This window comes from Tenrec ecaudatus, chromosome 7 (assembly GCF_050624435.1).
Source record: "Tenrec ecaudatus isolate mTenEca1 chromosome 7, mTenEca1.hap1, whole genome shotgun sequence".
NCBI classification, from domain to species: Eukaryota; Metazoa; Chordata; class Mammalia; order Afrosoricida; family Tenrecidae; genus Tenrec; species Tenrec ecaudatus.
In genome coordinates this window covers 74,888,954-75,033,132 of record NC_134536.1, presented here as the reverse complement: position 1 = coordinate 75,033,132, position 144,179 = coordinate 74,888,954, and positions in this window count along the sequence as shown.

Genomic DNA, 144,179 nt, shown 5'->3' with positions numbered 1-144,179 from the left:
AGCCCTAAACTACAGGAGCAGAGCGCATAGTAGAGAGAGAAACTCCAGTGTTAGGTTTTGTGGCTAGTTCTTAAAGGCTCTCTGTGAGCCGGAATTATGGCCACTTTTAAATACCAGCCTGGGGAAATTACAGTTCACCGTGGGTCTTGGATCATAGTTGCAGGAAGGGGTGGCACATGGTGTCCTGCTGGACCTGACCAGGGGTTAGTGGAACCCAAAGGCAGATGCAGTAAACGAAAAGAATTTCAGTGAGTTCTTGAATTGCTTCATGGGTGAAATGGCAGGCTGAGTTCTGAACCAGACTCTAGTATACTGAAACCATTTTTAGCACTCAGGCTCCCAATGTTGGTCTCCTTTCCTAATAATTTTTGGTCTAACAACAAGAGCCCTATGGTGGGTGATTCTCCTGGAGACCATCTTGACTCCCTTCCTTTAGAACAGTATTATTGATATAATATGCATGTAAAATCTTGGTAAAGATCATGCAATGATGATTTCAGCAATATGTTGACAGGGAGCTTCCAAAAGCTCAGGTAAGATTCTTATGAGGATGTATAACAAGAGATATCATTGGTAATGTCAGATGGATCTTGGCTGAAGGCAAAGAATATGATAGAGATATCAATAGTACTTTGTTGACTGCAAAATCATTTGACTATGTGGATTATAACCAACTATGGATAGCCTTGAGGTAAATGGGAATTCCAGTTTAATTTATTGTGTTCTTTAAAATTTTACATGAATCAATAGGCAGTTGTGCAAACAGGACAGGGAATAATGCATGTTTTTAAATCAAGCAATGTGTGTCAGGGTTCATTTAATCTGCACACTGAGAAAATAATCAGAGTAGCTAAAGAATGAAGGAGAATGTGGTATTAGGATTTGAGGAAGGGCTATTAACACATGATATAAAAATGATACAACCTTGCTTTCCAAAGTGAAGAGGATTGAAGCACATGCTGATGAAAATCAAGGATTGCAGCCTTCAGTATGGCTTACAATTCAATGTAAAGAAACAAAAATTCTCACAATTGAACCAATGAATAACATCATGATAAATGGGGAAAAGATTGAATTTGTCTAGGATTTCATCTTGCTTGTGTCCACAATCAATATTCATGGAAGCAGCAGTCAATATATCAAAGGACACATTGGATTGGGTAAATCTGCTGCATAAGATCTTCATAAAGTGGTGGTAAACAAGGATGCTTCTTTATTACTAAGGTACACTTGACTCAAGCCATGGTATTTTCAATTGTCTCATATATGTGAATGTTGTAGATTGAATAAGGGAAACCAAAGAAAAATAGAAGCATTTAAACTATGGTGTTTGAAAAGAATATTGAAAGTGTCATGGACTGTCAAAAAAACAAGCAAATTCACCTTGGAGGAAGTACAACCAAAATGCTACTTAGAGGCAAGGATGGCAAGACTTAAACTTATATACTTTGAACATATTTTCAGGAGAGACCAGTAGGAGGATATCTGGAGGACATCATGCTTGGTAAAGTGGAGGGCAGCAAATAAGAGGATGGCTCTTGACCAGACGGTTTGATGCAGTGGCTATCACAATGGCCTTGAACATAACAATTGTGAGAATGATATAAGACCAGATGGTGTTTGTTTTGTTCTGTTGTTCATTGGGCTGGTATAAGTCAGTCCACCTGGGTGGCACCACCTCACAACGAAGAGATAGAATATAGATATAGGTGGTGATATAGATATGGATATAGATGATGGTATAGATATATTTCTCTGTTGATATTAGATGGATCTTGCCTGAAAGTTGTAATACCAGAAACATTATCTTTGTTTTACTGACTATACAAATTCATTCAAATGCATAGATTATAGCAATAAGTATGGGAATTCCAGAACATTTAATTATGCTCATGTGGAATGTGTACACACATGAAAAGGTAATTGTTTGAACAGAGCAAAAGGATACTGTGTGGCTTAAAATCAGGAAGGGTGGCTGTCTATGTAATATTCTTCTACTCTCTTATTATATTTCTTCAATCTGTATGCCAAGCAAATAACCCAATAAGCTAGAACGTAGCATGAGAACTTGGGAAAGACTCATGAACAACCTGGGAAATTCAGATGACATAGCTTTACTTGCTGAAAGCAAAGAAGGCTTAAAGTACTTACTGAAGAAGATAAAAACAGAACAAAGCAAACAAATGAACAATTGCTGCCTTCAATTTGGATTTCACTGCAGCATAATGACATCCAATACTGGATCAGCAAGCAACATAATGATCAATGGAGAAAATGAGTTGTCAAATACTTTATTTTACTCAAACCTATAAGTAGCATGCATGGAGGAAACAGTCATGAAAGCATGATGTAATGCATTTGGGAAATCAGCTGCCAAATATCCTTTTAAAGTGTTCAGAAGTGAAGATGTCCCTTTGAGGACTAAAGTGTACGTCACCCTAGTCATGGTATCTTCAATCATTTACATGTGGATGCTGGGTAAGGATTAATAAATGCCTAAAAAGAGTTGTTACTTTTGAATTACTGGTTGGGATTGACAAAAGATATTGAGTATTCCAGAGACAGCCAAAAGAACAAGCAATTCTGTCTTATTATAAGTATAGAACTACTCCTCCTTAGAAGCAAGAGTGGTGAGACTATGCCTCTTGTACTGTAGCCATATTATCAGAAGATACCAGTCCTTGGGAAAGGACATCATGCTTGGTAAGATGGAGAGTTAATGGAAAAGAGGAAGACCCTCCATGAGATGGATTTCCACAGTGGCTGCAGCAATGAATGACTCTGGTGTAGGACCCGACAGTGTTTTCTTATATTGCATATAGGGTTCACTGTGTGTGTGCACTGGCTCAAAGGCCCCTAATAGTAACAAGAACATACTAAAATCAAATTTTGATGAAGAATTTTCCTATACACTCTCATTGTTTTTATTCTTCACACCACCACTGAACCCATTGATATATATAGATTATAATGTCCCTTTTCAATGATAATGCCCAAATTTTTCTCTAATGGCTTTATTTTAATATAATCATTTTGTTTTCTGAAATTTTGGGTTTCTGGTTATATGGCAAAGTTTTGTTACTGTTTACATAAATGTGTCATTTGTTCTGTCCAACAAACTTCTGCGTGGCAAATTTTATGTCATTCTCAAAATATATAATAATACACATCCCTTTGTCATCGTACATTTCTGCCTCCTAGCTTGGTGAATGTTCCCCTGTTATTTGAATCAAGGACTCTTGCTCATCTCTGCTCTTTTTAAGTATGAGAGGAGTGCTTCTTTAACATACATGAATATAGAAACAGGTATGTACGTCTGGGGAAATGGGATTTAATCTTCGTTGGCTTGTCCTGTCCTCACAGGACACTTGGTGTGGTGGGCGAAGCAATCGGCCGCTAATGGAACACTCACTGATTCAAGCCTGCTGGAAGCTCCCCGGGATGAATATGAGGCAATCTGCCTCCATAAAAAGGTATCAGTCCCCATGGGACAGATACGTGTTCAAGGGTGAGAATAGCCACACCAGTAACATCTTAGACTCCACAGCTCTCCTGTTGATCACAAAAGGATCCTAGAGAGAATGAGAAGTTGATGCTACTTTTAGAGTCTTGGATTTGTTTTCTTCTTCCAGTGAGTTTTTACTTATTTTTTTCTTTCCCTTTTAAAATTGCTATTCATCAAAGTTAAAGTATCATAGACTATCTCACTGAAAGAGAGCGGGAGAGGAAGATTGCTTTTATATAGGTCCTAGACTCATAATTTGTACTTTATTTTTAAAAACAAACTTGAAAAAAGAATGCTTCCTTTAAATTAGCTGCCACTGTGCAAATTAAATTAGTTCAATAAGTAATCTAGTTGTGGCTTGCTATATCATGCAGCTAATTAATATATTATGATTTGAAGAATTCTCTTTATATTAAATGTATATATAATGCACATTTTATGGCTTCTTGCAAAGTAATTTTTAATCAGAGATGGTTGCCTCCTGGCAGTTCAAAGTTAAATTTGGAAAGTAAACTTTAAAAGATTAGTCACTTATGACAACATATATCAATATAAGCAGAATAATTTAAAAGCAATCATTTAATTCCCTTGTAAAGTTATGCATTATGGCTTTAAATTACATTTTTTTACTAGGTGTTGTTAACACAAAAGTTTGTAATTCTACGTTAATATTGTCATTTGAAAAGTAGGCAGCATTGAAAATCAACCAGGAATGAGTAAATGTGATGGTTATTGTGCTCTTCATAAAAATCTTGACGGAGCTGGGTTTTTTTTTTAAGGGCATTTAAGATAGCTACGTTCAGAGTATTTGACTACATTCCATATGCCTATTTCATTAGATGAAATTAGTCTCCAATGTCATGAACACCTATTAGATTCATCATTTTAGATAGCAATTTATAGAAGAAATTATCTTGATCTCTTTTAATATACATGAGTATTGAACCCCTTGCACTTGCAAACCACTTAAAACTCTAAATATCTATAGCGTATCCCATCACAATATATGTAAATAGGTGATACAATTAGGTCATATTTGAAGACACATAAATCTTTTTGGAAATATAACTAGCACTTAAAATATTATCGGACATGTTTTCTAAACTAAAATTTTAAAGCTATCATACTTTATTTAAACCAGTGGTTCTCAACCTTCCTAATGCTGCAACCCTTTAATACAGTTCATGTTGTAGTGAAAATTATTTTTGTTGCTAATTCATCACTGTAATTTTGCTACTGTTATGAACCGACGACCCCTGTGAAAGGGTTGTTCAACCCCCAAAGGGGTCGTGACCCACAGGTTGAGAACTGCCAAAAACCTATTTATTCTGCTCTTCTCAGTTATTGTTTTCCCCATTTGTAAAGTAAAAAAAAGTATTTCCTGCTTAGTGTTGATCTAGCAATTTGGTTCTTCAAATTCTATACTTCTCACACCTATGTATGTGTGTCTACTTGTGCACATGAGGTCATCTATATGGTTTTCAAACACTTTCACTTCTCCAAGAGAAAAAAAATCATTGATGAGCTTTAGTAAAGCTCATGGACATGTTTAAGAAATGGACATGTTTAAGAAATGGACATGTTTAAGGCTAAAGAATTTTTAGTTGCAAGCAAGGGACATGAATTGCAGCAAAAGATGACAAGAGGTTGAATGTTGGGTGGTTCCCTGTCATATATAGGGACCAGGATGACAGTGATACTTCTAGAAATTAAATGTATGCTAGGTACTTTGAAGCTCAGTCAAAATCAAGGCAAACCAAGGCCATTGCGCTTGACGCAATTTTGACTCCTGGTGAAATGCAGAATAGCGCACTGCTCCCTAGAACGTCCAGTGCTGTAAATCTTCACAGATTGTCACATCTTTCTCACATAGTGCTGCCGGTAGATTTAAATCAGGACATTTGGACAAGCAAGCAAGTGCTGCACCGCGGCACATCCGGCAGCTGGAGGTCCAGTGCCTGTGCTAATGGACAGGGGTAGACCGGTCGACTTCGATATTCGTTAAGTGACTTTGCATCCCGTAATGCTTGCATCAAAGTTCACACAAAACTGAAGCACCCACGGAGCTCACAGAGCTAAGCAAGTGTTTGCATGCTGAGAAGCAAAGAAAACCACACAGCTATGAAATCATGCAAATGTATGTTAAATGAGGTCATTCTAATTCAAATTATTAACTTACTGTTAATTAAAAGAAAATAATTTGTCTCAAAGAAGTGATGATTTTGACCTAATTGAAAATTTGAGTTAGTTTGGATAATTTAAGTATGTTTGATAAAAACTTCTGTCAAAATATGGGCCAAAATACTGACTGAACTTAAGTAATGCAATACGGCATATGCCATAAGAATTATGATTTAAAAAATTAAATCAGAAAACAAAACCAGAAGAATAATCTCACTACTAATTAAAGTTTCAAAAAGTGTATATAATCTATTAAAAGTCTTCACCGATATAGTAGTGAGTCAAATTAATAATGTTTAAGACCATCTCGTGAATTATCATCATTATGTTATCTTAGAAATTTTGTTTAGCAAAAATGATTTCTCCAACACCCAAACCAAAGTCACTGCCAGTCATGGATTCTGATTCATAGTGAACCTATAGGACAGAGTTTAACTGTGCCTGCAGGTTCCTGAGACTGTAACTCTTTACAGGATTAGGGACCTTTGCCTTTCTAGAAGAGAGCAGATAAGCTTGCCTTCAAAACCATTGGGCAAGTGAAGCTACAGAGGTAATACACCTATTGTGTTAGACTTGATTAATAATTACTATGATAAACCACAAAATTCAAGAGTGTTGAAAATTATGGTACTATTTATTGTAATGTATGATGAATCTTGCTCAAGTTCCACATCAAAGAGCATCTGAGTATGTCAGCCCAAGTATCCCTTTTAACCAATGAATGAGACTCAAAGGTATGAGACACATTGTAGCCTTTAGTCTGACACATTGTCATCTTGACCCCTGTAGACTGCTGTTAAACACAGGATTTACTTTGAAGCTTTCATTTAAGAAATTGAGTTATTATCCTTTGCTTGACCTTTGTCCAGGGCATATTTATCATGGTGCCCTGTAAAACTATAACGTCTGAGAAAAGTGAGAAAAGGAAGTAATATATTTGTGATTTATAAAGAAAGGAGGAAGGGGTGTAAATCAGGCTTTTAAAATTCATTTATGGGTACCTCTTTCATAATCCATTTATAATCTCAAAATCCCCCTCCTATAAAGATTTTTTTACATTTTTAAAACATTCATTAGCAAAAATATCTTGAAATTAATCATGAGCTGTGATTGCTAGGATCTATTGCCAGGTACTGTTTATATTTATTAGCAGGAAGAAAGGAAGAACACAACATTATTTTTAAAAATACAGAAAGAAATAGTATTCAAGCTGTTCCCTTAATGAACTGGAAATAGTAACCCTGTCAAATTTAATATAAAAATAGTGTTATAAGCCCATGGCGTCTATTTATTACTGGCGAACAAAAGCCTTCATCCATTTCTTTTAGAGAATGACATTTTTGTAATTCGCTGCCCATTTCATTTGTTCCAAAGGCCTTCGTGGGGTGACAAATATCCCACAGAAATGGCTACTGATACTTGATAGGATAATGTGCAGCCCCTCAGGACCAGGGCAAAGGCAGCAAACTTATCATCCTTTAGTTTAGCTTAGCATGGGTCAGTAACAGCGCCAGGGGTGACAGAGGATGTTAAAGTGTGGGAAGTCAGAGCTGAAAGCTGTAGGAGGGGAGTTTTTATAGTTTCTCCTTTCTTTTCCCAAGAAGCTGCGGAGACAGCGTGAATCACATTGTTGATGTGGTTCACTGCACGCCACACTAACTGTTTCTGGGGAAGAAGAGCGAGGGGGGAGAAAACCGAACATTCATGGGTCATTCTCACCAACAGCATGTGGCATTTCAACATGTCCTATAGGAGGAGGAAATGCATATTTAATATTTCAGCTTCAAGTTCATATTTTAAGAATGCATTATCCTGCAGGAAGGTCTGTGGTGAATAATCAGTAGGACATCCCCATTCTATCAACCTGAACATTTTACAGAAGAAAAGGCATTAGCAGGGTTGGCTTTCATTTGAGAATTTTCACAATATTGTTTTCAATGTCAGAGTGGATAAAGCATGATCAGCGTGACTCTTCTTTAAAAATTTTAACTTACCAATGTTCCAAAGAAGCAGTATTTTGGATTTATCATTAGCATTTGTCCATTAAAGACAAATGATTTGCATGAAACCTGAATATATGTATCGTGTTCTCAGGAAAGTTCAATCGGTATAGAATGCTCCCTCAGAATATTGTGAAAGAATGATATGCACCAGCTGGTATATTACTCCTGATTATATTAAAAGATTATGTGAGCAATTTTTTTCTAAACACTTCCTAGTTTATAAGGAAACAAGAAAGTAGAAGAGAAAGCATGAGTTCTTCATTAGTCAGGTACCTCTCGTTGGCTGTCATTGCACACAATGACATTCACAGAAACATGACGGCTCTGTTGTGATGTCTCTAACAGCACATCTGGTAAAGTGAGTCCTATTTTGCAATATTAAGAAATCACTTTCTGGTGTTACATGTGATTTGAATTAATTTGTTTTAAAAATTAAATTATTCAATGCAAAAGACAAAAAAAAGGATAGAAGAAAATCACTAAAAAGCATGACCTCCTTTCATAAGGCAGAGGTCAACTCCACCTGGGTGGTTAACAAATTTGATGAGTGTTTTGAACCCTGCTGTTCGCCATAATATTGGTCAAGGTCTTTGTGGGAATTTGTTTTTCTTCAGGAAAAGCCCGCTTCTGTATCTTAGAAAATTAAGATAGAAAATTAAGCTGCATGTTATGAAGACAGAGAAGAGAATATTAGGGCTTAAATCATACTAAAATATTTTAATTGATTTAAGTTCTTTGCATCTTAATATTAGTATAAGGATGTTATAAAATGTGGGGCATTTTTTGGGGGGGTCACAGAATTCTATTACTCCAGGCATATCTGGAAAATTACATAATGCTAAATTGCAAGATGATGAAGACAAACAGAACTCACTTTGAAATAAGTACGTTAAATAGTTCACATAATTTATCTCTGAAACCCTGCTTGTGTGCGCCTAATAGCACTGTTGCTGGCTAAAATGTATACAGTATTTTTTCCATTGAGTTGGAAATTGTTCTCTTTTTCAGAGAAACGTTCGTTTTTATAGTCAATGCAGAAGAACTTGTTTTAGTCTTGAAGGTAAATTGAACAAGTGATTGCTTTCATATATCATGTAATTCCTCGCATGTTGATGGCTGTAACTTTTCCACTTAACACATTCCATTCCTTCCCATGCCTATCACTGGCTTAAGCAATCTGTGGGTAATTGATTTCTTCTGTAAAACAGATAACATTTGCTTAAAGCTTCTTCTGATAGCTTTACAGCCTCTGCATTAGGAGAAGCACTTCCGTCACTACTGGCATTCTTATAAAATATAATTATTATGTATCCATCAAAGACTAAAAGAGAAGTGGAGCAGGGAAAGGCAGTGCAGACATTTCCTGGATTCAAAGTCCTTGCCGTGACATTACTAGCGGGCTTCTGAAGCCACTGCTCCCAGTGCCTCCTATGACCTGCGCTCCCGGTCAGTTCCATTGCACCATCCATTCAAGTAAGCCGACGGATAAGCCACGTTTACCCTCTCTTCAAATGCTAAATCAGGCGGATTCCATTCCCTTTCTGAACAAAAGTGAAAGTCTCTTTGACTTGAATGGGGGGTTGCTTCTTCGCCTGGTCACAATTCTTTTTAAGCTGGTGACTTCAAAAAGTAATGCACGTAAACTACATACATAGCAAGTTCTACTATACATGTTCCTAAACAACAAAACAACAGCAGTTGGTTGTTGTGTTTTCTTTTCTCAATACCCAACTATGGACTGTTGTTTTAGGGTCTAGTCTAACTCATCAAGATACAGAGAGGAGATCACTGTAGTCATTTGTCATGTGTGGTCCACATGACAGCCGGACTTCGTTTTGTGTTTGATCAGTGTGTGAATGTATGTTTATTGGTAAATAAAGGACAACTGCAGAGGAGAAGCGAATTATAGCTATGTGATATTCCAATAATAACCGTTTGCTACCCTTTGGAGACCTAGTAGAGATGCCTTCATCATTATTTTTCCTCCTCCTGTTTCTCATCCTTTTAAAAACATTTTTTGAAATATAAAATGAAGTCCTTTTCAAATCCAAAATGTCAATGCAATGGAAAGACTTCAGTGCAAACTAAATATGTTTGGATGAGGGAAAGGGATCAGAAAGGGCCGCCTCAGTGCTAGCTGAAGGACGGAGACTGCCGTGCTTGTCGAATGCCCCTGGAAAGGTTTAGGGGAGGCACTACATAGAAAAAGGAATAAACAAGCTAGCAAGCACATGCATTGGGTTTTTCTTGCATAAATAAATCTGATATTCTTCACTTTTGAGTGAAATTTTTGAATAATGGGTTCAAAATTAGCATTTTTTATCTCTTGAATTTCTCTAGTTTTTTTTAAATTTTGTTTTAATTAAAATGATCTCTGCATACCTCATTTATTAAACATTGTCCTGCCTCTAGTTTTCCACTGAATTTTGTGGTTTTAAAAGACACATGGGAATTTCCTAATGAATAATTTTCAGATTTGATTTTACTTATATAAGTTCTAACTTATTTTCTTGAATCAAAGTTAGGAAGAGTGAAATTGATCTTTCCTCGAGCCTGGAAACACACGTGCGGCTAGAAACTTACCTCCGTGATCTCAGGCTCTTTGCACTTGTTCTTTTGACTCTCTTGCCTGTGTTGCTGCGCATACCTCCTTATCTTAATCACAATATCGCAGAGCTTGTCCTTTTTATCTTCCTCCTTCCATTTCCAAACATGCACCCAGGAAACCCCACCACTCTGTAATCATAGAGAACTCCATCTTGTCACCACACCCAATCTGAAAACATCGAAAGTCTCAGTTATTGTTGGTGTTTAGTCAATGATTTAATGTCCCCACCAAATGTCTGCACCAGATGGTTTAAAATCAGGAAAAGTGTGTATCAGGATTGTATTTTCTCATTATATTTGTTCAATTTCTAAGCTGAGCAAACCATTATAGAAGCTGAATTTTATGAAGAAGAATGCAGGATTAGAGGAAAACTTATTAACAACTTTCTGTAAGCAGCTGATACAACCTTACTTCTGAAAGTGAAGAGAATTCATCCACTTGCTGAGGGATGAATTACAACTCAATGTAAAAAAAATCCAAACAAGCAAAACAAAACCCCCAAAACCAAAATCTTCACAAGTAGACCAATAGGTAACATCATGATTAAAACAGTAGAGATAGAAACTCTCAAGGGTTTTATTTTGCTTGGATCCACAATAACTGCTCATGGAAGCGGCAGTCAAGAGATCATAGGACACATTGCAGTGGTTAAACCTGGTGCAAACACATCTTTAACGTGTTTGAAAAGCAAGGATGTTACTTGTAGCACTAATACGTGCCTGACCCAAGCCCGGGTATTTTCAGTTGCCCCAGATGCATGTGAAAGTTGACATGTAATAAGTAAATCCAAAGAAGAATTGACTCATTTGAATTAGGGTGCTGGAAAAATTATTGAAAATACCATGGACTTCCAGAAGAACGAACAAATCTGTCTTGGAAGAAGTACAGCCAGAATGCTTCTTAGAGGCAAGGATGACGAGACTCCATCTCCCATGTTATCTGGAGAAAGCATGCCTGAAGAAGGGCACCAGCCCTGGTAAAGTAGCGGGGCAGTGAAACACAGAGACCTTCAACAATGAGGATTGCCTCCGTGGCTGCATGGATAGGTTCAAACGTAAGAACAATTGTGAGGATGAGAGCACCGGGCAGTGTTTCGTTCTCTAGCGCACAAAGTTGCTATCAGTCTGACCTACTCGACGGCACCTAACGACAATAGGGACAGCATATCATATTTGTCTTTCAATGAACTAACGATCCCATTTCAGCATCAATTTCTTTTCACATCATCTCACATATCTGATATTATTCATTCAATTAGTTCCACACACTTCAGATTTGATTTTAAATTCCTAGATGTAGACTCAACTGCCTTAATTTTCATTCAGGGTCTAGCAGGGCATTACATGTAAACTGATAACAAATAAGCCTTCTGATAAGGCTGGTGTACATTTTCCATGTGTGAGAGCAGGTAAGCATTCAATGCTATGATGCCATTCTCTTACACAGTGGAGGTGCTAGTAAAAAAAAATCAAGTCACAGATCATCATTTATTTCCTTTGCTCTGATTTCTTTCAGTGCTTCAAGAAATTTGCAATTTTTCTTATTTACTTTCTTGATAAAGTACATGTGTTCGGTGTACATGGTTGTAAAGTTACTTCCTCTGTATTTTTTCCTTTGACTAAATCTATATAAAAATAGAGCATTCAGATGACAGGGCAATAAAAGCAATCTTCAAACTGTTACCTATGAACAATTGTGGTCTCCTAAATTTTTAGTAACATTTCTAAAATGGTTTAAACTCTTCCAGAGGATCTATGGCATAGGTGTAGATGAAAAATTCCTTGGAAAATATGTTGCAATTTTTAAATGATTTTTTTTATAGAAGACAGCAAAGATCCCGGTCAAGAGATGCTGTTACTAAAAGTAAATGGTACAAAAATGATTTTACTTCAAGTCCTCAGCTCTAAACCATACCATTGTGATGAACTTGTCTCAGAAACATCATTAGTACCTTAAAATTGTTTCGTTTTTTTTTGTTTTGTTTTTTAACTAAGAAAGGTATCCGTCATGAGTGACTAATATACCATATAACTGACGCTTTGGGAAAGTCAACACTAGAGGAGTTGGCTATGTGACAATTAAGCTATTGTGATGAAATTACGGGCTCCGGTTATTGATTTAAGGAACCTTGGTGGTACCGTTGGCTATGCATTGTGCAGCTAAGCTCAAGGTCAACATTCACACCATAAGCCGGGCCACAGGAGGAAGATGAGGTTTCTTCTCGGGTGAGGATTCACAGCCTTTGGGACTCTAGGAAGCAGTTCTCTTCTGTCCTATATGGTCTCTAGGAGTTGAAAGACGCTGGGTGGTGGTGGGTTAAGTACAAGGGATTCAGCATCGGACTGCTAACCACAAGACCTGCCAGTCAGTGGGAGAAAGATGAAGCTGTCTGCTCCTATAAAGATGATCAGACTTTGAAAGCCTAAACAGCAATTCTACTCTACCTTATGGGGACATTACGAGTTGGAATCAACTAGCTGGCAGTGAACTGGGTATTATTGATTTGTGGTCCTGGTTGTGCAGTGCTTACGTGCTTAAATGTTACTGTGAATAGACACTTCTCATCCACCACCCACTCTTCAGGAAAAACATGTGACAGCCTGTTTCTGTAAAGACTGACAGCTTTAGAAATCCTCTGGAGCCATTCTTCTCTATTCTTTAGACTCACTATGAGTCAGAATCAGTATGATGGCAGAGAATAGTTTTTTGGGGGATGGGTGGTGGTTGATTTTTCTTAAGAAGAAAGTAATCATAAATCTAAGTAGACAAAAATGCCTTTGTCTAGTCCCTAAGTGGGCTTGACCTTTGAGTGTCTGAGTGAAATACTTAAGTATGCTTTAAGATCAAGATGATGTCTACAGTCCTGTAACTACTCCGGTTCTAATTGAAACATATTTATCCTATGTGGCATCAATACCAACATTCATATGCTCATTAATCTTAAAGGGAAAACAGCTCCCTAAAGTTTATAATTGAACTTCTATAGATCCTTAGATGTTTACTATTATTTTTCCCAAGTATAAATCTGGGTCCCTTATTTAAATATTTGTGTCTCTGCCAGATAAGTGTGATCTCAGAGTCTTAAAAGGTGCCAGTTCTGGGAGTACTGCCTGATCACTGTCACAGAGATCCCTTTAGGTCTGCCTTTACTCAGCGCAAGACTAGAATCACAAGAATTGTACTACCAAACCTGCATCTCTAGTACTATGTCTTGCCAACCTAAGAAATCTCTGAAGTCTTTGCTCTGGATGTCAATCACTTGGTCTGTGCTGGAGCTCAACCCGTGGAGTTGTCAGATGAGTGCTTTATGCTGTGACAGACACAAAGAAGACATTTAGCACCAGAAAGTAGGGTATGGTGGGCACCGAGTGTGAGGCAGGTGCCGGTTTAGAAGCAAGAAGGAGGTTGGCTGTTGAAGGTCCTCGATGCGTGATGCAGCATGTGCTCATGTGTTTCAGCGTGTTACTTTCTTACTTTTGTCTTTTTCTCCATTTTTTTCTCTTAAACCCAAAGAAGCAACTTTTCTTTTAATTCTGATTTTTCTTCCATAAGTCTGAACATGCTAAGCATTAATAAGTATTTGATGAAAAATGGAGGCATGGATATGTGAGTCATTTGTGTTTCTGCAATAGCGTTGCTTTCAGTAGGATTTGGTTTGATGGCAGTGCGAGGTCTAACCTAAGGGGCTTATCTTCCAGCATTTGATCAGATAATGAAACTCTATGGAAAGTTTCTCATAGTGAATCCCTCAGAAGCAGACTACCTATTCCTTCTTCCTGGGCTGTTTTGTATCTGGATGCTGCACTGGAGCTGTTAATGGCTGACATATTGGAGTGTGAAGTACTGGTGGTATAGTTTCCAGTGTCATAGTAACATGCGAGCCACCACAGTGAGACAAACGGAGGAACCAGTGGTGGCCTGCAGCTCCTCGTTGGTTCTGACACAGCCTGGACTCGCATCGTTCTCACAATTATTGTTCTACTCCCCGTGCTGCAGCCAATCCTGAGCAACAGAGAGCACCGCTAGGGCATGAGGCAGAGTGAGACACAATGAAAACAATATATTACGAAGATTGCTTTTAAAAATCTCTTTATATAATTAAGAGTCTTTGAATGCAAACCATTTAAGACTGGAAGATAAGAAAATAAGTGTAAACTCGCACTTCAATCCAAGACTGACAAACATGACCAGCTTACGATTCATTCTCCTGCTGGAGGCAATAAGAAATTGGAAAAATATATTTGAAATAATGGTTGTAAGAGATCAGCCAAAGAAAGACACTGATTTGTGACAGATGGGAAACAAATGCGATAAGGAGCTTCCAGGTGGCTGTGCAGGGAAAAAGCACCAAATTAAGAGTTGGCAGATTCCATGAGGTGAGGAGTTGGTTTGGGGCATCTAGGATGGCTATTAGACCTCAGTGGACACAATATGGGAGGGACGTACACATAAAGACCTACCCTTCAGTACGCAGTAACATTCATGTTAAGCAACTATTCTTGTCTTGAGAAATAAAAATCATAATTGGGTAGATTTCACCGTAGAGTCGTGTCTCATTAGTAGGGAATAATCACTCTGTATAAACATTCTCTGCCCTTGACTAGCAAATCTTAAGTCCAAGAATTGCTTAAATGACTTCTGAAAACCACACCCAGAGCAAAGCTTATTGTAATAATTAAGACCGTCTACCACCCAAGGTAAAAATCACAATGTCTGGCATCCATATAAAGATTAACTGGCATGCAAAGAAGCAGGAACCAGCAATGAAAAGAAGACTCAGTCACTCAAAAGTGACTCAGAACTGACATTAGATGTTAAAAGCATCAAAGGAATTATATGTTAACATCATATTTTAATCAGAGCTTTAGGTAAAGATCTGAAAAATATTGCATACATTTAAAATGAACATTCTAGTGGTAAAACCAATTAATCATTCAAAAATATTCTGGAAGGGAGTGAAGTTGAGTATATAGAAATAAAAATGATTCAAAATAAAATGGAGAGAAAATAATAATAAAAACAAAAATCTACCAGTGAGTTGAAGGGCAGCTTTATGTGGCCTACTTATGATCCCTGAAAATATGGAAGGGATATTTGAGGAACTAATGGCTCTTTTTTCCCCCTAAATTTGATGAAAGCTGAGAACTTCACCCATCTAGATCTTGAAATATTCGTTCTGATGATACACAGTGCCATTGCTCTTGATTGCCCCATTCCAGGAATAGTAAACCATATGATTACCTGACTCAAAATGAGCAACACCAGTCAATGTCAGCTCATTAACACCTAAGATATGGATCTTTCTGCATTCCATTTCATTTTTGACAGCCTATTGTACTAGATTCATATTTTAGACCTTCCACATTCCACATGTTAATGGATATTCGCAGCTATTCTCACGTGGAGTCATAACCCATCAGCAAATGTAGAGCTCCAAGGTTTTACTCAATCGATGTCAGTAAGGTTGATTCTACTTTGAGGAGGCAGCTCTTCCTCAGTCACACTTTGAATGTCTCCCAACTTGAGGCCCATCTCTTTTGACACTATGTCTGACAGTGTCCCACAGCGATGATGATAAGACTTTCAGTGTCCATTTTCTCACAAGTGGGCAGCCAATTCCTTCTTGGTCTTTCCTTAGTCTGTAAGCTCTGCTGAAACCTGTTCACCATGGGTGTGGTAGCTACATAATCTGGGGTCTATTTGAGGATAAAGAGTGAAGGGGTGGAGTATCGCCTGTCAATCAGATGTTTGACATTAAGGCCTGTGAGGGGGCATAGCCTTCTCCTGAGGATTCTGGGAACTCCTGTATTACTCCTTGGAGACAGGAGACACTCTCTTGGCTCACTCCCTGCTACACATCCCTGTGAAGAAGACACATGGAGTGAGGCTAATGGAGCCAGACCTCTGGAGCTGAAGAAGCCGTGTGGACAGCCCTGCCAGCACTGAGATGCTTACAACACTACTGGATCCACAAGACTTCCCACTCACTGGCCTATGATTTTCCTGCATTCAGCGTCATTACATGTGTTTCGTGAGTTTGAAGAGGACTTTATAGATTGGTATTGGACACATGGGCTAATATCAGACTTATGGTCTTGATCTGGACTGGGCTGAGGTGTTTTCTCCATATTCAACTGCTCTTATATATATAAAGTTCTTTCTTATACACATACGAGTCTCCCTGGATTTGTTTCTCCAACCTACCCGGACTAACACAAGAGGGGACCATGCCAGTATTTGAAATACTAGTGGTGGTATAGCTTCCAGGATCACAGCAACATGTAAGACACCGCAAAACAACACACTGCCAGGTGAGAGGTGGAGATGCTGATGTGGAGGAAGTAGAGACAGTGAAAATAGTCTATTATTTAGTTTTATTATAAAGCAAGTTTGCTTAATGGTCTTAATTGGAAAGAATTTGCAAAAATTCCAAAGCCATCAAAATGCAGGAATGAACTTTCTCAGCTACTTCAGCTTTTACCAACGACATTTCCATATGTTTATTTCTTTATTCCCTGAAGGTAGGGCCTTGTCTACTTGGTATCATCCTGTACCTAGAATGGGGGAGAGATAAACACTAACTCACCCATTTTAAGAATTCTGTTTCCAATCTGACTTCTCCTTAGATGGCACAGTTTAGCTCCCACTGCTCTATATATCTGCAAAGGAACAGACTCCTTCAGCCTCGTGTTCCTTCGCCACACTTCTAGAAGTGGACGTAATTCCTGGATTGCTGACTTCCATCATTGTTCCTTCGGTGATGAGCTTATGCCATTTTGTGCTGCCTTTTGGATATTTCAATATGGGCTCTAGGATGGGAGCAGATAAATGAATGCATTTAAACTTGAACTTGTGACCAGCAGGTCTGTGGTGTGTGTACTGGGGAGAGGCAGACGGAATGTGTGACATTAGCATCTTTACTTTCCTTCTGTAGGAAATGCAACTGACAATGGTTGCTTTGGGAAACCAGAAGCAATTTTAAATATATACAAATCTTCATTCTTTGAATAAAGTATGTGGTCTTTCAGAAAATCTGGGCTTATATAGGAGACATGTAATGAAACATAAAAATGTTTTAATATAGTTTTATAGGCATATATATTGTAGTTTTTCTTGGAAAATGCTCAAGTCAACTGTGATATAAAAAATTTATGTTTAGATAAGAGGCAAGGATATATTTATAGGTCCAAAGAATTATTTCAGAAACAATAAAAACAATACATGGAATGTCAAGGAATTTTAGGGATGTTCTGGAAGGAACATAAGCTTTCATTTCACGGAGAAATCAACAAGGCAATGCACAAGAAATTGATGTTATGCTAGAAAGTTCTCTGCCTAAAGTATTTACATGACTCTTAAAAAAGAATGGATTGAAAAATTCAAATGGCTAACTTATCATGTCAACTGATAAATTCAGAATATATATCTGTATATTGTAATGGACATCATAGTTTGACATGTTTAAAGTGAAATATAGAGATAAATTTAATGATAAATATATCGAAATATATGGTCTATGTATTCCAGGCTTTATCTTTACAGAACAGACCCCAGGTCTTTCTCTGTTGAACTACTGCATGGGTTCAAGACACCAATGCTTTACTTAACATTAAACCCTTACTGCCTTACTGTGTGTGCATGCACACATACGCGCACCCATTAGGTGTTATAAAGACACTTCTAATTCATAGCTGTCCTATGTGCACCTGTACAAAACCACCTAGGATCATGCCATCTTCACAGCCATGTCTATACTTGAACCCATTAATGTAGCCATTGTGTCCCTCCAACTTACTGAGCGTCTTTCTTTGTTTTTGCTGACCCTCTTCTTTACCAAGCATGCGGTCTTTCTGAATTTGCCTAATCACATGCCCCAACTGTCTGAAACAACGTCTCTACATCTTAGCTTCACAGGAGATTTCTTGCAGGCCTTCTTCAAAGACATATGTGTTTGTTCTCTAGTAGTGGATGGTAACTTCAGTAGTCTTTGCCAACACCGTGATTCAAAGCACTGCTTCTCCTTCAGTCTTTATTGGTTTTCCTGTTTTTTTTATGAGACCGCTGAGAAAGCATGACATGGATCAGGCACACGTGAGTCCTAAACATGACATTTTTTTTCTCTTTAACATTTTAAAGCTATCTTTTGCAGTAGATTTGCCCAATGCAATCGTTTTTTGTTGTTGTTGTTTAATTTGATTTTCTGATTCCTTGACTGCTGCTGCAAGGGTGATTGATTGTGCATACAAGTAAAATTAAACAATGACAACGTCATTATTTTCTTCATGGATTAGGATGCTGATTATTGGCCCAGTTATGAAGATTGTGTTTGCTGTATGTTAAGATGCAATCCACATTGAAGGTCATAGCCTATGATCCTCATAAGTAACAAAGTCATGTACACTTTCAATAAGCAAGTTTGTGCCATCTGCATATCTTAAATTGCTAATTAGTCTTCCTCAAGTTTTGATGCTGTGTTTTCTTCATATAGTCGAGCTTCTTAGATTATTTGCTCAGCACATAGATTGAATGAGTATGCTAAAAGTATGTCGCCCTGATCACATTTTTCTTGATTTTAAAGCACACAACACCCCATAGTTCTGTTCAAACAACTGTCTCATGGTCTATTTACAAATTTCTGATGAGCACAATTAAGTATTCTAACAGAATACTACCTATATGTCTATAAGCATGATCAATTAATGCAACTATTGTTAAATTAATGCACCAACCACATGTGTCAGTAATGAAAAAGTTAAAGCTTTTAACTAATTTCTGTAGTCTCTACTTCCTCAAACATGCAATCAAGATGCACTGACAATAACTGGTGAATTGACAGGAAACATTAACATTTGAAATGCATTTTTGTAACAATTATTTAATTTAAAAGTGATTATACTAAATCACAAAATTCTGATTTCAGAAAACACAAGAACAACCAAAAGACACCAACTTAAAAAAATCATTTTATTGGAGGCTCCTCCAATTCTTATCACAATCCATCCATCCATCCATTGTGTCAAGCACATTTTTACATTTGTTGCCATCATCATTCTCAAAACATTCTCTTTCTACTTGAGCCCTTGATATCAGCTCCTCAATTTCCCCCCACTTTCCCTGCTCTCCCATCCATCATGAACCCTTGTTAATTTATATATTATTATTCTGTCATGTCTTACACTGTCTGATGTCTTCCTTCACCTACTTTTCTGTTGTTAATACCCCAGGGAGGAGGTTATATGTAGGTGCCTACCTTCCCGATATGATCACTGGCGACAAAAATGGGTGCATAAGCAAACATGGTGAAGAAAGCTGATGGTGCCTGGCTATCAAAGCATATAACATCTGGGATCTTAAAGGCCTGAGGATAACCAAACGACCATCTAGTTCAGAAGCAACAAAGCCCACATGGAAGAAGGACACAAGCCTGTGTGACCACGAGGTGTCAAAGGGATCAGGTATCAGACATCAAAGACAAAAAATCATTTCATTGTAAATGAGGGTGACTGCAGAGTGGAGACTCGCAGTTTATCTGTAGGCAACTGGATATCCCCTTCCAGAAGGGTCATGGCGAGGAAACAAGCCAGTCAGGGTGCAGGGTGTCAATGATGAAACATACAACTTTCTTCTAGTTCTTAAATGCTTTCTTCTCCCACTATCATGATCCCAGTTCTACCTTACAAATCTGACTGGACCAGAGGATGTACACTGGTACAGATAGGAACTGGAAACACAGGGAATCCAGGACAGATGATCCCGTCAGGACCAGTGGTGAGAGTGGCCATACCTGGAGGGTGGAGGTTAGTTGGGGTAGAAAGGGGAAACCAATTACAAGACACCAACTTTATGAACAGATAAATATAGCATTAGTTTTATGACTTATGACTCAACATTTATGACAGTTTTACTTTTAATAGAAATTTAAAAAGAATGTACCACGATTAAAGACTTTTCAAAAATTCTCAATTTTCTGCACTGCTTTAGAAGCGCCTGTGGCACTTTGCCCCTTTTCCAGGTGGGAGTCTCCTGACAATCTGAAGTAGGGAAGACACTGGACTACAGAAGAGGAGAGAGAAGAGTGAAAGAAACGGAGGGAAGATTTTCAGAGGCATATCTTCTACAAGCCATGTTATTTGTGACTATCCAGAAGTACTTATCATGTTATAAATATCTTGGATAAGGATAAAATGATCATTCATGAAAACGTTTCAACTTTGGTCAAACAGAGATAAGACAATGGAATAATTAAAATGGCTAAAGAGGGTAGTAAACCCTAGGGTAGGGAGGAAGGAGAGGGTTATCTTTGTAGAAAGGAGATGGAGAGAGTGGTGGGAAAGGATACTGCAAGGAGCAGCAGTGGAGAACTTTGCCAAGTGTTGATAAGGAACGTCCATTCATTCTCTTTTTAAGTGATACAAAGAAGGTGTAGAAAGTGATTTTTATTTTATGCTTTAAAGTCTTTGTAGTCTGTTCTCTATGTAGGATTAATGCTTAGGATGCATGTCTTACAAATGGACATGAATACTGCTCCATTCCCTTTGGCATCCTTGTGGTCAACAAATGGATAGCACAGGAGGTTGTTAAGGGAAAGCTTAAAGATTAGAATAGATGCCCAAGAACAGGTGAAGAATGATGTGAAGATCTGCTTCTGAAGGCTCAGCCCTTGAAAACCCATGAAGCACAGCGCTGCGCCAACCTGCACCAGGCACCATAAGTTCACGTTCATTCCTGGGAAACTTTTCTTGAGTGTTTAGCTTTTATGACCCCTTTAGTGTTGACATTCAGTAACAACTTCAATGAGTTGTTTCAATGACATAAAACCTCACTTCCGAGTTTACTTTTCGTTTTACACGTAATGCATTGGAGAATGACACACTATACTATCGTGGTGTCACTGAGGGAAGGTGGGAGAAACTCACTACGAGCAGCCCAAACAAGGTCTGAGGCCAACTGGGAAGAGAAGAGTGATTACTCATATGGAAACTCAAGTTGTAGGCTGGAAACCTTTACGACAGTTTAATGAGACTCAAAATATGACGTTGATCATATCCCACGGAATTTAGAGATCTTTCCAAGAACATATTTAATGCATTGAACATTAATGACAAAAGTCCTTATGATTCATAGGACGACATCAAGAACATCATACATGAGGGAAAAGACTATGAAAAAGACAAAAGAATTAGGAAAGACCAAAGGGAATCTCAGCAGAGACTCTGTAACTTGCCCTTCAATGGATAATAACCAAAGAGAATGGAAGAAGTTTTGAAGTAAAAAAGCTGAGCAAAATAATTTCAAAAGGCTGTCTGAGAAGTCAAAATAAAGCATGGAAGGACATGCTTAGCTTATCTCAAACGGACAGAATGGAAGAAGATCCTGTAGCCTCCAGCATGGATTCTAACTCAGCGATGAGAAAATAAAGTCCTCACAGACGCACCTATAAACTCCATGATCATAAACAGAGATTCAAGTTGTCCAGGATTCAGTTTTACTCGGACAACAATCAGTGCAGTCAGGAAATCAAATGACACGTTGCATTGGGTAAATCTTGTGCAGATGCCTTTTTAAAGTGTTTCAGAGCAAAGGTGCCACTCAGGTGTGCCAGGTCTCAGCCCTGCTCTCTTCAATTGCTTCATATGCTTGTGAAAGTGGGACAGGGTCTATGGAAGGCTGCAAAAGCAGTGATGGATTTGGATTGTGGCATTGGCAAAAGTATTGAAGGTGCATGGACTGCCAGAAGAATAAACAAATCTGTTTTGGAAGAAGTACAGCCAGGATGTTCCTTTGAAGGGAGGACGAGGAGAATTGGTGCCACATACTTAGGGCATAATCCTAAGAGGGACCAGTCTCTGGAAAAGGATATCATCTTGAATATGGTAGAGAGCTTGGAAACCTAGAGTCATGGAAATAGAGGAAGACCCCCAAGAAAACGGATAGTCTCAGTGGCTACAACAGTGGCCTCAAACATAACAATTGTGGGGATGGTGTAGGGCCGGACAATGCTTCTGTTGTACATAGGTTCACAGTGCAGCGGACAGTACCTAACTACACCAGCGGTCAGTATTTACAGTGAACTCAACCTGTACACCATCCACATGCTTTTCTCTCATACCCTTTGTCTTTGATCTTTTTTCCTTTCCTTTAGACTCCCAAACAAAGAGTCAGGCTATTGGCCATTCCTGAGAAATATATCTGTATTGTTACTTCATACAAACTTAATAATCAAGTATTCTGTTTCTACCTCTCCTGCTGGAAAGATGTTCTACTCCAATATTTTCTAAGGGCATCACTGAATCTGGCTGTGATATAATCTGTGTTCCCATTTGATTGGTACTTATGGAATGAGACGGTTCCTTCAAAGATCAAGCTTAGAGTTTTCCTTGCTGTTTCAGTTGGCAATGCGGAAATGCCATAGAATCACAGAGCAAAGCAGGGGAGGGATATCAATGTAAACAGGTAGGTGAACGTGGTCTGAGCTACTTGCTTACATACAAACAACTGTAGTTAGTCAGAATTCAGGATTTCACTGACCCAACAGATTAGCTTATCATGAGCAATGTCAGATGAATGGGTGCTCTATGTTTTATATTTCAGTGTTCTTTCTTTATCAGAGTTCAGCAATAATCAAGAACTTTCTCAAATGCTGTACTGAATTTCATATGATTTTAATCCAGAATCCTGGGCCCCCTTTGCTGTCATTCTCTCACTGGAATTCCCCATAGGCTTAATATTTCACTTTTTCCAGAAATAGGGTATGCATGATCTCCCAAGATTATAAAAGAGTATATGGCCCGCAAGCTAGGGATGTTTCATCAATAGATTGAACCTGTTAAACTGTGTCCTATAGTGATACTACATTTTCATTTCTGTTTATTTTGTTTTAATTTTAAATATTAAACAGCATCTTTGCTGTCTGCCCATCTATTCTGCCCATTAAGATGCCATGTTTTATTAACTACCTACAACTCCCTGCCGATTAAACCCCTTAATCATCGTTACGGTAATTGAGATCTCTGAGCGCATCTAGCAGTTAGTGCCGTCACCTGGCTCCGTTACTTAGGGAAGGGGCATTATCGCCATAGATTTTTAAAGAGCGCAGCTCTGTAATCACTTCTCTTATCAGTCTTGAACTTCTTAGTGACTCTGGTACTCCTCTGGCCAGTACTTCCTGATAGACTTGCTTCAACAATTTCATGAAAGCTTCCGTTTTTCCTTGCATTGTGAAGCCCCTTGCAAGAACTCTTGAGCCTTGGAACGTCACCTCGTGTGTTTATATCTACATGCCCACTTCCTTCAGCCGGTTCATTTACTCTTCTGTGATCTGCCCGGGCAATATTGGTATCTTTACTTCACTGTGGATGGTCATATTGTTTCTATAGTTCAATAATAATCACCCCAGCAGCACGTTTTTCCCATTTCCTGGAGTCCTTAGGAGAAACACAACTAACGGCCCCTGTGACGATCTACAGCCCTGGGAACCTTACACAGGACTGCCATGAGTCAAACTGAATCCTTACAGTTTCATTCCATGTCTTTAGCAAGGATATTCACAGCATCTTGTCCAGCATCACATCCTGGCCCCCTTCCCATCTTGATCCCTTCAAATCCCTTCCAAGATGTTCTTCCTTGACTCCTGCCGGTACTTCTTATCTAGTACTTCTAATCATTTACGTTTCGCCTGCCTTCAGGTTTTGAAGGAGCAGCACCTCTCAGATAAGTTATTGGTCTGAATTCTACAAAGATGTGGCGGCAGCTTCTGAAGGTGGTTGGTGCAGCATGCCTAGTGAGAGAGGCTTCTGCAGCCTCGTCCAGCCTAGCAGACGTAGCACCTCTCACTAGAATGTGGGACCCTTTTCAAGCCCGGGGGCATGCAGGGGAAACTAATGCAGAGCCAGCAACCCAAGTGTCAGGATCTCAGAATTTCCTAATAAGGCTTTCAACTTTGCACAAAAATCTGCCTCGATTGGACATTCAAAGATCTCTGGATCTCCGTGACTTTGTCTTTATCCTGGTTTGCTTTTGCTTTCTGGGTGTTTTTAAAAAAATCATTTTATTAGGGGCTCATACAAGTCTTATCACAATCCATATATACATCTATTGCATCAAGCACATTTGTACATTTGTTGCCATCATCATTCTCAAAACATTTTATTTTTACTTGAGTCTTTGGTATCAGTTCCTCATCATTTCCCTCCTTCCGTACCCCGCTCTCTCACAAACCCTTGATAATTTATAAATTATTATTATTTTGTCATGTCTTACACTGTCTGACATGGGAGATGGACAACAGAAAAGTGGATGCAGGGGGATGTCAGACAGTGTAAGACATCCTGTTTCTGTAATCATGTTTGGCTTCCACTATAGGTGTGAGTACTGCTGGTTTAGACGCTTAGCCATTAACTGCTTGGTAGCAACCATCAACCTCGTATTGTCCATTGGAAGGGAATCAACTCTAGTTTTGAAGCCCCACTCCACCCGCCTCCTACTCTTATTTTCCAAATATCTGCATCATCACACCTGATGCAGCATTTTGCTTCGTTGGGGCCTTTTTCAAGGAGTCCTGACAGTGTAACAGCTTCCACATCAGGCTGCTAACTGTAAGGCCAGTAGTTTGACCCCACCAACTGCTCTCCAGGAGAAGATGGGGATGTCTGCCTTCATAAAGTTATATAACTTTAGAAATCCACAGGGGAAGTTCTTGTTCTGTTCTAAAGGGTTACTATGAGACGCAATCAACTTGATGGCAGAATTTGGATTTTTTTTTTGAGAACATATTCCCATTGATGAAATCTTTAGAGAAGGAAGCTTTATATTGTGTCAAAGGCTATTCATTTGTCATGTACTCACTAGAAAGCTGTCCTCCTCACCTGCCAGGTGGGATAAGGGCCAGTCTCAAATCTTCATCTTTCTAAGTGTTTAATCAGAACACTCTCAAGGCCGCTTGTCGGATACCTCCAAACAGTAGGATTGCATGTTGAAGTATGGTATTAGAGGAAGCATCTGTGTGATAAAATGAAAAAGAAGCCAAAAAAGATTGATAGAGCCTTTAGACTGCAATGGACGTGGAGTGAGAGCACGCAAAATGTCTCAGGTGGTGATCTAAGGTGGCCTCAGCAAGGCCATTGGTGAGTCCACATGCCGAGGCCAGATATCCAAAGGTTCCCATGTCTCCCAGGAGTAGGCCTGCGCTGGCTGGGAGAAGCCCACGGAGAGAGGGGCTTCAAGGCAGAACCTGCAGAGAGCTCGTAGTCCAGCAGGGAGGAGCCTTCATTTGGTTTCATCCCCATGGTAGAAGAACATTGGAAGGCACCTTTATACAGTTGTCATGTGGAACATTGGAAGGCACCTTTATACAGTTGTCATGTGGAACTAACTTTTTGTTTTATTTTTAGGTTCCTTATCATTCCCTTTCCATTTTAGTTTTTGTTGGTTATAAATGATAAATTTAGGGAGTTACTTTTGAGATATATATTTTTCATATAAGCCAGTGGAAGATAAGGAATTTGCAGTCATAGGATTTAGATTAAACTGCTACTGCAATACAGTTTAACTTTAGGGACAAGTTCGATGACACTTCTGGTTTATAATCTCATTTCTGTTAAGTTACAAACTATAAGACTACGTTGAGAAAAAAGAAAACTAAATATCATATTATACACTCATTTCCTTAGTCTTTCTTTCATACTCCTTAAACCTTCCACGCAAACCATTAGACCATGAAATATTTCTCATTTGTTCAAAGCCATATTGCCAACACTACACCACTGGTGGTTGGCAGTTCGAAACCACCAGCAGCTCCTTGGTAGAAAGATTGCTTTCTACGCCCGTAAATAGTTTCCATCCCAGAAATGCACAGGGTGTTGCTATGAGTCCGCATTGACTAGAGGGAAGTGCGTTTGGTGTCTGGCTTTCTATTGCCAACATTTAGAATGATACCTGCCCCCATGATAAACAATTGATATTCTCTGCTCAGTATTTGGAATATTTATTTAAAATAAAAAAAGGATATTTCTTTCAATTCTGACTCATGCCTGGTTTATTTGTGTCAGAATAGAAATGTGCTCCATGAGTCTTTAATGGCTGTTTTTTTAGGGAAATAAATCACCAATACTTTTATCTGAGGGGCCTGTATTTCTCCTCAAATGTCTAAGATTTTGGTTAGCACTGAGTGAGTTAACTGTGTGCCCCATCCAGGAGCAGCCATTTGGAATATTGCAGGTCTAGGATATGTGAAATTTCTCATCCTTTCCACCCAGGCTGAATAAGGACAATTTTATGTTATGTGTAGCTATACAAAGGGGATTCAGAAAGTTCATGAAAAATTTGAATGAAATGATAATGATTTCCCCCATGAACTTGTGGAACCCTCCTTTTGTTTACTGCATTCCAGGCACTGCAGTAGGTTTGCAAATTTGCACAACATCCATAAATAAACTTGACTCTGTTTTTGACAAACTTTTAAATAGTAAACTAGAAAAAAGACAAATCATTATTAGGATTACGTTCTTGACAACATTTTCCTTTTTTTTGATACAACTGCATCTTGTTGAGCCTGGCCTGCCAGCATGCTTAAGGCCTTGGATTTTCAAATGACTATGAACTTGTTCTCAGTAGCCCATCAGTGCACAGGAGTATATCTCAGCACTAGTAAACAAGTTCCTCTCAAGTGTGTACTCCAATGTAGAGTTTGAGCAGAAAGAAAATCAAACTAGCATTGTAGATTGTGAAACCCACTGAGCAGGGACCATGTCTAATTCTGTGTTCAGTACTGGATTTTTAAATGAAAGAAACATTAAACAATTTCATTTTGGACTGTTGGAGTTTCTCACTTGAAGAAAAATAAGGTTTTCACTAGAGGTTGGCAGATGTCTACATGGTAGGAGTTTGTGACTTAATTTAAAATGTGTGACTTTTGTGTAACAAATAGCCATTGCATATTTTTTATTGGTTTAATGAATGTAATGTCATCAATGAAAGATTTAACAAATTCACCAAAATTTTTATTCATTTTGTAAAAGACAAATATGCTCTTGAATTGATCATTAAAACATGTTAATTTAAATCCTGATTTAAAGCTTGTTTAAAATGAATAACATTCGATGAAATTCTTTGCCGAGGTACCAATGTATCTGTAATGGTAGGGAATCTCCAGAACATTCCACTGCTTTGCTTATGTTTTCTCTGCCCTTTGTTCAGGATAGTACATTTTATTAAACTAGTTCTCTAAAACTTAGACTTAAAGCGCAACTTTTCATTATTGAATAGTATTCTATTGAATGCCATCGTGTGTTAATACTCGCACCTGAGGGATTATCAGATTGTTCCCAGCTGTGTCTATGATATTATGTTTCTAGTTCAGCCAGCATGACCATTTGTGTAGCTTGCTTTTTAAAGATAAATGTGTTTGCTTCTCTCACACAAATATCTAGGGGTAAAATCACTGGGCCATATGTTCAATGGATGTTTAACTTTATAAGAAACTCTGAAAAGCTATTTAAGTCAGCCTATAAGGGAAGCAGTGGTCCCAGGGAAGTATTGGTACCTTAAAATAATCAACCATTTAAGACAGAAAAGGCAGCATTTACCCAAGGGCAGAATTCAGAAGATTTAGCAAAGAAGAAAGAATGAAAACAATATACTGGAAGTGGAATGAATAATGCTAATTTGTGAGGGTTACAATCAGCAACATGAAACAAAGTGTGTTTGAATAGCTGAATGGAAAAATGATCTACACTGTAAATCTTGACCCAATTCACAATAAAAAGTTAAAGAAATACAAAACAGAACTTCAAACACAAAAATAAAATTAAGCATCATATACTTCCACCAGTACAGTAGGAGAGATTGAGTTCTTCCATATCCTTATCACTTGATATACCTATTTTTCCCCTAGCTATTGTAAAATGGCACCTTATACTAATATGTAGGAACCCTGGTGGTGTAGTGATTACGGGTTTAGCTGTGATCCTCCAGGTCAGCAGTTCAGAACTCTCAGCCACACCGCGGGAGAAAGATGGGGCTTCCTGCTCGGTTAGCAGGCACGCTCTCCAATACTCACAGGGAAGTTCTCCTCTGTCCTGTAAGGCCGCCATGAGTTGGCAGCAACATGATGGCAGTGAATTTTGAGTTTATACTGATAACGCAGCTACCTAAAATTAACATGTCCAAAAATTAAGTGAAATGAATCAGGTACGAAAATGTATGGTAGTGGCATTCCATTCTTATGAAATTCTAGAAGGCAAGTCTAATCTATAGCGACTGGAAGCAGATCAATAGTGGCTTGTGGCCAGAGATGAGGCTACAGGTGCCTACGTAACGCGCCGCAAAGAGAACTGTTTGGGATCGTGAACGTGCCCTTGGTTCCCATGTGGTCAATGGCTGCATCGGGACGTGCATTTGTCAAAACTCATCCAGCTGTGCCCCAAACGGTGTCTCTAATTCAGGTAAATTAGAAAGGAATAAAAATGGCCTCATAAAAACAGTCAACTGTAACACAAAGTCTTGAACAGATCTGCTTACTGGTCTTAGGTTTAGGAAAGATTTCAGGAGGGTGACTGCAAGTCGATAGGCCTTTTTCCAGGAAGCGTCTGTCACCCCTCTGTGCAGGTTCTCCATTCGTGGGAGTCCGTTAATTCCTCTCACGTCTCAAATTCTGATCACATGTGAGTTGGAATAGGGTCTGAGGTTTCTGGTTTACCAAAACCTGAATATTTGCTAATGGTATAAAATTAATGCATGCTACTTATAAAAAGCACTGTTGGAAAAAAGGGCATCTATCTTCACCACCAAAAGATAATTAGTGTTCATATTTTGGAGTATTCCTTCATTTTTAATGCAGTTTTTACATGGCTCAGATAATACGTTAAGTGCTATTTTGTAAGTGCGTTTTTCACTCAATATTAAATCATTAGCATGTCCCATCATTGAACGTTCCATAAACATCATTTTAATAAATGCATAATAACTAATTATATGCTTGTATCATAATTAATGATTGCTTTTTTGATGGTATTTAGATTTTTTTCTAAACAGAGACACATTGCCTCACCCGCTAAGAGTTCTCCAAAAATTTTGTTGCATGAGTGAATTAGTTATAAATAATGTTGTAAAGAATATCTTTATACCAAGGTCTTTGTATGTAGTGAAATATTTTAAGATAAATACCCAGAATAGCAATGTCTGTGGCAAGCACATACAAAATATTAAAGGGTCATGATTTACTTGTCAGAAGCTTCTCTCTTGTGGTGATTTCTTTGATTTTTCTAAAGTTACAAAAATGTGTTTTAGAGAGTTAAGGTTCAATTTTAATGTTAATTTTATTAATGTACTGATATGTCTCATCTTAATAAAAATGTAAAGTCTCAGAAACCCAAAGGGGCAACTCTCCCCTGCCCTATAGGGCCACAGTGAGTTGGAATCCATTCAATGATAAAATTTTGAGTTTTGAAAATGTCAATTAAAGCCAAGACTCACTGTTTCCCTTCATTTATTCTTTGAACTAAATTTCTGTGAGGGCTTTCTCTGAGAGTCTATCTTTGTTTGATATCATTTATAGCTTCCCTAACCCCTCCACATTTATTCAAGTCCAATTCCTAAATTCAAAATTTCCCCCTTATGAGTCCTCTGCTGTTTTCTCTCATTCCTACCTTTTATCATCTAGTTTAGTCTTTTGTAAATTTGCTTTCCCTTGACGACAAAGGGGAAGTAAGAAAATATCTAAGTGACCTGTTGTAAGGGTGGCAGTGATCACATATCTTATAGGGGGTTCCACATTCACCTGCCCGGGGATATTTTCACAATGAGGCTTCAAGTATAAGACAACAGCGCTTTTGTTTTGTATTTGTTCTTCTTGGCATATATTTTCAACATAAAAGGGGCCGGGTCTTAGGCTCTCCTGGAAACTTTGTGGGTCTTGATCATCACCTTGACTATCAATATGACTGGTTTGGCCCCAGACCCAGGGAATTGCCTCCTACCAGCCGCTGTACTTCTTCATTCTGCTTTCCTAGCTCCGGTTTCAATTCCTTGGTGTGTGAGAAGGGCACTTATCCTGGTACAAAGATGTGGAGCTGACCAAAAATATTTTCTTGCCCATTTTCTGGTAGGTCATTAACCCGACAAAAGGCTCTCAACTTCCTTATGGTCTTCATAGTTTTCCATGTTTAGGTCCCTGCTAGTTCTGACAGGTAAACATTGAACTGCTAACCACATGGTCAGTGGTCCAAGCCCAGCAGCCACTCACTGGGAGAGAGCTGGTGAAGCCTGTCTGTTCCGGTAGGAACCATAGTCTCAGGGACTCAGTGGGGCCACTGTAAGTCACACTGGGCTCAGTGGAAGGCGGTGTTTTGTTTTATTTTTTCCTTATAAAATATTGAGATTTATTTTCAAACTACTGCTTTCCTAGGATAGAACCCGTTCTTTTTTTTTCCAAATCAAGATTTTTAATTAAGAAATTTAGTTAATTCTTTTTCAACTTTTGAGATTTAAACCCAAGGGCTTAAACCCATACCTCGATGACCAAAATAACCAAACTTGCATTTGTCCTGAAAATTTAGCCATTATAAGAACTAAATCCACTGGCTATATATACAGGCTGCCTGGATTTTGAATTGGGAGATTCTTTTAAAAAAAAGGAAGTAAAATAATTAGAGCATCTCAAATGATTAAGAGGCAGCATTTGCTTGTAATATTTCATATATATTCAATCGAGGAAGTCACAGTTATTCTTTAACTTCCTTTGACTAGAGTTTAGTAAACTTCCAGTTTGTTAAACTTTGTAAATTCATAAAGATTTACAAAAATGAAGAGAGAACAAAACTGGCTCACTATTTCTTTCCAGGATATGTCTTTAAACAGAGGTATAAAGCTACAATGCTTTAGAAAAAAGTTATATATATATATATATCTATGCATTTTATTGAGAGCTCTTACAATGTTTATTATAATCTATATATCAATTGCATCAGGCATATTTGTACATATGTTGTCATCATTCTTTTCTAGACAGTTACTTTCTATTGAGCCCTTAGCATCAGCTCCGTTTTTTCCCCCTTCCTCCCTCATCCTCATGACCCCTTGATAGATAATAAATTATTCTTATTTGCTTGTCTCACACTGACCGCAGTCTCCCTTCCCCCATGGTTTCCGTTGTTCTTCCCCCTGCAGGGTGTGTGTGTGGTCGTGTGTCGGTCATTGTGATTGGTTCCCTCTTCTTCCCCTCCTCCCCATGCCTCCTGTCCCTTTCCATCTGGAACCTCTCTTCCCATTCCAGCTTCTGGGTTGTGTGTGTCATGAGCTCTTATCTCTTATCGACACCTGTGTCCATGCGCCAGTCTAGTCCGAAGTGAGAGGCATCATTGGGTTCCTGGTGGGGCGGGTGTGAGGAAGGGTCAAGGAACCAGAGGAGTATTGTGTGTTTCATTGATGCTTTACTGCGCCTGGGTGACCCCAATGTTCCATTGTCTACAGATGGGCTTTCGGTCTCTGCTTCAACCCCCGACATTCTCAACCATATGGGCTTGTTTGTTTGTTAAGGGTCTTCTGATGCTCTTACCTGGTCCCAATGACAGCTCATGCTCACACAGGTTGGTGCGCTTCTTCCACGTGGACTTGTTTCTCTGTTCGACGGTCGCTTATTTCACTTCAAGCCTTTAAGACGTCAGACACTATGTTTTCATAGTCGGGCAACAGGAGGAATGATCCCGGCAGGGATTTGCAGGGAGAAGGGTGTGGAGGAAGGGTGTGGTGGGCAAACAGCGCCATAGACAGGGAACAACTAGGGATAAAAATCCATAATGAGGAGGATAAAGAGATCGTGGGAGCGCTGGCACAACAGCAGTCTAGCTGAGAGGAGGTGCTATGAGGCAGAAGCAGGGCAAGCATGGTGGTGGGGCAGACAGAAGGTAAAAGGACACAGAGTAGTGATCTAAGAAACAAAGGTCTAAGCATAGGTGTGTTTGTATGTAAGTAAATGATTCCAGAAAAATAGAGGTATTGGCCTATGTCCATGTATTTATATGGCAATACACTGGGAGTGGACAGACTTCGGTCTTCTCATCATACCCTCCCTTCATACAAGAGCACATTTTTCTAACAAACCAACAAGCCTAAATGCTTACCCTCCTGACACAATCCCTGAAGATGGGGCCCAGGCCGGTAGTAAAAGGTTCAAACTATTTTAGAAGGTAACATTGTTCACTCGTGGTAATGAAAAACAGCTCTGTATCTTGAGACCAGGTTTGAAACTTTTTACAGGAATCAACACTGATTTTTCATTTAAAAATTAGTTTTCCTTAATTATAAATGAGGCGAGTAAAAATATATAGATGGCTGGTCAAAAATGTACTTCAAAATTCCTGTGGCCATGGCCCATCTCCCTGACTTCGTTACCATGTTCTCCATGCAGGTGTGTCACTGTTACTGACTGAGAAAGGGTGAGGGGTGCTGGGAAAACGGGAGTCTCTCTGGCTATTTTATTTGACAGTCATTAAGACAAAGGTCATTACCCAGCAGAAGAGATATAGGCCAAACTACAATGTCAAGCTGTACATTTGACATTCTTTGCCCTCACTTTTGCTCATGTTTCCTTTTTGATGCAAACTGAACACTTTCCTTTTCCAGCAACAGGAAGGCTGTGTTGTTTGAGGACCATAGAAGGGTCCAAGAATTTCTGATTTCTTTCAAGCAATATTAATATGGAAAGAGGTATAGATATGGATATGTATTCCTATATGTAATAAATTAAAAATTAAATAATATGTATATTTATGACTTCTTTAAAGCAATCCACATGCATATAGTACATACCATAATATCTATGCCTTAAGGTGTGTACATTATAAGATCGTATATTTTATAAAGTGTATATTGGAGACAAGGAAACAACATCATTTTTAGTTTATTGTGCTATCATTTTTATTTCATTATGCTCCAATTTGAATTCTCCTACAAACATAGTGGAGACAATATTTTAGTTTTTCATTTGACTTTTATTTTCCTCTCTTAAATGTCTCCTCATTTCTTTGACTTTGCTTCTCTCTTTCTTTCTCTGACTTTTACATACCCACTCAGTTATACATATCCTACACACACACACACACACACACACACAGAGGAAATTACATTTCCTCTTTTGAATAAGGAGAAGGCTTTATACAATATTTTGAGATTTTTATTTCGAGAGCATCTATTAAAGGATGAAAGTTGAGCACACTTTGAAATCTTCCTTGAAAAATAGCTGTAAGTCATTTTTCCATTTGATGCCTACCACACAAAATTAAATATGCCGCCTTTTTCCTATATTTTTAAATTCCTTTTAAAGTAGCAATCCCCTATAAAGATGCCATCAGGAAGCATTAGGCAACATTAAATAATTCTTTAAAATACCATAAAAGAGTAGATATTTCACTAGCTACCCCTAATAATATTTTATAGCTTCTGTGGTCTGCATCCTTTTAATACTCTCGAGTGTTTATGACGACAACTGGGAATTAATTTGCTCAGCCTTGAGTTTTAAGCCACTAGGGCATATTCCATTGCTAGAACAGTCTCACTGCACATGAAAATGATGTGACAGAAAGCATCGCGATGCAAATGGGAGTTAAAAGAAACCCCATGATGCACTGTGACGGAATGGTTATCAGTCAATATTTGTTAGTATAGTCTAGCAGTTAAGAGAGTCCATTTCTTTGTAAGTGGAATAAACAGATTCAATCCACATCTGACAACTTCAGACTTGAGCAGCAAAAGGAGAAACTAAAAGGAGTACTCGAACTTTCTGTCTTCATAGGAAAATGCTACATGGACCCCTTCACAATCTCTCCTCTTTTCTGATACATTTAGAAATAGTATTTTTATAAAAATAATTTTACTTTCACATTTGACCTTTTGTTTGTGCTTGTTGCTTTGTTTTACTTCTTGGGCTCAACTTTCCTACAAAATTAAGACTCTGCAGTTTGGGCATTGCCAAGAATTACATCTATACTGAAATTAGTGTGATAAATTCACAGAAACTACATTAAAATCCAGTGTTCTTATTGGGTATATGGTTTTATTGAAGACTCTTAAGGAGATGTCTGAACACCATAAAATTATTTTATCCAAGCTGCTTTAGGGAATGTGCTTGTTTTTATGAAAATTTTTAGATTGTATTCAAAACCAGGAACTCTAATATGTTGCTGTTCTTTAATAATAATAATAAAAACAACTACTGGTGGATGTAGTTACCCTACGGGCAGCAGTACTAAACACAGCTTGGTCCTGTGCCACCATCACAGCCGTTGTTGTGATTGAGGCTGTAGTCAAAGCCACTGTGCCAGTCCATCTGATGGAGGGTCTTCCGGGTTTTCACTGACTACCAAACATGAGGTCCTGCTCCAGGGATCCATTGCTCCCGATAATGTGTCCAAAAACATTAGATGACTTTCTAGGGGGCATTCCGACCGTACTTCCTCCAAAGCAGACTTTGTTGTCGCTGTCGCTGTCGTGTTTCCAGGTTCCCGGTGCTCTCAGTAGTCTGCCAACATCCGAATTCGAATGTAGCAATTCTTCCCTGGTCTTCCTGGCTTAGGGTCCAGCTTTCAGATGCATATGAGACGATTGAAAATACCATATAAATAATAAAAACTGGAAACGTCTAAAATGAGCTCTCCAAAATGATCACTTTTCCAATTAACTGACACGAGGACAACACAGTGGGCAATAGTATAAAAACAATAAAGGGGATTGCTGATCAAATCATCCATAAAATCAAAGCGCAGAGACAAAGTATAAGAAAACAAAAAGGACATCCACAAGGGCAATAAAACAGAAGCGTTAGGAACGCTGGGTGCGCGACGGTTAGGCAAAGGCACTCAACTGCAAGCGGAGAGGCTGACGGTTCAAACTCACCAGCACCTTACTGGAAATACGGAGGGGACACCTGGTGATATGCTCCCATCGAGGTGACAGCACAGGAAACCCTACCTAGTCACTTTGTTTTAGCCTGGAGTGTAACCATGAGACAGAATCGTCTCGGCTACACACAACAACATAGAAATTACTGTGGCGTGCCAGCCATGGAGTAATATTGACTGAACAGCCACTGCCTTCTAAGGGCTGATCGGTACCAAGGAAGTGCTAATATTCATGTTGGGTCAATAAATAATAACAGCAATAATTTTATATTAAAATAACTATTTTTCCTGGAATTTTGATCATTTTAACAAATCTATAATAACAGAGAGATGTCTGGCTGATACTTCTTATATCAATGCCTTTTCCACACATGAGTTTTTGTTGAATTGCCTCCCTCTAAATATTGAGTCATATGCACTTCCTTTTAGAAGCTAACATTATTCTATGTTTTACATTATATAGAATATAATTTTAAGTGATATGTTAATAAATACACGCCTCAAATTTTAGTTAACCCTTCCCCCAATTATAGCATGAAGAGTGCTGATCATTTTTATTCCTTTATATGTGCCATTATTTTTTCCCCATTCATATGACACTGTGTTTTTCGCCACTTACCAAAAGATAAGTTACTGGAAGTGTAACTGTAAAGATAAAACACTCTTCAGCAACATTATTTAAATTTCTCCCAGTAGTTTGAGAATGTGCCTGTGGTTCCTTCCCCATCCCGAGATATATAACATATATTTTTAAAAAGCTCATTAGAGAAAGATTTCTTAACATAGTCAATGCAAAATAACAGTTTGCTTTAATTTGAATTCCTTAGATTATAAATGTGTCTGAATATTTTAATATGCTTATTTCTTATTTGTAACATTTCTTTTGAGCTCTTTTTTTCCTACTGATTTTTAAAGAAGTAATTTCATATTGAGGAACCCCGGTGGTGGAGTAGTTGGGTGTTAAGCTGCTAACCTCAAGGTAAGCAGTTCAAAATCAGCAGCTGACCTGTGGTAGAGGGATGTGGTTTTTACTCCCATAAAGAGTTACAATCTGGGAAACCCGCAGGGACAGTCCGAGCCTTCCCTATCAGGTCTCTATGAGCTGGCATCGACTGGAGAGCAGTGAGTTGTTTTCTATATATGATTATCTTAAGTCTCCTTTTAGAATGACAACATAGTTCCCAACTATTATTGACCATTTTCATATCTTTAATTTATCATATTTTTAAACATTTATTTTTGTTTTCATAAATATATCGATAGCATAACATTCAACAACTCACATCTCACACATGTGCAATTCAGCACGACCTGTCACATCCATCACGCTGCACAGCTGTCAGCAGGTAGCTGCCAACTCTTCGTTACCATCAACCAAAACACGATTCTTCTTAGATTTGTTGAAAGATTTGTTGACTTTGAATCTTTTTAACATTATTTTTATTTGCATTTTTGCTCAAAAGCCTTTGCTTTCAAAAAAATGAATGGTAGACTAATAGGATTTTCTTCAATTTTCATTTTCCCATCTAATACTTCTACCTTGTGGGGTAATTTTAGATGACAGATACTATAAGGTAAAAGGCACGTCTCTTGATACATACATATATTCTTTCTGGTGACCTTGGCAAGTGAATTATAAGACAGCTTTGTCAGTTTTTTTAAAAGAAAGTAATATATTTCAAGATAAATACATTAAAATAAAGTATCAAATTGTGAAAAATTCTATATTTGATTTTGATGAGAATATCAACTTCATAAATTAAATGAATTGGTATCAGATAAAATTTTACTATCATAAACAAGAATAAATCATCTGTTCATTTACATATTTTGAAGATTACAATAATATTTCATTGAATTATTTTTTGTTTATTTATTTTTGAATTATTTATGATGAGACCTCATCCTTGCTTTTAAATTGCTTATTATTAATATTGACTATTTTGATTAGAAGCCCTAGTGGCACAATGGGTAAAGTGTCAAGCTGCTAAATTTGCAGGAATAGGAAAAAGATGGAGCACTCGGCTTCCCGAAAGATTTACCTCCTCAGAAACCAATGGGACAGGCCTATTTTGTCTCATAAGGTCACTTGAGTCAGGTGCAACATAATGGGATTTTCTTGTTTGGAATTATTTTGTCGTGTTTGAAATTATATTTTATATAATTTTTAAATTTTGAAACTGATTATCATTAATATTAGAAAAGTAATTAAAGGAGAGGAAATGACAAAGGCTTTAGGTCCAAATGTATCCAGTTTAGAATATAGAAAAAGATTTATGTGGAGGGAGAACACTTGCCCTTCTAAGAAGGCTATTTACACAATAAGGTAGAAGAAAGATATTTGGAGGTATGCAAGCTATGGAAGTACATCACTATCATATACACGTACCACGTCAGTGGATGTAGATGCTCTAAGATTAACAGAAGAGAGATATCAAGGTGAAGGGCAATGAAGAAGAGGGAAAGCAGGTAGGACCCATAAAATTTTCAGCACACAATTGCATTCCAATAGATAATGAAACTGTTAGGGAATGTGTCTTATAAACACTAAATTGGACTCTTGAAACATAATGGTATTCTGAAGCATGGATATATTAAACAAATTGTATTAACATATGTAGCTATCTGGAAAAAAACTGGAAATTTGGATTGGACGTGAAAATGGGAAGAAGTAAATGAGGAAGAAAGTGTATTAGAGAAATTTACTCTTAGTGAGGGAAAGGACCAGGATGAGAGGAAAAGGAAGCTATTCCAAGAACTAATATAATTTCTGTTTGGATGATGTTTTGGGGAAAAGGAAAGTGGAGCATTTTTATATACTTAATGGGCCCCAGTGGCATCGTGGTTATGTTTTGGACTTCAGTCCACAATGTCAGTAGGTGAAAATCACCAGCTGCTCCGCAGGACAAAGGCGGGGCTTTCTACTCCCATAAAGAGTTGAAGCCTTGGAAACTGAAAGGAGTAATTCTCCCCTGTTGTGCAGGGTTGCTATGAGTCAGCATGCGCGAGATGGCGGTGAGAGAGAGAAGAGTTCACCTGAGGGGCCACTGGCTACTTTTATCCTGATCACAATACAGAACAACATGCTTCCTTATGCTAAGAATCACAAGGTCACTGCCATTGAGTCAATGCTGCCTCATAGCGACCCTCTAGGACAGGGAAATTAATTAATGATGAAAGATAAGTTGGATTAGTTTATTATTCATAGGGGGAAATACAATTTAAATGACTTAATAGAAAATAAAGGAAAATTCAAATGTGTAAGAAGCATATAAGTACAAGTAACAGAGCCAGGTTATAAGACATTACACTAAATGTGAAAGGACAGATACTGTAGATTGAGTTAGTGGTGTTCAATTGAGGTTGTGGTGACATAAGTGTATGCATTGGTCCAAGCCCATGTCAATGTGTATTTTAAGTTTGTGTTGGTCTCAATTAAAAACTACACAAGGGTAAATCCAACTGACAAAGTAGAAAACTTCATAGAGAAAAGTTGTAAAGTATAATGAAAACTAGCAAATATCTCAAGACTCTTGAGTGGACAAACATCTTAGTCATAAATAAACATCTTGCGAGAATGAGCTAGTGGGTTTGGTTGCTTGTTTCTTGTAAGAGAGTTTGTGTATAACTTAACTTTCCTAGTCTAAGGTGTGTAATGAAACAATAAATTGCTACTCAAGATAATTTTTAAAAGAAGAATGTGGTGTAGGCATCTATCAGATGTCTACTGTCATAAGAATTTGTGTCTAAGGCTCAGAAATAGACTAGTAGACCAAGAAAGTATACTAAAATCCAGAAATAAAACTACCATATTTGAAATCTTGATATATGAAGGACCTAATATTTCAGATCAATGAGAAAAATAATGGATTATTTAAGAAATAGCTTCACCACAACCAATTACTCACATAATACACAAATTAATGTCAGACGGGTAAAACAAATTAAGTACCAGTAAAAATATTTGAAAGAATATAGAAGACTATTGTTAGATCTTTTGTAGGAGACATCTTCTTAAAGACAATAGAAAAGGAATAGTACTTACAGCAAAGTATTAAATTTTAAATATTAAAATTTAAACTCCAATTCGTCAAGAAAACCACCCCAAACCCAAGCCACTGCCATCACTTGGATTCCATGCATATCGACCCTGTAGGACAGAGGAGAAAAGTTGACTGAAACACCACACCTCAGATATGCCCCCCCCTGAGTGGATAGTGGCTTTGAACTGTTGAACTTCATCGTTAACAGTACAACATGTAACCAACTGTGTCGTCAGGATTCCTTTTGAATCCATAAGATCATTTTTGAAATGTACAAGTAAAGGGTTAAATCAATAGGAAGATTTGCCTTGATGTTTATTTCTACTATTTTACATCTTGTATCAAAATGGTCTTCGTCATGATAACTTGGAGCCTGGTGGGGCAGTGGTGAAGAACCCCGCTACTAACTAAAGGTCAGCAGATCGGCGGGGGAAAGGTGTGGCCATCAGCTTCTTTAAAGTTCACAGTGGCGGGGACATTACGGGCAGTTCTACTCTGTTCCCAAGAGTTCCCGAGTTCAAATTCCCTGGAATGCCTCCTTGAACTTTATGCTTATCCTTACCCTAGTTATTATTCCGAGAAATTACATATAGTTCTCTCTTGAAATAACTCCCTTCTGAAATAGATAAAGGCACAATGAATTAGTTTAGTTCCAAACATTGGTGGTTTCTATTTCATTACACACACACACACATACACACACACCCCTGCTCGGTGTCCCCCCTGTCCCTCCACCCCACCCCCGGGGATAATTAGTAACTCTTCAATTCTTTCTGATATTAGTTTTAATACTATGAAGTTTGTTGCATACTTTATGAAAGTTCAAATAAATTATAACTAGTACTCCAAATCTATTAACTAGTTCCTTTCTGCAAAGGAGGGGCACTGGTGGTGGCAAGGGCCAAGTCTGCATCAGCACTAGCCCATGGGGCAGCAGATCTGTCTCACTTCATGAAAACGCAGATCGAGTAGCTTAGTTAACTCAGGCATATTCTAGTATATTTCAGGAACGTATTGGGCACAGTAGGTCAGGGAAGGATGGGGGGCCATCATAAAGTAAATTAAATAGATAAAGATCCGAAGGAAACTAAATGGGTTGCTGTTGGTGGGGTGGGGGTTTAGCACCAATGCACCAATGCCTTTGGGAATTATAAAATAAAATATCTGGAATATATTGCTCCCGAAATGTATCTTACTGCAGAATTTTGATGTTTCCGTTTGTATCTGAACGTCTGTAAACAGTATCTGTCACGCCAACACTTTGTTTATCACTGCATTAAAGCTCATTCTAGTGTCTGGTCAAGCTTGGCTTTTACAGAAAGAGTTTCCCTACGAGGGCTAATGACATGTTTCATGACACTACTGTGTTCTTCAGGAATTGCACACGAATGCTAAAGTTCAATAAGCCCGTTCTTGTAAATGATGGAACTTTTACAAATGAATCAATCATTTTACCAAGAGACTAGTTCTAAGCATAGATTATATTTTTTTCTGGTCAACTGTTCCATTTTGTATCTCCCATCCTGTTTAATGGTCGTGTCTCTTTTTACAAACGTTTGGAAGAGTTTGTATGTTTACCCCTACTGACTTTGGCACTGCGGATATATTTATAAGAAATTTTAGAATTTCCCATCTCCTTTCTCTGGGCCACCACTGCTGCCTGCTGCGCACAGTGGGCTCCTGCTGCTTGCTTCCTCTCTGAGCTCTGGCACAGCTCCGTCTTGGTTTTATTTCTTATGCTTCAAGAAGGGCACCAAAAGAATTCCCTTCTTCTTTGCACACCCAATGTACGCACTTGAGAGCAAAATGCTATTGACCTGCTGAATATGTAATATTGAATCGAAAACCGCCACATCTAAAAATTAACATGGAAATAATTTTGCACTTTAGAGAAATGTTAGGTAAAATATACCAATGTTTCCATCTGTAGCCAGATTGCCGCTGAGCATGATATCCAACCATTGCTGGGAACCCCTTTTCTGCCCCCTTTGTCTTCAATGTGGCCCCTGGGATAACTTGTCAAGGTGTGTGATGAGACACCATCTTTCCAAAGCATCACAACAAACACCCATTTCATGCCGGGACTTATTTGCATAAGTTCCTTTTCAGATCTGAGCGTCTCATCAATAGCTCCTTGTTTATTCTTCCACACACTCAGACCCTGTTTAGAGAAGTTGTTGTTGTTTTGTTTGTTTGCTTTCTTTTCATCCTTAGCAGTATCTTCAGCAGTTTTACTTTGGGAACTTGAGGTTTTCTCTTTTCTCTTTTCCTTCTCCAAAATGATCTAGGTAATTGCTGTTGATAAAACATTGCGATGGCAGCGCGTCTGCAAGGCATGAGCAGACAGTGCCGCGGCTCATTTCCTCCTCCGGGCTCTCTTCGCCGCCGTGGACAACACTGATTTCAAAGCTCGCCACAGCTTAGGACTGCCGTGATCCCCATTAATATAAAATCATTGACCCCTGCTCCCGCTGGTGGGACTAAATTACATTCTGCTGCTCAGCGGCAGCCGCACATGGGGCCCGCGCTTCCAGTCCTCGCCAGGTGCCTTGATGCCAGCGCGGCCCCTCCTCCGCCCAGGGTTTGCCTTTAATGAGGATTAGGCACCTTCAAAGATGGAGGAGGACCCACTCTGGGATGGAAACCTTGCAAATGGCATCTGGGTTTAGCGCTGGCAGTAATTTAGTGTCTCACAGGAGACTGGGGAGAGATTCATTTCTCGCATCTAAGAAATTGCAAGAAATGTGTAGTTTTGTGATTGGCTAACGCCCCCCCCCCACACACACACACTTTCCTTCTCTTTCTCCCTCTCCACCAGCACGCATTCAAAAATATTATGTCATATTTTTTATGAAACCCATAAGCCAGGCGTGGTAAAACAGTACCCCCAAATTATGGAAATATCCCCAACGGAGTAATTCCTCTTTAATACCATGTTACGGTGTGTGCTACAAGCAGAATCCCCCAGACTTAATTCACCTTTGCCGTTTGAAGGGTGGACTTTCTTTAGGAAAGGACTGATAACCTGCCCTGCAGTGTGATCCATTTCTCCTTGGACCTTCTGCGGGCTGCCCTTCTGCACAGGACCCTGGCTTCCAGAGAGAGGTGGTCAGGGGTTGCACCTGCCTATAGTGGGTATGGGATAACACCACTGCAAACCCCATACCCACCATCGGAAGATGGGTCCGGCCACAGGTATCATCCTCGCCAAGAATGTCAAAAGGTCAAAGCAAGGAAGGAAATGTGGAAAAGAAACAGCGAATGTGGAAAACATGAGAACCTTAGAGAGTGGGGCACAGGGAATACTCCTCCCTACATAAACTCCAGAAAAGTGAAGAAGTAATTAAAGATCAGTTACACATATGGTATTAATCGAAGTAGGATTATGTGAGTTTTTATACATATCTTCACACAATTATTTTCAGAGTATTTAGGTAAGTTCTTTATGTAACAAACTGCTACTCAATAGAAAGCTCAGAAGAGGATTACTCTGAGAATAAGATTGGGTGTGGTGTTTGAAGTATTATTTGTGGAAAATTCAGATGGCTGTGTCTACTGAGGGAGGAATTGCATATCAGAGTACAGTTGATGGGTTTAATCCAGCCAAATTGGAAATCTCATGAGTCAGTTTCATCTCTGTCACATCTCAGGCATGAGACTAACTCATGGTATTTCCTCAACCTAGTAACTGTCAACCTTTAATTTTTCATTTTTAAATATATTGGGCAAGAACCCATGGTATTTCCTCAACCTAGTAACTGTCAACCTTTAATTTTTCATTTTTAAATATATTGGGCAAGAAACTGGGCCTTAATTCAATCCATACACACATTGAAACCAGTCATCAGTGTAAAAAGAGACAGAATTTAATCAATAATGTGCTGGTCACACTGGCTGTGTATAGAGACTCTGTCTGAATTTTCTACTCTATGATTCCTATCAGAAGAAACAAATTAAGTTTTATGGCCATAGGGAATATCTGCAGAGAGTTCTTACTAACTGGGGAGAGGTTAAATGGTCTACTCTATTTAATTACAAAATTTATAAATACTATTTGTTGATAAAAATCCATTTTCAATAAAAGCCTCGAGTCAACAATAAGAAAAAAAGGTGAATTTCTGAGGGTTGAATTTATCTCTGTGCTATGTAAATAGCTGTCAATGATATAAATAAAAATGATAGTCCCTTTTTTTTCCTCGCAAAGATTTGCTCTTGGCTTCTGAAAAAAAATTTTTTTTCCCCCTCCCTGGTGTTTCATTGTGGTTCATGAAATTCAGTATCTGGATTAACAACTGGCTTCTGAAAGCTGATACCCAAACAGAGGGCTTTCTTTTCAGGAGGGTGTCCTAACCCCAGTCACACTTCTGCTAATTTGGCCTTTCTCTTAATCTCCCAAGAACTTGCTGAACAGAAGTGAAACTATGCACATGCTAATGGCTCGCGCTCCGCACACTCCCCTCTCTCCCCAAGAGTGTCTGGTGTGCAAAGCTGAGCTGGAACAAAGCTACACTAATTATTCCCCATTAATTTGTCTGCTTGAATGGTCCTAAACACCAGAGTGATTAATTAGCGCAAGGCAGCCGGGGCAGGATGTCACACCCTTCTCTGCGTTTAAGTGTCGGCAAGGTTGTGCTCAAGTGTTGACAGCAGCGTATCTTTAATTTTCTCCAAGAAGAAAAGTTCAGTCAGTCCCATTAATGTGAGCTTGGCTGGCTTGCAGGAATAATGTAACACGTGGAATGATATTACTGCTGTATAGGCATTTGTTCTTTTTCCCTCCTTTGGGAACACTGAAACTTTATTTTGGCAACTCGGTTCTTGAATAGTATATTTCTATAATTGTTTCACTTTGACTTAAATTACTTTTGTCCATTTTGCGGCAGAAAAACATTGATCATAAAATAGAAATTATTATTCACGATAGAGTAGTATGATATAGGTGAATGCATAGATAAGAATTAGAATCGGAGAAAGAATGACATTGCATTTGGGTGTCCTTTTAGCATAGTGCAACCTGCTCTTATGCATTGAAATGCACATAAGTATTAGTAAAAATTTGAGACCACTTATCTCTTAAAAGATATAATCAATTTATTGAAAATCATATAACTGAAGGGTGTCTTATTTGGCCTGAGATTCTAAGCCTTATGAACAATATTTTGCCTATTGCAGTCTTAGAACTAGTAACATGTATAAATTAGTTGTCAAGAGTAATAACATAATAGGTGATGTTTAACACTGGCATATTCCCACTCTCTTTTTGTGTGATTTTATTTGTCGGAGTGCTTTTCTTAAGAAAAAAATTAACCATTTTAAAGCAATTATATCCTGCTTAGAGAAGTGAAGGAAATCAAATAAAGTTGGGGCCGTGTTACTCTCTCCGCTGTTTCTAAGACCCAACTAGGAACATAAGGACAGAGATATAATAATAGGCAGCGGTCTGTTTCATTGCTTACATTATATCCCTTTGCTCTTACGAAGTTTTAAACAAATCCATTTTGCCATAGGCATGCTGTTTGGTTTTGTTTTCAAACAGTGGCTAGGGGGGTGGGGCAGGGATTTAGAGAGGGCCAAGGCAGCAGGCAATGAGAATGTGCTCATCAATGCTTTCACAGACTTCCTCAAGGGCTACACAGACCCCAAAGGCTATTCAGCAGCAGGGGTGGGGGCACCAAGGGAAAGAAGGGGTCGCCTCTCCCCTACCTCTATGTCTGCCATTGTTTGTCACTTGTCAATATATTTCCCACACACCATCTCCAGCCATGCTGGGCCTCACCCAGGCTGCAGGCTTCATGACCTCTCCAGCATAATTCCCTCTTTCTCAAATCCCGCCTCTATAGCTGTGTTTGCGTGTAATTTTTTCCCTCGGATTCCCCCACTATGATTATATGAGAGTATAAAAATACTTGGTAGAATGACTAAGGGACATGAGAGCTCCTCGTCCATCCAGGCTGACCTTTACTGCATCTTTGTCTTGCTTCTGCTTCCTTTTCTCATGCCCGACTTCTCCATAGATGTGCACACTGGTGATCACATTTTTATTGAAGCACTGTGTATCATGAAAAGAACATGAACTCTGGCCGGAAATCTTAGTCTTCATATTATTGATTATAAATTTTTGGTAAATAAATTAACAAAGACAACGACTCAGACATTTAAGGTTCTGAGCCTCATCTGCAAAATCGAGCTGTTAATTTGTGCTCCACGGAGAAGAAGATGAAACAAACACCAAGGCCCTCTTCTACTCTGATAACGCTAAGTAAGATTCAAGGAAGGATGTGTTTGGTGCTTCACCGTGTATGAAATGCTTACATGTGTGTCAGAGCTGGACGAGGACATTCAAGTATTGACAATGTTTATACACATTTGAAATGAGTCCCATTTATGAGTTTGACTACTTCTTGGTTGTCCTTTGGAAAAAAATAAATCTGGAAATGCTACTAAGTTTCCTATACTAGGAATGAGAAACACTTTTGTTGAACTCACTGCAAGCTTGAGCTATGCTTGTATCTTTGAAAGAGGAGAACCACAAATAAAGTGTCATCGTGAAAACTGATCAATGCCAATTATTTCCTTCCCTATTGGCACCTACTCCTCCTCCCATCAAGAGATGGAGCCTAGTTCTCGTCTTGACTCTGAATGTGGTCTTAATGGCTTGCCTTTCCCAGTATAATACAGCAAGAATGATATTCTGGGTCCTAAGCAGTCCTAGAATCGTAGCAATTGCAAGGATGCCACAGGACTGTGCGGTCTTTCCTTTTTTTGTTGTGCGTAGAATTCCTGTGACTCAATGGCACCAAACAACGACAACAGGAAGTCCTGTAGATTTTTCCTAGATCTCTTGAAACACTGCACAAAGGATGCTCTCTCTCAAAACCTATGCAACAAACAGGCCACCTGGAGGTGCTCTAATAGAAAGTTCTATTGTTGCATTCCCATATGACAGCTAGTATCAATTACCCACGAACTTGAATGCCACCTTTGATGGTCAACGCAATCTATGCTTGAGATAACACTAGCCCAAGTGATCAAGTTTGGCCACGCCATGATAAAACCAAAGACGGAACCACCGACGAGACCCTAGTCAACCTATAAATATGTTTGAGATAAAACTAAATTATTGTTTAATTCACTAAGTTCAGGAATGATTTGGTATAGAGTTAGACAACTTGAACTGTTAAGCAACACATTAATATAATTTAAATTTTATATTATTGTGGGAAATTGAGGTTATGTTCACTGTCAAAGTTACTAAGTAATTAAAGAAAGAACTTGAATAATTGAAAGGGATTGATTTTATATGTATCATCTATCTTTATTAATTCATTTACAAATTGTCACATTAGTACAATGATTCAAAAATCTTGATTTTTATAAACATTGACCACATTTTATAACATATTATTTTCCCTATTCTGATTGAGTTTAAAATGTGTACTCCCAAAATCTTCATTACAGATAAGAGAAAAAAACAGGTTAAGAATAACATTATAAAAATGCAATCTATCACTTGAAGAATTGAGGTGAGATGACAGGATTTGATGTCTGTTAGTTCAACTTGAACTCTCAATTACACTGATTCCCAAGTACAATATTTTTATAACCAGCGAGTGCAGTTCCTTCGGTCTTTAAAAATAGGATGAGTAATATAAAAAGAAAAGTCTACTGGCCCTTAGAACCATGACACACTCAAGGATTGAATTGTACTCTACAAAAAGATATATTGAATCCAAACCTCTGGTACCTGTGAATATGACCTTGTTTAGAAATAGGGACTTTGGAGATATTATCAGTTTATGATAACAAGATCATACTAAAGTAGTGTGATCATAATCTAAACTGCATGTATCTTTATAAAAAAGAAAAGACATCAAGAGACAGCCAGAAGGTGGACCATTAGAAGATGCATCTACAAACCAAGGTAAACCCTGGACTACCAGAAGCTGGGAGAGATAAGAAAGCATTTTCCCTTGATTTGGGAAAATACACAGTGTGGCTACAATATGAATTTGGACTTTTAGTCACCCCGACTGGCAAAAATACTTCTGTGTTCTAATACTCCTTCCATGTTATGGTATTTTGTCACCACCATACTAGGAAACCAGTACAGATACTTATTCAATCATTCTGGAGAAGGAAAAAATGTTTGCTAAAGTAGAGGGAAAGCAAACAAGCAAAAAAGGAATCGCCTTAAGAAGATGTGTAGACACCGCGCTGTAACAATGGGCTCAAGTCAAGGAACAACGGTGAGGACAGTACAGGGCTGGGCGGCGTGCCATTTTGTGGCGCCTAAGTTTGCTATGGCTCAGGGCTGGTTGACGGCACCACCAGCAACAAAAGTAGCCACGCTGCTCTTGTTTCTCAGGAAAGACTGCTGTCAATGCCATCCTCTGTGCTGTGTGACATCACTGGGCAAAAATATGACACTTCTCAGGAAAAATATATAAAACTGATGTAATATATAGATAATATTTTCATGATCATACTTTTTTCTCCTTTTGCTTTTTAAAGTTGCTTTCTGCAATAGTTCAGTATAGTTTTCTTTACCATATATTTTTTAATTATTCCATGCTCAACCTTAAATTATAAAACGTGAAAGTTTGGAATAATATATCAAAACATCCTGTGTATCTTGTACCTAGAAGTGCCTGGGTAGAGTTTTCAGATCCCCAGACCTTGCTGAACTAACATCCATAACGAACACAGTAGTACACGTGCACTTGTTTCTTTTTAGTAAGGACTTGGGTACGGCGAATCAAGAGGAGGAAGAACATTAGAAAGCATTTCTGTTGATTTTTTAAAGCCAGGTGGAGCACATCTCATAATGAAACAACCTGTGAGCAATGTAGATAATGACTATGCTCGGCATGACCAGCTAGATCTATTCAGCACTAAAACTGACATACTGGGACTCTCGGTTTTTAGTTTCTTCCTAAATTGTTGATATTGATGCAATGTGGAGGTGAAGGCAGCTCATGAAATGAAAGATTTGTCCTCTTCCAATAGAAGGTGTTTCGAGAAGCATTTGCTTTCCTCTCCTTTATGTGGAGCTTTCTAAAGCAATGCTTTTAATGCCTATTATGATATTGTAAATTCACATAGCATCTAAATGCAAGACTTTAGTAGCAGAGAATCTTAAATATTAGTTGAAGGGTTGATACCAGGTATTGGATCCAAGTAACCTGAAAGTATGTTAAAATGACATATTTCTAGACACTACCCAATAGGGATAGCACCTAAGAGTGTGCAGATGTAAATATATAATTGATATGTGTGTAATGGATTTTTCAAAGCTTTGTATTTAAATATATTTACAAAACAACCTGATCACCTTCAAAGTACTTTCCATTACACTTAATACATTCATTAAATCTATGATTCCATTCTTGGAAACATTTTTCAAACTCATCTGTTGGATGGCTGACAGACCCTCCCTCATTTTTTCTTCACCTCTTCTTCATCATCAAATTGCTTTCCTTTCATGTCGCTCTTTAATCACAGAAACAAAGAGAAGCTGCACCGAGAAAGGATAGGTGGGTACGTGCATGGGGCAAGAGAGATATAGTGTTTTTTGCCAAAAATTGGCACACTGAGATGCCTGTGTGAGCAGGTGCATTCTTGTGGTGATAAAACCAGCCCCCCGTCTGCCACAAATCAGACCTATTTTGTTGCACACTCTTATGCAATCTTTCCAGAACCTTTAAATAGAAAGCTTGATTAACAGTCTGACCTGGTGGAATAAACTCCAAATGCTGTACGAGTTGACATTTTCATTCTTTGGGGAAGGTGATGGGCGTCCAGAACAAGGTTTGTCATCCATTGACATTTTGAAATAAAAAAACAACAACACTTGTACACTTGAGTTTTTCCCTTAGCACTCTCCTTGTAAGCTGTTTTCAACATCACAACAGTTTCTGCAGCATTTTTCCCAAGCAGGAACCAAAATTTCACAGCTGCATGCTGTTCTCTTAAATTGACTATCTTGAAAAATAAAGTTCAAATCAAACTGTTTTTATAGGAAAAATTCACTGTGACCAGAGAGAACTTTCCCAGGTGAGGCCGCTGGGTGCATTAACTTCGAGCAAGTTGCTAGATGCTTGCCTAGTGAGAAAAAATGCATACTATGAAAGCTTCGCTTAGCAGAACTTTTTCCCAGTTTGTGGGGGTACTTCCACCTTCAGATATTATTTTGCCCAAACTTTGTTTTGTGGAATTCTAGTCTTTGAGAAAAGAGTCATAGTGGCATAGTAATGAAGCATTTTGGACTATTGTCTTAGGGTAGATTCTCTAGAGAAGCAAAATCAGTGATAAAAATATAGATGCATATGTAGCTATAGGTATCCATTCTATAAAGATTAAGCAAAACAAAACTTTTATTGCTTTCACAAAATGTATATTTCTTAGATGTATTTTGCATATATCTATTTAAAGCAAACTTACTACCATTGAAGAGATTATAACCCATCAAGACCCTACAGGGCAGAGTGGAATAGGTCCCATGAGTTTCTGGGACTCTACATCTTTATGGGAGCAGAAAGCCTCATCTTCCTCCCCACGAATTGTTGGGGGCTACAAATTACTGAGCTTGTGTTTAGCAGTCCAACATACATAGCCCACTATGCTACTTTGGGTTTCTTCACCTCTGCACTCAGAACCCACCACCTGATGTGTTGATCTTGAGGTTGTCAACCCTTGCAGCTGTGCAAGTCAGGGCAAGCCTCCAGCCTGACATCTGATTCATTGACTTGGAACATTCGCCTGTCTCTACTATTGTGTAAGTCATTTCCTAGAGTAAGCCTCTCTCTATAGATAAATAGAGTGAGAGACAGACGATAGATACTACATACATAGACACACACGCACGCGCGCGCGCACACACACACACACACGGAGCTTTGCTCCTCAGGAGAAAGGCCACAACCCCAAGAAACTGCTTCGATTGATTGACGCATAGCAGATTCTATGATTGAAGTGATTATATTGTATTAGATTATTAGGTTCTCATCATGGAGGATTGTCACATCTGAAGTGCCGAAACACTGAGAACCCTAGCCAGCCAAACGGACACCAAACCTTAACTACTCTAGATGCTATTTGAAAGGTCTGCCATGTAAAACCCAACTTCTCCTTCTTGGGAGAAAGATTTGTCACAGGCTGCTTCCTTGAAGTTTAGAGCCTAAAACTCCAAGGCCAAAGCTCTACTCTTTCCTATAGGGTTGATAATAGCCCTAATTCACTGTATGGCAACCGGTCTGATACTAGGTAGTCACATGAGAAGAAGGCCAAGGTGATGAAATGATTACGTGTCAGCTGCTCACTGACAGGTGCTCCCAAAAGGCCCCATGGACATAAGATCTGATCATCTGTTCCCATAAAGGTTACATCCTGGAAGCTCCATGGGGCAGTTTTTCCCTGGCACATGGTCTTGAGTCTGTCTCCCTTCACTTGACCCCACCTACTAGCAGTCCCTGGATATGCTGTCATTCTAGAAATTCACAGTGTGTTTTCACCATAGTAAAGCATTAAAGCCATTTAACTTTACTTAGCCTGGCATTTCTAGACCTGCTGGACCTACAAAACATTCTTTGGCATCATAATCTGTGTAGTGTACTTTGAGAACAACAGCTTTCCAGGAATGCTGGCATCTTTGTTTATTCTATAAGAATTAAGCAAAAAACAAAACAAAACAAAAACCCACCAACACACCAACAACCCCTTTCCTTGCTTTCACATGTTTATTCTCTTATAGGTATTGTATAGTATTTCTTATAAGCTTGCCACTTCTGTTTCTATTGCTTTCTAATTCAACTCACTACCATCCAGTCGATTCCAACCATTGCATGTGGCGAGCTCCCCACATGGGCTTCTGAGACTTCCATATCTTTCCCCCACAAACAGCTGGTGGCTTCAAACCTCTGACCTTGTGTTTAGCAATTCGGTTTGCAGCTTACTGTGCTACCAGAGTTCCCAATCGCTTATTATCTGCCATTAATTAATGAAGGCTTTCTGATCATGCTTGCCATTAGAAAAACAACTTTAAAACAAAAACTATAAAAGTGCTAACAACACTTTTTCCCCCAAAGGAACATGTGTCACTTATGACTTTGAAGGTTTATTTCTAAGTTTCAAGATCAGCGGCAGAATCAGAATATTGTACTACAGAAGCAGGGTCCCTGGGAGAAACAGCCACAGCCTAGCTTGCATTGGATAGCCCACAGTCATGCCTTCTCCCCACTGGGCTGGGCTTCAAGCTACTGGAGGGCAGAGAAAATGTCGTATTCATCTCGCCATTCTGCAAAGCCTTTTTTGGGTCGTATCCACCCTTACACGTGGTTCTTAATGAAGTTTGTTTTCAATACACAGGTGCTACTCACTGCTCTGAATCACAAGCTCCTGTAGATGTGCTGGCTTCTTCAGGCCTCCGGGAATATAAAAGGTAACTAATGTTTTCAACTCCGTTTTGTATATCAAAAACATTAAGAAGCAACATCATCTCATCATTTTCCATATGTCGCCGTCAACCTGCCGTATGTTTGTTAAGCTCCTTGTGGGCAGGACGCATGTTTACTCCTTTCTAAATGTTACACAGCTATCGTGCTGTTTTGCACAAAAATATCCAATGCACAGGTGTGAGAGAAGTATAAATAACCAAAAGGGAAGTGTGTCGCCTGTGACCCAATGAGTTCCTCACAAGAATGGCTTCCTAAAGTCAATTCCCAGCCTCGGCGTTCCTGACAACCTATGTGCCGACTGGGCTGCTTTGTGTACACAGTGGGGTTCCCTTGTGCCTGTTCAGTCCCTGCTCTTGTTTCCACGCCGAACTGCGGGTCTGAATATTCAGCGTGTGCTGGTGAACGCTGACATTTAAATATAAGGAATTTCAAAGCGAGTGTTGTATCAACTCCAGCAATAAACAAGTGAGCGTTGCATTGAACTGGGACAAAAGTTCTTCAGCTGATACGGCCTTGTATTCCCAGATGAAGAGCCAAATGGAGATGTTCAATAAAACACGTGAGAGACTGCACAATGGAACAGTCCTTACATTTTACATCAAGCTACATCAGGGTCATGGGAGGTGTTTTATTAGCACAGTCAACAATAATACCGTGATTTTTTATTAGGAGGCAAAGATAGTGAGAGACTACTAATTATTTTTCAGCCTGAGGGGCATTTTTTCTTGAAATGACTGTTAATTTGATCATTGTCGTGCAGTTCACAGATTTACATGAACTTATTTCACTGTGACACATGGTTAAGAACCAGATGAAGATTGTTGCTTTATTAATGGGTTTCAGTAAATGTATTCAAAAGTGCTAACTGTGTGGGTGTATGGATGATATTGATAGCGCTGGGAAGGTTGAATTCTTTTGGAAGTAGCTTGCCTGAAGCCTTTTCACATGATATTTCTTTGTTCATGCAGTCAGATGTTAAGCCTACCAGAATGAAATAAAATCCCAGTGAAATAAGAATGGTGTTGTCTCAGATATTACCAAAGTGGCTTCTCTAGGAATGTTTCCTTTCTTGTTTTCGGCTCCCTGAACAGGAGGTAGGCATCAGAGCCGTGATGAAGCTAGTGACTTTTCAGAACACTTGCTTTGGCATCATTGACAAAATACTGCGCAGTGATTTTTTAGTATTAAATGATATGCAATACACATAACCTAAAACAAAATGTAATGGAATACACATAACCTGGCACATGAATGATACGGAATACACCTAACCTAACATGTGAATGGTATGGAATACACATAACCTGACATGTGAATGGTATGGAATACACATAACCTGGCACATGAATGATACAGAATACACATAACCTGACATGTGAATGGTACGGAATACACATAACCTGGCACATGAATGATACGGAATACACCTAACCTAACATGTGAATGGTATGGAATACACATAACCTGACATGTGAATGGTACAGAATACACATAACCTAACATGTGAATGGTACGGAATACACATAACCTGACATGTGAATGGTATGGAATACACATAACCTGGCACATAAATGATACAGAATACACATAACCTGACATGTGAATGGTATGGAATACACATAACCTGGCATGTGAATGATATGGAATACACCTAACCTAACATGTGAATGATTTGAGATGCATCTCCAAATCTAACATTATGATTTTCTTTTTAACTGACACAAATTTTGTTAAACTAGAAAGAAGATTATATTATTAGTAATCAGACTTACTTTTATTTTATCTGTCTTTCAAAAACTTTCATAATATGGTAAGAAGCCTTAGAATATCATCTCTTGCCCTAATAACATAAGATGCAAGGGGGCTGCAAAAAGTTCATAGAAAAAATATCAGTATCCTTTAATTTCATTTTCCATGAAGTCCTCCCCTAAGCCCTGTATTCCACATAAGATCCCTTTAAAAAAAAACAACCGTGAAAACATCTCTGAACTAGGACTACGTTTAACATGTAGAAGGCCAGAACTATGGTTTATCCTGCGGTGTTCTAAGCATTCAGAAAGAACCTGCGTGGTGGACTCAGAGACGTTTGGCAGTTGTTTTAAACATGAAAATCTTATTCATTTGAAGAAAAGTTCATTGTTAAGATAACAGATTTTCTAAAAATAAGGTTGCAAAAGTGCGAGTAACTTTTAAGTTATAAACCATATTAAGTTCTTCTAACTTACTGAATGAAATATTAATATTTACCATGTCGGCTGAAGGATCAATTAGTACTTTTGCATTTCATAGCTTAATGTGATAACAACCTATGGACAGTTTGGCATGTCGTGGTCACAGAACACACGGGGGTGCTGCAGATGTTGTAGTTGCTGCTGGCAATTGCTATTGGGTTGATTTTGCCCCCCATGGAGTTTTCAAGGGATACCAAGGGATATCTGACTTGCTATCATGCTTCTTACAGGGAAACTGGGCATAATTCATATTTCAAGAACACAATTATTGTTAAAACTGCTTGATATAGTTTCTCTTAAATCCTACTAATGGGAATTGGATTTGACAAGAATTGGATTGAAATTTTAATTTAATTTCACTTCAAATGAGGAAGAAAAGACATATTTAGCTAAGTATTACTATCGATCAAAATAATTTTAAAGTATTATGAGCCCATTTTATTATAATTTGACATTTCTTTATAATAAAAATGAACAAACCTCCACACCCCCCAATTTTTTTATATGCTTACATTTATGATTAAATTTTATTTTGACTATTTTTCTGGAAGTGGGGACCCTACCTATTTGAAAAAGAATAATTTGCATGTATTTATTAAATGATTTATCAGCAGTATTTCACAATCATATCACAATGATATTTTGAGGCTCAGTCACCACCGTGGTGCCATGGTAGTGGGTTGGACCGTGAACTGTAAAGTTAGCTTTCTGCTTCCATATTGAGTTACGGTCTCAGAAACTCACAGGGGCAGTTCTGCCCTGTCTTGTAGGCTTGATGATTCCCCATCAATTTAACAGTGGTTTTTATTTCAGTACAATACTGATTTCTTTTGGAAAGATTGATACTAGAGTGGTCCTGCTGAGGTAGAGGTTAAAATGTATCAGGAGTCCAGCCTTTCCCCAAATACTGTGCCCCTCCATCTTCCCCATTATGAAGAAGGGCCCCCCCGCCCCCTTCAGCACGCTCCCTTTGGCTCAGGGCTCTGCAGTATGCTTTAACGACAGCATCTCACAGAACTCATTACCTCTCAAGGCGATGGCTTTTCAAGACAATGGCCCACATAGTTGTGGAGACTGAAGTGCCAAATCTGAAGTTAAGACATCTGTTTGGAAGATGCTCTTCATCCTCAAGGCTGCGGATGCTGGTGAATCAAGTCAAGTACCAAGAGCCAGAAAATAGGCAATTGCACATCAGACAAAATCCAGAGCAAGGGAGCAGCCTTTGCCAAAGCTGTTCAGCAGGCACCGAGACGGGGAAATGTCTGAAAATGAGTGATCTCACTTGCTTCACCGTGACTCATATTTAAGTGGTTCCTTGTGTCTTGGCCAGTAGTCACTGTGACATCTTTGGTGTCACATTTCATCACCAATGATTCAGCAAGTGTTCGGTCAGCATTTGGATGTTACAAAACATGGCATCTTGCTCCCCTCTGGGGCTTGAATGGATGTGTGGCTTTTGGCCTTCTGAAGTCCAAGGTTAGACAGAGCAAATGATCATTTCTGTGCATCTTCGTCGGGCCAGGTCTACCACAGTCAGTTCTGTGACCACAGAAGCAGGAAGCTGGTAGCTTGACTGTTAACATAACGACTTAATCTGGAAATTAGCTCTCATTTTGACAGAGACTGTAACCACAGGTGTAGCAACTTGAATTTACCAGAAATCACAAAGTAGAGGCTAGGTTAGCAGGGTCAGATTAAGTAATTAAGTAACTATATTGCACATTTGAAGCTTCTCATTCTAGTGATTAAACATGCAGTTAAGGAATGTTTGGGTCTGCAGAGTCTAGAAAACATTGTATTCATCTGTCAGATTCTCAGGACTTGGGTGGGGCATGTTGCTTATATTTTTATCACACTTGCTCATAAATATGGCTAAAAGTTTTTCATTGTAGCAATAGCTTGTGGTTAGGTCTTCCATGACCTATTTCTTCTTGTAAACAAAGCTATCTTCCTTGAAAATGTGGCAAATATTGATACTCTGAGCTGCCATTGAGTGTGTATAGACTCTGAACTCATTTATAACAATTGCCTGCTCAACAAAGCTAAATGCTGCTGTGTCTTGCACTGTCTTCACCAGAAGTAATGGGTAGCTCCATTGTGAAGCACAAGGTTTTCATGAACTGATTGTCAGAGGTATATCGCCAGGATTTTCTTCCTAGATTCTTAGTCTGAAGGCTCCTCTGGAACCTGTTCAGCATCATAGAAAAGGCAAGCTTCCACTGACAGCCGTGAATGGAATTGGCTGGGAATTAAATTTGAATCTTGCTGGACCACCCCAGCTAGCTCCTTGAGAAGGCACACTCCCAGTATTCTAAGTCTCACAAATACACTAACCATGGTGGTTGGCCACATTGACCATGGATCATTCCTCATGTAATCTATATACTTACCCAGAAGCAATTTTAACTTGAAACAGATTTTAACTTGAAATCAGATCCATCATGCTCAGAGATTTCAGAATAAGTCACATAGAGAAGTTAAAGATCCTTTGAAGAGTTCACTGACGGCATGGTTGTAGAGAAATGTTTGTTTGCTGCACACAGACTTGGTGAGTAAGTCATAACTGAGTAATAGATCTTAGATTACACTAGTGCAAAAGAGAACTTTAACTTATTCCATTGCTCAAACTTTATTTATATGCACTAGTTATATACAAGATTTATTATTCAAGGTCATTTATTTCTAAGAAGCTGATGTTTGAAAGTTTTATTTTCCTTAGTCAGTATTCTGAATCACACTCTAAATTAAGACAAAAATCTTACAGAAACCAAAATTTAGACCAGACCCTGAAACAAAACAAAACAAAAAAAATATCAGAGTTTCCATTACCTCTATATGATAGTCCAAGTTGACCGGAGAAACAAATCCAGAGACACTCATATGTTTATAAGAAAGAGGTTTATATAAAGAGTAAGTGTGTATTAAGAAAACTTCTCAGCCCAATCCAGATCAAGTCCATAAGTCCAATATTAGCCCATATGTCTGAAACTGATCTATAAATTTCTCATCAGACTCACGCAACATATGCAATAATGTTGAATGAAGGAAGATCACAGGTCAGTGGGTGGAAAGTCTTGTGGATCCATTGGCGGTGGAAACATCTCATCAGTGAAAGCATCTCAGTGATAGCGTGGGTCTCCATGTGGCTTCTCCAGCTCGAGGACTGTGGCTCCATCAGTGTAGCTGCATCTGGCTTGTCTTCAGGAATGTGAAGCAGAGAGAGTGTGGGTCCGGCTTCCAGAGAGCTATTCATCTCCTTTGCTTCCAGTGGGGTCATTAAGCTGTGACCTGATGGGCAGGCAAAACTTCACCCCTTCACTCTTAATAGCCTCAACATGACACTGGATTATGTAATTACCACATTCTAGATTGTTTCTTATACTTCTTTAATTTTCATTTAGTCCATATGCTTAAGGAAATTTAGAAAAAAATGTATGAATATTTTAGATTATGTTGACCTCTCCCTTCTACAGAAGAGAATGAAAGTGTTTACCATAAGAATTTAGTTGATTTCACCTAAAATTTTTAGTGTTTACTCTCACGGCCTTTCGTAAATCATATTTATAAACAACAGCACGGTCATTTTATGGCTTCCTTCTAAAATGCCTGTCAATCACCTAGGATATCCTTAAATCTAAAGGATAACCATATCCAATTTGCAAGGTGCTTATATCTTAAATGTCTAGAAGAACAACGTGATATAATAAGAAAAGAACATGGCAATAATTGATAATATTAATAAAAGGAATAATTAATGAGTTTCCAGTTTACAGACTCTTGATCTTGAGCTGAATTATTTATTATGTCCATTGTTTCATTGCATGATATAAGCCATAAATTAAAAGATCAGAAATATGTTTCCTAATATCTTGAAACTTGACTGAACTCAAACTTTATCTAAAATGTTAAAACTGAAAATGCAGCTTGCCGGTGGTTCCTATTTTGACAGACATGGCTTTTCTTGGAAACACATGAAAATCTAGGCAACATAGACACAGTGAGGGGCTGATAAAGACTAATTTGGCTATTAATGTAGTATTTAATTTCAAGTACTTCCTGGATTCAGAGAAACTGTGAGTGCAACTTACACATTTTTGTCATGGAACGAATTTGATAGACCCCGTAACCAGGAATGTGGGTCTCAACTCTACTCCAGATTTGTAGACATAAATGAGAAGAGCTACTGCCAAAGTCCCAGGAAAGAACTAGACGTGTTTTGTTGAAAATATCACAGCACCGTGAACTGCAATATCTAAAATTCTGGCAATATATTCTTCCAGCGGTATGTCCTTATTGGAAGGCGATTTAAGAAATATTCTATAATCATGCATCATGGCAACTATGGTGAGAGTTAGTTTCTCATTCTCTGTCTTTCTATCATCATCAGTCACATCTTTGTAGACTGTATTAGGATCCAATATGTGCTTCTAATATGTGGCCCTATTATGGGTATGTCTGCATTTATGTGTCAGCAAGGAGCCCTGGTGGTGGTGGGGTTAAGTACTTGCTTGGGGTTAAGTTTTAAAATGCGAGAGAAAAATGGGGCAGTCTCAAGCCCACCAGCCTTCCCACGAGACAAAGATGTGGCAGTCTGCTTCTGTAATCATTACAGTCTCTGAATTCTTATGGGGCGATTCTACTCTGCTCTACAGGGTCAATTTGAGTCAGACAACTCCACAAGTTATGTGTGGGAAGCAAAAGTTATCAAACACAGACCTATCCCGGAGTCTTGTATTAACAATGCAAATAGGAATGGCTTTGCCTGAGGTGCCAAATGTGTACAGTAAATGCATTTTAATGTGTGGGGGGGAAACAAAAGGGCATATTTTCATCATTTTGTTCAGTGGCTAAATTTCTGGCAACTTGCAATCAGTTAAAACCATGCAGATATTAATTGTTAGTTGGCAGAGTCGATTCTGACTCACAGCAGCCCCATGTGTGTAGAGCAGAACTACTCCATATGGTTTTCAAAGTTGTTAGAAGTAGATTGTCAGGCCTGTCTTCTGAGGCACCTCTGGCTAGATTTGAACTGCCAATCTTTGGGCTAATAGTCAAATGCTTAGCCATTTATGCTACCATGACACTCTTTTAAAGTTGAATTATATTCTATTTGTCATTTGGACTTATATCAGAATCTTGTTATAAAATTTGACATTAAAAATTTGCGCAAGGCTTAGCTATTCTTTGTAGGATCTTTGGTAATGTCAAAAGTGCTCAAATCAAGAAAATCTCCAAATTCTTATGATCCCTGTTGCAGTAACAATGATAATTTCTGGCCTCTATGACCAGCTATTCTGGACTATTAGAAATGATTTCTCCTGGGTTCTCTTCAGATGTCAGAATTTCAAAACCCAAGCTTGTTGTCATTGAGTTGATTGGCACCATAACAACTCCATGGGGCAGAGGTCAACCGTCCCGTTGAGTGACGCTCCCATCTTTATGGAAGCAGAAGGCTACCTCATTCTCCTGCACAGCGGCTGGTGACATTGAGCCAGGGATGTTTCCCTTAGCAGCTGAGCACTTCAATACTGTACCATTAGAACTCTATCTCTATATGAGCAGAGACAAAATGTTCCCTTCATATGGATTGAAGAACATTCTACTTGAACGATAACATGTGCCTTTATCGACCTCTGTCCAAGCAACCATGAGTAGCTTTTGTAATCTAATAGCCCAGAAAAGAAGTGTATGATTATCACATTGGATGTCATTTTTAATAATTTTGTTCATTACAAAGTCCTATTCCAACACTCATACACTTACCACTTAAGGTTTTGCTTATAAGTAAGGCAACTTTAGCTATATTTTACATAAAATTCTCCCAGAAATTTTTAAGTGTCTCTACATAGGTAAAATTGTATGTCACACAATTTCCCTTTGTTGCTCAGCTACTCTATGGTGCACATGTTCTTACTTTGGGTCGATTGCTAGTATACTAGAGTCTGAGTACCTCCAGTGTAACCCAACATTCATTTGCAGAGCTTCCCATGCCCCCCACCCCCACCGCAGCCCTTCCACCACCCTGGATTAAGCCTCCCTTGAATACTTCTGGCCATTAACTTGGGCTGAGAATAATCCTGCTCTTGGGCTGAGAGCTTTAGGAATTGTATTACCTCCATCCTTCTCCAGCCAGCCTAGGGAGGGGTAGTCTCCTTTATAGGATTGCCTGAGTGTTTCCTTGATGGACAGTATTGGAGGTTGTATAGTCATGAGTCATGCCTAATCAGTCATTCCCTGACTGCCTTGGTCCAAAGACACTGGACCAATCTTGGAAGCTCCTTGTGGCAGTTACATAATCTACTGTCAACTTATGCAAAGGGGTGGAGTCTAGCCTGTGAATCAGGTCATAGCCAATGAGGCCTCTTTGTGGGAATGGCCTTCTCCTGAGGATTCAGGGAACTACTTTCTTCCTCTTGGGAAGCGCGACACATACTCTCCCTGTGATAAGCATGTTGGACAAGTCCTGTTGACAAATGGAGTTACATTGATGGAGTCAGAGCCCTGGAACTGAAAGAGCCACATGGAGACCCACACCAGCGCTGAGATGCTTCCACTGCCACTGAATCCAGACGACTTTCCACCCGCTGACCTGTGATCTTCCTGCATTTGGCATTATTGCGTGTGTTGTGTGTGTCTGAAGAGGAAGTTATAGACTGGTATCAGATATATGGGCTAATATTGGACTTATGGACATGATCTGGACTTGGCTAGCATATTTTCTTAATATGAAATGACTCTTTATATAAATCTCTTTCTTCTACACATACGAGTTTCTATGAAGTTGTTTCTCTAGTCAACCCAGACTAACACACTCCTCTAATGTGTCCCAATGTACATGTCTCAGTCATGGGTCTGTTTCCACTTCTGTAGACCCCCCGTTATTATGTTGTATTGATCTGCTGCCAATCATGCTTTGGTGATTGTTTTTGTAAGAGTTTGCTCTCCTATGCCTTTCGTAAGACTCTGACTATCAGCAAACCCTCAGATGACATTATGGCTTCATGTCAAGTGACTTCCTCATCAGGATATTGTGTCTCTGTCTTGTCTAAACATTATCCTTAAATTATATTTGAGATTTGAGATCTCTTTTGCACACTATTTGTGTGTGTTTTCTTCTGAAAACCTTCCATCCTAATCATGATGACAACTACTTGTCTGACACTGGTGAGCGTCCCTAAGCTCTCTAAGCTCTAGACTATCTTGTCAGTCTATACGAAGTATATAATGGAAAAATATCCTTGACTACACATTCCTGTTGAATTGTTTTAGAATAACTCTATCCTCCAGAAGTTTCTACAAGAACTTCTGTAAAATATCGTTTATACAACAAACATTTATCGAACAGTTAACACAACATTTGAAGACCAAAAATGAAATAAATCCAAAGAAACCATACCAAACTCATTGCCCTTGATTCCATTTCTGAGTCATAGCAAACCTAGAGGTAGAGTGGAGCTGCACCACAGTGTGTCTGGATGTAATCTTAACAGAGTGGAACACTGCATCTGTTCCACAGTGTGGCTGATGTGTTTGAACAACCAGTCCATCTCTTAGCAGCTGAGCATTAGCCAGTCTGCCAATAGGGCTTCTTAAGCCCATGGATACTGAAGCCCCACACCTACTGCCATCGAGTTAATTCCAACTCACAGCACTTAATTACATCATTTTCACGATGACCCAAGTAATGAATTATAATTTCTAAGATCACCCTTATAGTAGCAATTATAATTATAACCTAATATAGCAAGTCCTAGGTAGAACAGTGCTTATTCATTTCTATTGATTATATAATACTTCATTGTATGCAAATGATCTGGATCTATTTCCCTTAATATTGCCAGCAATATGTGTATGACCCCAATCATGTCTAATTTATCCTTAAGAAAAATGTAAGCTTAAAATTCACAGGCCCAAATTCTAGGGAACATTCTGACTTCTCCAGATTATTAGTATCTGTGAGTCTAATAAAATCATCGTTTAGTCTTTTATAGAAGGGAAATAAAATTTCCTATATGTTAGTTTTACTCATTTTATGAAATGCTTGAAATAATTTTATTATATGAATATGAAGTGTCCTTGGCATTATTTTCTGTTTCTTCAAAAAAATACTGACCAAAATGCTAAGGTTTTATTGAGTTTTCTGGCATGCATACGTGCTTAACAGCATCTGTGCATTATTTACTTCTCATAATTCTATGAGGAAATATTGTTATCTGTGGTTTACAGATGAGGAAACCCAGGCAGATTGGTAATAAGATTTGAACAGAAAGCTAAAAGAGAGGATACTGACTTGCCTATTAAAAACCAGGAAGGGCCACAAAAGGGCTTGGCTTCATTGGATCCTGGCTTGGCCCAGGGCAAAAGTTCTGTCAACCAAAACAAACAAACAAAACTAATTGATATCAAGTTGAACTAATTCACATGGAGTTGCTTCCTACTCCTGGTAGCCCTGCCCTTGTGGGCTAGAACTCTCCAGAGGAGTAGGAGGTCTCCAATCTGCTGGTGGTTCCAGTCTGCTGAACCTGGGGTCCGTTGCCCAATGTACAACGCATGATGTCACCAGGGTCTCCCAGAGAGGGGCCCCAAGGAGTCATAGGGTCAAGGTGGGCCCACGTTTTTTGAAAGAAGCAAGGGTTTCAAAATCGACAAATCCTATTGAAATTCCCAGTGAAAAGTGCAAAAAACCCCTAAAAAACAAGTAAAATAATAATGACTAAACTCAATGCATTAACTGAATAGCTTTGGGGAAGTAGTCACATGTATACTTTCTTTATGTCGATTCTGCAATTCTTACAAGATGCCTGTTTGTTTGGTTGGTTTTTGTGTGACTCTTTTCCAAATGAGAAAGGCACCCTGGGGACACAACGGGTGAGGAGCTGGAGCGTGAACCACGGAGCAGCGTCAGCAGTTTGAACCATCAGCTCGCTCCTTGAGAAGAACAAGGGTTTCTCCTGCAGCAACGCGCTAGTCTTGGAAACCCACAGGGCCGTTTCTCCCGTATGAGGGGGTACCCCAAGCCCCTTTCCCCCTCGAAGCTGTGTATTTAAGTTAATTTACAAAATAACGTTAGCACCTTCAAAGCACCCTCCATTACACTTCATACATTTGTCAAATCTGTGATTCCTTTCTTGGAAACATTTTTCAAACGCTTCTGTTTGGATGGCTGACAGTACCGCCCTCATGTTTTCCTTCACCTCTTCCTTGTCATCAAATTGTTCCTTCGTGTCCCTCTTCATTCGTGGAAACAAAAAGAAGTCTCAAGGAGCAAGAGCAGGTGGGTAAGGTGCGTGGGGGCAAGAGAGGCAAACTGTTTTTGTCCAAACTGGTGCGCTGAGGTGGCTGTCTGAGCAAGTGCATTGTTGTGGTGGCAAAACCAGTCCCCCATCTGCCACAAATCAGGCCTTTTTTGGTCATAGGCTGTTACACTATCTTTTCAGAACCTCTAACTAGAAAACTTGATTGACAGTCTGACCCGGTGGAACAAACGCCAAGTGCACTACAAGTCGACATTTTCATCGGATCCGGAAGTTGACAGCCGGTCAGGATGAGGTTTATCATCCATAGACAGCTCGCCGTTTTTGATACAAGAAAACCGCTCATACACGGTTCCCGCATGTCACTGCCCTTGCAAGCTGTGTGCGACATCACAGCCGTGTCCGCGGCATTTTCCCCAGCAGGAAACAACCGTTTCGTCTTCACATGCCGCTCTCATAATCAGCCATCACAAAAAAGGAGGTTGAGCGAAACAGCTTTAAAAATATGTTGGCGGTGATCAGAGAGAACCTTCCTGGAGGAAGCCCTGGGCGGCGCTAACTCAGCGCGCGTCGCTGGATGCGCTCCTGTCGGGACACCAGTCTGCGAAGGCTCTGCTTAGCCCAGTGCGTTCCGTGCGTGTCCGAAGGCACCCCTTCGCATACTATAGGGTGGCTCTGAGGGACGATAGGCTAGATGCTGATGGCAACGAAACGGAGGCTCACAGAGGTTGACATGTGCTCCAGGGCACAAAGCATACCCAGTGTTAATTCCTGCAACCTCAAAAGTAAGAGTGAGAAACTTCAGAAATCAAATAGAACGAGATGAAATAAGAGGGAAATGAGCACCCTGTTTCAGGGGTACGACAAAGCTTGTGCAGCGATTGCTATCGAACCCAAAGGTAAAGGTGTTCCACTTAATACTTCTTGAACCGTGTATTTTCTGTTCGCAACACAAAAGTGACACTTTGCCACGCCTTCTTATGGCCAAGCGTATCATACCTCAGTCAGAAACGAAAGAAAAACAAAGAAACTACCACAAAATCCGTCACATCATGGGCTAAAGTAAAAGAAATGAAACAGGAACCCCAGTCTAGCACCAGGTCCCCAATCAATGAAGACTTTAGCCTTTTCTCCATCGTGTGTACGCCCTAGGAATGCAAGATTGATTCTGACTTTGAGGTACAAACCCCTACAGTGATGTGAAGACCCTTGCAGATATGATAGTTACTTGAGAAAACCACTGTTTTCCTTCCACTGCGAACAGCACAAAGTAAGTAGCACTTGGAAACCTTGTATCTGGGGTGTTTGCTTGTTTCCCTAAAACATCTGCTTTGAACTGTGCTCAGGCAGTTTTTCAGAAGTTCCCTTTGTAAGCGGTTTGCTTCTGAAAATAAATATATTTTTCTTTTCTCTTTGCGCTTTCTTTTGACACTTAACCTTGTGTCCTATATTCGGAGTTATCATTAATTTAGAACTAAAGAATACTGCAAGCTTTGTGTTAAAATAAATTCCAAATTCATTAATGAAGGCTAATCATTTCCACTTGCCTTTCATAGTTGATTTTAATTTATTTCACTCAGTTGAACTATGTACCGAAATAGTTCCTTCAACTCCACTTAGGCAGCTGGCGAAAATTATGTCACATTTAGTGATTTCATTTATTTATCTGGTAAGCAACAAATATTTGTTACATGCCAGACACTATTTTAATTACTGAAGATAAATAACAAATTGAAGTGACACAGTCCTTGCCACAGTGGAGCACACTTCTTAGTAAAATATTATTGTATTTTAAATTACCTAGACTATTAAGGCTAACTTATTTTGTAGAAAGGCTATCCTAAGCAATTATGATTTACAGATTTCATTCAGAAAGAATTATCCTTTTATTTTCATGGATCAGGGTAGCATTTTTAACATTGTACTTAAAAAGCAAACTCAGAAGTTGAGGCTCCATTACACAAAGACCAAGTGATAAAGATGACTGAGAATAACAACAAGAAAACAAATAACAACAAAACCTCACAGCCATCGAGTCAAGGTCAACTCATAGCGACAGTATAGAACAGGGTAGAACGCCCCCTGTGAGTTCCCACGACTGTACCTTTTTAAAAAAATCATGTAATTGGGGGCTCATACAGCTCTTCTTACAATTTCTGTATTCACTCCATTGTATCAAGCATATTTATACATTTGTTGCCATCATCATTTTCAAAACATTTTCTTTCTAACTTGAGCCCTTAGTATGAGCTCCTCTTCCGCCCCCGCCCTCCCCAACCCTCCGAGTAGAAAATCCATCTTTGTCCAGCAGAGAGGTTGGTGGCTACGAAATGCTGAGCTTGGGGACCGCAACCCACATGAAACACTATACCACAAGAGTTATTTTGAAAAAAAAATTTTTTGGAATGAGGATCAAACAAATGGCACCATCTAGCAGTGGGAGACAGTGACGAATTGGGGTGTCATAATTCCAGGAAAAAAGATTTAGGCCATGGGAAGCTTTTATTCAAAGAGAGTTATGGACTATATGATTGTTTGGTTTTTAATGAATTGACTTGTTAAAAGTATCTAAGTACCAGGTTGCTTCCTGAGGGAATTTGTTTCATCATGTTCTGGAGGAAATGCTGCCAAACCATTCCGATGTGGGCGGGACACAAAGAAAACCACCACAGTCGTGTGCAGTTTCCATCACGCTGAGCTACTCTGGAGTTCTTCCTGTACGCGAACGCAGCTGCAGAAGGCCAACCTTTTTGCTCCTGTTCTTTGAAAGGAACAGCTTCGTGGTTATTGCTGACATTCCTAGATGTTGTTAATGCAGGGGGAAGCTCAGGCAGCGGGGCTTTGTTGCTTGCTCACAAGGCAGCAAAGAGCGCAAGATGTGTTCCTCTAAAGAGTACCTTTGCTCCAGTCGCAGCCAAGTAACTGGTTTAGACACTTCCCACTGAAGTCAAGGACGCTGGGCTGGAAACCACAGCTTCCTTAAAGGCCTAGGTCTGCATGTACCACTGCCTGCCGCGCCGGCGCTCGTCTGTGGTTGCGACTGTCTTTCCTATCCTGAGCAGGAATAGGAAGAAGGTGGCGCTGATGCTTTGATGCACATCCAGTGGGGTCAGAGGCAAGTCATTGAGGACACTGGAAGTGTCTGGGGGAGTTGGAGATCTCCTGCAGGGTTTGTGAGGAGGGGGCTGCAGCCGGCAGATTGCTGTGCGTCTCCTTGTGGTTGCGTTGAAGAGTGCTGCGGGTGCCTCAGGTGAAAATTACAGCAATTTTAAGAGTCTGACACACTTTCCAGATGATAGCACTGAAAACATGGCTGTGGCCTCTTTCCCTTTCCTCGTTTGCTTCTTTGAATGAAATGGCCCAACTGCTCTTTATGAGATATGGCCCATTATGCAAAGTTTTATGAATGAAACTAATTCATCTTTTAAAAATCCATTTATATTTTCCTTCTTTGTGAGTGACTTAAACAATGGAGCAGACCCACTAAATTTATCACAGTTATTAGAGCCCTGTTTTTTTAATTACTCACTTGAACCCCATAACCCTCTGGTAGAATGGAGCCTACATTCTGAAGAAGGCGGGGGTGGGGAAGGGGGGAAGAAAAATCAGAACCAAGCAGGCTACGCAATAGACAAATAGGACATCAGTGACTCCCTCTCATCTAAAGAGAGCAATATTTAATGAAATAGGAGTTGTGCAGGCCCCTATATCCCTTTTGAATTTGTTTTATTTTTGCTGTTCTATGTTAGCATCCTGTTCAGCAAATTGCCACCTCAAGTGATACATCCGATAGAACAAAGTAAAATGGTAAAGCTGGAAAATGGCATGCAAAATAATTGAATGATTTTAGGTGAAAGCCAGCCCTTTACCAGACATTAGAAGGTTTAAATATACTTCCCCTTATGAAATGAGATAGTCACAAAGAAGTCCTCTATTTGGCCTTACTTTCAATGTATAACTTTAATCACATCACGGAACTGGATTTGTCAGACTTTAACTGATAAGCATTAGGAATTGTTCCTTCACACTATAGAGAATATGAAAATACTTTTTTAAAGCTAAAGAATGGATTAACTCCGCCACTTGTTCTTTCCTATACATTCAAAACTATAATTCAAAATAAACATGATGCATCTATTGTAAAATAAAAATGAGCTAATATGAAGGTTACATTATGCTATATCTACAGGGAGTTTTTGTTTAATGCTTAAAATATTAGGCCTCTAGGAACATATGAATTATATTTGTAGTTCTAACATCAGATTCTACATGTTTACTTGAATGTCTCCACAAGAAAAACTTATTTTTTATTTTCTTCTAATGAGTCATTAAGAGTAAAAAGTTAAAACAATTATAGATCAACATAAGCATAAGCAGTAAAAGCATATGATTTCTCAATTAATGGAAAATATATAATATAGTTAAACTATCTTTAGCTACAGATTTCTGGGAAGCTGACTAAAGTTCATTCGGCAAAGAAAAATTATGTAGTCCTGTTCTAGTTCTCCAAATGTCATATTATATGCTTCAGTATTTCAAAGAAGCTAAGAGAAGTGAAGATATTTATTTAAAACCTGTAAAGAGTCCGTACTCCTTCTTACTGTGACTATTTTTCTTCTTAATTCTTCTCTTGGTCACCTTGTCCACAGTTTTTCCTTTCCACATCTCTTCTTTGGTCCTTAAAACCACTAGCCGTCTTAAGCAGTCATCAGTAATTGTGTCATAAACCTGAGAGTGCAAATTAGGACCCCAAACCAGACTCACTGCCATTGAGTGCATTCCAACTCAGAGCAATCCTGCAGGACACGACACAGTACAACTGTCAATCCAGGGCTACACATCCTTACTCAGACAAAAATCCTTCTTTCTCCTGCTAAGTGGTCGGTGGTTTCAAACTGCTGAGCTTGGGATTAGCAGCCCAATTTCTAACCTACTACATCTCCAGTTTATGATGTACAGCGCCCAAGAGTGCATCTTGCAACCTTATTATTCCTGAGTTGTCAAACTGGTGTCGCCTGTAGAAAAGCCTAGGACTAAACCACTGTTTAAGTGTATTCGTTCAGTTCTGGATGCTTTCAAGAACCTTAATTTATAAAACATCAGTATCGAGAGCAAAGCACAACTTGGCAATTATTTGCATAGAGGTTACCACTTAAAATGAGCACCACTACCTGTGACATTTGGGCTGTCTAGACAAAGGTGTTTACCCAAACTAAATCCATTAAAGGTATGCCTCACACTGTTAGCTAAATCCCACAAAAATACTCTCACTGAGTCCAGCTTGCTCTGGTGCCTAACTCATGGCATAAATTAAGGTTCAGAGAAAGTCACTTAACTCTTTCCAATCTTTACAGCAGCCTTCAAAAAAAGCAATTCAAGTGGTCATTGGACTAATCCAAATTATACACATAGAGAGGTGCATTTATCTTAGTGTGTTTTCATCCTCTTAAAAGATAAAAAATTTAACATTTGAAAATAAAGCTATAAAAAGGACATTTACTGAAGTAAAACATTTTGCATGTGTATGACAATTTGGAAAGGATGGAAAGTTTGTGAGGTTTTGTCCACATGAGTGGTTTATAGACGTGGTTTATAGCAAAACAACAACAGTGTGCACTAAACCTGTGAGAAGCATTACTTCACAGCTACCCTAGGAGGTTATTGTGCCTCTTATGCACTTACATCTAAATCCTTTATTACATGTAAAAATTCAACCACATTTTGTGATTTTTTAAAAAAAATGTCTTTTGCTTTTCTAGTTTTGCCCCATATTTCTACAGATTTATTCCCAGCCTCTCTTTTTGTACTTATTGCATCTGATCCTTAAATTCATTATTTTCATGATGCAAACATGAACTTAAAACAGCATTTGAAATTCTTCCGCCCCTGTTAAGACTGCTGAGTTATCGATGAATGCCAGGCCAGATTCAGAGGTGTTGGGATTTAAATTCCCACCATTCAACAAAATTTGCTGGCTTGGAAAGAGCTGGGCTCTAGGATTCGAATGGTCTAATTGCGCTTTCATAGTCTCTTTGATTTTCTTGCTACTGAAATCCTTGGAGTTAAAATCTTTAAGAGCTTCGTTTGTTTCTCCATAGTCTGAACTTCTCGGGGTTGTTGCTTCCAACGAGCACATGAGCCAGTGTACCCTGTTCCTCATCTCTCCAGACTAAATCAAAAATAACAACTTCTTGAAAAATATTTGGGTAGGGTGATTGGAATCATTATCGGTTTGGTTTTTGTTAACCTTTATTTTTTGTTCAAGGAAGATTAAGTCAATCCACCTGGAGTTTACTACTGTATGTTACTATAGTAACTCTACAGCCTGTTTGGCTGTGACAAAGGGCTTCATCTCGTCCATTTCATGCTCCTGTGTCGACCTCCTCCCTCCCAGTGTTCTATTATCTCTGTCTTTAAGGCTGTCTGCGGGAGCCACAGCTGCTGGGCTTTTGTAACAGAGAGCAGCTTTCACTGTGTGAAGCGCTGGTCCTAAGAGGTCTTACAGGCTGATGGCATTATGGAATTTCAAAGCAAAGACAAACAACATTAAATTGTTTAAAGCTGATATTCATGTTTTCCTACATACCATGTATTTTCGAGGAGTAGTATATAATCTATTTACAGAAATTGCTATCTATTGGTATTCTGAATGAAAAGATTGGGGAAAACATTATGGTCATGTAATTTGGGAACGAAAAAAAAAGCACAAACTATATTAGGGTCGGGAATATATTGAGCCTTTTAAAGGGGAGAAATTTTATTTTAATCAACTAACTTGGTTGCTTTATTCCTCTCAGGCTTTATAAATATCTAAATGTTTCCTCATGAAGAAATTCCAAAAGCGTCCTTACAGCCTATATACAGATGCTAACAGTACTCACTTTAGCAAAACTTTGTCTATTTAGGTCTTATTGTTCCACCAAAGTTCTACTCTCAATCTGTTATGAGAAAATTTATTCATCTAAGTTATTCCAAAAGATAAAGCGTCAGAATTCATGAGTGAAATTGAATTTAGTTTTAGTGAATTCAAAAATTATTTCCAAGTATGTGTTAAGAAAACCTTTTGATAATGGTTCTATTTTTTTTTTTTTGCTGTTGCTCTTATCTGGTTTATTTATTTTGCCAAAGCATCTGCCCCATTTGAAACGGCAAGTTTTCCCTCCTCCCATTGGTTCCATGCTATGTTATTCACCTCTGTTCCATAAAAGGCAATTGTAGTGAGACCGTTTCCTCAGAAGTCGGTGCTGTGATTTTCCAGTTGTGTTAATTGTTGTGTTGGTAAAAAAAAGATGAACGTTCAATGCTACCTCGTTAACTTGCTAAGCATCTGGTCAGCAGGGTAGTTCAGTTCCAGCAAGGCTCTTGACACCTCTGCCAAGGGTTATTGATACCTCACACACCCCAGCTGAGGCAGATTGTTTAGCCTGGCTTCCTACCCACAACATAGCCTGTAGTTAGAGGGGAAATCAAGTGATTGACAGCCCACACCTCCTGGGCCCTTCTTACTACCAGACACAACATCTGCTATGCCCTGGGGAGCAGTGAACCAACACAAGCCAAGAGAGAACGCTTCTAGGATGGGCAGGGTGGATTCTGTTTAACCCTTTGTAGCTATTCTCTGGAGAAAAGTGCGAGGTGCTTTTTCTTTGGGGGAAGTGATGGGAGGAAAAAGCATATTTGAGGAGAAATGTGAAGGTTTTACTTTCAGAGGAATTTTATTTGATTAAAAAAATTACAGAAAGTGACAGAAGGAAGCCTAATGTGAGTGCCTAGAAAGAACTTCACCATTGTGCTTTCGACTGCGGGATGAAAGATGTGTCAGATCCTTTCCCATCAGTATATCAACATCAGAAAACCTGCATTCGTGCAGAGCTATGGATTAGCCGCAAATTGCTCATGGTTTTCACATACTAGCCTCAAGCACATATGACTTTTGTTGAATCTAGTTTTAGTGAAATTGTTCTTACAGATTCCAAAGTGTTGATGAAAGTCAGTGTACTTGTTAAGCAATATGTCCAAACCAAAGTTTTACATGGCAAAGTTCCGGTGCATTTTCTATTCTGCCCTTCCTAAGTTTTAACACTGGAATGCGGGACTCTACATCACTTTGGGGGGAAATTGTCTTTTGTTATTGCCAATCTAACTACCCTGCTGATAAAATACAAATTCTTGTGTTTGGTAATAAATACGGTTCATTAAAAATGCATCACGAAGTTTATGGAGGCTGCCAACATTGGCCAGAAACATTTAAAGATCCCCCAGAGCAATTTTCAGGTTAAAATGGGTTTTGACATTTCTAAATGGGTCATTTTGTGTCTGGATATTTAAGATATCTTCCGGAACAATTTTTCACACTTTGGGCATAATAGTAAAAAAAGGTAAAGAAATGGAAATAATGTTGCTGTGAAATCATTTAATTTCTTCACACATGTGTTCTTTGCTACTGATAGGAATAAAAATTAAGACACCGGAGTTCTATACTGAAAAGATCGAAGAATACTTTAGTTCATTTCTTTCATTTGGATCAGGCTTGGACAGATTAGTTCTCCATCATTTGCTAATAGTTAGTAGCCAGGATATTTTTGTTCATAATGTTTGAAGAAAACTTTATGGTACAGAAGAACAGTACTGGTAGCATATTTATTCTGTATTATTACAGAAATATAAATAGCAATATTATTATTAAGTATCAGTATCACTTGTCAGCAGTGTGTAACATCCACATGATTCACTATTTTGATAAAAGAATTGAGTTCCATGATATTCACATTGTTATCACTAGAAGTTATACCAATAAATAAATGTGTACTTAAGATGTACACAATTTTTTAAACAAAATTGTTCTCATGAGAAGCATTTTAGCCAAAGATGTGTTATGGTCTAATAATCAAAATTATACAATATTTGAATACATTTTATAAAATATATACCTTTTTCTATTATTTGAAAATTTTCTTATTTTCCATGTATGTGTGTATGTTTACAGTTTAATCCTGCTTCAATAATGTATTGTATTAAAATTAATGTATTTCAGTAATATTAATGTTATACAAATTATTATAATTCATGTATTGTCATTTCAATTTGTTGTGTTAATGCTGTTTGGTGCTGACCAGTTGGCTGGGGTGCCTAGTGAGGCCTCTGTAACACAGAACCAAAACCCTGCCTGCTTCCGTGTCATCCTCACCGGCATTGCAATGCCTGAGCTGATGGTGGCAGTCGCTGTGTCAGTCTTTATCATTGAAGGTCTTCCTATTGTTTTACTGACTCATTATATTGACCAACTATGATGACCTCCAGAGTCTGGTTCCTCCTGATAATATGTTCATAGGACATGAGATGATGTCTGATTATCCTTGATTCCCAGTAACACATAGTTCCCATTATTATAGCTTTATATTTAGGTCTATTGTTTAAAGTACCTTTTTTTCATCAATTTTTGGCAGGTTGTGCACACATACTTTTTATGAAGATGTAAAATGAAAAAGGAACTAATAAGCCTAATAATTTGATTACCCTTACTTGATCCAAATATATATTCTCTATCAGTAAATAAGAGAATTTAGCTCACTCACAGTCATTGTGGTGTTTATTGATTTCTGTCATCCAACTTGGTTTTTTATTGGTTAAGTATTCTCTGTTTTCCAGTCTTCACTGGATTGTCTAAAGTTCCTATGTTTCCTTTTTGATTTGTCTAAATTCTATTTCCATTCTTTTAGTTGTTATGCTTAAATTTTAATCCACATTTAATCTTACAGTTTCTACCAAGGCCAAGAACTCTCTCAGTAAATTTCTTACCCGTCTCCTTTCTACCTATCTGAAACACTCACTTGACTCTCTTTTGTTACTGTCATCTAGAATTTTATTTTCAGATTATTAGTAAAATCAAGTATTTTTTGTCTCTCCTTTGCTTTGCTTTTTATCTCTCCCTTCATCTTTTTCCTTCAATTTATAGTTACCAAGTTTCAACAACTGTTTTGCTTAATCTTATGTTCACTATTGCTCCTTGTATCCTTCTGAAATCTGTATTTCCTTTTAGAGAACTATATCCTCAATGTGTGATTATTTCACTTTCTGATGATTTTTTAAATACTTTTAATGTATTTTACCCTTGAAAATAGTTAAGTATTTCCTTTCCTGCACTGTATTATGTTCTCCTTTAGGAATTACTATTACATTAAAGTTCTTTCATGTATTTATTATTTCCTTCTTCTGGAGAGCTTTCTGATCTGTTTTGGCATGATTTAAAACTTTTATCTTATACTCATGTTTGTTTTTTACTAGTGTCAAATTATTAATGCATTATTTATTTTTATATCAGCAATTATATTTATTTTAAAAACTTCTAGCCTTTATAACTATTTCTTATCCTTTTTATACTCTTTCTCCTTTCCATGTAAAATATACATATTTTGAAGACTTTTTCTGGTTGCTCTATTAATTCTGTATTTTAAAAATATTTTTTTTCTAATTCTTAGTGGTGATTCGTGTGTATGTGTGCATTTTCTTATTTTCTATTGGTTACTGCCCTCTAAGATTTACTTATTCTTGGTAGTATTTCAGTGTCTGTCATTTCCCAGTGTAGTAGTGCATTCGATTCCTATGGTCATGGTCAAAGGCATTGTGATTAAGTGTCTTAAAAGAATACAATTATATTGTTTTTAGTTCTCTAACTTTGACATCTGAAATAAGTCCTAATGGCCTAAAACCAAAGGGTTGACAGAGTTGTTTGTCTTTGTGGAGGCAGTGGGAGAAAAAAAAATCAGATTTTGCCATATGCTGCTTACAGGGATCCCGGCATTCCCTCCTGTTGGCCCTCTTTCTCTATCTTCAAAATCAGTCATATTGAGATGCATTTTTCTCATGCTAACATCTCTCTGGCTTTGTTTTGCCCCCAACCTATTTTATTCATAAGAATCCATGTGATTACATTGGGAATGCCTGTGTAATCTAGAACAATCACCCTACTCTAAGGTCAGCTGAATAGACATCTAATTCCCCTTGCTTCTTTAATTTCCTTTCGCCGTGCAATATAATTTATTCGTGTATTCTATCTCTTTGATAAGGAGCCCTGGTAGCACTAGCGTGGTGGTGACATGGAAAGGTTTTCAGTTCAAACCATGCAGGTATTCTGCAGGAGAAAAGGGTGACAGTTTAATCCCACAAAGATCATAGCTTTAGAAACTCTAGGGGAACGTTTTCTTGTAATGCTATTATGAGTAGAAATTAACTTGATGCCAGGAGTTTGAGTTGCAGTTTCTTTGGATATGGATATTTTGCAGAAGATTGATTTTGCCTACCACTAGATGTTCTGGAAGTGTATCCAAGTAGGTGCAACAGTTGATTAAAATGGCCATAGCTAATGATTTTGTTTTAGTTGAACACAATGCTTACGTGACTCTTGTTTTTTATGGAAAATTTTTATTATCAGGTCAATATAAAATTTTAATGCAAGCATTTTGGGTGTGTGTGTCTTGAATTTCAAGTAGAAATGGCAAACACATATACTCAAATGTAACAGAATAATAAATAAACAAAATTTGTTCTGTAAAGGTAACTAGATTAAAAATATCAGCTATCACACCAACTTATATTAAACAAAAACATAAACTGTGAAGCTATTGTTCTCAACATCTATCTTCTCTCTGGATCGATGTACACCTGAGGCTGTGTTTTCATTTCTCTGACCTTCCCCCAAAGAATGATGTGCCCTTTAAGATACTCTGAATATCTGGCATCTTTGAGGGATTCAAATTGTCTTCTTTTAAGCAGCTCTCTGTGTTTGGGCAACAAAGAAAAGTGTGACGGGGGAAAATCCAGGCTGTCGGGTAGATGGAGTAATGTTTCCCAATGAAATCCTCCTAGGACAGTTCCTGCTACCCATAAAGGATGGAGAGGTACATTGTCATGATAAAATCTTCCAACATGGGGAAAAACGATCTTCATGTACATCCAAGAAACTCCATGAACACCAAGCAGAATAAATATATCGACAATATCAGTTACAGATGGATTAAAATGAAGGATCAAAATGTTGAAATAAGCAGAAAAAGGACAAGTAATATACATTTGGACAACAACTAAGAATCAGTAAACTTTTGTGGGAAAAAATTTAGAAGAAAAATATTGAAATAAATCTACATCTAAATGTTAACAAAATTTTATAGACAATAAAAACATTACAAATTAAAGGCAAAATAATTATATTTTCAGAGAAATGTAAATTTGAAAGTATTGTCAATAGACAATAAAAATTGTCTATAAAAATTGTAAAAGTAGTACATCAAGTAGAGAATTGACACAAAGTCCACATTAAAAAATAGATGACTAGCCCAGTAAATGTAAGGCCAGATATAAAAATTGTAGTTTTCTCTTTAAAATCTTTAACATTTGGAAAATAAATGTTTTAATTGAAGTAAAATTGTGCTAAAGTGACAGCTTAGACTATTGTATTTGGACTTTTTTCATATATATATATATAGAAAACACATACAGGGGAAAAGTGGAATTGCTCACATATTCTTATGTTTTATGTAAGACAGAGGCACCCCATTTCACAAGCCAGCCTTCTTCCCCAAAGCACGCAGCTGGACTTCCTCTGTGGGCTGGAAGTCCACCGCTCTCTCATAGTCTGGCTACCGGTTCCGCTGCTGCTCCTGTGATGTCACAGTTGTCTTCTGGATAAAGAAGGATCCCTGCACAGGGATCTTGGGGTTCTGAGGACAGATATACTCGATTCTTGAACAGTTGCCGGTTTTAAGAGCACATATCCTCCACAGAGAACATATTTATACCTAGTAGGAGGACAATTCAATGAATCATATTAAAAATTACTCACAGGTCATTATTGGTGTCTTTTCCTCCATTATTTTACCCAGTCCCAGGCAGGAGCAGGCCACTGTGGTAATAACCAAGACATTGCTACAAGAGCCACATTAGATCATTCACTGGCCTACATTGGGGTTTGGAAGCCTGGGGGCTTTTGGAAGCCGATTATCACGGATATCTTCTGAGACCTTGTTGGGTGGGCTCAAACCACCAAATTTTTGGCTAGTAGTCAAGGGCTTAACCCTCACACCATCCAGAGAGTTCAAAAAGTCAACAATGAAAATAAAATAGAAAAATCAGAAGATTTCAAAAAGAAACTTTTTGAATTTAAAGTAATAATAAATTAAAAATAAATTTATTTGTTTTCTTGTTTTAAGAAAAAAGAGAGGGAAGGCTTTGAAACTCAGAATAAAAATAAAATAATGACAGTAAAATATAATACATCTATCAACAGTCAAGAAAAAGGAAGATGTTATCACCAGGCTCAAAATGCATACTATCTACCTGGTAGCATACTGTGTAGGCAAGAAATCAAACACTGTATTGCACTGACCAAATATGCTTCATAAGACTTACCAGAAGTATTAAAAGGCAAAGCTACCATTCTGAGGAGTATTGCGCACCTCGAAAAGGGAAACACATCTTTTAAAGAAGTTGGTGCAGGAGAAAAAAGTAGACCCTCAAACAAAAGGATTGCCACAGTGGCTGCAAAAAATAGACTCCACTATACCAACTGTGAGAATGACACTATCAGATGCAGTGCTTCCTTCCGGCACTCAGGTATGAGGTCTGACTAGCTCAATGACAGTGAGGAACAAAGGCAGCGCCCTACGCTCAACAAGATAGCTGTTGTGATTTCGTGAGAATACTCTGAAAATAAAATAATAAAAAGGAGTGGAATCAAATCTAGAATGTGAAATATTAATATAAAAATCAACATAAAAACTTCAAGACTCACCATCAGAGACAAAGATGTTGATTTCACAAAGATAAAAGCTGTCAAATAAAAGAAGATTTAGCAATCATACATGATATACTTTATAGCTTGAAATTTTTAAAAATGAAAAAGAAAAACCTGTATACTTAAAAGGGGGAATGTAAATGTTAAGGCTTAATTAAAGACCTTAAAATTTCTTTTTTTAGTAATTGAAATACCCTAGACTTAAAAATAAAATCATTAAGACTATTGAAAACTGATAAGCACTCCACCTTGACCTAATTGTTGTTTACAAAATACTCACACACTGGCTGCACCATCCACTCTTTTAAAAGAAAAGGGAACATTTACCTAATCCACATGGTGTGCCAGCATATGCTATTTGATTGCAACAAAAGTAAAATAAAAATCAATGGTAATAATGATCTTGTAGTCACCAGGTACTGGGACATAAAACTAGTTGCTTTCACATAATCCACAGGTCAAGCAATAAATCACAAAGGAAATTAGAATATAGTTCAAAGTGAGTGATATTAAAAATGCAATATGCTAATTTAAGGAAGGCACCAAAAGCAGTGGTTATGAATAATCTATATGTTTATATATAGACTAAATGTTTAAAATATATTATCTAGATTTCCCCACAATATTAAAGGAAAATGATCAAATTAAATGAAAATTACAGAGAATGAATGCAGTTCTGGACCTGAAGGGCAAGGGCCATTGTCTTAGGAATCCCACCACTCTCTAGCCAATCAGTAAGCCTACTATGACTGTAAGTAAACTGATTTTTAAAATCATTTTATTGGGGGTTCATACAACCCATCATAATCCATACATACTTCAATTGTATAAAGCACATTTGTATAATCGTCACCCTCATCATTCTCAAAACATTTGCTTTCCACATAGCCCCTGGCAGTAAAGCTCTTTTAGGATTTTGAGTTCTGTTGCACATTTTTCTCCCACTCAATATAGCACTCCTAATGTCATGCGTTTCAGAGCAATCTGCAGTGATAGCCAGGGACCATGTAGTTCCTCTGGTCCGGATTGTGGAGACTGATGTTTATGTGGTCCATTGGTCAATCGGATTGATTTTTTTCCCCTCACGGGACTTTTAGTTTTCTTCAATCTTCTTTTCGCTGGAATGGGGCAAACCAATCATTGTACCTTATTTGACTGCTTGTGAATTTTTAAGATCCCAGTCACTGCTGACCAAAATAGTATGTAGAATATATTGTTTGTGAACACCCTTCTGGCTCCAGCAGTCAGCAGGTTAAGATAAGCCAGGCAGAGTGGCATGAAAGCAGGATGAATGCAAACAGGAAGCACAGGGAGTGAGTAGGTGAGCTAAGGGCTCGGGACCTTAAATGAACTTCAAGGATTGAGTTGACTAGGATTTGTGTGAATTTTTAAATGCACAAAATATAATTTGCTCTGTAAACCACCTAGTTCACAATAAAAATTTACTAAAAGAACTAAAAGATACATAAAAATAGAAATAATAAAACACATGAGCATATACAAATAAAAGAGAGGCTAGCCAAGAACAATATTCCATTGTATAAAGAATTGAAGAAAAAGCCTAAATTAAAATACCATGTTTATAAGTTAAAAAACTAAGACTAGTTAAGGTATTATTTTAATTCCAAGTGATCTTTGAGTTCAACACAGTCCACATGTAGGTTTCAACAAAAATTTCTCGTAGATTATAAAAGATGACTAAAAATTTATATATAAAAGAGTACAATGTTTTCTATAGCCAAAACTTCTCAGAAACAAACAAACTTGGAACACTCATGCCAGCTAACATCATGATTTCTATAAAATTATGGCAATTAATACATCAGGGATTGAAGTAAGTATAAACAAATAGAACAATGGAACAGACAGTATAATTAAGAAATAGATCCTCACTTACATAAGACCACTGACTTACCACAAAGACAAATTACCATGCACATGTTTCAATGATGGAGTTATATCAACTCAATATCATATGGAAAGCATAAAGCAGAAATTTAACCTAATACCATAAATAGCATTTGATAATAGATGTATTATAAACAAAATATAAAGTTAACTTTGTGAGGGTATTTTAGTACAAAGGAGATTATCTTAGAAAACTAAAGATTGATAAAAAATTGTAAACATGTCACAGTAAACAAGTATCACAAGGAAACAAATGTTATGAGAATGATAATTCCATTTGAAATTCATAACAATTATTAAAAACACTATACATTCAGGAAGCCATTGGGTGAAAGTGGCTTGTGATTGACTGCTAGTTCAATGATTAGTAGTTCAAACCCACTTGGAGGCACAGCAGAAGACATAGAATCTTCCTCAGTAAGTATCATAAACAAAGAACCCTAAGTTGTAATCTGTATGAGGGGGTACCCCCCAAAAACATATTTTTAAAACAATATATTTTTTAATAAAATGACCTCACCATCTTCAAAGTACTTTCTATTATACTTAATACCTTTGTCAAATCTGTTATTCCATTCTTGGAAGCATTTTTAAAACTCATCTGTTTGGATGGCTGACAGCACCTCCCCCTGTTTTTTCTTCACTTCTTCTACATAGTCACATTGCTGTCCTTTCATGTCCGTCTTCATTTGTGGAAACAAAAAGATGTCACATGGAGTGAGGTCAGGTGAGTCAGGTGCATGGGTAAAGGGAGGCATGCTGTTTTTTGCCAAAAACTGGTGCACTGAGATGGCTGTGTGTGCAAGAGCATTGTCTTGGTGGCAAATCCAGTCCCCCATCTGCCACAAATCAGGCCGTTTTAGTCACATGTTGTTACACAATCTTTACAGAACCTCTAAATAGAAAGCTTGACTAATAGTCTGACCTGGTGGACAGAACTCCGAATGCACTATGAGTTGACATTTTCAGCTGTTCAGGAAGATGATAGATGTTCAGAACAAGGTTTGTCATCAATCAACATTTCACCTTTTCTGAAATGATAAAACCACTCATACACTGAGTGTTTCTTATAACGCTGTCCTTGTCAGCTGTGTTCAAATCACAAGTTTCTGTGGCTTTTTTCCCAAGAGCAGGAAACATCGGTCATAACAAAAAATGAGATTCAAGCGGAACTGCTTTCATGAAAAAATTCACCGTGGCCAGAGAGAAACTTCCCATGTGACTCCACTGGGTGCACTAACTCAAAGCACAGTCATGCTCTTTTATTTTCATTTTGCAAATACACTTATCAATTTCTAAAATTAAAAAGATTAAAATATCAACGTGATTTCAAAAGTCTTAGAAACAATATCAACATATATAGATGAAAAAAATCAGCATCTCTAACACACAGAAAAAGAGAAATAAATATTCAATTACGAAAAGTAAAGAAATTCTAAAGATTATAGCAGAAATAAATGAAGTGGGAAACATAAAAACAATAGAAAACTCAACAAGACAAGAAGTTTGTTCTTTGAAAAGATGAACAAAATTACAAACCACTGTCAAACTTAAGGAAAAGAAAGAAAAATGTAAATATCAAGAATAAGAGACAAAAGTGGTTATATCACAATAGATCCAAATGAAATAAAAATAGAACACATTACTATAAAACACTTTACTCTAATAAATTTGATAACCTTGATTAAAATCTACCCAAATTAACACAGACTAATGTAGAAAGTTTCAGCAAACCCATGACCAACGAAGAAATAATTCTGGTCATTAAAAATCTTATGTCAAAAAAAGCCCAGGGTCAGATTCAGGCATCAACTGAGAATTCCATCAAGCATTCAGAGAATAGTTGACAGCAATGCTATGCAAATTATTACAGAATATAAAAAAGGACAGCAAGCTTTCAAACTCATTTTAAGTAAGCATAACCTGGATACCAAAATCAGGCCGAAACACTACCAAGACAGAAAAATACTGACCCCAAAATTTCACAGTAACAAAAATTCTCAACAACATACTGAAGGCAAAAATATAATAATAATAATAATACATGGCCAATTGGGATTCACACTGGGTTCCAAAAGATGGTTCAACATTACAGAAATTCTATAGTCAAGGCAATCCACTACATAAACAAAGCAAAAGACAGAAGTCACATGACATACAATATGCACTTGACAATATCGAATACTTATTTCTGATTAAAACACTCAGCAAAATAATAATAAAAATGGCATTTCTCAACATAATAAAGGCCACATATGCAAAACCAACAGCAAGCGTCTCCCTCAATGAGGCAAAACTGAAAGCATTACTCTTGAAAATGGGAACCAAATAGAGATGCCCCTGATCATCGCTCACATTCAGTATTTTGCTAAAGAACATATTCAGTAATTTGCTAAAGATCACTACTAAGAAATCTAAAGAAATGTACAGAAATGAAAAATATACCATGTTCATGGATAGGAAGACAGTATTGTGACGCTACCAATACTACCTAAAGAAATCTAGAAGTTCAATGCCATTCAAATCCAGTTGCCGATTTTGTTCTTTAAAGAAATGGGAAACTTAATTGTTAACATCATATGGAGAAGTAAGAGACTCAGGATAAACAGACAAACTTAAGAGGAGAATATATAGGAAGCCTCTCCTCAATCTCAACACCTATTTCACAACGTAGTTAAAAGTCTGGTCCTGGGTGAATGATCAGTACATAGAACAATGGAACAGAATAGAAACCCCAAAATAAACTTAGCCAGCCCTATACAAACAACTGATCTCCACAATGGGCCAAAACGTAGAACATGAAATAGTTATAATCACTTTAACAAATGGTGCTGCATAATAGGATTTCCATCTGTATTTCCATTCATCAGATCATGTATAAAAATAAGCTCAAATTAATCAAAGACCTAGATGTAAGTTCACATCTATAAAGAGCATCAATGAGAAAACAGGGATAAACTGAAGGGCCTTCTTTCAGGACGTAGACACATTATCAAATGTAATGAAAGAAACACACCGTAGATGGAAAAAATAGATAACCGAGACCAACCTCAAAGAACACCTATGTAGCTCAAAAACCTCAGAAGAGTAAAATGAGAGCCCACTAAGTGGGAAACATGTTCACAATGACATAACAGACGGGGACATCTCTAAAGCTATTGTAGAACCCTACAGCACCTCAATAAGAAAAAAATGAATAACCCCATTTTAAAACGAGCAAAGGGGCCTCTCCCATTCTGTAAGTCTCGGTGTCCTCACCCCCAGGAGCTGGCTCAAGAGGAGCTCAAGATGGGTGGGCTGCGGGTCGCATACCATGCCGCTCCCATGCAGTCCTCCGTGATCAACATCCAGCGTGAGCCCCACGTCTGGTCCCTCTTCAACACGCTCTTCCTCAATTGCTGCTGCCTGGGCTGGGTGGCCATGCCTACTCAGTGAAGTGTAGGGACCTGAAGATGGTGGGAGACATGATTGGGGCCCAGAGCCACACGTCCACCGCCAAGCACCTGAACATCTTCTCTATGGTTCTCGGCCTCCTGGGGATCCTCATCTTCGTCATTCTTCTCGCCACAGGCACAGTGCCCTGTCACAGATGATGGGCCAGCAAGGCCACTAGTCACTGCCCCACGCTGTGTCCTGAACCCTCCTGCCCTGCCCTGCTGGACCACCTGACCCCTGGCCTGCCTGCCCCTCTCTTGTCCACAGCCATTTGCGCATGTATCTCCATCTGGTGCGGTGAAATAAACAGACATATAAAATGAGAAAAGGATGTGAAGAGCGAGTTCAGAGAAGATGACATGGCCAAATGGCCAACAAATACATGAAGAAATGCTCCCCATACTGAACCATCAGGGAGAGGCAAATCAAGTCACAATGAGATACCATCTTAAATAAATAATAATAGTCGACGTAAAAACAAAAAATAACAAATGCTTGAAAAACTGAAGAGAGATCTCTGTGCTGTATAGATACTCTAAATAAGTAAGACTCATAATATGAGCAGACATAAACACACCCTTGTTCATAGCAAAACTGCTCACTGCTCACAATCCCAAGAAGATGGAAATAACCTAAATTCCAATCTGTAGACGAATGCATGAAGCAACTTTGGTATATACACATAACGGAATGGTATGCTTTACTAAACACAGTGCATTGCTAAAAAAAAAAACCCAAAACCCACAACCATGGAGCTCCTTACCACACGATAGACCTAAGAAAAGGTTACTGAGTGAAATTAGCAAATCACAAAATACAAAGACTACATGACACCACTGTTAAAGGAAAACCCCAACTGAAGACCTCCACACAAAAGGAAGCAGACTCAGGAGCAACAGTTTCAGGGTTCACAACTTCAATGACTCCAGGAAGTCTTGACTCCAGGAGAACTCTAAATCTTGTGTTGAATTGTCCTTCTTTGGATCAGGATTCTTCTACTGAATCTTTGCTTAAAATGTGCAGGGATGGTAGCTGAGCACCATTTATTTATTCTGTTCTCGTGGTAGAGGAGGTAGAGTTTCTCAAGGCAATTAGCCACACATTCGCTCCCATTCTCATACACCGGATTCCCCTCTCTAACTGCTGCGCAAGTCAAGCAGAGACCAATTTTAATATCTGAAGACTCCAGGCACTACACAAGGTTCCAGAAGTAAAACAAAAGCAGTACACATTTTACTCAGTCAATGGGATGTCCCTTCAAAGAAAGGAAGCAAATCTCATTAGGCATCTGGTGTATATACACAGCAACATGTTACTCTTCAGATCTTATTTTAAATATTCCAATTCACAAATCACCGTTTTCTTTCTGGTGCTGTGATCGCTTGAGTATCTCATTTATTTTCCTTATAAAATGGTGTCTTTAGATCAGAGACTCTCTTATTAAAGTATCTATAAGAGGGGCTTGCATCTATGGAGTGCTGAAAGATATACCCACTTCCAGTTTGAAGATTTAATCGTATATACATTTTTCTATAAAGATGCCTGTACAAATGTTCCCTGATATCAAATGTTCTCTTTCATCAAGAGGTGGAGTTGATTTGCCTCACACTTGTGAATCTGGACATACCTAGGCCAAAGGGACATGGCAGACGTGATGGGGTACAAGTTCTGAATCTAGGTGTACAGGCCCTTCCTGTTTCTACTTTCTCTCTTGAAACCATATTCAATTACATGTGAACCAGCCTGCACAAGACTGCTGGGTGTGGAGATTCACATGGCTCGGTTGCCTGAAGTTATTCTTAATTATTAAAAAAATTAAATTTATCTGTGTCACAAGCACTACTTCTGATTAGATAGCTGTCAAAAACACTATCCCTGGACAAATAACAAATAAATATATGGATAATTAGCTCTGTTACTTATCATATATGTATGTAGAAAGTCATAAAATGCATTATATATACTGGTTGACTAGACTCTCAGGTTTCTATATTTGCATTCTATTTTTTACACTTCGTTAAATAGTCAAAGTTTATTACTCAAGCTAAATGAAAAACAAAATGCAAAGATATATTCTGATATATTTTCTTTTTTGGATAAAATTTTGAATCATTACTGTAAGAAAGTTGGCAGTTAAACCCTCAACTCTCACAAATAATGTGTTTGGTGATCAAATTGACCTTCTTACTTTAATTAATTCCAAATCTAAGCTGTGTACATTTCAAGATTATCTTCAATTATCCAGGATATAACTAGTCCTTTTATGTTGGGTCTTGTTTTATTTTCATTTAAATTATATTATATTTGAATAGTATAATGAGCACTATTTCCCATAAGAATTAGGTAACTAAAGTATTAGAAAATTATGAATACTTTTTCTAAAATAAGTTAAGAGTACAATTATACGCATAGCTTATGTTATTAACTTACTATCTTAGTTCATATTTTCATGTGCATGTTAAATTCCTTATTTCTCCTGCTTATTAAGAAACTTAAGAGTTAGGTGCTCTTAAAATCGGATATATGTCCCAAACTTCCATCCTATTTATTCTATTGACCAGAGTACTTCACTATCGGAGAAGCAAATCTTCAAATAATAGACCACTCCTTCACCTCAATCTATTTTTCACTGTACTGGGGATGTGAAAAGATGCTATCATGATTGCAGTCCTAGTAGAGAGTCAGTTTTAAAGACACGTTTAAGAAGTCATCCAATTGATCGTGTTACAAAGGTATATTTGGGAGGCCTTTCCATTTAGGCTCAGGACCTGATTTTCAACTATCTTCCATCCAACTTAGAACACAGTGCTTCGGGAAAATAAAATATGAGAAATTTTTGCTATTTTTATAAATACTAATAACAGCAACAAAATGATAGCTACCACCCTTGATTTAACTCTTGCTGAAAGTTAATGGCATTTAACCTCTGACAAAAGTACCACATGATAAACTAGGAATGATAAAAGTAGCGATAATACCTCATCATCTAACTTTTTTTACTCTTTCTTACGTTTTTATTCCTCTCATTAGAACAAGTGTGTAAAAATATACTTAGTTACAATAGTTTTAATATATGATAGTTTTATAAATTCTTAATTTATTTCCTAAAATTTGCCTACCTGGGAGTATTTATAATCAGAAGAGGGGAAATTCACATTTGAGGAAAATGTCTTTTCAGGGGTTCGGAAGAGTATATGAATTTGTTAGCAGAAGTCCCACGGCTGAAAGAAAAGAGAAAAGAAAACAAAAAGGAAAACACAGTTTTCTCTGTTTTCAAATCTTCTTCATTAAGATTGTAATTCTTTCTGGAAAAAATGAAGTATATTTTTCTATTATAACTGTTTCAAATTTACTGAAAAAAATCTGAAGATAACACAAAGTTCCCATATAACACCACCACTCCTCCTCATTACTAACACCTTAATTGGTTTGGAATGTTTAAATAATGAAATAATATTGGTGCATTAATACTAACTAAGACCCATACTTTATTCGGACATTTAGAGTTGTTTTATGACTAATATTTTTATCTGTTCTTACACTCCATCAAGGTTATATTATACTTAGTTGTCTTGTCCCTTTAAGCTCCTCTTGACCCAGATTTCTTTATATATATTTGCTTTTGATGCCCTTGACAGTTTGGCAAAATGCTCATCCGTAAGTTTGTCTCACTGCCACATGTGCATGGTAGAGTTGGCCATTCAGTAAGAAGAATGAAGAAGAATGGATGCATCTGCACTGTGGGGCTCGGGAGGAACAGGGAAATCACCATGGATTGCGAAGGGAAAACCGGGTCTGTCTTGGAGGAAATAGGCCAGAGGGCTCCTGAGAGACAAGGCTGACAGACATAAAGCCTTACATAGTTTGGACATATTGTCAGGAGAGACCGGTCCCTAGAGCAGGCCATCATAATTGGTAAAATGAAGAATCAGCAGAAAAGAGGAAGGTCCTCAACTTGCTGGCTGGACACCGTGGCTGCAGCGATGGGCCCCGGCACAGGGACACTTGTGAGGGTGGCTCAGGAATGTGCAGTGTGCCACTCTGTTGTGTATAGGCTACTGGGTCAGAACCGATTCGACGGCACCTAATAACAACTATTTTGTAGTGTATAAAGTGTTCTAATAATCAAGTTGGGCTTATGATTTGGGGTGAGAAATTAAGTGCCATCTTCATATCACATGTTTGGAATATTTATACAATTAATGAACTAATTAACATAAATATCAACAGACTTACCTCTGTTGATGTAGACTTTGACTTCTTCAGGACTAAGGTAGTATCGAATAGGTTTCTTCACTGCAAACTTACTTGTCCCGCCCCTTTTCCATACAGTAGTCTTTTTTGTGGTTGTTTTGTTTGTAGTTTTCCTTCTATTTTTTGTTAATCATTTTATTGGAAGCTTTTACAGATTTAACATTCCACAATTCAATCACATCAAGCAGTATTGTTATTGTATAATTGGTACCACAGTTTCTAAACTGATTTTCTTTATTCTCTCTCTATATATATTGTTTTCTTCTTCTTTTTTTCTTTGTGCTTTCCTCCTGCCCCACTACCATGTTAACCTATCATTCACCTCTCAGTATGCCTCTCAGATACTATTTGATTGATCAGACATGACCAGAAAAGCCACACCCTCCTCGCCATCAGTCTTAGAACTCCCTGTCATTTTTTGGCTCAATATTTCCCTCGCCCCACACCTCGTCTTCCATGCCCTGGCAATGCCCACCCTCTGCCCACAACCTTTGATCTGTCTCTGTCTCCATGGATGACTATCCTGCCAATCTTGTACAGATAAACACCAAAAAGAGAGAGAGAGAGAGAGACACGGAGAGCGAGAAAGACCTCACAAATAATCCCAAATCCAGCAGGGATCCTGACTCAGAGTAGATCAATCTCTCTCTGTTAAACAATGAAAAGGACATTATATAACCCATCCATCCAGTCCCCTTTTCGTTCCGCGTGCCCTATTCCAACTGCTTACATAGCAGCACTAACAAAACCCACCCCCTTTTAGTCTTCAGCATTCCCCCGAAAGGCACGTGCCCTAAAGTCCCCATGCTATTTCTGCAGGCAGGGATGCAGTGGTCTGGTGACCCCCACCCCTCTTATGCCTTTAGCCTTTCGGTGTGACCCCCTTGTGAGTATCCCCCAACCAGCTCCGATGGGGTGCCTAGTGCTGCCCCCTAGCCTACAATTGGGATTTTCAGGGACTTCGTGGCTTCACTACCATTACAGATGGGTTACACTCCCTCTTGTTTGCCCCAAAACTGGCTGCTCCCCACAAACTGTATCTTCAGGGCTGTCCTGCACACCTCAGTCATCTAAAGAGAGGATGGTCCTGCAACTATCTCTGGGAACCTAGTCTTTGGAAGACAGTCACTAAGCACAGTCCACCTAAGAGTTCTACAGCACTGTCCTGAGAGTCACAGCGACCCTGTGGGACAGAGTAGGACTGCCTCTATGGGTTTCCAAGAGAGTAACCCTTTGTGGGAATAGAAAACTTTATCTTTCTCTCTTTGTTTGGATGGTGGTTTGGAACTGCTGACCGTGAGGTTAGCAACCCAAGCCTGACCACTGCAACAACAATCAACTCCATGGCAATGGGTTCTGACTTTGCTTTCTGGCCCTGAAGTCATGAATATGCATAGCATAAATTAATCAGCATTCTTCTGCAGATGATAGTTGTCCATTCTCCCCCAATTAGCTATGTGAATATTTATTTATTTATTTGTGTGTTATTCCGGGTAGACTAGAGAAACAAATTCATAGACACTCATACGTGTGTAAGAGAGGGAGTTTTATATTCAAGAGCAATTGTATATTAAGAAAAAATCCCAGCCCAATCCCTATCAAGTCCATAAGTCTGATATTAGTCCATATGTCTGATACCAGTCAATAAATTCCTCTTCAGACTCACACAATACATGCAATGGCACTGAGTGCAGGAAGATCACAGGCCAATGGCTGGAAAGTCTTTTGGATCCAGTGGCGATGGAAGCATCTTAGCACTGGTGTGGGTCTCTCCATGGCTCCTAGAGCTTCAAGGATCTGTCTACCATCAGCATAGCTCCACCTAGCTGTCAACAGGAATGTTTCGCAGGGAAAGCATGATCTGACCTCCCGTGAACTATTTATCTCCCCTGCACCTCCAAATGAGGTTATCAAGCTGTAGCCTGATTGACGGACTATACTCCACTAATTAACTCTTTATATTCTCAAGTTGACACCAGATTATGTAACTACCACAAGAGTCTATCATTTATTTGATCAATATGAACTTGTACAAATTACTTTATATTGGAAGTGTAATGGAGAATTAATTTTTAATTTTTTGTTTGAGTTATCCCAACCTTTGACCTTTGAGTACACTTCCAGGTGGATCTTGTGTCTCTTTGACATTATCCCATTCTTCAAGAAAAAAAAACCCTTCTTTGTTTTCTGGCATACTTTAAGATGTTTTAGACTAATATTTTATATTCCCTGGACAGGCCTTAATTAGCTAGTTACTCAAAGAGCTGTGGTTCATCTTATTGGAGAATGGCAAAAGAATAAAAAATTCAGGTTCTAGTTTTGCTCATTGCTGAGAAATGTCATTGCTGCTAAGGTCTCTAAGCTGACAACAAAGAAATATATGTGCTTATACTAGCTATGAATGTACACCAGTCCATAAATATTGCTAAATATAATCATCTGTTTTTTAAAATAAACATAGATATTGATATCTCAGCTCAAATCCAATATGACTGATGATTCTAGCTTCTACCTTCCCACTTGCTGCCACAATTGCCCCTCCCAAAGTGAGAAGCTTGACTCCCACCGTCTACCACGCTCTCATTTAACCCCTTCATTCTGACATGCATGTTTGGAAGTTTCAGAATTGTTAAATTATCTCTCATGAGACACAGAATTTAGTGCTTATATGTACATCCTTTTGTCATGTTTGTCATTGTCTTTTCTCTTGTCTCCTTCAATGAGGTTATTTCAAACATCTGTTATAAAGTTACAGTCTTTCCTCACAGTCTCCGTTCCATTATGGAATTTCTGACTTCCCTAATGATTTGATTTGTATAATTGACATACAAGGGGGTAACCCCCCAAAAAATACAGAATTGCACTGGGCAGAGCAGAGATTTCGTAGTATACATTTTTCCCACTAGGCGAGTATCAAGCAAATTTCTATGAGCTAGTGCACCCAGAGACATTACCTGGGAATAATCTCTCTTCTCACAGTGAATTTTTCAATGAAAGCACTTTTGCTTAAACCTCATTTTTTAAAATGGCCAATTTAAGGGAACAGTGTGCTGCTGTGAAATTTTGTTTCTTGCTCAGGAAAAATGCCACAAAACTGTTGTGATGTTGAACACTTCTATGGGGGAAACTCAGGCGTACAAGTGTTTTTCTCATTTCAAAAGAGGTAACATGTTGATTGGCGATAAACCTCATTCTGGATATCTGTCAACTCCCCAAAGAGCGAAAATGATAACTCATAGTGCCTTTGGAGTTCATTCCACCAGGTCAGACTGTTAAGCAAGCTTCCTATTTAGAGGTGCTGAAAAGATTGCATAAGAGTGTGCAACAAAAAAGGCCTGATTTGTGGCAGACAGGGGACTGGTTTTGCCACCACAACAATGCACCTGTTCATGCAGCCATCTCAGTGCACCAGTTTTTGGCAAAATGCAGCATGCCTCCCTTTCCCCACATAGTTTACTCACCTGACTTCACCCCATGCAACTTCTTTTGGTTTCCACAAATGCAGAGGGATATGAAGGGACAGGGCTATGATGAAGAGAAGAGGTGATGAAACAAATGAGAGAGGTGCTGTCAGCTATCCAAACAGATGAACTTGAAAATGTGCCCAAATGTAAATAGGAGATTTGGCAAATGTGTTACATGTAGTGTAGAGTACTTTGAAGATGATAAGGTTGTTTTGTTTTTTAAAAAAAAGAAATTTAAATACATAGCTTTGAAAAAACAATTCTGGTTATTTGGGGATACCCCCTCATATATTAAGGTTTTAGTTTTGCATTGTGAAATAAATATAGCCACCATTGCAGCATAATGTGTAATATTGTGATACCCAAAGCACCTTCTGTGTGTTTTTATTCAACCAAAACCTCTTCCCAAACTTCCAGAACTTTCTGATCTGTTTATTACCTCTTCAATTTAGTTTCCGTTTTCCAGAATGCCATACAGAATGAAATTGTTTTGTATGTAACATCTGCAATCTGGCTTTGTTTGCTTACCATTGTGTGGTTAATATCCATCCACATTTTCCAGTAGTTTGATATATCATTTGTTTTATAAATTAATAGTATGCCATTATACAGATGTACGTGTTAACTTCACAGGACCAATGATATGATTGACCACCATCTTTTCTAGAAGTTATATATGTCAAAATAAATTGGAATTGCAGATTTAAATCTATGAAATAAAATAAAAGCCAACCTAGATTTGTATATCCAGAGAAACTATTCTTTAAAAATGTATCATTTTAATATAAAGGCAATTTCTGTCTGCTTATAGATCTTCCAAAGTACTCAAAATACATCTGTGAATGAAATCCAGAATACTTATGGAGAAGAACCAACTTACATCTCACTCCATATCATCTCACTTCATGGGCATCCTTGAGGCAGGATCTTCCATCCTCTGTCTATACTTCTCTATATGAGAGAGGCGTAGAACTTGTTCTGCCTTAGTTAGGCTCAAACTAGAAATGCCCACACACAATGAATATCCACAACAATTCAGAGCGAGATGGAAGTAAATCGAGTATCCTTGTTATTCACTAAGTCAATATGGAGGCCTGGTCCACACGGTTGTTCCCAGGTTGGTTTCATAGCTAGATTAAGACCTGGGTGGCCACAGCTATAGCTTATTTTCCAGTGTCCATCTTATCCAGCTCTCTTATCTCATTTCATCCTCAGTCTGAATTATAGTCCTTTCGATTGCATCTAAAATAAACCACTTACATCTAAACCCTCATCATGCAGTCTTGTGTCGAGAGATAACAATGACCTTCAAAGTTGACCTCTACTAGTGACTTAGTTTCTAGTACTACTAGAAAAGAAAACTTTTTTTTCACAGTTTAGGAGGTTAGAAGTCCAAATTCAGGACACTTTCTCTGTTAGTTTGAGAGCAAGGTCTTTATTTCTAGGTGATCTTTATGTGGTTTAGAATCTACCATCTTCACACATCTTTATTTGCTTGCTTGCTTTATCTATTTTTTTTAATTTGGCAGTTTTATTGGCATATAATTCGCAAACCCTACAATTCAACTATCGTAAGGAGAGTTGTACAATGACCACCACAATCAATGTTAGAACATTTCTTTCTTCTTATACTTATATCAAGATATTGATTTATGATATACAGCACTACTTACTTATTAACACAACAAAGACGTGACATTCCTAAGTAAGATTGTAGCCATAGGTATAGCGAATAACATTTACAACACACATTTTGGCGGGATACAGATAAATCATACAATTAAAATGAAATAGAAAGGAGATTGATAGAATTACCATATGCCCCATAGGACTGACTTGTAATATTCCCCAATAAAAAGATAATTATGTCTCTAAAGTAGACCAGAACCATATATAAACCATTGATAAATAAATGGGTTTTGAGCTATCACTTAATTATAGTCCTAATTTAAGAACAATTGTTTCTTATGACATGGCCCTACTTGATACCTGCCTTGATGTAAGATCACTGAAGATGTGAGTGCTATAGCAAAGTGTGGTGAAGAAAGCAGAGGTGCTTGGCTATCAGAAATAATAGCATATGCAGTCCTAAATACTCCGTCTTGAAATAAGCTGCTTCAAAGTAAGGTGAAAACTAAGTCCACACAGAAGAAGTCCAACATTTATAAATAATAAAGTCTAAGACTGAATGAAGGAAGAATGTTACAGTTAACTTCTGAGCACCCATCTTACAGACTATGGTTGATGGTGAAAGACCAAACCCACAGGGTATCCATTTGGATTTAGGACTCAGGTGAGTCTTTTCTGACCAATGACCAGAGATGTAAATAGTCTTGCTATCAGAGTGCATTGGAAAATAGACAAATGAAGTAGACAAACCTAACGTAGTTAGGTTAAAATGTAGCGCTTGATTTGTTTCTCCCTTTGACCTATTTTAAATTTGTTCTAATTTTTATTATTTTATTATCTTTTCAATTAAGGTTTTCTGGGTTTATTTTAGTATCATTCTTGGGAATTCTATTTATTGTTTGTTCGTTTTGTTTTTTATGTTTTTCCCTATATGAAATCCAGGATAGGTAAATCTATAGAGACAGTAAATGGATTAATCATTTTTTGAGGTTATGGCAGAGGAGGTTAGGGAAAATGGGTACCTGATAGTAATGAAACAGGGAAGAATGAATGTTCTCAAATTAATTTTAGTCATGATTGAACTATAAGACATGTGATTTATAAGGAAGATTAATAAGGTGCCAGTAAATTTTTTGTTTCTTAACTGGGTAAGGTTTAACAAATGGTCTCATTTTGAAATTTTTTTCTATACCATATATACATGTTAATTTAAATATATAATTTGTTCACTTTCTGTCATGTTTTATGTAATTCAACCAAAAGATTTGTGAAAAGTAGAAATACATAGAAAATGTATAATGAGAATGGCCTGAATTCAAATATTGCATGAAAAATAAAATTGGATGAAATTTTACTGGGTACTTCATGATGTTTTGCTTTTGATATTACAATATAAAAATAGTTCCATTTTGTTTATCATTTTTATTTTACCCCCACAATCTAGGAATTTATATATATATACACACACACACACACACACACACACACATAGACACATATGACTACCTATCGATGGAGAAGAATTTAAGGAGCTATATGATTTACATTTCATATCCACAGTATTCATTTCAGGTTATATCAAATATTTAATACCAGTCATTCTTTGGGATTTGTTAGCATATCTTTTAAAACTTGCCTACGGCAGTTACAAGAAAAAGTGTAAAAAGCAGTTTTGATTATCGTTTTCGATTGTCAACCTTGTCACTTTAGGTGGAATTTATAGGCATAGAGAAGAGATTACATAGGATTTCACACCAATGTGCCTTTATATATTTCCTGGGGAAGATTCTTGCCCAAAATAACCAAAGAATTTGTTATTTGTCAGAATAATTACAGAGTAGAACTCTTCGACAGTAACCTGGGGCACAAGAATCAGGGGGGGGGGGAGGCTATGATCCATTTGCCTCTGTAGGCACCCATTGGACTTAAAATCTCTTTGCTTTACAGACTTAAAAGCCAATTTTACTTTATACCATAATTCTAAACAACTGAAACACCATAACTTTCAACTTGTATTTTCTTGTTATAATATCCAGAGAGGCAAGAAGTGTTTAAATTGAAAGAAAAATAAAATAGATGGATTTGTAGCATGCTATTAAGAGAAGGAACAAAAGCAGAGCCCTTTCTATTTATTCTCGCATGTAATCGCAGGGCAGATTTGCTCTCTCCATCCAGGTAGTTAGAGAAGTAATTTAGGGCTATGGCCCCCTCAATGGATGGGCCTACAAATAAGCAGAACTGGAATTTTGTGACTAGGGAAATCCAATGTGTCCCTGAAAGAATGCTGTAGTTTGGAGTTTCTCATTTAATGCCCACCTAATGCTTTCATAATTCATTAAGATAGCAGGGAGGACTTCTAACGGATGAGGGGCTGAAATACTCATCTGGTTTTGATACGGGTCAATTTTTGACTAAGTGTTGTGTGCTCTAATATTAAAGATGAATAAAATATATTTGTAAAAGAATGATGGTGTGAGGAGAGGATAACAGAGTACCACATGCAGGTGTTCCCTTTTTAAACTCATTCACAATTTGATTGGAAGGTGAATTTCAAGACTCTTGGTTACTAACACCCCTGCATCATAATTGCCGAGGCATCTCATCATCTAGCCTTACACCGAGTCTGCATACAGCTTTACCCTGGAATCCACATGTCTTTGTGAGGCATGCTCCTTTTTTTTTCCATTTAAGTCCTTTTATTACAGTGGTGCAGCTACTGCTGCTATCGTTAGATGCCTGTCAGCATTTCCATTATAAACCTTATTTTCAGGGGATTTATAACCTAGCCATTTTAATTCACATTCAGCTGAAAGTTGCCGTCAAAATTCTTAACATATAGTGGGCACTGTTTTCTTTTATCGCCAAATTTTATTTGAATCTATTTATCTGTCTTGGATTTAGCAATGTATAAACCATAACATCAAGATTGGAGAACGTAGAGATGTTTTGGCAGAAGGACCCTAGAGTAAAATTGTATACCTTAAAAATGAGATCAAAGTTTGGAAAATAATCAGAACCTTGACAAGCAAGTCTAATGCAAAATAGTTAATACTTGCATTGCAGTGGTGTTCTACCTTTTAAAATATATATTTGACAGTGAACACCAGTTCATAGCATAAAAAAGTTATGATCAATTCAGGATAATATCTTGTTCACTCTAATATACTGAAGTATAATGTAAAGCCATATTCCTTTTATAGTAAAATAAAAAACAATCTATTTTTTAAATTAATCCAACTTTTCTTTAATTCTTCATAAAAATCATGTTTAAGAATATTATTTTTGCTGAAAACATAAAATGCTTTCATGTCATCTTGCTTCTTTAACTCGTATTTATGATTGATAGAAGCAGGTTGTTGTTATTATTAGGTGCCAGTGAGTTGATTCTGAGTCACAGCGACTATGTGTAACAGACCAAATTACTGTCCAGTCGCGTACCATGCTTCCAGTTGTTATGGTTGAGCACATGATTGCAGCCACTGTGTCAAGCCATCTTGTGGAAGGGCCTTCCTCATTTTTACTGCCCCTCTCCTTTACCAAGCCCGATGGCCTTCTGCAGGGACCGGAAGACAGTCTTGACATCCTTACTTTTAAGGAGTATTCTGACTGCCCTTCTTCCAAGACTTTACATCTTTCAGAGAAGAGACAGACTGGTCTTTCTTTCTTGGAGCGTCTGGTGCGTTTAAAGCACTGGCTTTATGGTCGGTTGTCCACACACAGCTAGGGATCTCTAGTGTACGCACGTGCGGGTCACTTTAAAGCACTCTAAAAACACAAATTAAGACAATGGATTAGTACAGCCAAAACAAAATAATTAACATTGCCTCGGGTCTTACTGCTGAATGCAAGAAAGCAAAAATGGACAAGCTAAAGTTGTAGTGAATAAATACTGAAGGCCAAGAGAGCAGCATTCAAGATAAATATAAACAGGTGACCATCTAAAAATACGTTCATGCTAAGTACACATCATAAGCATAAAAGTATTTGTACCTTTTCCAAAGAGTAAGAGTCACACGCAGAAGGGAAATAAGTGTGAAAGTCATGGTATACTTTTTCATATGTAGTAATTATTTATTATTTTCCCTATGCTAAGTAGTTCTGACTATCTTTAAACTCTCTCATTTAAGAATCACAATCACTTTTGAGAAAGACATCTTTATTTGCTTGTTATACATATGAAGGGACTGAGGTTAAGCAATCTAAAGTAACTGCTCCAAAGTCACACAGAATAAGGTGGCAAAATCAAAACTAATTGAGAGCAAATTCATCAAAAGGCTTAATGGAACTTAAAGGAGGTATTCATTATGTATATTTGTGTGTGTGTCTGAGTGCTCATTACACCAACTGACCTTCCACTTTTCTCTGTTTCAAACATACTGGCTAGACAGATACATGAGAACACCCAGCCATCCTAACTGAATCAGTGAACCAGCAATCTGCTGCCCAAACACCACAGTTTAAAGAGCTGTATAAATTGTGTGGCAATGGAACCATCAGCCGATGATGGATTTCACGAGATGTTTCTTTTCCATACCTGAAATTTACTTGTGGAAGTTGAGATCTTTTTCTTCATAGTTGTCTACAGATTTGGCATAGCACTTTATGACCACTCCCAAGGAATGAAATCATGGTAAACTTTGTAAAATAGGTTGTTATCAATGATTGTCTAATCTAAAATGTGATTCCAGGAACTTCATGTTCGGTATGGGAACTAATTTCATTATAAGTTAGGGTCAAGCCACCTAATCTTTTGAGAATTTGACCATGGCCCGTGTTTGTAGATTTATAGCCTGATCCTATACAGTTCTCTATTAGAGCAAGAGCTACTGATTGACTAGTTTAGGCAACAAATATTTCAGCTGGGTTCTAGAATGGAATTCAGTGAATTTTTCATATCTGACCTCTACTGAAAAGTTCAGCTATAGAAATATTTATTGCCTTTAGAAAAAAATTTTTATTGGTACAAAATAAACTGTGCTCTAATAAAACCTCTTTGTTCATTCCGATGTACTTTTTATGTTAATGAGCACATATAAACATATATTAGCGATTTTTATATAACTCTTGAGAGAATCTATATGACTCTTTAGGACTAGTCAGAGTATAGGTATAGTCAAAGAAGCCCTGTTGAGGTGGCTAAAGCACTTGGTTGCTAAGCCAAAGGTCAGAGGTAAGAAGCCATTCCTTGAGAGAGAGAGATATGGTTGTCTGCTTTTTTTTTTTTTTTAAGCTTCACAACTTTGAAACTCCTATGGGACAATTCTAACAAGTCTTGTAAGATTGCTATGAGTCTGAATCTACCTTTGACTTTTTAGATGACAGAGTGGTTAAGTCATTGACTAACAGAAAGCATAGCAATTAAATCCACTAGCCACTCCTTAGGGAAATGTAAAGTCTGTTTCCATAAATATCATAGCCTTGGAATAACCCATGGGACATTTCTACTCTGTCTTACAGCTGAGTGGTTATGAATCGGGTTGTGATCCACAAGGTCAGCAATATGATACCACTGCCACTCCACAAGGGAAGGAAGGGGCTGTCTACTCCCCTTAAGAGTTATAGTTTGTGAAACTCACAAGGGGCATTGATACCCTGTTCTAGAGGGTCTCTGTGAATTGGCATCATCGACTCATGGTAGTACTTTTGGTTTTTATAGGTTCAAATGGACTCACTGGAAGCTAGGTTTGTTCGTTTGATTGAGTGATTTTTCTGTTCTTTTCCCTTGTTCCCTGTGTTTTTCTGTGTAAAGAAGCCAGGATTTATGACGTCAGGAAGGGAAATAAAATCACATTGGCGCTCCAAAGGAGAGGGCGGGCCAATGGCAGCCACTCTTATAGAACTCCTTTAAGGACAGTGGTTAACATTGGTCAGGCACAATCAGAATTACTAATCTTGTTCTGAGTGTTTTAACATTCTCATGAAATTGATCCTAGAAAAACACTTCATCGCCACCATCTTGGTGCTCTGAAATTATTTAAACACACAAAACCAAATTAGCCTCACTAACCATACCCTCACATCTGCTAGATAAGTTTTATTTACAATGTTGCCAACAAAAGTGAAAATTACTATTCCAAAGAAAGTGTCCTCCAACGTTTCTGGTCATACTCATTTTCTGCACACCTCGTGTCATCCTTATTTCTTTATATATCAAATCATAGCCAGTTGAAGTACTGCAGAATTTAAAACTTTGATTGTTTTCTACTAATGGAAAAGTGTGATTGTTCTTCTCTTGAAAAGCAAACCTATGGTTGTATTTTACCTGAGACAGTGAGTTATCTTTAATTGTATCCTCTTCAAAACATTCTAATGTTTTTGAGAAGGTGAGGAGTCAAAGAGTTCTAAGTCTATATTTCTTTTTTAATAGAAATCCTTTCCCAACCCACTACAGAACTAATTCCATGGTAGCACAGGGATCTAAAGCGCTGTCTTTTTCTTTATTTTTCCTCACTGTAACCCAGATCAATCCCTAGTAATAAAAAAAAAGCATATTTATTGGGAAAATACTCCCTGTGGCAGTGACATAATTTCATGTCAATTCGAAGATGTTTAAAAGTGTAAGGGTTGTATTCAACCTGTCCATCAGGCCACAACGTTATGGTGCCTTTTTGTGGGCGTGGTCTTCTAAGGTGGGCCCGGGGGCTTCCCCTCCTCTCTGCCTTCACCTCCCTTCTGGCTGACCCTTAGAGCTGCCAGAGCCACGGCCACTGGATCCACAGGACTTTGCACCCACTGTGCCGTGATCTCCCTGCATTCTGCATCATTGCATGTGGCTGCATGAGTCGGAAGAGGGTCTTCTGGACTGGTATCAAACTATGGGCTTGAGTTGGACTGGACTGGGCTGTAATCTCGATGTATAATTGCTTCTTAATATAAAGCTCTTTCAACACATATCTGAGTGTCACTGGATCTGTTTCTCTATGAACGCAGCCTAACATACTCTCCAACATGAAAATAAAGGCGCTCACAGTACACCCAGTTAAAAATAAGAAGAAACTACTAGTATATAAAATATATCTTTGAGGGAATGAGTGAGCAAATCAGGGTGCATTCATATACTTACATAACAAGCAACAATTAGAAGATTGAAATGATACGCTTTTAGAAATAAGCACATTTCAGAATCATAGTGAGCCTTGTTTGGCTGAAACACACATACATTTCACTGTATGCAGCACACACACGCACACGTGGACACATATGAATATACACAAGCAGTTTTTTAATTTCTTCTCGAGACTGCTTTCTATTTCCAACCAAGTTATACAAGAATGTGATTTTAAGTTAAATTTTGCAAGGTTTATAATTAAAATCAACATTTCACAGCCCCCTCTTTTTCTGGACATCTCAGATTTCAGTTTTAAAGGATGGTGTTCTTGTTAGGTGCCTTCCAGTCGGTTCTGACTTCTGACTACCTCATATACAACACAATGAACACTATCTGGTTTTGTGTGTCCTCAAAATCATTCTTATGTTTGACCCTTGTGATAGACAGGGTTCTCTAGGGAAACAAAACCAGAATGCTAATATGCTAATGTATATATACACACACATAAGAAATAAACAGCTTATTAAATTACAGAGCAGTACAAATGGCTCAGTGCAACTCACTCCCGTGAGACAGTTGTGAGACACTGGCAGTCCTTCAAGTTTTGAGGGCCACCAGGTAGTACTCTGTAGAGCAATTCAGGCTCTCGGGGCACAGGCAGCAAACAGCAAGGCAGGTCACCAACAGTCAGCCAGATGAAGGGTCTGACAATCCCCAGCTCAAGAGATGTATATTCCAATGGTGTGGTGAAGCAGGTCTTGAAGGAACCCCAAATTATAGCAACATAGTTCATGGGTTAGGTGTCCCACAGGTAGTGTAGTTTACAAATTGAGGTAAAGAACAAGCAAGGCAGCCGCACACTGGTCCAATGATCAAAGAGCAAAAGACAAAATAGGCAAGACCTGCCGAGCCATTTATCTCTCTGCCCTTCAATTAATCTCACATGTGTTTATCGGCCAGGTTGGCACAATAACTAACTACTTCAAACCTGTTGTTACAATACCATATCCTTCCACACTAATGTTATTCTTCCTCTTATTTTGAGGACATTCTATTTTAGTAAATGTGATGTCCTGTCCTTTACCAAGGTCTAGTCTCTCTTGTAGTTAAGCTTACCATCCTTGCTTCTAAGGATATCCTTGCTGCACTCCTTCCAAATCACACTTGTTCACTGTTCTATCAGTCCATGGTATATTCAATATGCTATGTCAACACCATCATTTAAATGCATCCACTCTCCCCCAGTCTTCCTATTTGTCATCATGCTTTCACCTGTATATAAGGTGAATGAAAATACTATGTGTGCTAGTCTAAGTAGCCTAGAGAAACAAATCCCAGGAGACTCTTATGTGTATGAAAGAGAGTTTTATATCAATGAGTAATTGTACATTAAGAAAGCATCCCAGCCCAGTCCAAATTAAGTCCATAAGTCCGATATTACCCCATTTGTTGATTAGCCCATCAACAACACAATTGTTGATATCAATCTATAAAGTCCTCTTCAGACTCACAACACACATGCAATGACACCAAATGCAGGAAGATCAGTGGCCACTGGATTGAAAGTCTTCTGGATCCAGGAGCATTGTAAGCATCTCAGCACTGGCAGGGGTCTCTATGTGGCTTATCTGGCTCCACAGGTCTGGTTGCATCAGTGTTGGTCCATGTGGTTTCTTCAGCTCCCATGACATAACTCCATGTGTCTTGTGAGTAGAGCATCTCTAAGGGAGTGAGCAGAGAGAGAAGTGTCTCCCACCTCCAAGGAGGAAAATACAGGCATTCCCAGAATTCTTAGGAGAAGGCCATGCCCATACAGAGGCTTCATTGGCTAGGATACAATCGACAGACTAGACTCTATCCTTCACTCTTAATCCTCTCAAGTCCCAAAGTGACACCAGATGATGTAACTGCCACCCCATGGTTTGGGTTACATCTTAAACTTGAAAATGACGTCTTTACCCCTTCCCACTTTAAAGAGATCTTATGCATTCAAATTGCTACATGCCACATATTGTTTGATTTCTTGACTGCTGCTTGCATGAGCATTTACAGTGGATACAAATAATATGGAATTCTTGAAAATATCAATCATTTCTCCATTTATTTTGATGTTGCGTAGTGATCCACTTGAGACTTTCTGTTGTCTTTATATTGACTATGATCCATTCGAAGGTGTAATCTTTGATCATGAACAATAAAAATAAAGGACTAGTATAAAAGTCAAGTCATCTTAATTTTCAGCAAGCATGGCTGTTTCATTTGCATCTCACTGGCTGAGGCAGAGCCTCCCTTCAATCCTGTGTTCTTCAGATTCTCCTTGATAATTTGTTCAGCAGACAGATTGATAAAGTATAGTGAAAGGATTAAACCCTAACACAGTTTTCCACTTTTTAAACTATTCCCTATTCTCTTGTTCTGTTGGAATAACTGCCATTGTCTAATCAATAAGACAGAAATAAAATTTATCTTTCTGATATTTTGTCTTTTGAACAAAGATCCATCTGATATCATCAGTGATCCTTGTCCTTCAACATCTTCTTCTGACTACAGCTTAAATTTCTGGCATCTCTCTGTTGGTGTACTACTGCAAAAATTGTGTAATTATTTTCACAAAGAATTTACTTAATATGATATTAAATGTATTTGGTTGTTTCCACATTCTGTTAGGTCAACGTTCTTTGAAATGGGCACACATCTCTCCTAGTGAGTTGGCTGTCAGTCTAACAATATATGCAAATTTTCATCTGACATTCTCTTATCATTCTTTCTAGTCTTCTCTGTCACCTTCAAGTTCTAGTGTTTGCTGACACACATCATCTTCATGTGGTCCCATTACACACCACTTTACCTTTGATGTGAAACAGAGTAAGTGGACCTTAACTCACAATGTTCTGTATAATACCAACTTTTCCTTCCTTTCTCTCTTCTCTTTTTTTTCCTCCCCTTTAGTCTTTACTCAGATTCCTCTAATTTTCCCTTTTGTTCTTCGTCTTATGCTCTTAATTTTCTTTCCTTTCTCCTCTTTTGTGATAAATGTAGAACTGAAGAGCTTTCTGAGACTTCTGGGAGCTAGAGTTTGTGAAATAGAACCACAAGGAGCACTATTATTTAGGAATGGGGAGAATGGTTGTGATAGGTTTATTGTGCCAGCCTGGTCAATAGGAACATGTGGGATTAATAAGGTCGCAGTTTGGTTGGAGAGTAAAGAGATAAATGGCTCAGCAAGGCCTGCCCGTCTCTTGCTCTCTAGTGATCACACCAGTGTGAGCTGCTTTAGCTAGTTCTCTGTCTCAACTTGTGAGCTACACTATCTTTGGGACAGCCAACCCGTGGATTGTGTTGCTAAAGCTTGAGATTCCTTCGAGACCTGCTTCCCCACACTCCTGGTGTATACATCACTGAGTTTGAGGCTGGCAGGTCCTGTCCTCTTGAATTGGTTGAGTTTAATATCCCATCCAGGTCTGCTTTGCTAAGCTCCTGAGCTGTTGTATGTTGGTGACCTACCTATTGTTTGCTGCCTGTGGCCAGACTGCCTTCATTGCTCTAGAGAAGACTCAGTTGTCTGCTTCCTTGACCTGGGACCCAGCAGCCCTCGTAAGTTGAAAGACTTCCAGTATATTAACTGTTCTGAACCCTCTGTACTGCTGTGTGGACTAATTAGCTATATGTACCTTCATTCTGTATATATCTACCCTCATATATATATAATCATAAGTGCCCTTTTTTGTGTTTCCTAGAATACCCTGTCTTAACACAGTAGTCCTTCCAAAATCATAATATACTATTTAAGCTTCTCTTCAAAGAATCAGTTCAAATTTGCAAAGAATCTGACCAAAGCCTTTTACTCTTTTGTCATTTCTTTTATATTTGATAGCCACTGCCCTTCCTTCCTTTAAAAATTACCAGATTCTCTAAGGATTTCTAGTTCTTCCCTCTACTTTCAATAAAATGTAATAATTTATTTGATAAATTATTCATCACATTTACTTGTGTCAGACACAATGCTGAGAACCAGTAATTAAGGACTTACTGTTAAAAGGAATAATCCTGAAATGCATTTTATTGCAGTGTAAAAATGAGTAAAGTAGTTGGCATGGTACAATAGCCAACAATAGATACAGTGATAGAAATGTGAACAAGGGGTTGTACTGACACACACAGGAGTTGTTTCACTCAGTCAGAATAGAGACTATTGAGTATCATTTGACAAGGTAACTAAAAAAGGGAAATTTGACATTAATGTTGAATTAGTTAGATTTAGGTCAAAATTCCAAGGCATATGAGATGGACAAGTATTAAAGAGAGATTCCAGGCAGAATGTGGCAGGCATGGAGCAGTGGGCTACTAAATCTTATTCAAGTATATTTAAACAGTCAGATAACTGGAGCCTGAAAAGAGCATTAATAAGTACTAGGAGGTAGAGTCCATACCAAGAAGGATCTTATTTCAAGAAAAGAAACACAGATTTTAGTAGAAAAATCCCAAGGAATCACTGAATCCAGAAACCGTAAAGAACATCTAATTATTGTATTGTAGTTTAAGACTGTGATATAATCAGGTTTCAATCATAGAAAAATTCATTTGGACTTCCATAAAAAGACTGTAATGTTGCATTTGTTGAAACTTCACAGATAACTTCTGATTTCAAGGACTGTACTTTCATGAAGGAATAAAATAGCTCTTCAATGCTTGGCCATAGCAGACACCATTCCACTGCTCTTAGTAAGGTTTGCAGTGGCTAATCTTTCTGAAGCGTGCTGCTTGCTCCTTCTTCCTTATTATTCTGTTGTATTTTGGAAGCTTCCATGAAACCTGGGCACTACAGGTGACCCTTTGGGTATTTGCAATATCAGTGGCATAGCTCTCGGCAACACACAAGTCAAAACAAGAGGACAAACTAGCAGACAAGTGGTGGAATGCTGACCCAAGATATCCAAATTCCCAGAAATTCTCCAGAAGAGAAATTATTTACTATATCTATATTGACTCTCCAAGACTTCTGAACAATTCATGTAAATAGCACCATAAACCCAAATCAACCAGATTCTAACATTTTAAAATACTAAAGTTGACTTCTAGGAACACAATGTGTCCATGACCACTAGTTTAAACATGGAAGTTTAAAAATATCACTCCCATCAAAATAGAGCCTTCCTGACTTATTTTTTCCTCTACACTGTATACTTTTATGACTTACAATAACTTAATACCATAGTCTGTACTACAATTTTAAGAACTTAATATCTGAACTCCTTTATTTTTCTATTAATAAATAGCCTATCCTTGTCATGCTACTGTGAACACACACATTAATATATATTTAATATATTGAAATGGAAACCAGGTGGAAACTTTCCAGTAACATTAAACTTTGATAACTTAATATGTTATATTAAGAGACAGAGCAAGCCTCCAACTAAAGAAATTATTCCATTGATCTATAAACAGGTCAGACCATTCATGAACCCAAATTCTGGGGAAAAGTTTAAATTGATGTTCTTTATTTGATCTTTCAGAAGGTTTTGGTTATTTAATATGTGGTAGAATTTATATATGAGTTGATAACTTATTGGTTTTCAAACCTTAAATAGGTTACTTATTGAGCATGGTAGATATAATGTGCTTATCATCAATATACTGTGCCATAAATCTGCAGTGTTTTATCATTTACTTCAAAACCAGCAAAGCAAGCAAAACACTCTTATACTGGGTTATGTAGTCATCATCAGTCTTCTAAACTGGACAAAGATTAAATATGCCTTTCTATTTGTGGGTTAGTAAAATGTATATAAACCGAGGCTCTATTTTTGTGGTACTAATTGTACATTTCTGTTTGATGTGATTGAACTATGGGTGATATGATATGTGTATTAACTCTCAATTAACAATAAAAGTGCTTTCTCATCATCTCTGGAGTAGCATTATCAATAGCATTTCCTCTGTGATAATAATGAACAGGCCACATTATTTTATCCAAGAATTTGCCAGCATTAATCAGTTAATTTTTTAGTTGGAACTAGAAATTCTAGTGTGATAAATTCAACTGGAAAATATGAATCCCATTATGATGTTAAAAATCTATTTTCTCAATATTTATTATTTTCTGAAATGCTGATTTACTATAAATTTAAAAGACTGAAGAAAATTTGGTTTAAAATCTTATATTTGTAGGGGTACATGCAATAGTTTGTAATAGCAAATTCTACTTTGCTGTGTGCATCAAAACATAAAAATACTCATTATTACTGCATTATTATGTTAAACATATTCTAGTGTATCTGGAAGTGCTTCTTTAATATTGGTTGGGCACAGAAAGGTACACTCTTCTATATACAAAGACATCTTTTATTTTTTAGCTGAGCTTTAATTAATATATCATACAATTCAATAGTTTAATTATATCAAGATGGGGTATGCAATCATCCACACAATCAAATTTAGAACCTTTTCTTCCTTCTTGTGTCCACTGACATTGACTTCCCCTTTCCCCCTTGCCCCCTTCTATGGCCCCAGGCAATCATTCATCTATCCACCCATCCTGATTTCCCCATAAAGTAAGCAAACAACAAAGAGCTAGCTTCAATGACCATATAAAACTGAGAAAGACCATAATAAAAAAATAGCATATTAACCCTTTAGAATCAATTCATAATGGATCTAGAGGGCGATCAAATGACCAGTAAAGCTGCTAAAATCCACTTTACCATGCTCTTTGTCTGTTATCAGGGCTGGTAATGCTCCTAAGCTATGGGCGTTGGGGACAGACAAGGGGCTCCCTTCACATGGGGACATTGCAAATGTCCTACCACTCTCGTCCACAGGTTTCCACTAATCAAGTCTTTAGAATCAACACTGGCACCGTTCCTTCCTTTGGGTTTGGATCTTATTAGGTATTTGCAATGCTTGCCTCAAACAGGCTGGTGTGCTTCCTGCCGACTTAGCTGACTTCTCATTTAGATGGCAGCTTGTTTAAAGACAAGCCTTTACAACACCCGAAATATTTTATTTCATGAAAATTGGGGGCCATTTTATTTCTTTAGCACATTTTACTATGGCTCCCATATCTTCAGTGATCTCATTAATATGCGAATACCAAGGTAGGCCATTTCATAAGAACGAATTGTTCATCTATTAGTGCTTCAAACAAGTGACAATTCAAAACCATTTGTATAACTATGGTTTCTTTAAGTTCCTGGTTCATTGGTAGCGACATCATTGTCATTTTGTAATACGTCATCAACCGTTCTCATGGAGCTTGGTAGTCTGTGAATGCCCTGCAATAGTTAGTAGCCCTTCGGTTTGTCCCAATTTTCTCGTTAATGATTCATAATGCTTTTTCCCCTGAGTTTTCTACTCTATTCCACTAGTCTCTGTCTGTGTCTATCCTGACACCACTGCCAACCTGATGGACCTATTGCGACTCCGTAACGGGAGTAAGGGCAGGTCCTGCCAGGCTCCACACCTTGTTCTTCATTTTGAGGAATTATTTGCTTACCCTTGGTTGCTTCCTTCTCCACACAAAGTTGATCATTAGTTTTTCCATTTTCTTAAAAAATGAAGTTGAAATTTGGAATGGAATTACATTATGTTTATAGATTGCTTTTGGCAGTATTGGCATTTTTCACTATATATTTTAAGCAATTTGTTATCAATTTTCCTGTGTTTGTTTTTATATTCCTGTTCTTTGTGTTGTTAATATCCAGTTTCATAGCAGCGTGATCTGAGAAAATGGCTTGTAGAGACTGAGTGCATTTAAATTTGTCACGGATTGCTTCGGGGGTTGGCATCTGATCTATTTGAGTGTTTAACATGTGATAGAGAAGAAAACATACTTTTATATTGTTGCTTGGAATGCTCTGCACGTATCTACGAAGTTGAGCTGGTGGATTGGTTCTTCAGCCTTTCTATTTCCTTATTGAGTCTCCTTCGTGAGAGTGCTGTGTAGTGGTCTCCTATTTTCTAGAGTTGCTGATTGCTTTCTTAACTCTGTGAGGATCAGCTTACTGTATTTTAAGGGGATTTAATTTGGTACATATACATTAACTATGGTTATATATTGCTGCTCTATTGATCTTTTAATCATCATGTGGTTTCCCTTCTTCTCTCTCTTGCTATTTGCTTTGTAGTCTATTTTGTCAGAGATAACCATTACCACTACTATATTTTTATGGTTGTCATTGGCATGTTAGATTGTTGTTGTTTTTCTTTTTTTCTTGCCATCCTTTGATGTTTAATCTATTTTTGTCTCTTAGTTTAAGATATGCCTTTCGTCAGCAGTATATTTGTAGTCTTGTTTGCAAATCCAGGCTGTTATTCTCTTTTGATTGTCATATTTAGTCCACTGACATTTACTGTAATTATTGATAAACGTGGATAGGTTGCTGTCATTTTGCTGTTTTTGTGTTTGGCTTCTCTTTCTTTAGATTTATTGGTGTCTTTGTTGCTCTATTTCTGTATTGTTTTGGGTTTTTTTTTTTTGGGTGCTGTCCTGTGTGATGCTCTCAGATTTATGCGCCATTGTGAATTCCCTGACCACAGTGATATATATATATATATATATATATATATATATATATATATATATATATAATTTTTTTCTTTTTTTACATTTTATTAGGGGCTCATACAACACTTATCACAATCCATACATATACATACATCAATTGTATAAAGCACATCTGTACATTCTTTGCCCTAATCATTTTCAAAGCATTTGCTCTCCACTTAAGCCCTTTGCATCAGGTACTCTTTTTTTTCCCCTCCCTCCCCGCTTCCCCCTCCCTCATGAGCCCTTGATAATTTATAGATTGTTATTTTGTCCTATCTTGCCCTATCTGGAGTCTCCCTTCCCCCCCCTTCTCTGCAGTCCATCTCCCAGGGAGGAGGTCACATGTGGATCCTTGTAATCAGTTCCCCCTTTCCAACCCACTCACCCTCTACTCTCCCAGTATCGCCCCTCACACCCCTGGTCCTAAAGGTATCGTCTACCCTGGATTCCCTGTGCCTCCAGCTCCCATATGCACCAGTGTTCAACCTCTACCCTATCTAGTCCTGCAAGGTAGACTTTGGATCATGGTAGTTGGGGGGAGGAAGCATGCAGGATCTGGGGGAAAGCTGTGTTCTTCATTGGTACTACATCGCACCCTGACTGATCCATCTCCTCTCCTAAACCCTTCTATGAGGGGATCTCCAGTGGCCGACACTTGGTTCTTGGGTCTCCACTCTGCACCTCCCCCTTCATTCAATATGGCATATATATATATATATATATATATATATATAAAATGATTTAAATGTTTTAAATAATTTCCTTTTTCTTATTGTTTGGAAATACTTTTATTTCGACATCATATTTGAAAGAAAATTCTGCTGCATGTAGAATTTATATATATATATATATATATATATATATATATATATATATGTGATTTTGATTTGGTAGTTTTTTTCTCGTTCAAAGTTTGGTATCTGTCACTCCATTGTCTTCTTGTCTGTATAGTTTCTGCTGAAAAGTCTGTGCTTATTCTTGCCAGTTTTTCTTTGGTCATTTTCCCTCCGTGCCTTTAGGATCTTCTCCTTTTACTTGAAATTGGGTAATTTGACAGTTATAAGTCTCAATGTTTTTCTTCTCAGATCTATTCTATTTAGGAAAGTCTCTTAAGTTTTTGATTCTCTTCCTTTGTGAAATTGAGGAAATTTTCTTCCAAGAATTCTCATACTGTTACTCTGTAGATTTTGTTTGTTTGTTTCTTCTTGCTCCAGGCTCCTGAGGAAATTCTTGTTTCTTTTGATATGTGTCTCACAGTTTTCAGGCTCTCTTTAGATTATTTTTCTTATTCTGGTTAATTGTGGTGGGGAGGTTGAAGTAAAATATCTGAACAGATAGTTTAAAGGGCAAATTGAGAAGCCAAAGAAAGTATTTAATGAAGCCCAAAAGGAAGGACATGTAACACATATATCAAGCTAAAATAACTGAATAAACCATTCAAGCATTATTTTGCAATATTGAAAGGTTCTACTGGCAATATTAAACAATGCAAGTCACATGAAAAGAAGATGGAAAGAATACACAAAATCTCTGTACTAAAAAGAAATGGTCAATATTCAAGCATTTCAAGAGGTAGCATATGATCAAGAATCAACTGTAATGAAGGAAGACACCCAAGCTTCAACAAAGGCATTAGGCATAAAAAAGACTCCAGGAATTGATGGGATTGAAATGTTTCAAAAAGCTGATGAAAGAGTGGAAGCACTCACTCATCTATGCCAAGAAGTTTGTAAGACAGTTATCTTGTTAACTGATGAACATATTTGTGACCCATTCCAAAGAAATGAGACCCAAACATTTTAGAATTGGAGAACAATATAATTAATTGTAGAGCAATATAACGAATGTAACATACAATTATTTTTTTCTAAAGCTCATTCAAAGTCAGTTATAGCAGTACATCAACAGGACATTGCCAGAAATTTAAGCCAGATTCAGAAGAGGACATGGAACAGATATCATTGCTGATGTTGGATGTATCTGTGTGAAAGCAGAGGAAGCCAGGAAAAATTCACAATAAAATATTGTGTCTTATTGGCTATGCAAAGACATGCAACTGTGTTGTGAAATCTATGACCAGTATTAACGCCGATGGGAGGTCCAGAAATATTCATGGTGCACATTAGGAAATTGTACATGTTCAAGAAGCAGTCATTTGAACAAAACAAGGAAACGCTGCATGGTTTGTAATCAGGAAAGGTGTGCATCAGGCTTGCAGTCTTTAACATACCTACTCAATCTATATGTGGGCTACTAACCGAAGACGCTGGGCTCTAAAAAGAAAATGCAGCAGCAGCATTGTCGGAAGGCTTCTTAACAGCCTGTGCAAGGCATAGGAAGCAAACTTGGTCGGTGCAAGTTAGAAAGACTTGCACCACTTGATGAAGACCAAGAACTGGAGGTATGGATTACAACTAAATGTAAAGAAAACAAAATTTCTCACAAGTAGGCCAATAAGCAGCATTATGGAAAATAGGAGGGTGGGGGATGAAGTTATCAAGCATTTAATCTTCCTTGGATCCACATTCTATACTCATTGATATCATTGATTGATATAAAGCAATGTATTCCATCATGCAAATCCGCTGCACAAGACCTCTTCAAGTGTTGATGAGTTAGGATGTCACTTGGAGGATTAACCTGTGCCTGACCCAAGCCACTGTATTTTCAAGTGATTCATACGCATATGAAAGTTGGGCATGGAATAATGAAGAGTGAAGAAAAATTGAACATTTGTTTCATAGTGTTGATGAAGAAAATGTAAATTTCTGTGGATTGCCCGAAGAATAAACAAAACTGTGCTGTAATAAGTACAGTCTATGGAGCAGTGGTAGCAAGATTTTGTCTCATGTTCTTTGGACGTATTATGTGGAGCGATTGTCCCTGTAAAGGGACATCATGGTTGGTAAAGTAGAGAGGCAGCAACAAAGAGGAAGCTCCTCCGCAAGAAGGACTGGCATAGTGGTCACAGTGATGGACTGGAAAACGTACAGCAATTATGCGACGGCTCAGGACTAGGGAAGGTGTTATTCGCTTGTACATATGAGGTCACTATGGATTGGAATAGACTTGAGGGCACCTCATGAAAAAAATTGGGAATATCAGCTTTTCAATATGCAGGACAGATTATATTTTTTAAAATAGGTATAGTTTTATTTCTACTGCTCATGCTATTAAATATCTTGTTTTTAGAATAATTCAATTTTGTGGAAAACTATATCTCCATATATTTTATTTAACTAAGTTACTTAATCACTAGGTAAAATTAAGAAATATTTGATACCCCATACTTAACATACATAACCAATTGCATTAGCATTCGGTACAACAGGAATGCTTAAAAGTTAACATAGACTCATTGATCAATTCTGGTCACATGATTCTTATCTCCATCATATTACAAATGTAAGGAGGAAAAATAGGTCAAATAACTGTATTTTCTCTTGGTAGTTACTCATTTCACTTTAATTCACAGTGAATTTCACATACTGTGAAATGACTAGAGCAACCTTCGATGGTTTCAGGCAGTAATGATGTAGTTAAGCAGCTCCTTTAAATAAATGTGTCAGGTTTCATTCATCCGAGGTCCAGATGAGATGGGGGAAACCTCACACTCTCTTGGATAATAATGGGTAGAAGAAAAATTACTCATTCCGACTGCACTGATGGTAAACAGAAATGAGGGTCAGAATCATGAATTATAGTGAAAGTCAATTCCAATAGTGAAAGAAGAGAAATGGGCATAATAAAAATACTGAGAATAAAAATACTGCAATGATTAATCAACAAATCCCTGTCTTACTTATAGGTCATTATAAATGTGTACACACTACAAGTATAGCTAATGAAATTGCATCGTGTTAAAGTTAGAAATGGAAATTTGCAATTTTCAAAATCCTCCATTGTTTTTTCTCAAAGCATATCTAAATTTTGTCCCCAAACTGAATGTAGAATTGTAGTAAAACTTGATAAACCAGAGTGAACTACCCCCCCAAATCATATTTATCTTCTTACTTTCATAGAAGATTCTTCTGATTTATTTTACTTCATTGAAATTTACTTCTGAAGAAGATTGACAGGCAATCCACTGATCCAGGAAGTGAACCTTCTAGAGATTGAAAGAACTTTATTCTATGTGGAATTATGCAAGTTGGTGGAGGAAAGAACTGTGTTGGTCTGTGAAAAGCTGAAACACCCAGTTGTTAGGGAAATATTGATTTATTAGGAATTCTAGTACCCTCCTACATTTCTCTCCTTTTTCATTGACCAAGTGTATTGTCTTCCTGTCCACTGATTCAGGGGCAGTTTTTGCAAGATAGAACAGTATGGTCATATTGCCAGTGGGCTTAATTTTGAAATGGGAAAACATAGAAACAAAAATACTCTAAATCTATTGCCTTATTTTTATCACATGTAAGGAGTCAGTGGAGATAATCCAGAAAAATAAATGGCCAATTTTAACATTGACATACCATTCAAAACATTCAGCCCTCACTTCTACTGCTAACTTTGCACTTAGCAGCAGTGTGAGACTCCTGGAAAGTGTACCTGTGAGTAGGAAGGATTGCACAGATTACCTTTGAATTTACAAGACATTTCACAAAGCAATGTCTTTGAAGGATGGTTGTATGGCCAAAGTAACAGACCTCAAAATGATTATTCTACTCCTTAAAACTTTTCTTTAAAATCCATTTGTCTTTTTCAAAACAAAGATCATAGAAATGCTGGTTACTTGAAACTTGACAGTTTTTTAAACTTTCTAAAATGTATAGGTCTAACTTTAAATGCCTAAAATAATGATAAATTTGATTTACATGTACCAGTTTTAAAAGACTTTCTTGAGTAAACTCGATGTGTGCTGCTTTAAGGTTATGTTTACTCATGAAGGATGATTTTTAAAACTTAATTATTTAAAATATATTATTTTTATTTTTAATAAGTTTTTAAAATAAATGCAATTTTATTTTATTTTAAATCAAACTTTATTTTTAAATTATCATTATTAAAAATTAAATCATATAAACATAAAATTAACACATTGGATTAAAGAAATACAATTTAGTGCTTACAAATAAGTGTTTCACTATATCTTCCTATGCTATAGGAATTATTTATAAATATCATGTTATTTAGCAATAAGCTGTTTCTCTTTTCAACTCCTTAATCTAGGATAGGAAACTATAAATAGCTTAAATTGGCCCTGGTGGTCCACTATTGGTAGGATTATCTATACTACACAAAATAGCAAACACTTTAAATAATACTCCTTTCCCTTCTGAAGAGCTGGCTGTTAAATATCTATTTGCTCACAGCTGACTTAGTGTATCTCATTTGGTAAAAACAGCCACCTGTTAAAATCATATATATGGGAAGGTAGGGAAAAGGGCTATGCTAGTGTGGGTTGGCTAGAGAAACAAATCCAAGGACACACATATAAGTATAATAAAGAGCTTGATGTCAAAGAATAATTGTATATTATGACAATATCTCAGCCCAGCCCAGATCAAATCCATAAATTCTATATTAGCCCATAAGTCTGATACTAGTCCATAAATCCATTTTCAGACTCACCCAGCCACATACATCAACACAGAACACAGGAATATCTTCCTCCTGTGGGTGCAAAGTCTTGTGGATCCAGTGGTGGTGGAAGCATCACAGATCTGTCTCAGAATTCAGTATGGGTCTGATGGCTCACTCAAGCAAGTTTGGCCTTTCAGAGCCTTTTATCTTGGTTTCCCTCCAATCAAATTGCGACCTGATTAACAAGGTAAACTCTGCCCACACGGTCTTATGGGAGCCATGTTGGCACAACAAAACCTAACTCTCACAGGGCAAATAATTATTAAGTTTGGCCACTATTGTGGCCCTGAAATTTGAGGAATTGATAAGTAAAAGTTGAAATATTTCAAGAATTGCATACAACACTGGAAAAATTCATCTACACTAAAAATGTGGAAGATAGTAACTGGCCAATTAATTGTAATGAATTCACATGTGTACCAATTCCAAAATAAATAAATTCAATGAAGAAAATGTGTACTCATTCCAAAGTAACGTGATCCAATGTAGATTGCAGAAATTATTGTGAAATGCCATTAATATCACACACAAGTAATTGTTCTCTGAAAATAATTCAAAAATAGCTGCAGCAGTATTTTGACAGGGAAGAGTAAAAATTCACACCAGATCCTGAGAAGGAACTGGAGTTAGGGTGTTATTTTGGTGTCAAATGGATCTGGGCTGAAAGAAGACAGAACCAGAAAGATATCTATGTAAGTATTGATTGTGCAAAAGTACTTGACTGAATAGGTCATTCAAATAATGTGCATAATATTGTAAAGAATGGAAATTCCAGAAAACTTAATTTTGCTCATGTAAAACTTGGACATAGGCCAATAGTTGGTCATTTGGAAAGTATGGTTTACAACCAGGAAAAAGGGGGAAGGAGAAGCTGATAGCAGTATTGACTGCATGGTCCCACTTGAGGGGAACGAATAACAGAATTGCAGGTGAACGGATACTTTGGCTAGTGTGTGATATGGCTATATATATATATATATATATATATATATATATATATATATATATATAACAATAATATATAATATAATCATGAGTTCCTGGAGGTTAGAGTAGGGGATGGCAGGGGATAAATGGGAGCTGATATCAAAGAGTTCAAGAAGAAAGAATATGTTTTGAAATTTATGGTGGTAGTAATTGTACAATTATGCTTGAGCTAATTGAATTTTGGACTGCTATAATATCTGTAAGAGCTCCCCTTAAAATGATTTAAAATTACGATAAATAAATAAAGTAAATCAGGAAAGGTGTGTGTCAAGGTTATATATTTTAACAGTTATTCACACTTTATATTGAGGGGTTAATTTTAAAAGTTAGACTATATGAAGAGGAACATTGCAGAGGTTTCCAGGGAGACTCATTAACAACAAAAATTGTTTTTAGTTTCATAATTCAAAATTCAATATAGAGATGACACCCCTTGCTTGCTGAAATTCAAGAATTGAAAATTTTACTGATAAAAATCAAAGATTCCAACCTTCACTATGGATTAAATCTCAACAGAAAGAAAACAAAAACCCTTACATTTTGAGCAATAACATGATAAATGGAGAAATTGTTGACGTTGTCATGTATCCACTATTAGCACCAATGGAACCAGTAGTCCAGAATCAAAGAATACCTTTGGATTGTGGTTTTGGTAAGGAATACTGGGTATATAACCAACTACCAGGAGTAAATAATTAGAGAAGCTGGATTACATGAAGAAGAATGTGAAATCAGGATTGGAGGAAGATTTATAAACAACCTGCAATATGCAGATGACATGACCTTGCTTTTGGAAACTGAGGAGGACTTGAAGTACTTGCTGATGAAAAGCAAGGATTGCAGCCTTCCGTATGAATTACAACTAATTGTGAAGAAGACAAAAATCTCATAACCACAACAATGGGTAACATCATGATAAATGGAGAAAAGACTGAAATTGTCTTCCTTGGATCCACAAACAATGCTTATGGAAGCAGCAATCAAGATCAAATGCACATGCCAGAATAGTTCTGCTATACCAAACCTCTGTCATGTATTGAACAGCATGGAGGTTCCTTTGAAGACTAAGGTGTAGCTAATCCAAGCCTTGGGATTTGGATTGACTCATACACATATGAACGTTGCCCATTGAATAAGAAAGACTCAAGGGAAGTCAATGCCTTTGAATGAAGCTGCTGGTGAATACTGTTGAAAGGAGCAAGGACTGCCAAAAGAACCAACTAATCTGTCTGGAATAAGTACAGCCAGAATTCTCCTTAGAGGGAAGAATTATGAGACTTCATTTCACATTCTTTGACATGTTGTCGGAGAGACTGGTCCCTGGAGGATAAAGTAGAAGGTCAGGGAAAACAATATGGACTCAGTGGCCGAAACAATGGGCTCAAACGTTAGAACTCTTGTGAGGTTGGTGCAGGAATGATCAGTCTTTTGTTCTGTTGTACATAGGATCACGAGGAGTCCAGAGTGACTCAGTGGCACTTAACAACAAAAGCAACAACAATGGCAACGAGCTACCAACAGACAACTACGTCTGTTTTGGAAGAAGAGTCCGAATGTCCCTCCGAAGTGAAGTGAGGATGACAAGGCTTCCTCCCCAGGACTTTGGAATTATCCAGTTCCTGGAAAAGGACAGCATGCTTTAGCATAAAAGAAAAAGATGTGGTCCTTCCAAGAGCTGGATTTACCACAGTGATTTCACCAGGCCTTAAATACAGCCACCATTGTTAGAACAGTGTGGTGTTGGGTTCTGTTGTGCATGAGGTCATTATAAGAAAAGCTGATTCAAAAAACACCTAACAATGACTGTTTTCTTGATAGGCTTTAAAATTTAATCATTCTGGATATAGAATATTGAAAATGTAAAGACTAAATTTAGTGCTTAGATAAAAGTATGCTTATGTTTTCTTTCTCCATTGACATTACATAAAGATTAACTTATGTAATGGGATAAGGTATCGTTGTAGTTACATAAATTCATGTCAACTTGATAAATAAGTGTAGAGTCTAGCCTGTCATTCAGGTCACTGCCTGATGATGCTTCCCTGGGGGCGTGGCCCTCTCATAAGGATTCTGGGAACTTCCTCTCTTTCTACTTGTAAGTGGGCCACACACTTCCTCTCTGCTTTACAAACCACTAATTTATTACATGCACAAAAGTTGTTTTACACTGAAAATGATGCTTGCAATACCAAAGCATATTTAACTTAACCTTATGCTCAGATGTTACAAAGAAGCATTATAAATTTCAAACCATGTGCAGGAATCCAGATGAGCTCTTTAAACAGAAAAGGGGTAATGAGCCCTTTGTAGGTTTTACTTGCAAAGATAAGAGGAATAACCATGTGACTACCTCATAAATGAGCTATTTGTACTCTTTTACTTATGAAAATAAAATTTGTATTCTATTTTATTTTTATAAACTATCTATACAACTACAGGGTTAAGTATATTAGTAGATAAGGACAAAAGAATCAATTCTGTGGTACATGCATCACCATATCTGGACAAAGTAGTGTACAACAATGTGCCATAGTGCACATTCAGGATGATTGTATATATTTATGTTGCTGTTGCACAAATAAAAGGATTTTGATATTAAGCTAGACTTTTGAATTTATGAGATGGTACTATGCAAAATTGGCTATTGGATATCCTCCTTTGCTGATGAATAGAAGAAAAGAATGGGAAAAAGAATAGGAACCAAAAAGAGATTATGATGGAAAGACAGAAAAAACTTATATCAGAACTTACTTTCAGTGTAATGCTACTGCCCCTCTTCTATTTATATTAATATTACATTTGCATTGGCCATGCACATGATTTTGATATTGGTGTATTAGAATCACTAATGTCTGATAATAGGAACTGTATTTGTTTTGGATTCAAAACATAACTCAGGGAAACATGAAACAGGCATGTACACCTCAAAGGGGAAAAAAAGTGTAAAGCTAAAGAAACCGTAGCCATTGATCAAAAGCCAGAAGATAAGCCAGATTTGCGGAATATTTTAAATACAACTGGTGCTAATATTTGAAAGAATAACAGCATATTGCAATGGACACACACACAAAAGATAAGACCATGTTTGTTTCAGAATCTATTTTAATGTTATCAATAATTTTCCATTTAAAATGGATGATTTTTATACAATGTTGTCTTTTAATCATTTCTTATTTGATCACATAGATGTCATCTTTTTCCTTACGGATGAACTGGAATTCATACATAACAGTAGTGTCTTACCTCTGAATAAATCAGCCATAAGGAACAGAATTTTATTTGTAAGTGTATCTATTCTAATTTGAAATTAATAGAAAGGAAGCATAGAAAATAAATGACAGTCTCATGGAGATATATTAATGTATTGAAATATTTACTTTTTTTAGCTAAAATGTGACAGTGGTCCCTTAATCTATAAGAATAATCTCCTCTGCTGTAGCAGCAAATAAAAAGAAAGATGCATATTATGGATTCTTTGAGTATCAGTGTATCACTATGCTACAATATATCATGCTTCATTGTGACACATCCCCCCATTTGTCACTTTCTGTCATGTGGCTGTATCTCAAAAGACACAACATTGCCCAACTTATTTTTTTAACCGTAGCAAATGGACACCAATATTTGACATGAGAACAGAACTATTTTCAAAACCAGGTAGTCATTTCCAAAAGCTATTTAAATGGATATTTCAAGGACTGGATCCTGAGAAAGTGACTATTTAAATGTATATTTTTACAGGTTGAATCTCTAGTAGAAACAAATATTTCCTCTCCTTTTTGAGCAATTTATTCTTAAACAATGAGAAACTCTTTCTGTACTATGATTGTATTTTTCAAGGGATTATATTTCTTCATCCTTTCCTTAAAAGAACCCCCCACTAAAAACACAGCTTGAACTTTCACCAGTGCAAAACTACCGGAATAGACAAACTATGTTTATTTGTTTTTATATTTAAATGTTTTAAAATTGTGCCTGAAGAAATCCACAAGCATTTGCACATGAAGTAAATATGTCAGGCCCCATACTAGAGTCCAGACAATAGATGCCACACAAGTACAAGGCCATCAGCCACCTTGCTGATATGCCTCGGGAGCTGCTGCTGTTGGAACTTCTGCCTTACTTCCTGTGCATTCAGAGTGAATAAATGGGGAGGCTTAATAAATAGCATTGTTAACATCTCCCTTCCTTCCTTCCCAAGTAACCCTATCTCATGGAGCTTGCTGCCCAGACTGGGATGCCTTCAGCATCAATAGCTATCTCACATTAATTGGAAACCTCTTTTGAACTTGCATGGCATAATTTTAGTTTCTTGGAGCTTCCTGAAACTATTTTGGTCAGCACCATGGAGAGTTCCCAGGTTTTCTTTTCTCAGGTTCAACCTGCAGTAAGTGGTGAGACTTGATATTTACACCTTCCCTTTTAACTAGGTACTGTGCTTATGACTTTGTATAGATTGTTTTATTATTTAAACTTCTTAATGAAATTGTGAGATAGTTACAACTATTATCTCATTTTATAGATGAAGACCGAGTTTCAGAGAGTTTAGCAGGCTGATTATATAGCAGCTGCTGTAACCATGTCAGGACCACTAGAACATAAAATGCCCATGTCTCCTTCTGTTTCTGAGGTTTAGCAGGACGTTGTTTTCTCACCTTTAGTGTATGCTGCCATCTGGTGGGGGGGGGGGCTATCTATCTGTGTAAATCAGGAAAGGGATGCATTCCACTGATCAGAGTACCAGAGACCCTTTGGGACATATGTGTCCCAAAACCCATTTTACCAAAAGATATATTTTTCCTTTATTCAAAATGCTTTACACTATTGATTACACACTATTTTTTATTTTTTTTATTTTTTACCCTAACCCTAACCCGATTACACACTATTTTAACAAAAAATTCAAAGCAGACTGATCCCAAGGTAACCTGACAACATTTTTGTCCTTGTTTTTAAATAGAGAAATATGTTGGAAGGTAAAACAAATACTTAGTATTAAACTTAAAATATTTGAATTGAACACAATTTGGCAAGTAACATACCATTTGTTTATAGGGCTAACATATATTATAATCTGGCTCTGTAGATGAGATTACCATAGACAAAATTACATTTTTTGAATAATACTCTTAGAATATTAGTTTGGGGCTTTGTTAAAGCTATTCCCTTATTTGGAAAGTGTTCATGCTTCTGCCTAGCACATACAGTAGATTGATACTCTAGCAGAATGTGGCCCAATCTACCTTCCCAGTCATACACTTCACCAATTTCCGTCATACCAATTAACCAAGCACACAATTTTTTTGTCTCTCAGTCCTGATGCCTTGCAGATATCTTTGTGTTGTGTCTGGGCTTGTGTGTCTCCCCTCAGCTTGAGAATCTTGCCCTATAGAAGTTCCACATCTAACTGAAACACAAACATCACTTCTTTCCAGAAACTTTCCCTCATTCTACAAGCAGAATTCAACTTTCTTTCTTCTTTGCTTAAATAATGATCACATTTATTGCCATCCAAACATTATGTCCTGGGCTTATCTTTTAAATGTGACAATGAAACAGAATATGCCCAGAATCTCTTTTTAGGATATTTATGTCCCCATAGTCATTGACAATAAATTATACTATATAATATACAGTGTCTATTGTTCATTTCTATAGCTGACCTTGCTTTGCTAGAGGTCTAGCAGACTCCTAGAGGTCTTTCATTCAATATATTTCTTAACATTCCTTCAGAAAGTCTGAAATGATTCCTTGCTGTGTCAGGTGTCATGGAGTGGGATCAGACTCCTAGAGAGCGACCCTCTGCACGACAGAAGGAAACACTCGCTGGTCCCGTGCCAGCCTCACAGTGTTCCTATGCCCGGGTCCATTGCTGCAGCCACTGGGTCAGTCCACCTCGATGAGGGCCTTCCTCTTTCCCACTGCCATTCCACTCACCACCATGACGTCCTCTGGAGGCACTGGTCTTTCCTGGCAGTGTGTCCAAAGTGTGTCAGACAAAGTCTTGGCGCCCTTGACTACAAGGAGCACCCTGGCCCTACTTCTTAAAGACAGTTCTGCTTGTCCTGCTAGCAGTCCATGTACTCTCAGTATTCTTTGCCAGCCCCACAATTTGTATGCATCCATTCTTCTTTGGTCTTCCTTAGTCAAGCTTCAACTTTCATAGACATATGAGGTGATCAAGAATATCATAACTTGGGTTAGACACACATTAGACCTACTTTGACACTAGTTTAAATGAAAACAAGTATTGAAAATCAAGATAGATCTTTTTCTAAGTACTCTTTTGGGTTTTAATTAAATTCCTTCTAAAAAGTTTATAAATGAGCATTTTAAATATTAGGAAAATTGGATAAATTATAAATTTTATTACCCAAATTTGTGCCCCATGTGTAGTTCTGTACTCTATTTATATGCTGTATCAGATGGTCATTTAACTGCAAAGCATGTTGAAAATACTTCTCAGATCCTCCAGACCTTAACAGGCTCCTCACTCTTTGTGAGAACCAATTGTTCATTCGATTGGTTCAAATATGGACCAGACTTTTGACTGTAACAATTCCTTTCAGGTTTGGAAATAATGGACTTCTTTTGAAGTGAAATATTTGGAGTTTGATAAGCATCGTTTGCATTTTTATGTTTTATTAAATTTTGTAAATTTTTCCTTGTTCATATTGCTTTAATAAAGAGCTCACAAATAGAAGCTAATGAAGGAATTCCTAACTCAGTCCCTCTTCCTAAAATCTTTTGTATACAACTGTCTTAATTTTGATATATGCCATTCCAGATATTTTATCATTTATAAATATGTTACTAAATACATATACACAGATAAACCTTTTACTTCCGTCTTTAATTTTTCAAATGAAAGAAGAATGTGTGTATATTTTAAATAATGTTTTCCACATAAAAATATATGAGAAGCTTTCTATATAGATAAACATTGATTTTCTTCCTAATTTGACCTACTATGTAGTTATTCAACTTACTCTATTGAAGAAATGGTGTGTGAGCCACATTGACCTTCTCTGGTGACAGAGAATCTCCCTCTACACGTGCTCACTGCTGATGGGCACCCTTCATTCTTCATTACCCTATCATTAAAACGACCATCTCTCCCATGCCTCTTGTATTGTATTAGGTTCAATAATTCATTGCAATGACCACACCATACTCATAGACAAAATTCAATATTATTGAGGTTTATTAGGGAAGTTCACAGGTTGCCACAAGTCAGGATCAGTAAACCTTAAAGTTATCATCCTTTGTAACAACAGCGCCTGTTTCCAGTCATGCCAGTAGTTCTAGTCCCTCGCCAGGCCTCGTCCCCTCAGCTACACGGCTCCTCATTGGTCTCTGCCTTGTTTGGGTGAGTGTTATAATGAATCCTCCTTTAGTGCGGGTAAATGCCCACAGGGCACATCTCTCTGCAAGTAGCCTCCTGCCTGAAAGCACTCGGCTTGATGCCTTTCATGGGTCAGAGACCTACTTGCTGTCCCTATGGGTTCATCATTCCTGGGTTTCATATACCAAGAAACAGGAAAACATATATAACACAGCTTCAAGAGGTTGACCCCAAGGACATTACACCTCTGAGACAAACCCTAATATGTGCAAACAAAAAGAAGGACAAAACAAAACAAACTTAACAGACTATGTTGAAAACCAGATCAGGTCCAGCGTGCATCAGAGGGGGATCCACTGAACACATTTTACTGTTCCAGTCAGGTTTATCCCTTTGATATTCTATACTCGTCTCTCTGGTGCACTCTCTTTGCACTTTTCTTGATATTATTCCACTTGGTCTTCTTCAGCAGTCTTTTGAAGTTTTCTGATCAAATACTTCACTTTAGCATTTCTTCTATTTGGTTTAGCTACTCCAAGTTCAAGAGTAAGTTGTAGAGTCTCCTCTGACATTCGCTTTGTTTTCTTTCTTTGATACTTTTGAATGAACTTGTGCTTTCGTCATTTGGGATGTTCTTAATGCAGCTCACAATTCATTTGCTCTTCAGTCTTTAGTGTTCAGTGTGTTAAACCTGTTCGTGAAATGTTCTCCTAATCCATGTGAATGTGTTTAATGTTGTATTTTGTATCTTTTATACTCATTTTAATATTCTTCATCTTCCACCTGAGTTTGCATATGATCTGCTCCACAGTTGGCAACTGGCTTTGAATTGGCTGATGAGATTCAGATTTTTGCCACTTCTAGTCCCACACATGTAGTCAATATAGTGCCTACATATTCCATCTGGTAAAGTCTACTTGAACCATCACTGTTTGTTGAAAAGTGTGAAGAAGTTACTAGTTTTGCTTCATTTTTATAACCTTGGTAATGTGTTTCAACTACTAATCTTCCTTTTTGTTTACAAAATACAGTCCAATAGTCAGTGATTATTAATGCATGTTAATTGCTTTCTTGATCAATTTCAGACTGGATATGTAGTCATTGATTATGAGACGTCGCCGAGTCAGCTGCGACACATAGGGAATGAACGGTGCACAACAGAATGAAACCCTTCATGGTCCTGTGCCACCCTCACCATGGCTGAGCTTAAGGATGAGGCCACGGTGTCAATCCATCTCACTGAGGGCCTTCCTCTTTTTCGCTGCCCCTCCACTTTGCCAATTATGATGTCCTTCTCCAGGAACTAGCTTTTCCTGACAATATGCCCAAGACATGTAAGATGAAGTCTTGCCATCCTTGACTCTAAGGCATACTCTGGCCTTATTTCTTCCAATACATAACCTTTTTCATCACAGTCCATGGTACTTTCAATATTCATCTGCAGCCCCTCTATTCAAGTGCATCAATTCTTCTACCATCTTTCTTATTCAATGTCCAACTTTCAAATGCACATGATGCAATGGAGAATGTGGTAGTTTAGATCAGACTCACCTTAGTCCTCAAAGTAACATCCTTGCTCTTCAATCCTCTAAAGAGGTCTTGTGTAGCAGATTTAACTGGTGTAATATGTCTTTTGATCTCTTGGCTGCTGATGGTAGAATTCTTCTGAAGAAATTGGTAGAATTTTTCTGAAGAATTTGGTAGAATTCTTCAATTTCTCTATCACTAGGTTTAGTGGTTAATGGTCTAATTTGAATCACATCACAAATAGCATTGCACTTCATGATAGACCTTAGAATGTCCTTTTGTGCTATGAATTTGATACCATCTTCTTTGATTTCATTTCTTTTCTGGCAAAGTAAAGCACTTGATTGGCTAACTTAAAATGGCTAATTCCAGCCCATTTCAGATTTCAAATGTGCATCAAACTTTATGTAATTCACTTCATTTTTTATGGTACCTAATTTTCCTAGATTCATACTTTGTATATTCTGCATGTTGATTATCAATGGATGTTTGTAATTTTTCTATCTCATTTTGAGTTGTGTCCCATCATCAGTTGAAGGAGGAAATCCCAAAACATTTCCTCCCACTGGTACAGAATCCAGGAAACACAGGGAATCCAGGACAGATTAACCCCTCAGGACCAGTGGTGACAGTGGCCATACTGGGAGGGTGGAATGAAGGTGGGGTAGAAAGGGGGAGCTGATTATAAGGATATACATATAACCCCCTCCCTGGGGGATGGACAACAGAAAAGTGGGTGAAGGGGGACATCAGACAGTGTAAGACATGACAAAATAATAATAATTTATAAATTATCAAGAGCTCATGAAGAAGGGGAAGCTGGGAGGGAGGGGGGAAATGAGGAGCCAATACCAAGGGCTCAACTAAAAAGCAAATGCTTTGAGAATGATGATGGCAACAAATGTGCAAATACATGTGCTTGACACAATGGATGTATGTATGTATGGATTGTGATGAGAGTTGTATGAGCTCCCAATAAAATTATTTTAAAAAAGAAAAGATTTCCTCCATCCATGCCCATTAAAGTCAACTCTACTGTAAGGAGGCAGCTCCTCCCCAGATGTGTGCTGATGCCTTCTAACCTTAGGATCCCATCTTCCAGCCTTGTCTTTGGCATTGTTCCCTTGCTAGCCATAAGGGTTTCAGAGGCTAATCTTGGAGAAGCGAAGTCTATTCCTTCTTCTTAGTTCTTTATTAGTCTGGACGCTCTTCTGAAACCTGTTTGCCACAGATGGCCCTGTTGATGTTGAAAATGTTGGTGGCAGTGTTTCCAGATTCTGAGGAACACACAGGCCACCACACGATGACAAACTCTCCGGCAAGTGGTGATTAAAATAGTTGGTCAGCCTGCAATCCACGACATCATTTTACATAAGCTATCCTATTCTCCAAAATGAGTCTTCTGGGACTTTGTTAATTTAGACAGCTTTGGAACAAGTATCAATTCCTGATGGAGACTAGCTCATGATCATGTGCAAATGCCAGAGAAACACAGAATCGGAAGTCATTTCTAGAAGCATCACCTTTACATGGCCCCAGGACAGGTATTTCACTGAGGCGATGATGGCACGAGATTGTGGAGAGTGGGATGTAATGTATGAGATCACTGAGAAGGGAGCAGGACAGGGATGTGCTAGATGAGAAGCCAAATAAAAGGAACTTCAAAAAAGTTGTGCGAAAAAATTCATTAACTTTCAACTCATGCTTCCCACACATGTTTGAAACCCTCTTGTGGAAAGACAGTCCTGTAATATCCTCCTCACAGGTCTCCTCCGCCTGAGCTTAATCCTCAGGCATTGAACTTGAGGAGTATGTCTTCTTTTATTTTTCAGACTTTCCTTTTTTAAACACAGTTTTACTGGCATATAATTCCTATATCGTACAATTCAATAGTTCAATCCCATATCAAGAAGAGTTTTACAAGCATCACTACAATTAGCTTTATAACATTTCCTTCATTCTAGTACTCATTGTTATTCTGTCTCCCTTTCCCCGAAACCTGTCCTGCCATATCTTGCAGGATCCATTAATCCAGTTACTGTCTCTGTCGGCTTACCTGTCCTCAATTTCATATACAGGAAAACATTTTTTTGAAAGCCTAACAACAATAACATATTATACCAGAGAAAACCTCAATCGGAAAGAAAGAAAATGTTAAAAACTAGAACAAACTGGAAATGAATCAAAGGGGAGATCAAATAATAGGGTGGTGTGTTTTGACCTAACTGCATCTGCAGTGGTCTACTTTCCAGCACATTCTGCAGGGTAAAGGGCTATCACGTCCCTGAAAGATGGGCAGAGGGGCTGCACAAGGTTTACTCCAAGTTATTTCCCTTTCTTAAAAAAAATCTAGAACAGCTTCAAAGTTTGTCAAAAAGGAGATTAAATGACAAGATATCATATTTTAACCTAGCTGCATCTGCCGTCATTGACTGTACGATGTGGTCTGTCTGATGTCCAGGCTGCTCACATCCCTTGACTATGGGGACACCAATGCTGTCTGAAAGTCCAAATTTTCAAATTACAAAGGATGCAAAAAATTCTCTCCAGAATTAATTCAAGAACTTATTTCTAGGCCTTGGTGATTTCTATTAGATGATGGAAAGATAAATTATAGTTGAGGAATATGTACAATTTTGTCTTGAGAAGCATAATGCAACATCAGGTTATATTAAAGGGTATTATTTGTGTTTGATATGTGCTATCTAAATTTTATCTTATTTTTTACAATTCTATTAAATAAGGATACAATAGATCCTATTCTTATTTTTCACTTTATTTTACTTTTTATTGTGATATAGATGAAAGTTTACAGAGGCTATTAACAGTTTTACATTCAACAATTTTTATGCATTTTGTTTCTACTCATTTATTTCAATTGCCACAAGGTATCATTGCTTATCTAACTTGTTCCTAGTGTTTCTTGTTTTTATGACTTCCTCTTTCCTAAACTTTTTATCCTTGGTCAAATCTTCTTTTCATCTTAAATGGTTAATTACAATAACATGGGGTGAGTTCAGTTTCAGACAAGAAGGGTGATTAAGGGCCATAGTCTTGGAGGGTCCCACTAGTCTCTAGGTGACCATTAAATCTGGCCTCTTTTAAAACTTTGATTATTCCAGTTTTTATCAAGCTTTATATAGGATTTTCTAATGTTATTCTTTCTTTTCAGAGAGGTTGATAGCGGTGACTGGGCACCATCTAGTTTTTTCTGGTCTCAGGACTGTTGAGACTCATCTTTGTGTGGTCCTGTAGTCAATTGTACTGATTATTTTATGCACCCTTTGAGCTTCATCATCATCCTTCTTCCCTCTGATATAGGAGAGACCAACATTTTCACCTTAGATGACTGCTGACTAGTTTTTAAGCCTGTGTTTACACTCTGTTTTCTATAGAAACAAAGCTAGTTATTGATCTAAAGATCTTTCATATATAATTATATATGTATAAGAAAGACCTTTATATCAAGAAAGAATTTAAATGTATAATGGCTCATCCCAGGCACGTGGGCTTCCAGTCTTAGAGTCAAATGTACAGTCATGCAAACAATCGGATAAAAAAAGGCAAGAGAAAGAGCAGTTCTACATGTCTCTCTTACAAAACTTCCTTGGTGCCCAACTATGAAAAGATATAGCATCTGAGATCTTAAAGGCTTGACAATAAACATGTGGCCATCTAACTGAGAAGCAACAAAACCCACATGGAGGGAGTACACCACCCTGTGCGATCATGGGCAGTCAATGGAATCAGGTATCTGGTATAAAAGACCCAAAACAAAACAAACACACAAACAAAAATCACATCAATGGGAATGAGGTGGGAGGGCAGAGTGTAGGCCCAAAACCCATCAGTAGTCAATTGGATGACCCCTGTCAGAAGGGCCACAAAGAAGAAAAGAGCCAGTCAGGATGCAGTATAGCACATCAAAGTACACAACCTTCTTCTAGTTGTTTAATGCTTCCTCCCCACTCCACCCCCACTACTATAAGACCAATTTTATCCTACAAATTTGACTAGACCAGAACATGTACATGGGTACAGATAACACAGGGAATCCAGAACATATAAACCCCTCAGGACCTATAAAGGGAGCAGCAATACTGGGAGGAGTGGGGATAGTAAGGGGGAACCGATCACAATGATCAATGTATGGCCCCCCTCCCAGGGGGATGGACAGCAGTTAAGTGGATGAAATTTGACAGTGGTTGGTGTAAGACATGAAAAAAAGAATGAATAATTTATAATTATCAAGGAGACATGGGGGAAGGAAGGGGAAAATGAAGAGCTGATGCCAAGGGCTCATGTAGAAAGAAAATGTTTTTAAAAAGATGATGATAACATATGTACAGATGTGTTTGACACAATGTATACTTATATGGATTGTGATAAGAGTTGCAAGAGCACCCAATAGAATAAAAACAATAAAAATAAATTAATAAAACTTCCACACCCCACGGAGGTATCATTAGGCTGTGGCCTGATCCATAGGTTGGATTCCACCTTATTTTCACAGAGGTATAAGTTGACATAAAATCTAACCATCACAAGGCCTCAGCTTTTATTCACTAACATTGATGTAAAAGATTGTCTTTGTCAGCTATATTTTGCCAAAGACTTTGTTGTCTCCAGAAATTATGGTCCTAAGCACCAAGTTGTAATGACTCATTCCCCCTGAGATTGTATTTATGACTAGGAGTTTTCATAAAAAATTTTCCCTGTATGCTCCAACACGTTTGTTGATATATTTGCAGCAAAAGTAAACACACATATACAAATATGTATATATTTGTATATATTCTGTATAACCCCCCTCTCTCCCTATAAACCGTATTCAGCCTGCATATCTACCCTAGCATCTACTAATAGATCACCACTATTGCAAGAGTGTGTATATAACAGTATATGGTTGTCTTTAACTCTTCCAAAACTCTCCATTTCTTCCCCTGCTTCCATAACACCCCCCACTTTACCACCCTGCCTCCATAACACCACCTTCCCCTCCATTTCTTCCCCTGCCTTATTAACACCACTTCCCCCGCCCAATTGTATATTGTCCTTTCCATTCATCCAATTCAATACTTGTCTACTTTCTAGTAAGTGACTCTCCTCTTACCATATATACATCAAAGAATGCTTGTTTTAGTGTGGAACTCTTGTCTTGACATTTTTATAATAATGGTCTCATATCATATTTGCCCTCTTGTACTTGACAAATTTACTTGGGATCATGCTATACCTTTTTGAAAGAAGATGTGGTCAGGCAGTAGCAGAGTCAGAAATCCACCTGAGGTACTTCACCAAACACAATCTTTACTGTTTCGGTTATTGTTCCCTGCTACCTGTGCACGTTGAGTAATCACCAAGCTGCTTCATCCTCTCCCAGCCCCACCCCTGTCATCCTCCGGCTGCTCTCCACTTCCACCTCCACGAGAGCAATCTGTGTCTCCTGCCTTGCTGATTCCATATACAGCTCTTCCACGAAGACCCTGCTCAGTAAAGAAGAAAATACTGGTGTCTTAAGTTCAGATTGTGCACTATATGTTATCTAGGTTTGCAAAGCCGAATTCTGACAGATTTCCTCGAGAAAACTGGCACATCTTAGGAAGGTAAGTTTGTTCCATCTCAAAAGACAATGTCAAGCATAATTGAGAAGATGGAAACACGGAGGCAAAATTAAAATCCCTTTCCTGGGATCACTGATGCTTGACATTCAGCAGTCACCTCATGAGGCATCCACAAACACTTCTAGCAGTTACTTGTCATGACTTTGCGATAGTAAAGCAACATTTATATGAGGTTCTTGACAGAAAAACCCTATATAATGTACTTTATGGAAAGAAAGCACCAGAGTGCAAGCAATAAAACTCACTTTTATATAGACGCAAACTGTGTTTGCAAACATCAGGATAAATCATTCAGTTACACAGTTTAATATTTTAGTCCTTAGCGTTAGAGGCTTGATGGGGTATAAGTTAACTACAAAGTCAATGGTTCAAACCAAACACTTCTCTGCTGACTCCTGTAAAGATTTCAATTTCAGAAATCCCACACTGTCCTACAGAGTCATTATATGTCAGAATCAACTCTGTGACTGTGGCTCTGGCGGGATCTATTCACTCATCAGACTTTCACAGGATCACAAAGACAGTTTAATAGCTATTCAAAGCATTTATTGTTTTAGATATGATATGCTAAAAATCAAACTTGACTCAACTATATTTTAAGAACGATCTCAATGTCATTGCTTGAGAATCTAGATTAGATCACATGACACGAGAACAGAAGCCTGCCTCTGTCTTGGCCTTTACCCTTATTGTAGGGACACACACAATATCTGTCCTTTTGTGATTGGCTGACTTCACTCAACATGATAGTTTCTAGGCTCCTCCGTGTTATGAGGTGTTTTATGGTTTCATCATTGTTTATAGGGACACATAGTTTTCCATGATAGGAAAGTATCAGAGTTTCTGTGTCCATTTTCATTAATGCTTACCAACCACATATCACCCCCTTCATTTGTACATCTTATAAACCACTTCCATAGGGGAAGCCTCAGCTCAGCTGGGGTAAGTTGCTTAAGATGTGGGGAGAGGGAGACCAATCAGTTGGTGCTCTACAACATTATTCTGAGGTCACTTCAAATAATCAAGAGTGATTAGCAAACCTTACTGGAAACCTTAATGAAGACACGAGAGGGGTGATAAAGCTGCCTCAGATAAGGTGATTATTATACTGCTATGGGTCGACAAACTGGGTGGAGCTACATGCCATGGGGAGTGGGGAGGCCAGGATAGCTTAACAATATTTATATAGAAGCCAAGGATTGAATATGCTTGGCATGTTCTTAATTGGACATTTTTTTGCCTAGTTTCTAACCAGATATTGGTGATGAAGGCCATGTGCTATAGACAATGAGAACTTTAGATTCTCATCCTTTTGAGGTGGACCACTTATTTAATAGGCCACACCAGAAGGATCTGATTTGTAAAACCCATCAAGGGAACTGGGCTTTACCTTGGACTCATCTGAAGCAGATTTAAGGTACTGACAGGCATCCTTAAACTTAAGGCTAAAATGCCTCGTGTGAGAACTAGATGACCACTATCCCAAGGTTATGGAATTGGAGGTCATTGAAATTTGGTTACTGTCTCTTGCTTTGAGGGGTGCCCTGTGAATGGTGGCACTGGATTACACTAGGTTTACCATTCTGTGCACTCATTATTTTTTAAAAATAGCATGCTAGTCTGGCAGGCATAGTGCTGCCTTTGTGAATATTATTAAGGGTTTTGCTCTATCCCAAACTCTCATTGTTCATGTGAATAGTTTCCAGTCACTTAAGTTTTTCAATCTGTACAAATCAACAATTCATATATTGAAGTCTAAAAATCTAGCCTTTCATGTATATTATTCTTTTCTCAACAGCGTTTTAAATTCTATATAATTGGCTAAATTAATGACTCTATTTATAGATTTATTGTCAATAGAATTAGGTACCACAATGGTGATTTATAATGTTCTCTATTATAGAATGATAATGATGCCTCTGAATTGAAGCAGAGACATAGAAGAACTGCAAATAAATGAATGATTTGGGGCCTCACACTTGACCCTAGCCCTAATCTAAGAACAAGCAGTTCTTAAGATATAGGCCTATGAGGAGATCACTGAAAATATGGATGCTGTAGGAAAGTGTGGTGAAGAAATCAGATGATGTCCAGCCCTCAGAACAAATAGTATATTGGGCAGTGGTTCTCAACCTTCCAAATGCCGTTACCCTATAATACAATTCCCTCAGGTTGTGGTGACCCCCAACCATAAAATTATTTTTGTTGCTACTTCATAACTGTAAATGTGCTACTTTTATGAATTGTAATGTAAATACCTGACCTGCAGAATGTATTTTCATCGCTACAAATTAAATATAATTAATACATAGAGAGTAATCATAAAAACAATATGTAATTATATATTGGGAAATATTTGTTTCTAATGATAACTAATTGAAATTTAGTCTTGAAGCATGGTGTAGCATAGGTAACAGTCTTAATATAACAGCAGTAAACTACATCGCTACAGTTTTCCGACAGTCTGCATAAAAAGCCAACGTCAGTGCAAAAGTTGGAATAGCTTCTTTCTCACCAAATCAGAAATTCTCACGGCACTCTTTGTAAGAGCACAACGAAGATCATGTTCCACACAAGCCCACTTCTGTGTTTAGACTTGATAGTCAACAAGCTGGAGAACCCTTTTCCACAAAGATATGTTGTTGGAAATGGAAGAAGAAAGCTCAACACAATTTCACACAGAACAGGATATGACTGTAAACACTTGGTGCCGAATTCTGTAACTGGCATTGTAGAGAAATCAGTTTCGCTGCGTCACTGTTAATAAGTTCAATGAACGCCTCTTTTGCTGTCTCAGGAACACCTTCAACGTTGACTGTGAATGGGCGGCAAGTGCCCATGGGTGTCCGCTGGATTTGGACAGTATGGTGAAATTCCGTGTGCAAGCGTGTGCCGGTGTTCTTTCACAGAAATCATCATCTCAGTCCTTTAGTCTGGCTCAATGGCATGTTCCTCAAAGGACAAAAAAGCAGATGTAGTAGACAACATGTAAATTTTCTTTTCTTTTTTTTTGCCAATGCTGAAGTTACACTTGGAATGATCACATCTTTTCAGACAAATTGAGGCATGTTGCATTTGGTCCTTGCAGTGAAAAATTTAACTCATTCAAGATGGCAAAGATGGCGACCAAGTGAGCTCTTTTCTTCAGTTCACTTTTATCGCTGAAAAGGGCTTCAAACTGCAGTCTTGCTTTCTGAGTAGAAATTGCTTTGAGTTCATCACGAAGCTCAAAACCACGTTTTTAAACTTTCCCTCTTGACAACCATCTCACTTCAGTGTGAAATAGCAGGGCATTATTGGGTGCATGCAACTTAAAAACTGTCGACTGTTTAAAGTGCTCGCCTTTACAAAATTGACAGAACTTATGACACTTTTCATTACTTCTTGTAACTCTTGTGGCAGTGTCTTCATTGTTAATATTTGCCAATGAATCATACAGTGAATTCTGATGACTTTTGGTGACTCATTCAGTACCAAACATTGAAATCCAGATCGATAAATCCTAGCATAGCTGGAATACCATCTGTGCAAACACCACAAACCTTTTCCCAAGAGATCTTACACTCTTTCAGAAATGAACACACTGTGTCAAATACATCATGTGCAGTAGATGTTGTTTCAAGAGGTTTGCAAAAAAGAAACTCCTCTTTAAAGTCACCCTCATTAATATACCTCATGTAAACAAGTATATGTGAACAGTTTGCAACGTCTGTAGAGTCATCAAGCTGGATGCTAAGTATTGGAAGTGGAGCAGATTTAATTTCCTGGATGACCTGATCAAAAATATTAGCAGACATTTCATCTATTCTTCTGCAGTGTCATTAGATAAGGAAATTGCACTCAATTTTGTAACAAATTCATCTCTGATCATAACTCAATGTCTTTGGTCACTGGCAACAGTAAGTCCTCAGCTATGGTGTGAGGTTTCATAGCTCTGATAATTCTGAGTGCCACCAAATATGAAGCTTCAATGACTGTTACATTTTGTTTGTGGTACTTGTCACCAGTGTCAAGTCTGGCTTTCTTGAGTTTATCAGATTTGCTTCTAAATAGTTGGTATCCTTGCTGGAAAAACTTGTATGCTTGCTACTAAATGGCATTTTAGTTTGTCCAGCTTCATAGATTCGACTGATGGAACTTCACAACAAATAACACATTGTGATTTCTCAATTCCTGCTGTAATTATTGAGGTAAAACCATACTGTAAAAAATCTTCACTATATTTTCTTTTCCTAACATTCTTCTCTATATGATCCATTGTCATGGGATGGTTTGTTAATGAAAATAATATATAACAATAGTGTTAATAATACAAAAGATGATACATAGCATAGTTCAGTCAATACAATTCATTAAAGTTTCCTATGATTGACCATTCTTGGTTATTTTTTAACATATCTGTTACTATCACAAGGGGGCAGTATTCATATCAACCACAGCTAAATATAAAAAGACCAATCAGCATCCAGATTAAGTTTTCATGATACACATATATATTTACAGTAGTTGATGATTTTACATTTACTCAGTAATTATAATTCCTGAAGTGTTGTTTTACCTGCAACACTGTTGCTTTCAACACAGCAGCTGCTTTCTACATAGTAGCTGCTCTCTACACATGTGTGACTAGTCCGCATAAGTACATTATGGCGCCAACCCTGTTACATACACTTGTATTTGTATGGGATGTATGTGATGGGGTTGGCACCATGATGTCATCACTCTGGGAGATGGATAGAGGATCAGTGGCTCAGTACCTAAGACTATCAGAATTAATGTGTTTTCTGAGGGTCTTAGGCAACCCCTGTGAAAGGGTTTTCAATCCCCAAAGGGGTTTCCACCCACAGGTTGAGAACCACTGATCTAAGGTCTTAAAGGCTTGTCTTCAAAGAAGCAGCCATCTAAGTGAGGTGTCCACTACATCCAATTGGAAGAAGCCTGTGTAATACAATGATTTTGAATAATAAAATCCAAACCCAAAGGAGGGAATGGTATCAGAGCTAAAACTGTGAACACCTGATGTGCAAAAGTCTGTGACTGATAGTGCAAACACCAAATCAATCTGCAGGATTTCCAACTGGATGACAGCCCTGGTGAATCCCTGTCCAGAGTCCAGGTTGTGAATGACCTTGCAGTCAGAGAGCACTGCAATTATGACATATGTCATTAGCCTTATCGTTTGACTTCCACTTTGACTCCTTTTGAGGTCGCTTCACTTCTGGGTGTTTTCTCTCACATTTTGATTAGAGTTTGTCTCTGTTTTGTCACTGTGGTTGAGTTTTGCTTGTTTCTTATTTTTGCTTTGTGTGAATTTCCGTGTATGAAATCCAGGATGACTGGTTCTGTGGAGACAGTAAGGGATTAGTAAGCCCCTAGGTTTGTGGCAGGGGAGATTGGGGGTCAATGGGAGGAATGGGCATGAGGGCAAGAAGGAAGAAATTTTATAGTATTGATTGAGTGGATGACTGCACAATTCTTTTGAAATGATTGAACTATTGCATTTTGTCATGTGTGAATTATATGATGTGTGAATTATAATTTCATTAAAATTAATGAAATTATTAAAGCATCTCATTTCCTCTTGAAAGAAAACTTTTTCCCTTTGAAAGAAAGATAGTTTATCTTCTATTTATTTTATTCATTTGGATAAACTGTTTGGGATTCAGGTAAAGAGATTGGAATGAATCTCAATTATCTATGGCTCTTAATTGACACTGGTTCATACAAGGATCTCTCTTCTTTTGTTCATATATTTACTCTCTCACTCATCTTCTCTACCTTTATCATTGCTACTGTTTCCCACAGGCAGACATTCTAATGCATTTCATTTGTAAACTTCTATTTGTGTGTGTTAGTTTTATTCATTCATTTTTAATGGTTGTATTTTATTTTGTTCTTGTGGGTGCCTATAAATTGAGACTTACAATCATGTTGATTTTCCCCTATTTATGTTTTTTTTAAAAAAACAATGGCTGTATATTTTACCCATAAATCAACAATTTACTGAGAAATGTTTTCCTGCTTTGTTAGTTACCTGACCCTTACAGCCTCGTAATTTATATTTTTTCAATTTTTGACCCTGGGGGATTTGGAGACATTCTGAGTTTCCTTTCTTTTGGTTTAACTATTTAAACAATTTACTACTCAATTGCTACAAGGTATTTGACCCTCCTCACTTTCCATATTTCTAGAAGTACCTTTCTGGACTCCTCCCACTCCTTTTGATTTTTTCCCATTTTAGTGTTTTTGATATCAGTCTTTGCTGCCAATGCCAAATTTCTGATATCCTTTTTACCAAAGAATATATGTATTTAACCCTTGGTTATATGGACAATTCTATATTCAAAGCTTCATTTCCATCAATACTTATAAAATATGACTTCTTGTTCTTTTTAATCCAATTTTGCTTTAATAAATTTGTTAGCATTGTAAAGTTCTTGTCCTATGTAAGTAAATTTTTTTTCTGTATGGGAGTCTTAAAATACATTTTATATTCTTTGATGTACTAAATTTTACTATAAAGTTTTTGGATATGGATTTTCTTCCTTCCCCTTTCTTGTTTAACAGTCATGAACCTATTGTATTTAAGGGGATTTTTCAGTTTTATTATGGGGAAAATATTTTTCTCATGTTTTCCATTATTAGTCCTCTGGTCATTTTTAAATTTAATAAAACATGTAAATAATGTATATCTTATTTTTCCTTGATATATGTATAAAATCAAATAAATGTCTCTTATTTAATTTATATATCAAACATATAGCATATATACGATTTCCTCTTTCTGTTCCCTTCTGCGAATCCTTCAAGCTGATTTTACAATAAACCATTGTTTGAATATATTGTTTGTATAAGATATATGTGATATATCTTTTGTTAGCTATTATGTGTTTATACCAATTATTTGTTCATATTTTACTTGTTCTTTTATATAATATTTTAGGTTGCTTCAGCTTGCTCAGATGTTCCCTATCCTTCTTCAGTTTATTTTTGATGTGAATGCAATAATTCAGTTTAAGAGGATACCTAGAAGTCATGTCCCTGGAATAATCAGTTTTGATTATTTTCCACAGCTCTGTAGAAAAAAACTTTGTAAATCAACTATTCTAATCTTAATATATATCTATGTATATGAGATTAACTCAAAAATATTGCTACTAGATTCCAGTTCACACATGCATAGGTTAATTCCAAACACAACCTGTTTCAGTGAACCTAGGAGGTCTTGGCTGAAGATGAATCTAGCAACGCTATTGGTTTTGTTGGGCACGTCCGCAGAAAGGCCCAATCAAGACCATGACGTCAGAGGGAATTTAAAACAGCGAGGATAGCCCTGAAGTTATGGCGAGTGGGGGATTTTCTTGATAGATTTGTTTCAAAGTACAGAGGATGCTCAATAGAGGCTTATTATGTAAGAAAATGGAAATTGTAAGAAAATTGTAAGAAAACGGAAACTTCAATGGTAATGGGGAAAAATACAAGAAAACTGTGCTGTTGACCTTTTTCTCCATCCTGACAATATTCTAGTTCATTCCTCAGGAGCAGCCAGGACTGTCCTACTATGGGAAATTCTCATTGTCATTTTGCACCTTCAGCTTTCTTCTGATTTGTTAAAAGATTTTAATTTACTTCATTAATGTTTGAAACTTTAACAGTTTTATTGACATATTTCACACATAATATAATTCAATTGTTTGAACATATTAAAAAGAGGTGTGCTATTTTCACCATAATCAACTTTAGATCTATTTCTTCTTTCTTGTACTTATTACTAGCTTCCCACTTCTCCAACTCTGCCATATTCCCCCCAAATTACTAATCCAATTACTGTTTCTATAAGTTGCCTATCCTGGATTTCATAAAAAGTAAAACATACCAAAAAAAATACCCACCTAACATTAAAAGTCCATTACAGTACAAAATACAAAAGAGAAAAAGGATAACAGAGCATATTAAAAACTAGAAAAAAATTTAAATGGGTCAAAACGGAGAGCAAATGATGAGGTGTTAAATTTTAACCTAATTATATCTGCATCAGTCCACTTTCCAATGCACTCTGTCTGATAGAATGGCTATTTAAATCACTGTTCAAATTTGTAGGCTTTCTTTAGATTTTAATTTAAACGTAATTTTTTAAACCAACCTCAATATAGGAGGATTTAAAATTTGAGCACCAGCTGAAATAGTAAAATTTATTTTTTCAATTTTAGATGTAATAATGTTTCTTTAGAACCAAAACCAAACAAAAAACACTGATGGTCATTGAGCCAATTCTGACTCAGAGTCACCCTGTAGGACAAAATAGAAGTGCCCTCTATGTTCTCTGTATCTGTAAATATTTTTAAATTTATTGTTTTATTAAAGGATCATTTTATTAGGGGGCTCATACAGCTCTTATAACAATCCATACATCAACTGTAGCAGGCATATTTGTACATATGTTGCCATAATTATTTTCTAAACATTTGCTTTCTATTTGGATCCTGGTATTAGCTCCTCCCCATCCCCACTCTTGTGACCCCTTGATAAATTATTATTATTTTCATATCTTACACCAACTCCTGTTCTCCCTTCCCCCATGTTTTCTGTTATTCATTCCTCCGCGGGGGGTAGGAATTGATATGTGTCAATCATTGTGAGATTGGTTGGTTCCCATTTCTCTCTTCCTCTCCTTTTCCCACCTTCCCCTTACCCTCCTCCCCCATTCCTGTTCCTGGATTCCTTGTATCCAGAGCTCTTATCTCTTATCTGTACCTGTGCACATGCTCTGGTCTAGCCCATAGTGAAAGTCAGGAATGGAGACCTGATTGTGAGGGTGAGGAAACCTCAAGGAACCAGAGGAATATTGTGTGTTTTTCTGTGCCCTGGTTGACTCATCCCTTCTCTGTGACCCCTCTGTGAGGGGATGTCCCATTGTCTAAAGATGTCTTTGGGTCTCTGCTCTGACTGCCCTCATTCTCAATAATATGTTCTGTTGGGTTTTTTTGTTTTTTATTTGTTTGTTATGGGTATTCTGATACCTGTTACCTGATCCAATGACATCTCATAATCACACAGGCTGGTGTGCTTATTCCATATGGGCTTGTTGCTTCTCTGCTAGATGGCACTTATTTAACTTCAAGCCTTTCAGAGCCCAGATGCTATATCTTTTGATAGCCAGGCACCATCTTTCTTTGCCACATTTGCTTATGCACCTATTTGTCTTCAGCAATTGTACCCCAGGAGGATGAGCATCATAGAATGTCAGTTTGTTGGAACAAAGTGTTCTTGTATTAAGGGAGGGTATGAGCAGAGGCCCGAAGTCCATCTACTACCTCAGTGTATTGCCATATAAATATATGTATATAGGTCAATACCTATGTACATATATTTATATGTACTTTTTATTGATTACTGTATTTACATATGTACATACCTGTGCTTACATCTCTATCCATAGCTTTGATTCCTAGATCTTTCTTCTATTTCCTTTTACCTTCCTCCAGTTCCACCATATGCTTGTCCTTCTTCTGCCTAGTTGTAATTCCTCTCAGCTAGACTGCTGTTGCTCCAACACCCCCAGGATCTCTATGATCTCCTCGTTGTTGATTTTAATTCCCTAGTTGTTCCCCTGTCTATGCTATTGTTTGCTCACTGCTCTCCTTGCACACCTCATTCTCCCCCTAAGTCCTTCTGGGACCATTGGTTCCATGACTTTCTCCTTGAGCTTATTTCCCATGCCTATCTTATATAAATAGGCAAACCAACAGTAACAGAGACCAAACAGAAAGAAAATAAAAGATTGAATTAAGGGGGAGGAGATAATAATAACTAGAAGTAAACAAACCAACAAAAAACATATATAATTCCAGGTCTGTCTGACCTTTCTGACTATAACCCAACTGGTCCTGGAGGAATTCTTGGAACTGCCTCTCCTGAAGTGTATTTGGGGGGCTCCTCGGGGCTCTGTGGCTGTAAATCTTAATGGAAATAGACTCCCTTATCTTTCTCTTGAGTAATGGCTGGTTGTTTGGACCATTGACTTTTAGGTTACCAGCTGTGTTTGATATATTAAATAGGCTCAAATATGTTAAAGAAAGAGTTTTTACCTTTAGAGAAACTTACTAAAATGTTTAAGGATGAAAGGATACATTTGTATCATAATACCATTATATGGTGCAAGATTTGCCATATAGATGAAATAAGATTGGCCATCAATTGATAATGGTAGAAGTATGTTAATAGGTTCATGAGGATTTACTTAAGTGCTCAGTCTACTTTTGTTAATTAAAAATATTAACATTAAATTTAAAAATAAATTTCACAATAAAATGTTTATTAAATGAATGGAGATTTTTTTTATTTCTTGTAGTAAATTAATATAGCTGAATGACCATGAAAAATATTTTTTAAAAATAAGTAAAACCAAGAATAAATCACTATTATTATTTTAAGATGAATTATTTTTCATCCTAAAGTTGTAGAAATTTATTTAACAAACATGTATTGCATTCAGCACTTTCCTACAATTGACCTTAACAGGAGACATTCATACTCATCCAGACAAGAAGGGCAAAATGAGAATGAATCACACAACTGCAGTTTATTTTTCTCACGTCAGAGCAAAGCATGAGATGCGAAGCTGAGATTGCTGGATGAAATGTTATTGAGTTCCTCCTCTCTTTATTTTATTACCAGTATATTTTGTGCGTGTCAACAACATTTTCTGCTTCTCGTTTAGAGCAAAGTTGGGTCAGCTTTTTAAGGTAAAGTGTCATATGGTTAAGATATTTGACTTGGAGCGCCATGAGGTCTTTGCTACAGCTAGTCAGCTTCGCTTTCCTGTCGTAAGTGAAAATATCCAAAGATCATTTTTTTTAAATGAGTTTGGCTGTCCTATTTTTTTAAAAGCATTATTTCCAAAAGCAAATTTTGGGGCAGACCTCCTGACTATGATTTATGGTAGCTCTTTGTACGTGTCTTTACGTGCTAGAACACGTTGGCACATTAGAGAAAACTTGGATAAATACAAAGTTACCTATCCTCCCACTGTCAAGTCCATTCTGACTCAGAGGCACCTATGGGCAAAGGAAGACTGCACTGTACATTTTCCAAGTCCATACATCATCATGGAGCCTAGGGCCACTTTTTCCTCACTGGTTGGTTTGAAGCAATGATCTTTTGGTTAGAAGCCTGGAGCTATAACCATTGCATTACCAGGGCTCAAAATATAAATTTGCTAGCAGACATTTGTTCCCTCGAAAGACAGGGAGGTGTAATATTAAATAGGTTCCAAAAACATGTGTAGCATATACTTCTTCTGAAGGAAAAAATAAAATAAATCCATACACTAATAGCCAAATAAAGAACTACATTAATACTGCATTAAGAAATAACACAGTAGAAACTGTGGCATATCCCCTCTCATCCCAAACACTAGCACTCTCATATGCCATAGTAGGGATGGTATATTTTAAACAGGATTTTCATGTGTTTTATAAGTGTGTAGTGATGAATTTTTGCACCTACAAATTACTGCCTAGGAACACAAAAATAATTTGTTTATCTCAGAATTAATATATTTTCGTAACTGCTTACCTTATACACAGCAGAATCTAGTGCAATATGTGCATAGCATTTTCATTATCCTGGCAAAATTGTGACTATAGAAAGACAATGTGATATTATTTTTATTATTATTGATATTAATAGAATTGTTCATAATGCAGTTTTTATTAATTATGTGATGTTATAAAAAGAATCCTTAATTATTAATGACATTGATATGACATTATTAATTTTGTTACTAAAATGAACATTTCATTATTCCAGATGCAATTATATTGTTAGACACAAGTTATTGCTAATAGATTTTAGTTTCTGCAGCCTTTTGGCACATGATAATTAGCTGTAGGTTTATATAGCTGAATAAAAAAATGGCACTGGAGTTTTGATTCAGGGTAGTAGAACATGAGAGCATTGACTGTTCGGTGCATGTACAGCCTGAGCTGGATGACTTCTCAGTCATATACTCGGGAGGAAAGCATGACTGACAGCACTAGGGTGTAAAGATTTGGCTGGTGAAGGGTCTTCTGTCATGTCACATTTTCTGCACAGTAAATCAACACAGAATTCTCTCTTCTTCTCAGCATTGGTTATTAAGATGTGATATTATCCTGTGATTTATATCATGTTGTCACAATGCATTTCATTTTGCTTTGTTTCAAAAATACAATGAATTTTTTCATAATTTCTTTCAATTTGCCTTAGGAGTTGTTCTATACTCCTGGTTTTTATTTCTTTATATTTTGCTCAGCCTTATTAATATAAGTGAAGAAAGTATATCCTTTCATAATTGCTTATAGGCTGTACAGTGTAATACAGCATATTACCTCATTTTAGATAGTTATTTTCCAGTGGCATGTTATTTGAACATGTAAGTGATCTGTGTAAAGTAAATGCTTTCACAATTAGTTTATAAATTTGGTCAACGCCAACTGCTTATTCCCACAGAACACTTTAGTTCTTTGCCCTTTTAACAACCAGCATGCACTTTGCAAATCCTCAGATGTAACTGGAAGGGCAGTTGAGCAGAAAAACTAATAGAAGAAATGAAATGTCCTTGGGCTGCCTCCAGAGCTGGATTTCCTAAGGCCTCCCTTGCCTTCTTCCTGTCTGGACTTCTGCAGGCAAAAATACCCTTACTGGGAACCCCAGCACCTGAAGGGCTCTAAAGCCTAATGTGAACTGAATCAAATGATGGTCTGATACGTGAGCTAGTTAAGGCTGACTGAAATGTTGTCTCTGCGTGTACAATATTACTTCTTTTAAGAGGTCTTGCAGACCTGCTGCCCTTTTGGTATCCAGTGGTAATCAGAAAATCATAAGATAGAATAATTAGAATGGAAATAAATATTATAACAAGGTACTGAAAAATTCCTGTGTGAATACATTTATAAATGTTTGCATATAAATTTCAAAATAAAATACCACAATTCAATTTAATTTCAAAATAAATACATTACTAAGGAACTTGATGATTTACAAATTTTCTAAAAATAATAAAAAACATTGATGACAAGAAGTTTTACTTGTTATGCTTCATAAGACATCATAATATAGAATTAGTTTAATTTAAAAAACACACACATACAAACCAGTTATAGTCAAACCCATGGCATTCACGGTGATCCCATGTGTGTCAGAGAGGAATTGTATTCCACTCCATTTAGGTTTCAATAAAGACTGTGAAGTAAGTCAATGAGCCTTTCTTTTGCCGTGCTCTGGATTGACTCCAGCTTCCCATGTTTACTGTTAACCGCCTAGCACCCTAACCATTGTTACCATCCAGGGGTCTTGTGATATATTTTATGTAATTTTAAATAGCTGAACGTAAACAGTGTGATATGATGCATTCATGAAGTTAAGCCATACCCTAGGGAGAAGTTGTCTGCTTCAGGAAATTTCACTTTATGAATGTTTATCAAGAATTTAATCAGGAGGAAAACATGTATTAAAAATATTTTGGCTATATCTTTCAACAAGAAGCTTCTTCATATATGTATAATGTATTAGAAAAAAATGGGTTTTCATTGATTATATTCGTTATTTGCTAGTCTAAATGATACCATAAATGGTGTTGATGAAATTATTGCTATTTCAGAAAAAAACAAAACCACACTCACTTCCTATGAGTCGATCCCAACTCCTTGTGACCCTATAGGCCAGGCTAGCACCGTCTCTGTAAGTTTCTGAGATGATAGATCTTTCTGAAAGTTGCTTCTAAACTGGTAAACTCTCAGATCACAGCCAATCATATCACGCTGATGTCACCAGGGCTCCCTCATCCTTACCTGAGCACCTTATAAGCATCATGGTCTTCTGTACCTGTGTCTGTATAACTTAATTTTTAGATTTTCTTTAGGCTTGGTTCAGAATACTCTTGGTCTTTTGACCTTTATGGGCTGTTACATAACTTCTACTATTTGAGCAGTAATGAATTAGCCTCTGGTAAAATTTTCATGCAATGGATTTTCAGAGAATACAGATCATTGTATGTATAGGTCTGATTTCTTGCTAACAATATTTATCCAGATGACAACCATTATAAACCTCATGTCCAAGCTACAGGGGAGTAGTTTTCTTCACTTGCATCTAACACTCCATGGCTTCCAACATTAGGTTCCAAATAAACTTAAATATATATAAAAAATTAGTTCAGCTGAGTTTACAATGGTAGAATGAAAGAACAAAGTGCAACATAAACTGCAATTCATTGTTATCTAGTACATAAATGAAGCTATGTGCTTCCAATTACTTTTGAGTTGAATGCTTGTATCCTAGAAAGTTGACCTATCAATCCCCACAGAACTCTCCCTTTTGCTAGCTTGATGAGACTTTTCCTCTGAAGCAGTCATTTCTGTTTTAGTTTCTTTCTTTGGTATCCTGTAGGAGCTGAGCTATAATAATTCAATTGGCCAGAGGTCAAGAGTCCTATCATCTGTGTGTTCCAGAAGGTAGTGGAGAAGGTCTGACTTCATCATACCAAAAAATTGGAGTTATCTAATAAATACCATTGTCTTAGGAAACTGTCACGATCACTGTGAAGCTTTGCAGTTTAGTAGACTACATCTGCATTTCCTATCTCAAATCATAAAAAATGCAGTCTTATTTTCATTACTGTTGCACTGTATTTCCCAACTGATTTACATCCACAAATTAGCTTTTCTATGAGAGGGTTTGTTGGGAAATGAAGGTAGTGATGATCTTTCCCCATTTCCATAGGGACACTATTCCAAAGGTTAAAAATAATGTACTCATATCACCTGGTTTTCCCTGATTGATTCTTTGCCTAGATTTCCATTTGCACAATTCCATTCACTATAGAATTAGTTTAAATGGTTAGAGAATTCATAACAATGCTGCACATACAAGGCAATAATGATACAAATGAAATCATTCATTTCATTTTAAATCTGTATCACAACGTACTAAACAGTTCGTCTTTCCCAGTGGCCACCATCATGTTTACTGGTGGGGGAGAGGATAACTGTCACAGAAATGTGTTGGACCTCAGTTGGAATTAGAAGGTACAATGCTTGTATTTGTGATGGTTGTGTGTTTTTGTTTGTTTGTCTGGCTCTGTTTTGGGTTATTTTCTATATGTGAAATCCAGCATAGATAAATATACAGAGACCATAACTTGATTAATAATTACCTATGGACATGGTAGAGGAATTTGGAGAGATATATATGGACTTTCTTTCTTTCTTTTTTAATTAAATCATTTTACTGTGGCTCATATAACTCTTATCACAATCCATACATACATCAATTGTGTAATGCACAATGTATATGGTCTTTTACATGGAAAAATGCTCAGGCTCACAATTATAAGATAAATGCAAGTTAAAACTACACTAAGCTATCAGCTCACACTTTTCACATTGAAATAAATAATTACAGTTTATAATAAGGTCTCCTGGTTAGGTCACGAAGAAGTAGACACTGTCACGCTTTCTTGATCAGAGTTTGGAATGGCATGATGTCAGTGAGGAATTTGGCAAGTACAATGTGTAGCACTGTGATTTGGAGATTTTACTCTGAGGAAGTTGTCCCTATGTTTCAGTGGAAGAAAATCTGTGGACAAAGGTGATATCTTGTGACACTATTGCAATTCTTAAAAAGACTATCAATGTTTCAAATGCCCATCCATAGACAGTTGATGTGTATACAATAGGACAGTATAGTGATATAGTCCAATATACCAGGGACTTCCAGAAGGATATGCAAGTCAGTCTTGGGGAAGAAATGCAGGCAGAATCCTTCTTAGAAACAAAGGCAGTGGGACTTGCCTGGCTGCTTTTGGGCATGTTCGCCAGAAGCAAGTTTC